Here is a 125,240-nt window from a genome sequence, read left to right as displayed (position 1 = left end):
CAGAGTTTGAGTTTGACATATTTTTAGGTCTCAAAAAGAGGACATCTGGTCACTCTATCTTCATAGACTGGTAAAATGAGTTTTTCGATGTTTCGATCAGCTGTAGTAGCAAGTTCCTAGGTCCACTGCAATGCACATCCAAAAAAAAAAAGAATATGGGGAGTGAAGTTTCATGGAGAGGTGTGTTTGTCCAACTTAAAAGTCCTTTTCAAGAATGGCAGACTCGACCGTTAAAGAAAAGCCTTTATTTAGGGTTTTCCACATCCTTTTTGTTGTTGTTGCAAAATCAAAAGGTTGTGCACACTTTGCATACAGCAGATGAACGTTGCAAAAAACACTGTGAATTGTTAAACAACTGTAAGGTATATACAAATGCCACACTAAAATAGGTTTCATAAATGCATGTAAACATAGTTTATTTTTATTTTTTGTTAAAGCTAAAATTTAAAGTCATTAAAGTTTAAAACCCATCTGTAGAAGACGATTGGAGCACCTCAGTCATCACTGCACCTGACCTTTGACCTATTGGAGAATCAACACTTCAGACACTCCTGGGTCAAACACACTGGCACTGAGTGTGTGCTTGACCCCCGATTATGAGCCTACAATTATATACAAACTTGTCTTCGTTTTACAGCGCTGTTGAAAAAACTCTGTGAATTTAATTCATCTTTCAAACACCCTCCTTTTCATCTTTCCTATACTATTTCTTGGACGGCCTCCCCTCCGTAAAAAAGCAGTTTTCAAAAGGCGTTAGTGATGCTGTCCCGGGAAATGATGGGAAAAGCCTTGCGCTGACAAGGAGCAAACAAACACTAAAGGTTTTTAATTTCAGGCCAAGCCCGCTGTCGACAGCTCGAACAAATGAAAGCAAAGGAAGGAATGAGGATGGGGGGTGGAAGCAGAGTGGAGAAAGACCAACACGACACAGCGCTAATCGAGCCTCTTTCTTTAAAAGAGAAGAAATATCTCTCCCCTTTTGTTGATGCGGAGAGCCCTTTGTAGAGACCTAATCTGATAACAGGGTGTGAGTGTTTTCACAAGTTAACCTCTTCTCTATTTACTGAGACCCAGAGCCGCCAAACAGTGTTTGTGAAACCTGCTCTGCTACACCGAGTCTCACCGAGGGGAGTAGCACTTCCAAACAAGAGTTTTCATCTTGTTCTGATTATTGGCCTACATCTCAAATGGATTTTCAATAGCTTCTCTGGGAAGGAATGCGTTTGGCCGACGAAGTTTATATGTGAGCTGGAATGTCACTGCAATTAACTGATGCTTTCTTCGTGTGTGCCAGTCATTAATGAGTACAATATGGCTAGCTCATTGACATGCAATAAATTCAGCCTCGACTGGATGGCATGTGGATCAGCAGACTTGAACTGCAACACAGACATGCTGTGTGCTCACTAGCCGCCGAAGAAGCCAAGTTTTGCATCTCTGCAGAAGTGAGAAGAGTTCCATACACGTCTACATTTCCAGGCCCCGGCGTCTGACGATACAAAACAGCCAACACATCACGCCCGATGAACTCCTTGTGCATGTTCTGGCAGGCACTGTTGTGCAAACAGCTCCGCTTTTTAGAGCAACTGAGCTGTCGAATATTTATTGTTTGGTTAAGGTTTCAGTGAGAAATTATGACATCAGTCGCAGCAGCGACTCGGCAAGGAGGGGACGAGGGGGAAAGGGTTGTGGGGGGGGGGGATTTCCCATTTTTCCATCAGACCAGCCCTGTCTGAGCCCAAATGTGCAGATCTGTCCAGAAAGACTTCACGGAGGGTTGAAGGATTCATCCCTGGAAAAGCCTTTGATAAAGTCAGGTTTTCATGTACTCTCAACAAAATTGGGGGCTCATTGATTGATTGGATTAAAATCCTGCCAGCCTTTAAAACTGCAAGACAAGATGCCACACTATCTGATTTGGCATTACATTTCAGCAACCTTTCAACAGAATCATAACTATTACTATCCGTACCATGAATCTAAACCTATATGCAAACGATGTCCTCCTGTTTCTAACAAACTGAAGTCACAAATCACACCGAACATATAAAACCCTTTGCTAAATTCTCCAGAATCTGACCATATGAAACCAACACCATGTTAATTTATTAATCTTAACTGCGTACTTGGAGTCTGTGACTGGCTCGCTGGTACTGGTGCACCAAAAAAGCCAAAACTACATACAATAACAGAATAATACAGCAACTCCACGTCCTTCTTCAAGTTTATTCGAATGAAATAATAATAATATTCCAACAAAGCGAAACCTCCCATCACAACATAACATCATAGTTGATATTCAGTGCCCCCATATATCAGTCCAACTGTCCCGAAAAACTGCTGAGAAACACAAAAATAATCCCTCACAGGCTTCATATGTCATGTGCTCGTGGGCCCACCCAGAAGAGTGACTGCAGCCATTTGTATTTTTTTTCATAAGCTATTTTATCATGCGCTCTGTTGTGCTGTAAACACACACGCGTCCTCCCACTCCGACGAACTGGGCTCCAGATGGAAAACCGAGCTCCGTCTTTTCCCCCCCGACGCGAGGATGGCGCATCTCGGCGCTCTTTTCATAACAAAGATTTTCAAATGTTTTCCAGACTGGATGGCAGCAGCCGCTGTGTGGCAACTCCATCAGCGTCTTGGATAATGTCTTGGCACCGTCGACTCAGATTCTGAAACATAAATAAGGCTGCTTCAAGCGCTGGCTGCTTGGCTCCAGTGGGCCTCCTCCCTGGCTGTTTAGCCCCCCCTCCTCCCCTCTTTAAGTGGGGATAAGGGATATTCACATGCTCTTGTTTGCATGTGAAAAAAGGCAGATATTTAAAGTTTTTAGACTGTACAGCTCTTCACGTCTTATAAAATTCCTCTTCAGACTTACAGTGCATCTCCAGGGTGATATATATTTGATTTATGGGGCTATAAACTGAAATCAGAGCAAAGCATTAATGAAAAAGGCTATCTGGTGTGGTTGCGGAGCTTGAAAGAAAAACTTAAAATGGAATGAGTAATGATTTTAAAGAAGCCAAAGGAGGGCAAGAGGTGTAACTTTTGGAAAGATTGAGCATAGGTGGGAAGGGGACAAAGACAGAAAGGAGAAGGAGGAGAGAAGGCCTGCAGAGGCTAACATCTATCCTGGCCTGAATTACTATCATTATTGTAATGACTCTGTAATGTTTTCTTTCCTGGACCAGTAATTGTTACCAAGCCCGCTGTTCAGAAGTGCAGGTGGACAAATTGCCGTCGAGCATTACTTTCCATGATAGCGAGGGGTACATAATCATTTCCACCATCCAGCCTTCAAACAGGACTTTTCCATCTCTCTGTCAAACTGCTTGCATTTGTGGCTAAGTTGCATGTTATACTTTTGTACAAAAAAATTAAATGAGCTTTTGCTACTGGGACGCCTAGATGTGTTATTGTACTGTTATTCAACAGAAACCTGCATGGTGTCTGTGTATAGACCATTATAAGAGAAGATAGTAGGGATTCAGACATTTCCTGCTATTCTGGCACTTTCCCCTTTCTCCAGCTCTGAACATGAGCCAGAGTTGTGTTGTATCTGCATGTATTGACCCTTTTAAACTTCCACGGTCCATATAACCCACATGAACCCCCGCCCACCACCACCTGCGGCAAACTGTCCATGACTCTTAAAACCAGCCAGATGTTGCTTAAAGTCTGGGATTCTTAAGCAGTTCCACGACCAAGATTAATGCAAATTAGTTTGGTGAAGTGGGGGGAATTTTTTTCTTTTTTTTTTTACTATTGTAGAACTTCATGCCTCTACTTAATGTATGTGCAAACGACATCTCATTAAACTAATCTAATTAGTGCAATTTCTCACTTTTGTCCTCAGCATGCCTTTTCTACTTGGTCGACCCTTTCTCTGCAGGAAAAACATGTCTGGGCTTGTTGCTCTCAGCAGTTTTAGTAAATGCTACTGTAACAAATGATGGTGTTTGCCCTTTGTGGAGTGGACCGCTGAACGTCAGTGCAACACAGGGCTTTCAACTCTAAGTTAACGACATGAAGGCCTGAAATTAAATGTTGATGTTTCACATTACTGAAATATTTTAGGCTAAGGTGCTTGAAATTTGCACCACTTTTTGTCTGTTCGGTCAGTTGTCCAAGAAGAATCATTATATACTCGAACCTGAACTAATCTATTTGTATCTATCTAATTAACACCAGACCAAAACCTTAATTGAATATAATTTCATCATATTTGACAAATTTATTTAAGTCTATTTTTAACGCTGCAAACACAAAATTGACAAAAATGTTTTAGAGAATGGTAGCAACCTAGCAAAGTTTTCTACAGGAAGCAAATATAGCTCCCCCTGGTGGCTGGCTGCAGCACGAGTCATAAGCTCCACCTCCTCCATGTTAGTGGATGGGAATCAGGCCAAACTAAAACACTAAAACACATGTCAAATATTTTTTCCTAATGCATTTTGAGGTGTCTGTTTTTGTGTTAAGTTTTGTTTTAGTTAATATAGTTAATTAAACAAAAACGCATGGGATTAGTGTGGACGGGTCACCGATAATGCAGCTCCATGTGGCTCCACTCTCGGAGCCTACTGCACACACTCTGGCTATAAACTCACAAGACAGCGCTGCCCATATCCCCAAGAACTAGCATCAGTTTGGCCAATCTTAGGTAGTAGGATTGCATTGTCCATATTTATATACAGTCTATGGATGGGACTGACATATCAGATAATTGACAAATGAGTTTGTCAAAATGTATTTGAGTTGCAGCTTTAACCAAAACATGCATACAATAAAACACTTTGCTGAAAGTAAACTTTTGCTGATATCCATCTATCAATTGCCAGTAGCCACATAAATGTGTTGTCTAGAAGTTACATATTACTACAGGCACACAATGCAGCCTTGGAACTTCCATGCTGCTTTCCTTTTTCAGATATTAGTGCCACAGAAGCACTTTATCCCCCCTTCTTTTTTTTTACCCACCAGCGACTTTGTTTTCAGTCCCAGATGGTCTTTAAAGTCCTTGCAGGCGAACATACATCAAAAGGCGAATTCCACATCTCTTGAAAGTGTTGTAATTACCAACGTGAATGCAACACATATGTGACGCACACTGCATCAATCATACAGTAACACCTGATTTCAATCACCCCGCCATGGCTGCAGCGATCGTTTTGACGCCCACAGAATAGCTGAATGCCTGAAAGAGGAAAACTGGGATATTAGTTAAAACTGTCATTTTCATTGTTTTCACGAAACGAGAAGCGTTCTCATGTGAGAATATTATTTTAGCTGTCTTCCCCACAGTAAATTTGGGGAAAAAAAGAAAGAAACTTGACATAATAAAAACATGTCAACTTCCCAGTCCACAAATAAAAAAATTACTTTTTTATTTTGATGAGAAAGACGAGATGTTTTAGGGGAGATGTTTTGCATTCTCAGACTCGACCACAAATCCTTTCAGCCACTGATAATCTGTAAACTGCACGGCTTTCGCGCTGCACTTCCCAGAAATTCCCTCATAATGAAGTAGTCCGAGACGGCACCGTGGTTTTCTGCAAGTGATGCTGTGTTGATTTGCGTTATAGTTGTCACAGATTAATTCTATCAGATTCATCAAAGTTTCCAGCTAGAAGTACTTCACATAAGGGTGGTGGCAGTGTAACGAACTGTAAACATGTATTAATACCTTATTGTTAAGCCCCACAACATCACTTAAAACATTAGCATGCAATTTGAGTACTGTTTCTATCCACTTACCAGATGTACTGCCAACATGTACTGTCCTTTTAGCTCTACGTTTGGTCTCCACCAGCTGTGCGGATCGATATTGAAACATCGATACTTCCGATACCTGGTACTAAAACTCTAAAATCAATTCTCAAATCAAAATATCGATACTTTCAATACTTATTGTTATTCGAGGTAATGTGGGAACACAGTGGAAAGTTGTGGCAACACAACAAACTTTGTGAAACACCTCAGGTTAAACCACAACACAGAATACAAGGCATTTATGATGAGTTGGACAGAAGGTGAGAGCGCAACATCAGAAATATGATGCAAGTTTCCATTTTATGGTAGTTCTCAATAAATTATTTTAATGGTCTTATTGTTTTACATATTTAATTTTTTAGTGTTTGAAACAGTTTCACATATTTTGTATGATTGTGTAGTTTTTTCTAGTTAGGGTGTATTTACACAAAGTATCAGTATCGGATCTGTATCATATCGGAGAGGAAATTGGTGGTATCGAACATCAAGGGCAAATATCCGGTTACTTAGCTGTTGTAGCTGTTAGATGCTAGTCGCTAACTGCTCTTAAAGTAGCTTTAATTCTTACTGAAGTCAAATACTCACTCTCTAATGGTCAGTCACTCTACGGATTTTCATCCTTTATAACATTTTAAAGAGCTTTACTTGTATTCGTACAGACTTGACTTGCATTTTTTTTTTTTTTTTTTGCAGGGCATCATTCGCATATGTTATTATTCAGCCGCTGGCTTATTGTCTTTGGCCCTCACCCACCATGGTGTAAGTCGGCGAGCCTCGCCATGCTGCATGGGAGCGACATGTTTCTGGTCAGTGACTCATGCAGCATGTTGAACCATGTGAAACCACAGCTCTGTGCCCTTGTGTTAGCCTGCCAAAAGGCCTATAGTGCTGTCGGAGCGTGCCTCACAAGCCGTTTCCATGCTCTCTCAGCTAGCAAACTTGCAAACAGCTGCGTTTTCCATCAGAAGTGGTTTCTGGAGATGTGTTCGCCCCCGTCCTCCTGATGGGGGGAGAGGGGAGTGACAGGACCGGAGGGATTGGGAGGTGAGGCTGCAGATAAAAGTGAGACGTGCCTCGTACGCAATGGTACAGTCCGTGTGCACATTTATTAACCTCGGCGTATTGAATAATGCAGAATGAGATTTAGTAAAACTTTAGGAAGGTCACGGTGGCCTGTGGGGCAAAGCCAATCAGAGAGTTTTCTTAACTAATGAACTGTGAGATGAGTCACTTAAACTCACATTAAAGGAAGGACTTTTTAGTAAGAAACGCTGTGCCTTGCCCCGAATACAGGTTCGGTCTTGTGTGCAGTTTGTGAACTTAATGCAGGGATTTCAAAAGAAAACAAATCATTCACGAAGCCTGAGCATCAGTCAGGCTTTCCTTCATTACACTGCCACGCCTCCCCCATACTGGGAGGGTATTAACTCTATAACACATGAACAAGGATGCATATGCGGCGTGTACTTTTATAATGACACAATAATTGTCTCTTCCACAGGTTAATTTGCAGGTTAATAAATTTGGATTAAGGCAAGTGTAAAGAGAAGAGGACTGTCATGTGGAACGGGAAGCAGCATCAGAGTGACCTCTAGTGGATCCACGAGCAATTTTAATACGGAGTCGATTCTCTTTTAACGTTCTGTGTTGTTATTCTGTTAAAAATGTGAGGCCATTACAAAACAGATTGAATTTAATCATAACTCAGAACTGAATGGCTCCAACAGAAATGCGCGCGCGTATCCATCATAAATGGCAGTGCGGAGGTTTTAAGAGGCAACCGCATGATTGGATGGTCTCTGGGGGGAATGGAGAAATCAAAAACATTCTCCCTTTTCTCATCAGCTGTGGCAGAGTTGCCCTTGAGCAAGGCACTCAATCAATGATGTATTAAAATGTGTGAGTGTGTGCCGGGCGGGTTAGGGAGGGGTGTTCCCCTCTGCCACCTTGGTAATCAAGCCTTGATTTGGCCCCCGTGGCTCACATTAATGCTCCGAGTGTCAGTGTTTTTAACATTTGAAGGGTGAACACGACAATCTTGGCTAGGTTCTAAAAACAATCCTTAATTGGACAACTTTAAAAAAACAAACTAAAAACAACAGTTTATTGTGTTGCTGACTTTAATATTTTGTCGGAGGCCTGCGCCGGGCTAATTGTTTTACAGTCTGACTGGGCCATCTTTGCATGTCCCTTTGCCTTCATCCCTTCACGTTCCTAGTTATTAACGTCGCCAGAGTTCAACGCCTTACTCTCACTTCAGTGAATCAGATAAGTAAAGTTTACACAGGTCGTGTTCTAAGCGTGTTATCGTTTTGTTTACTCTTTAATTGCCCGCCGGCTGAGGCGCTGGGGAAAGGGCCCGAGCCAGCAGCTGATCAATAGCCGTTGTGAAAAAGCAGGGTGGTGGGCCGATCCTGGCTCATCTGCCGCTGACTAATGAGTGTGATGCGTGGCGGGGATACGGGGTCGGAGAACAACCTCACCCCTCTGGATAACGAACCCCCGTGAGTTAGGGCGTACGTTAACTCAGGGAAATGATAATTAGACAGTTCTGAGTTCAAGAAGTGCTCTCATTTCGACATAAAGTTCTTTTTTGATGATTCGAGGCGACGCCACCAAACTAGTTTGTTGTGTTGTACCAGACACTTTGTCCTGGGAATCAAGTTTGGTTTGACAAAAATCTCCTACCTGAGCAATTAAGTGAGTTCTTGAGAGCCATGTTTCTTTTGACAGTTGTAAAACAAAAAAAATAAAAATCAAATGTTACCAGACATATTCTGTCCAAAGAAGAACAAAGCTGTAATTGTAGCACCCTGGAAGTTTGAAAAACCAAACTCTTGACCTTTCAGATACTGGACAGTAAGTCTTTCTCTAGCCACAGACTAAATCTGCTGTCCCAGTTCCTATCTACTATGTCAAAGGCAGGCGATTGTCAGAAAAAAAAGGACATTAATCCTTTCCTCGCACAGGTCTTCGGTAAAAACACCGTAATCCCTCCAGTTGTGGATGTTCAGGTTCAGCGGCTCGGCGAGCTCAACCACACAACTGTGACAAAGCCTCCAGATTGGAGGACAGTTATCGGGACTTTGCGACGCAAAGAGACGAGAGGTCAGACTAAATTGGCTCACCAGAGAGCGGGGTCCACCCTTCAGGCAATCTCGCGCTCCTCCCTTCAATGAATTGGAAGTCCCACCGGCCGCCCGCTCGGCTCCGAGGAGGCCAGCCGTGTTTCACAAATGGGGCGAAGAGGAGAACGAGGTGATCCTCCGCCGTCCTTGGTGTTTCGCATGACAAAGTATTCAAAGGCAGCAGAGGTTTCGGCCCTAGCTGGCTTCCATCCTCCAGAACTGTTCTTAAGCCTCTTAGATTTCATATAAAGGTGTTTAATTTTGCACAGGAATGGCTTGCATTGATCTTTGAGACTCTTTCATCTGTAATTCTGTTGAATTAACTTCTGTTCTTTAAACTCCCCCCACAGCTTCTTCACAATCAGCATGATGCCCAGGTCATTTTTGTAACAATCGATAAACCATATTTCTACAGTGGGAGAAACATTATGTGCAATGTGAAAAGTGTCACTAGTAGCAAACCCGCAAAAAAATAATCCCCTGACTGTAATTTCCATTTAACTGTTGAAAACCTATTTAGCATCTCTCAGCTCTTTGTTTTGGTGTTATGGCTCAAACATATTGGTTTGGTTTTGACCTCGCCTCTTAAATCTGTACAGTTTCCACAGGTTGCAAGTTTACTTCTAGCTAGCTGCCCACCACCAGAGATAGTTAGCAACTACCCTTGGACAGTAAGCCAAGCACTGAGCAGCTAAGGATGGAGATAATCCTTCATCTGAGTAAAGCTTGGTTTATACAACCGGCCATGGGAGGCTACACCAGTCAAAGTGCTAGCATTTCTGCAGTGTTAGGTAATTACGCCTCGTTTCAATGGTCCAGACCTACGTCATGTGTTATTGCCACAAGATGTCTGGTTTTCTTGCGTCATGTTGTTTCCTTACAGTCTCACTGAAGGACTGTTTACTCAACTACAGAGAGATGCTGTGGATGGGAATTGGTTAAGAACTAAGGTAAAAGGTGAACTAATATTGAACATGCAACGTGCTCAGACAAGTAATACCAAATTCATGCTTATATGTGCTAGCTAACTGTGTTTAAATGTTTAAACATTTTAAACTCACTCACTTCTCACTCCTATCAACATCCACTCATCCAAGGTCAGATAAGTTGTGTGCTTCTCATGAGGGTCAGACATCTCATCTCACAATTGAATCTGTCAATTAGGTATGTTTATGTTTATGGCAGTTGCACGCCCCCCTACTATTGCTCACATTTGAAATAATAATGATTATAAAAAAACAATATTTCAACCTGTGTATTATCTTAATAGCTTAATATTGAATGCAAAATTATAATGATAATGTATATTTATAAGTAGCAGTAGTAGGTAGGGGGTACCTACTTAATCTCTCCATCAGTTGGGAGTCCTTAGCCTCTCCCATGTTTATAGGTATCATTTGCTTTTCCACATCTTGCACTTCACTCCTTTCTATTTTGTTATCTAAGTTTCATACATTTAATTTTTTTGTCAGCCCATTTGTTTGGCTCAATAGTCCCCCTGCTTTATTTCTCCAGTTAGTTGAAATGATCCCGTCGTTTGCAGGTCCGTCCTCACATCCACGACATATTCCCAAGCTTTCAGCTCAGCCTGCAGAGTTTATCAAATTACTTTCCCAGGATACATGACTCACAATACTTGTCAAGGTTAGCAGAGCTGGCTGTTAGGATTTATTAATGAGCCTGTGGCTTTAGGGAGAGTTAATAAAAAGAAAAACAGCCCTGCTCTTACCCTGGGACACTGTCCAGCGGTTGTTATGTTAATCACTCAGGCCTAATTAATACCATGCATATTATTAGTGAAATGAAGATTCAAATGCCAGCATGAGTTAATTACTGCTGTACAAGTCCTGTAGCCCACATTTCTCCTGTGAATGTCAACAGCCTGCCAGCGCTAATTTACCTGAATGCCTCTCATCTGCACCAGGAAATGAGTGAATGGCACAATGTTTTCAGACCGAAAGGAGGGGATGAGGAGAATGTGCACGTATTAAAGAAAACGTGAGACCTTTGTAGTGTCATCTAATGGGATCAATTTATAAAAAAAATGTAAAAATTCTGTTACCTGTTTTAGTTCTTTTGACGCTCGGCTGTCCAGCCAAATATGTGCTCAGCTTTTGCACAGGATGTTTAGCGGTATCAGGATGATCTACAGTGCGCCTATGTGTGTGTTTTAGGGGGATTTCCTGATGTAATCTCCAGTCCTTTCATTCCTAATAAACCTCATCCAGTGTGCCACAAATCCCTCGCCTTGTTGTCGTTATCGAGACGACGTGGGAAAAGGAAAAAGGCACTTAACCAACTTACCACCTCCTTCCTTCTCTATTTGACTTCAGATGAGTGAAAACAGGACGGCCACACATGACAGGACTCGTGATCTCTATCGTAGTATAGGCCATCATCATCTTCATCATAGCAGCTCATATACAGCAGATCCGTCTCATGCATAGCTCCACAGTTTAAAGCTCATCCACCTTTACATACTGAAACCTGTCTGAAGGAGAATGAGGCAAAGTGAGATAGAAAAAGGCACGGTGTCTGCATATCTGTGGTATCAGTCCATGCAGGTAGCTCTGCTTCCAGCTCACTGTGATGAAGGTGAATGAGCGTTGTCTGTGATGCATTCAAAGTCATTCAGCAGCTCTACCGACATCTGAGCAAACGATATCTTCGGTGAAAAGAATTCAAACAGTTCACAGTGATATCTAGACGTTTAGACAAAACACTCAGTTTTGTTATTAGAGTCAACCAATTCACCGTATTTCTATTTAAGTAAATAGGTGGTGTTTAGTTGGTCAAAGAGTTGTATTTAAATTGTATAAAATGTTAGCTACATAAGATGATCTCTGCCAACTTTAAACAGCTCCTTAATTAATCCTCAACTTGCACACATAATTAATTAATTTACATGCCCCCCCCCCCACACAGTCTCAAACGGAGCTTCCCTGCTGGGCAAGTTAATTGTCAGGTTAGACGCTTCGCCTCCAGAGAATTTGTGCTGTGAATCCTAATGATTTCAACGGTTTCTTCCACCTCAATTGTTCCCTGTTAATAACAGCTTAATGAATAACAGGGTTACGGGTAATTTTGAAATAAAAGTACTGCAAGTTATATTTGTTAGTTGTTGAGAATACTCACTGATCACTATGGGATTTAAATAATAGAGTAGAAGAAGAAACGTTGCTGCCTTTAGCATGCAAAGGTGGATGCTATTCGAAGTTTAAGGTAAAATTTTATTGAAAATAAATGTAGAATTGCTGCTACTGCATGTTTACATTTTAATACGTATGATATCTACGTATTTTAATACGCGTGTCGTCTCGATAACGACACCAAGACGAGGGATTAGGAAATTATGTGCTGCTCTCAAACCAACAACCCATTAGCTTTTTGTCTTTGTGTGCATCAAATATTAAATAATAATAATATTAAAAAGTGAGCTTCAGAGATACAAGAAAGTTTATTTAGTTTGGTCCATTGGTCAGAGCAAGGCTGGCTGCTGCCTCCTTTATCCAGGGTTTTTCCTAAACTAAGTCAGCTAGCATTAGCTTTACAATATTATTACTGTATTAGCAAGAAAGTCGCTAACATTAACGAAATATTACTTTCACTGAACTAGTAATAAAAATACTGCCACAGTAATAACACAACTAGTAACTGTACAACTTATATAATAATGCTAACACTGCTTTGTTAATTACTTCTTCTGCTGCCTTTACAAGCCTCAACTTTACTAGCGACTAGCGACCGCATTAGCACTTACCAGCAGCCTGCGCTACATTTTCATGCTAAATTCGATATTTATCTTTTTGTGTGTTCAATGTGCTGTCTGAATTATCCGAAGAAATGGAAAAAAATACGGCAAGTCTGGGAAATTGTCAGTCCGTAAATTGTTTGGGGATATAAGCCATGGTTTCCATGTTTCCTTTGCGCTTTGTAAAGCAAAAAATACAGCATAGCATTCATGACTTTAAAGCACATGAACAAATGTAAGTCAGAATAATGGCTTCCCATTTTGGGAAATGAGACATTTCGAGTAGCATACACAGCCGTGCTACTCAGGCCTTTACCTTGGACAAGCTATCAGTGCTGAGGTGTGATGATGGCAGCTGATAAAACAAGGTTCACTGTGGCCATCTTTAGAAATGCACTCTTGTCCTCAATCAGCTGCATATGATTGTTCTCCTCAGGCTAAAGAACAGGCGACTGGGCTCGATATATTTTTTGTTCAAGCGTTTCCCCTGAGAACCGGAGATGGGACAGAGAAATGGCCATCTTGGCCAAAGGATGCCACGTCGAGCAGCCTTTTCCCCAGGTCTCTCCTCCGCCTCTTTCTTTCACCGGTTTCATTTCAAAGTCGTTCGAGACCTTGACAAGGAAACGTGCATGTCAAACACGTTTTCCCTAAAAGCTCATCACGTGTTTTTATTTATTTATTTTTTCCTGAAAAGGTGTATTGTGCTGAAAGATTCATGCAAACGTGGTGGTCGTTGAACAAGAAACGCCAATCTCAAAGCAGTTTTATAATTCATGGCTAAATAATTCAGCAGTCTCTCATTATCAAGCCCACTCCTGTGAAGAGCAGACACCTCAAAACTTCACAAAGGCAAGTGGGTGTCCTCGCTCCTAGCCGCCTCTCCTGCGCTACAACTAAATCTGACATTATTCTAATTAATGAGATGAGTTCATTACTCCTCTCGGGGTTAATGTGTTGTCCTACAGCAGATTAGTGAGGGGATTTCAGTGTTGCCGGAGCATCCTAATTACATCACAGTGGGTGCTGCCTGCTTAAATAGATGGAATAATGAAAGTCGTCACTCTTCTCAGCAGCAACTTGATTGCCGTGCCCTATTTCTCCTCATAAAAGGCGCTGCATTCACCTGGAACAGGAGTCAATGAAATGAATTCAATTATATGTATCAATAAAACGGTCACAGCAATTTCATTTTGAGATTGGGTTGGAGTTAGAATTAGTGGGGCAAAACTGCCATCTAAAGGACAGAGACGGTACTGCGGTCTCAAATGAGAGTTGGGGAGCACAAATGAGTAAAAGGTAGAAGCTGGCAATTAGTTAAGGACACATACGGGAGTAAAAGTGCTTCCATAATTAAAAAAAAAAATGGAAAATGGAATAATTACAAGTATTTGCCTAAAACACACGAATATTTATTTTATTTGTATATATTTATTTTTTATGTAAAGTAATTTAATTCCCAGTAGTTATTAGCTCTTTCATAGGATGGTCTGTTAAACTGTAAACCACCAGTCAACCACTGGTAGATCTGAGCTGACATTGGACTTCATAATAATAATAAATAATAATAACGGTGAACATGTTTAGTCGATAAGAATAATTATGTGACAAAAACGCTAACTCTTAACCGGGGAATCCATATAAGTTCCTATTTTACATCAGTCTTAGTTTGCTTTGCATCGCCGCATATACAGACACAAGAGTGCAGAACGAGGCATGGATCTGAGATGCTTATTAGTTTAATATTGAACAGTATTAGGAAGCCCCGCTTTCGCAGGGCATCAAAAAATTGAGATAAACTCTTGTTGTTCCTCTCCACGGAAATCTTTAGTAAAAGGCGAAAGATTTATACGATCTGAAGAGAAACAAGAGTGCATACTCTGACAGCGTCCAAGTGACCGACCCCATTCTCGGCCCTAGCGTTCTCGCTTATGGTTTCACGAAAAACAAAAAAACATACTTTTACCAAATTTATGCTCAAGACGTAAATCAACAAAATTACAAAAGTACTACGACATAAAACACTAACGAGCAGTTGAAAGAATAACTTAACAGATTATATTTTAGATTGTCTTACGTTCGCTGTGCATTGTGGGAAAAGGCGGCCGTGACTCCGCCCCATATCATTTTCGTTTTTATATAATGTTTTCTGTGAGAGAATCTCTTTCACCAGAACATTATGTGGTTCTTGGATAAAGAAGCGAAGTGATTTTACCATGTGCTGCAATGATTTTACTGTATGTAAAGTATTAATAGTATTAAAGTCTCATTGACGGCTAAGACAACCCCACGCCACACACACACAAACACACACACACACACACACACACATACACACACATCTACTATGTTACTATCTTTGTGGGGACCTTGTGCTGGTGAGGACAATCCCTAGACCTGTACTTTTCTATTTAAAAAATCCTATAAATGGTAAGGACAAAGGGAATGAGCAATAAAATAAGTGAAATAAGTAGAACGACATTTAAAGTTAGTTTGATCCTTGCCAAGTCTTAACCCTTGTTTAAGAGTGTATCTTTGTGGGGTCCAACAGTTGAAAAAATGGTCACACACAAACTTATAAAGCATTATTCATTTTCTTGTTTAGTTTGTATTTCTTGCCACAAACTGGTATATTTTTTTTACATTCAAAAAAAAAAAAAAAAAAAACCAGACTTTGATTCCATAACCTAATTTGTTCTTCTCCCTTTGTACTTACATGATAATCCTATGCTAAAAGTAGAAGGGAGTTATTAAACTAATATCCTCTGCTTGTGTGTGTCAAATTTCTTTATAGCCTCACAAATCATATTTTTTTGTCTATTAAAAATGTTCAAATTGGAAAGTCATTGTGAAAATAATAATATCCAACTTTGCAGCGCACCTCAGCTCTAACTAACCTTTTAGCATGTTTTAGCTTGTAATTTTGTTTTTTTCAGCCCGCTGCTTGAATGGTTTGATTTACTCTCACTGTTCTGTCATTATGGTATCATTTCTTTTTTCTCCTTTATTGTTAAATAAGGTCTTTACAAGCAATAGACTGGGAAAGGAGAGAGTTAGCGGCTAGCTTGCAGGCAAAATGTAGCCTTTAGCAGCTGTAATCCAACTCAGGAGTTGCTAGAGGCCATAACGAGGTTTAAAGGAGAATGAATATTGGATGGATATTTATTAAATTAACTACAAAGCTGAATTAAGGCTCCAGGTTCAATTGGCTGTTTGGCTAATAAGTGTAACTTTACACATTGTTAAAACACAGTTTCTGACTAAATTTGTCTCCTATTTATACCACGTTATACACTTGAGAAAAAAGAGTAACAAAATAAAATCCACTCTGTGACTGAGGTCACATCTTTTACAACTTCAGCATCTTAGGAAATTGGCAACCTTGTGGAGATTTGTCCTTCTTCAATAAAATTTCATTGCCGTTGTTGTTTAATCAGCGGATTCATGTCATTTGACAGTATTTATATATTTCTATGAGACTACATTGTGGAGGTGGGTTTTTATAGGACTCATGACCTCTGTTATGTCTGCGGTCCACAATCTTGAGTCTTCTCACAAATTCTCAGCCTCGTTTTATGCGTCTAATTGTATCACAAGTATTTGGCAGTCGGCATTTGATATGTGCACAATTCCCCTGACTAATGCTATTGTTTTGCATGATTTCTTTATTTAGACTGCTTTGGGTGTATGACATTGCACAAATCCAAATATTATTTCAGTCTTTAGTCATCTTGTGTTTGCCTCACATTAATCTGCCTTGAAGCGGTTCGTCATTTTTTATCTGTTAAGCTGCTAGAATTAGCCTAATCCCCGCTGCCTGTCCCGTCCCACCCACTCGTCTTGTTCAAAACCGCGCTCATCTCGTGCCGTTGTGAAGTTTTCCAAGTGGAGAACGCCGAGCGTCACTCTTGTGTGACTTTGTGTTTACAACGAGAGGCTGTTGTCTTTGAGATAGGCAGAAGTCGAGGAGGTAAAAGACCATGAAGCGGGGTGGATTATGAGGCTAATTCCCTTATAACTTTTTTCCTTCATTAATCTCTGGCAGGATATGAGAATCTTTAAATGCTAATGTCCCATAAAGATGTCAGCAATGACATTTTACAGTGGCTGCACAGATGTGAAGACAGTTGACTGTGTTGTGGTGGAAGAACTTTTCCTGCTTCACTCGTCTCACTCGTCTCTGTTAGGATTAGACAGAATGTGTTCAAAACAGAGAGACACTTGCTTATCCTTCCTCTGCGAGTCAAAAGTTCAAACGTTCTGGACCAAGGTCAAAAATAACAGGCTTTTCTTGTCCTTTAATATAACTTTGAGAGGCTTGTTGAGACTGGAAACTAAAAAATGAGACACACAGACATGAAGTCAAACTTGTTTTTCTTTTTTCCCTCTCTGAGGAATTAAACTTTAATTCAAATACAATTTCATTCTGTTGCATTTAAGCACAATCAGATTTATTTACAGGAAATTTGTGGAGGTCATGATGGCAACAAGATGGAGAGCATCTGAAAGAAATACAGCACGTCCTCACTTGCCGTTACAGGACTTTCACAGCAAACACTGATGGACAGAAAGGAAGTCTTGTGCTTCCTTAACAGCACCCACTGATTAACCTAAAAACACAAGAAAAACAACTAGTGCCTCATCTAATATTTCACTTCAAGAGCAAAATCAGTCCTTACATTTGCTTTACATATAATTAGTGTCCGAAGAGGTGGAAAATGAAATGTTCTGCAGCTCCCTTCTTTGTCTCCCGATTCAAGGACAAATCATTCTCTGACAATCCATTTTGAATGGACGCGATCACATCAACACAGTCTTCCCGTTCAGGCTGCTACGCTGACCAAGGCCCCTGAGGTCACGCATCTCGCCGGCATCGCCGCCCTCCGGAGCACCCTCGGGAGTTTGACGAAAACGCGCCACTAAAGGTTCGCGTAGTATCGATCTCTGTTCATGTAATCTCTGTAGGCGAACTTGGCGTCCTTCTTGCTGTGCGGGATTCGCCCGAACGGAGCGTGGTCGTTGAAACACGAGTCGAAGACGTCGTCGACAATCTCCTCCGCCTTCGCCCGGCTGATCTTCCTCACGGCCAGGATGGAGCGCAAGGCACGGCCACGAACGCACTCCTGCGCAAGGAGAACAGATGAGTTAAGCTTCAGATCGGAGCCAAAGGCTAAAATAAAAACCCGCACGAGTAACGTTGGCAAATACCTGGTGATGCTGCTTTAGGCCAAAGTTGAATCTGGTTAATTCATTTGTAAAGGTGCAGTCTCCACTGAGGTTAGCTGCCCGGATCTAAAACAGTGACACAGAAAAACTCTGAATAATCAACTCAGCAAGACTTCTAGGTCAGCAGAATAAAGATAGTTCCCTCTGTAAGTTTGGACCAAACATCTAAACAGCTAGAGCAAATCTAATGTGGAGGATTTCCTAATTGAAATAAACCCTCTAAACTATTGTGTTTATGAGAACACGGATCTTCAAGGGAAACTATATTTTTCTTAAGAAGGCCAACAGGTTATCGTGGATTTAAATATTGACTTTGTGAACACGCATAGCAACTGTTTTATCAGGAAGTCAACGACGAACCTATTGTTACTCACCTCAGAACAAGCCAAATGCCTATAGTTGTTGAACCAGTCCACGTTGGCCCGGCAGTGGTCGAAGGCGTGGATGAGCTCATGCGTGACCACTCGGTTCATGTGGGCCTGCTGGTGGATGTTGTTCTGACACAAAACGATCTGGAAACACACGCACACACACCATTGTAACGGCCGGCCGAGTTCCTCACAATCCCCAACAGCCCGCGGTGTCTTTTCGCTGCCGTCTGTCTTACTTGAGAGGAGGCTGAGTCGAAGCCGCCGCTGACCGTCCCGTCACAGTCTTCACAGGAGAAGTGGCGGTCTTTGAACAGCTTGCTGTTTTGGCAGACACATGCATTTAGAACGTCGTTGCATGTACACAGTAGAGTTTAGTTGCAAATCAAGACTGACATTAAGGTTACGCTAAATTCCAAAATGATTTATCAACATTAACCGTTTGTGGGGAAAAGAACCACATATGGACACTTGGGCACATATTTTAAATTGCGTCGCTGTGCCTCTCAGTAAGATTGAGAAGCATGTGCTGTTAGGTCCACCTCTGCATGAACACCTATAAAGGGTTAAAACCATTCAACATGCAAAGGCAGTTGTGACATTTGCATTATTTCTTTGCGTCAGCAAGAATATTGAAAACACAAGATCTGTAGGCAAATGAAACATATGTATGAAAGCCAAATATATTTAAGCTATTGGACTTTTACTTTGAGATGACACATACCATCCTGAATTCTTCATGGCACTGAGGAGGAGCTGCGCATAAGGACCTGAGAGAAACACACACACAGATAAGACAGCTGGAGCTCAGAGCTACAGTCAGCATTCATTATCAAGATCCACTGAAGTCAAACGTACAACGACTATAAAACACTGACCATGCATATGTATTTAAATCTCCAACATATCTGGTAGACATGTCATTTCATAGTAACATATCAACTACTGTCTGCAGGAAATGACATTCCCTTCAACATGCTACATTAGCAGGTCTCCATACTCACTAGTGTCCAATGCTAACTGTAACATGACCTGACACTTGTGGTTGAAAGTGAACAGGCTCTGTGCGATTGCGCTCGGCTTGCTGTCCGTTTTTCTCTTCGGGAATAAGTCGTATCCATACTCCTCCTCTTGTTTACTCTGGTCCATCGTGTAAAATGCTGCTTCACCTGGTTAGCCACAGCTAGCTAGCTAGCAAGAGAGGTCATCGTCACTGGCTTGCATGTCACGTGGTAGCTTTAGGTTAAAGGTAATGAATGTGAATTTTCAGTCGCGGCGTGACGGGTGGTCGCCCATACACAAAAAGCCAAGGAATGTGGTTCACGTTAAAAGGAAATAAAGAAAAATAAAACTTGCGTTTTATTAGAGTTTTCTCCGAGACCATTTGTGCGGTAAAGATCGTCTATTGAGAATTCTCGGGAGAAATCGTTAGCGCGGATGAGAATTTGGGTGCTGTTTGTGAGTGAGCCATCCATTCACTGAAATTTTGTCTGGCAATAATACTTTAGAACCATTCAACCAAATTTTATCTCTACTTTCCGACAACCTTGCGGTGTTTTGTTTATTTTAAGGCATCTGTTTGCCTTTGCAAACTAACACGTGAATTACAAATAAACACAGAGTGAATCGCCTGTCACGGTATAGACAATCTTTGGTTGCATCCTGCGCATGCGATATAGCGCCGCTGTCATGGCTCCGAATACAAACATAAAGCTGTGAATCGAGACCCTTTATTCCCTAGTGTTTAGTCAGACTAACTACGAGTGCATTTTAACTGTCACCCAGGAGAAGCGACAGGTATTCTGTAAGGTTCAAATAACTATAAAGTCCATTGTCTTCTCTTTATTCTCTAAATATGTGACGGCTTTTGCTAGCGAGCTAGCTGCTAGCCGCGAACAGCATGACGGCGTGATTCTCGACTTTTCCCTCTTGGCTCCGACTCTTAAGACAACACATGTTAAGACTTTGCCCACAACAAATGTCTGTGTCACAGGGAGCACCATGTCCGGGGGAAACAAGGCCGTTGAGTTACAGCTTCAGATGCGGCAAAACGCGGAGGATCTCCACGGCTTCATGAGGGAGCTAGAGAGCTGGGAGAAAGACATCAAGAAGAAGGACGAGGAGCTGAGGACAGGGGGAGTCCAGGAGAGTCAGGTTTGGTCCTGCTTTTTAACGCCCAACTCTGTCGTAAGCAGGCACTGTTTTTATTCGGGAAATCATTTCAGCATCTTGCTCTCTGCCGTGTTGTAGAAAAAGCTCCCACCCGTGCGCAACAGGGACTACAAAACCAAGAAGAAGAAGAAGAGGAGGAAGGAGGTCACTAGCAACGGTGACACAAGAACCGAGGAATCCAAGCAGGACTCAAGAATAAAAGCATACGACTATCGATCATGGGACAAGTTTGACGTGGTATCTAATGCATCTATTGCCCCTATTTGAAATCCTTTCAATCAGAACAGTGCATTAATGGCACAAGTCAACTACAACTTTTTGTTTTTCATGGTAGGACAAGGTTCTGGCTGAAATGGATAAGGAGGATTGTCCCGCAGAGTCAAATGAGTCGGACTCGGAGGAGGCTGCGGTCGATCAGGAGAGAGCACTGGCTGAGAAAGAAAAGGTAAACATAAACGAGAGGCGTTGCGGTGAAAACGAAGCACAAGTATCCCTGCTAACGCGGTTTGATTTCCAGGGCAACAAGTTTTTTAAGGATGGGAATTATGATGCTGCCATTGAATGTTACACCAGGGGGATGGGCGCTGACCCTTACAACCCAGTGCTTCCCACAAACAGAGCGACCGCCTTCTTCAGGCTCAAAAAGTGAGTACAGCATGTGGTATTCATCTGTATTGTGGTATGGCAGTATAATATTCTATTCTGTTAATATTGAGGTTAAAGTGGAGGTTTTGTACGTTTTAACCGTGTTGGCAGAAAGCTTTTATTTCCCTGTTGGTGATCAAGGGTTCCTCCTTTGCAGGTACGCAGTGGCAGAGTCCGACTGCAACCTAGCGATCGCTCTCAACACTAAATACTTCAAAGCGTATGCTCGCAGAGGAGCGGCTCGGTTCGCACTGAAGAAACATGAATCTGCCCTAGAAGGTAACACGTGGTTCCAAGGATGAGACAAGTTTTTATACGGACTAGTCGAACAACACTGTAATCTGATGAGATGTGTGTTTATACACCCCAAAACAATGAATGAACAATGAAGTTTCTTTTTCCTCCCTTTGTCACATCTTCTCATGGTTAACCCACATGAGGCAAACGTGTGCAGAAAGAATGGATTTATTCCACCCAGAGAAATGGTCAGAAGTGTTTACATGTGTATTAATATTTTCCTGTTGAGCAGATCATAAAAGATTCAAAGATCACCCCTCTAATCTGAAACTGTCTTATGATCTGGTCAGACTGATCTAATCGAGGCAGTTACGTAAAACATTTTTATTTTCATTGGCCTGTTATTCTGATTATTAGCGGAATTCTTGTGTCCATGGTAACATGACCATTGTCTCCTGATCTGAGTGCACTGAGATGACAAGATGAATCTGCTTCTGAACAGATTATGAGATGGTTCTGAACCTCGACCCTGGGAACTTGGAAGCACAGAATGAGGTGAAGAAAATCAAAGAGGTGAGCGTGCAGTAAAAATGTCTATTTGGCAATCGGCGCTCCGACCTCCTCCTCTCTGACGTCCGTCGAATGTTGCGTCTCTCTCAGGCCCTCGGACTTCAGGCGCCTGCTGTCCCGGGTGAAGCTGTGCAGACGGGGGAGGCTCCTGCAGCCGATCCCAATCAGCAGAGACTGATGGAGGAGCAGCAGAGGAGGCAGGAGGCAGTTGTCCAGAAAGACAGAGTAAGCTTTGCTGACAGCTTTTAGCTTGTGCTATTTTCCGAACCCTAAGATAAACTGTTGGTTGCTGGATGTGATTTCAGGGGAATGCTTACTTCAAAGAGGGAAAGTATGAAGCGGCTGTAGAGTGCTACACAAGAGGAATGGAGGCCGACGGCATGAACGTCCTTCTGCCCGCTAACAGAGCCATGGCCTTCCTCAAGCTGGAGAAGTAATTGAAAAAAAAAAAATCAGTTTATTATAAATTAGTGAAGGTTTTCCATTTTGTTTCTTTATAAGATGTTATTTAATTAATATTGCTGTCAGCACACTCATAGCAGACCTTCTGCTCTAGGTATAAAGAAGCTGAAGAGGACTGCACTAAAGCCATTTCCTTGGATGGTACTTACTCCAAGGCTTTCGCTCGCCGAGGCACAGCTAGAGTGGCCTTAGGGAAACTGGAGGAGGCCAAACAAGGTGCTGCACCACAACTACTAAAACTACATTTTATATCCAAGCAAAACATTTGTTGCAGAATTAGCAGTGTTCTTCTTTTCGTCCGTCTACTGCTGCGTTAATTCCCGTCTTTATTTCTGTTGTGCGTGCCACAGATTTTCAGCAGTTGTTGAAACTGGAACCGGGGAACAAGCAGGCCCTGAATGAACTCCAGAAACTCCAGATTGTACGTTTCAAAGCAAGATTACTGGTGCAAAATAGATGTTTAAGCTTCCACAGGCTCCTCTTTTCGTGATGCAGTTTTTCTCGTGTATTGTTCATGTAGGACACGGCCTCCAGTGGGCTTTTGCAAACAGAGGAGGACTCGCGGAGGAGAACCGTCCAGCCGATAGACAAACCAACGCACCTGCGCTCGACTGTGAGTTACAAATATCTCTTGATGCGACTTTGCTCCAGTGCATGAGTCAGATGTAAGCAAGAAAAAAATAACATTACGAATGCTTCATGTTGAATTTATTGGACAGATTAGTGCAGGGAGACGAGAGGGGAGATGGCACGGGGTGGTCTTAGACAGGTGCAAGGATTGTATCCTTAGCTCATTTAACAGATAAGTTAATATAGACTTAGACAGACTTTGTCACAGTAATGTTGCATATAAAAGTAAGCCCTCTGTACAAAAGTAGTTGGCAAAACGGTGTCCAAGTTGATGTGGTTGTTTGGCCAGTTGCATAGCAACAGCGCCGTGGATCGTGTCCCATGATGTTTCCTTGTCCGCTAAAGGAGGGATGTAAACGCCAACTGAGTGAGTCAACCCATAGAGTCCCGAAGTCGGGCACAGATGTACTGTGGTCGGTATGAACCAGGTCCTCAAAGCACTTCACATCCATTCAGCTGCCAAAGACTTCACATTCCCCATGAATACAGACTGCAGAGCCGACTCTAACCTTCGCCTGGCATCCCCAGCACTTCTTCTGAAGTCTCCCAGGCCACAGTCCCAGGACACGGACAGCGCTAGCAGCTTAATTACTGGAAGATGCCATCAGACACATAGACCGCTCTGTTGAACGCCACAGCCAAACACAAAAAGTCCAGAAAAAAACAAAAGATCCCAGTTTCAGTCTTCATTTAACAAAAAGATAAAAATACAAACAAATAACTTTGTGCTTTAGAGGAGGAAATAATTCACAAATGAATGTACACAGAAAGTCATGAAGGATATTGGGGAATGTGACAATGTTTTGCCTCCATCCTCACATGTTTTAGCAGTCTTTGTCCACCAGGTGGCGAAATAAAGCTTAACGGAGACTGAGCATCTGACTGCTGTTTTCTTCATTTTACCTTCACTGAAAGTCTCAGAACTGGCCATGGGATGTTGTTTATTTTATAAAGCTCAACAGCGCATTCTTTCTCCGTCCTGTTCTCCAGAAACCTCTGAGGAGGATTGACATCGAGGAAGTCAGCGGAAAGGTGACGGTGCCTGAGGAGGAATCTAGTGGGTCCAAGACCCTTGTCCAGGAGGTGGTGAAGAAGGCTGATGACGGATCTTCTCCACTGTCTACATCCCCCAGCGCCAAGATGATCAAAATTGAGGAGATATCAGATGTCCCCTCGCATGCATCTGAACAGTAAGTCCACTTTCTTTTATATTCATTTATGTCCTACTATGTGCTTTTATTGTATATTGTATTTTATATAGCTGCTAGATGTTTTTTTTATTGTTACGCTGCTATAGTTTCTGTTTTTATTGCTCCAGAACAAAAGAGCTTCCAATAAAACTTCTTCTTCTATTTGTTTTTTGTGCGTGTTCTTAACATAATTTCCACTCAGTAAACGGACATGATGTCCTGCTTCTTCTCACCAGAACCCCAGCTAGCAAAGAGGCAAAACAACCAGTTCATCCCCCTGAACCACCAGCCATACCCTCCTCCACAGTGACAGACCTGCCTCCTCCACCCGCCAACAGCTTCCAGCTGGAAGCCGACCTCCGCAAGATCGGGAAAGAGCCCGAAGTCATTTACAGATATCTACGGGTGAGCTTTTCCTGCTCTTTCTTCAGTTCAGAGCCATGAATTTGGATTTTGAAATAGTTGTAAAGAGTGAACAAAGAAATCAGACTTGGTAAAGTAAACGATCATCCTTGTTCTTGTTGACAGCAAATCAAGCCAGAAGAGTATGTTAAGCTTTTCCAGAACTCCCTAGAACCTCACATCCTCAATCAGATCCTGATGACACTGCATGGCTTCTATATCAAGTGAGTTCTTTAAATCCAGCTCGTAGGCAAAGTATCCGCACTCGACCTGCTTTCGTTTATTTCACTCCTCTAATAGAACCAGAACAGACACTATATGTTACTCTCTGCTGGTCAGCAATGGGAGCACATATTGTGACCCAAATATTCCCAGAGTTTGCTTCTGATTGATAAGCTGGTAGCTACATGCTACCAGCAACATCCCACCGATTAAGCACGTTTTGCTAGTAGTGTCTTTTTAAAAGGTTAAATCCAATTTCCACACTCCACTTCTCTGAGTTAAAAGAGCTGTAGTAACCTGTTTCCTGTAACCTGAGTTCTGTGAGTGTGAGTCGGATGCGGTTGAATTGTAGTTGTTTTATGAGTATATCGTGTGTATTAACATTAGCTTTTATGCAGGAATGAAGCCCCGGCCGTCACACTGGAGACCCTCAGCATTCTAGCAAGCGTGCGGCGCTTCAACATGGCCGTTATGTTCATGTCGTCCCTGGAGAAGAAAGGTGGAGTATCCTTGAAGCTCAGCTGCATCATACTTTCGTTTTCTCTTATTTCACACAATCCAGTCTATTTATAGTTTTCATACTTCACTTTTCTTTCCTCCCGCAGTACTTAAAGAGCTGTTTGACTTTCTTCACCAAGCCGACCTGGATGGATCAGCTGTTGCAGCCTTGCAGAAGAAGTACGGCGTCTGACACTTGAATTTAAGGCGTAGGTGCAAACTCAACACACTAGAGATTTCCAATCCAACTATTAGGATATATTCTAATAATCAATAAATATGCATTCATCTCACCTCCTTAGAATTGGACGAATGGACGAACTGTAATATATCAGCATGGTCCAGTTGGGCTTTATTTTGAAGTTGAATAAGTGGTTCCTTAAATCCATTAACAGACAAAAAAAAAAAAAAAAAGACTAGTGGCATACTTAACACACTGAGTTCAAGGTTTTTAAAATGAGACTTTATTTTTTAACCTGACACATATTTTACCGGGCTACTCAGTAAAACAAGAAGGACATTTTCTATGAACGGATTTCCAACTTTCTGCCATCTTAAACTCAATGTAAAAGTATGAATGGGTCTATGCAGTGTTTTCTTCCCGTTCCTAGACCTGCCAAATAAATCCTGCACTGGGCTAAACTGGCGTAGACTGTGCGAGAGACGAATTTGTTCAGTCTTTTTGGTCAACTATAAATAAAGTTGTATTTTGTAATTTGTGTGTGTGACGTCTTTGGAGCCCAGCATACCACCTCTCCAATGTGGAATGAATTTGCACCAGGTAATCAGCAACTGTATTGCAGCTCAGCATTTATTAAGGATAACAGTTGATATTGTTTAGTGAAGACAAATGAGAACAGAAAATTAGATTAGCCGTCTCTTATCCAAACCTTAAGAAGGCACACAATCTATACAGCTCGACCCCATCCCCCCACTTGTCTAATCTTGCTATAGGTTGTTGGAACCTGTCCCAGTGTACGTTGCATTAAAGGCAGGGAAACACCCTGGTCAGGTCTCAAGTCGCCCGCAATCAGAGAACACAATACTTGAACAAATATGTCATTGATGAAGGGATAACCAAAGTATATGTGTGATCTCTGCCGTCTGGAGAGCAGATAAAAACACTGTTTTGCAGTTGGAGCGCAGTTCTTCCAGTGCCTCAACATCCACACCATTGACCTGCAGTGAGAATTAGACTGAAGTTAGCGCGGATATCAGCTAGAAAGTACTCCTATATACAGCCAAACCTCAGACAACAGCCTACCGTAGACACTCAGGGTCTTGCGGACCGTCACTGTCTTCCCGCTGACGCCGTTCTCGGCGTGGCAGCTGATGGACTCACTGGCAACTTGGCGGCTCGCAGTGATGTCAATCGTGGGACTCGTCACGTTCTTCCCATACACGTTCCATGTGATGAAGCAGGGTGGAGTGCACTCAGCCGTGCACTTAAAGGTTGTCGTGACTCCGACTTGAAGGGAGTCTGGCCCTGAAATCACCACGTTCTTTGGTCCGTCTGCAAGAAAGAAGACAAAAAATACAAGAAACTTAAAACCGTAGTAAAAATCTACTCGAACACAAACAGAATAGCTAGTCAGTAACGGCAAAAGGAGTCGATTCCGATTGTTTTCTTACCAGGCACTATGACTGTGGTCTTGGCTGTTTCAGTTTTCTGTGTCGCTGCGCTAAAAGCCTCACAGGTAAGAGTAGCCTTGTACGAAGAGGTTATAGGTGTGAAGAGTATGGAGGTATTTCTGGAGAGGAGAGTGCCGTTGTAGAACCAGGCAATGGAACAGACGGGGAAGCAGCCCGCCAAACACTGCAGCACTGTCATTGATCCAGGCAGAGCGAACGTCACATCTCCCAACGGCCCTTTGTTTGGTTCCACTATTGCCACTTTTTCTGGTCCATCTAGAAAATGTAAGAAAGGTTAATCAATTGAATATTCATCTCTAATTAAGTAAATTACACATTTAATACTTGTAAGAAATTCACTGTTGTTTTTGGGTCTGGGTGCTATTGTGAAAAACAACCCAATTAGTTAAGCTTAGCTTAGCATAAAGACTGAAAGCTCAAGGAAACTGCTTGAATTTACAGAAGGAGAAAAATGCCATGGCGATATTTTGCACTTGCTTAACTAAATTTTTTTTAGCAACACATTCTAATCTGGTTGTGTTTGTTTACTGTAAAAATGTCAATTACGATGTGATTGAAATGTAATTTAAGATGTAGGCAAAGCCTGATAATGTAGCTATTTACATTATTGCCATGTTTGCCACCATGTTGCTAGCCTAGATCAGAATGGATGAACCTAACCAATAGTAGTGTTTCTCAAAATGTGTACTCATTGACTTCAGAAATGTCGCAAGTGCTATTCCAATTCAAAGTACGCATCTGACCAAGTACAGTCCAAAGGCTCAGATCTGTCCATTTTATTAGAGACACATCGAGAGGTTTGTTGACTTGTGTGGATTTGGTACAGCCATCCCAGTGTCCATTTTGCAGGCGTCATCAAGTGTGCTAGTGTTCCAGTTATGGAATTACCCTAATGTGTCTGAACTACCAAGTGTGCAAATCTGAAGTTTGCGTGTTGGCAACTGTAATTTCCAGAATAATTTTTTATGAAAGCATACAATTGGTTGCACTTCCTCTCCTCACCACTAGAGGCCACTTAAACAACTTACAAGTTCTTTATTGTTTTTCACAGCTGCCACGAGAGACGAAGATGTGAAACGCTGTCCTTAGATAATAGATTTAAAATTTGAATCCTTCAAATTCCTTAAGGACAATTATGTGCCAGAGGATCTAGTTAATGCAGTTAATGTCTTTAATATAAGTTATAAGTTAATGTCTATAATAATTTTTGCAGTTTTTCCAAAAAAAAAGTAACTGCTATTCCACGGGCTGACACAGTTTTAGTAAAGGCTGTGGACATGGCATTTGCTGTGTTTCCATTACCTCTGGAAATGCGCAAAACCCAAATATCACAATAAAAAAATGGTAATGGAGACACCTACATTTCGAAAAACCACTGAAATATCGCTAAAACACCATTACGCGCTCATGTGGTTTTTCAGACGTGTCAAAATTTTTTCATTTAATTATGGGATACCGGCATAGAAGTCTACGAAAGTTGCAGCTCATTTTCGCAATTTACTTTTCATTGGAAACGCGTACAAAGTCGAAATTTCAGAATTTAATTAACTTATTTATCGAATAACTGTAATGGGAACGCAGCTAGCAAGACCTAAAACTGTACACAAATTTGCACTTCTTCTTCTTAAGAAATGCCCGGTTGTTCATTGCACATTTTGTAATAGTGCAGTTCTTTAAATGTAAACACTTTCATCATGTTGTTCTTGGCACTAAAACAAAGGGAAACATTTAAAGTTGTTATAACACTTGTTTTGTTACAAATTGGGCTGTGGGCCCCTGAACTAAAATGAGTTTGACACCTCTGCCCTACAGCCTGAATGTAAAGTATTGCCCAGATGTGAACAGCATGTAAATTTACTTGGAAAACGGACCTTGAAATGTTACTTTCACCCTTTTATGCCACGTTGCATTTGCATGTGAGACATACTACATATAAGTAACAGCCACTATAGAGAGGAAAATACTGGATATTAGGCTTGAGATAACCGTATCAGCAACCTGCATATACTCACAGTTTATTTGCAATTGGTAGCCAACAGCCTGGATGGGGGCTACCCCCTCTATCACCACACACTTGTATAAACCAACATCTGTCGGCAGGACATGAGGGAAGTACAACGTAATGTTGTCAGGCGAGAATATCACTGTCTTAGATGCCGTCAGTAGTTGGTTGTTCTTCAGCCACAGAATGGAGGCAGGGTTCTGAGTGCCGACGCACTGGAGAATGAAAGGGTGTCCTTCCACTGGCGGAGTCTGAGAAACCGGCCTGACAGAAATGGGATCTGTGGGGATGGAACGTTCGAAACACCAAACGTGTAAGTTTAAAAAGAAATAGCTTCTCGTATTTGAACCCATTTTCATTCAGAAGTCTTGCTGGAGAAATACGACATACTCACTGATGACAGTTAAGTCCATAATGGCGGTGGATGTAACATGAGATGCTGCGTTAGTGGCTTCACAGATCAGAGGCTCATTTTTTGAGTATTCACGAAAAGTTATCTCCAGCTGATTTTCATATTTTGTACTATTCCCTTCGGTTAAGATTGGTAACTGGATTTGTTGTCCCTTGAAAGTCCTCCCCATGTACTTCCATGTGAAGATGCAGGGCGGTACACACAATGCAGAGCATGTGAATATGTACTTCTGGCCCAATGTCACGGTACTGTCACCAGCAATGCTAACGTCAGATAAACCTGAGGAACAAGGTTGAGAAAATTAGGTTGTGCTCACAGAGTTACACCAGAAAACACTGCATGTATTTATTGTCATCATTAAATCATTAATTAGATTTAAGTTCTCACATAGAAGGAAAAAAATATTTCACATACTTGCCACCCACAGATTGAGAACTGTAGAGATGAAGAGCTGCGAGACGGCGTTTTGAGCCTCGCAGATCAGAGTTTCTGAAACGATGCCGCTGGCGGGTGGAGAGACGGAGATCGTCTTGCCTTGTGCCGTGCTGAAAACCTCCTCTTCTAAGATAACGGTCCACGAGTAGGTGCAAGAGGGGTAGCAGTCAGCAGAGCAGGTGAAGTCGGATGCAGCACCGTAAGTCAGCATGGGCGGGCCGCTGATCTGTATGTTCTCCGGCCCGGCTGCAAATTGTGGAAAAACAACGTGGTTGAGAAGAAGCCCTCCTGAGGAGGTTCAGCTTTCCTCTTTGAGCCGGCCACTCATACCCGCCACTTGCAGCGTCTTTTCCGCGGAGGCCGACCTCCCCGTCGCAGGGTTGACCGCCGTGCAGGTCAGGGTCTGCGTGGGCTCCACGTGCAGAAGCGTCAGGCTCAGCTGCGACCCCTCAGAGGTCACGTTACCCCTGGTCCAGGTGAACCGGCAACTCGGATCGCACTCGGCAAAGCAGTTGAAACCGTACGGGATTCCCACTGTCACCACGCTGACCCCATCTATCACCAATGCGAACGGCCCATCTGTTAGAAGAAGTTAGAGGCCGAGTTACCGGGGACGTATTCCTTGTAAGTGCACTCATACTTGACGAATAAAGCTGATTCTGATTCTGATGTCTTCTAAGAACCATTCATATGTTACCAAACTCTAAACTAAATAACATTTTAAAGTCATAAAAACAAAAAAATATGGGAAGTAGAAGCGTCTTACACGGGGTGTCTGCTCTGATTCCACCCTGCTCAGTTTCACTGGCAGAAAAACCTTAAATATAAGAAAAGAGAATGAATGAAAAACAAGTTACAAATTTTAAATAATGAGCTTTTAAATGATCCAAAACTCCTGACTGCTGCAACCGTTCGATCATAACGTCCCCGTCTCCTCTTACCTGCCAGGCAGATGAGCAGCAGCGGCAGCAGACCGGCTGAGTGATGAACCATGGTGCAGCCCGAGCTAACTTTCCCCTCTCCTGTGACCATCCACGCTCTTATAACGCATGGGGGTAAAAGCCTTGCCCACTCTTATCAATGTCTCGTGCAACTCCCAAACAACAAGTGAGCTAATGTTCCTGTTAAAGGAGTGCAGTGCTCTGGTTATCAGCTGGGTTTATTCTCTGCGCAGGGTGTGCATGCGAGCAGCCGGTGTTTGTTCTCGTCTTCGAGGGTTGCATTTGTTTCTTTTGTGCCAGCAGACTTAACCCAGTTCAGATAATGTTTTCTCACATCGTCCCGCGGTTGCAGATGTAAAGATGTTAAACTCACTTAATCACGGCATCTTGATAAAATAGCAGCTGTGTATAAGATCTGATACGTTTGACTTTTCTTTTTTTGTAGTTCTGTTAATGGCTTTACCTTTATTTATAACTCTACTGTATGTAGTTCACTGAGAGGTGACATTAAACTCAAATAGCAACGGTGAGCTTGGAAACCTTAATTGTTGCAGATGAAGTTCCATTGATGACCACTATCCACTGATGACAGGTCCTACGGTCGACATGAGCATCAGAACTTGACCAAAGAGCATCAGAAAGAGATGGTCTGGTTTGATGACTTTTTTAACAGAATGTGGACACAGAAGTCTGTAATTTACCCGACTAAGAAACGTGTGCAGAATTAAATCTGGACACTATTGGCACCTAAGAGGAAGCTACCAGCTGCCTAAACACTGTTGCAGCCCACACACGCCCGTTCATGGCTGTATTCTCTCGTGGCCTCTTTCAGCAGGAAAACAGTTCTGGAAAAGTTCCCGGCAGTTTAAGGTTTGGCTTGGCCTTGAAATTTCCCACATCTCAACCTGATAAAGCATCTGCTAGATGTGGCTGGAAAACGAGTTCATGCTTGCCCCATGTCACAACTTAGGTAGGTGCATTTGGAGATATTTATTTAAACCGCACATTTAAACCTACAGTGACTTCTTTTTTTGGTTTAGTTTGTCACCTTTTATTATATCCATTCACTCATTAGCATCAATTTGAAGTAGTATTCCTGTTTTTGGTCTCCATTATCTGCTCTGGGGATATGTATAGCTACATACATAGCTGCTAATTTATCTGATGTGTGGGCCAGTCCTGTGGGCTATATGTTGGTTAGTATAACATATAATGATTTTTTTAATAGCATTATAACTGGAAACAACTAGACCTCCCCAGCTGATCCTCAAGATTAGTTTTCAATGGTAAAATAAAGTTAACAGTGCATATTGTAGTATAATTTAATAATCTAAAAAGAAGAAAAATGTTTTTTTAGTGGCTAGTATCAAGTGTGTAGTCTCTGATTACAACTGTTTACACAGACCTATTGCTAACAGTCAGTATCAGAAACAAATCTACATTTAATTAATATTTGTATTATTTTAATTTACAATTACAGTCACTATTAGAACACTTTCTTTAGAGACCTCTTTTGTTATTTTTAAACATTAACATACATATTTCAACTTTTTGTTTTTTCAAGATTCAAATTCAAGATCTTGTATTTTATTCTATTTATTCATTCATTTATTTATTTATTTAATTATTCTTTTCTACCACTGATGACGTGCACTAAATCTTTTGCACAACTGTGCATTGATAGTTGATCTTAAATCTCTGGTGGAATCAGAGGACTGAGATTTATTTATTTTTTTATCAAGACCAGTAGCAGTACAAGCCATTAAGTTTTATTTCTCAGACACTTTTGTTGTTGGATTGATATAAATACTGTCTATGTCCTTGAACTGTCACTACAATTTGCCAATACTGGATTATGAAAATTTTTAAACAGACTTTGAATTAACAATTAAAATTCATAAATATGTGTTTCAGATATGAACCTATTACAGTTTAAACACTTGGTGAGATTTATATGACTGATTATACTTAACAAAAGGCCTTTGGTCTGATTACTGATTCTTTTCTGTGATAAAGGATCAAATATTGCCACACACTTTCTCTGTCTACGTCACACTTTGGTTTGTTTTTTTGGCTTTCAAGTAGGGTACATTTTAGCTGAGCATGTTGTGGGCATGCTAAGCTAAAGCACGGTCAAATCTACTAAGCTAAAATTAACTTTAAAGGCTAGGTCTAGTCTATTAGGCCAAACTCAGTTAATAAAGCTTAGCTAAGAAGTCTGGCCTAGTCTGCCAAACGAAAATAGTTTATGCTGATATTTGCCAGTTCAACATTATGAAAACATGCACCTAAATTAGCTTAGCAGACAAGTAAACAGGTTGATAGAGGTATGTATGCTTAAAAACAGTGGTCTTATCTGTTAAGCTCAGTTAGCTAAATATTATTGAAAGCACATAACTTTTGGACAATTGGCTTAGCTAAACAGTGAGGTCTAGGATAAGTTAGTTTAGCTGCACTATGAAAACATGCAGTTCAATTAGCTTAATAGGCTAGCAGACAGGTGGTTACAGGCTTTGCTAAAATCTGTGGTCTAGTCTGCTATCTAATTTAGCTATTGACAAGACTACACCTCGGAAAACGTCAGCTCAGTTAGCTTAACAGAGCATAAGACAGAAATGGACTGTATGCTTAGCCATAAAGTGTGACCTTGTCTGTTAAACTAAATGCACTTTGTCAGTACAGGATTATAAAAAACATGCAGCATAGTCAGCTGGTGATATAAAGAGTCATCTTGTGTAATTGACCTAAATCAGTGAAAACCCTTGGACCATTTGCTTAGCTAAAAAGCATGGGCTAATTTGCAAAGATAAATTAGCTTAGCTGCTATTTGCCTTAGTAGATTTCTAAGCAGGTGGATAAGATAATCCTTTAATTTATCTGCTAGTTGGGAAATTTGCAGTGTTGAAACTGCATAGTTAAGGTGCTTAGCTAAAAAGTGTGGTCTAGTTCAGGTGTTCCCAAACATTTTGGAGCTGGAGACCCCTTACAAGGCAGAAAACTTTCGAGGACCACCTCATACTCCTTGCACCAATTAAACATATGTTTAGCACCGTTTTTGATTCCAGGTGCCACAGGAATTATCTAAATAGTAACCTTGGGCTTAGCGTCACTCAAAGTGGACGTACTGAAACATTTGTCCACTGTCGCAGGAGTTGTGCGGCAAGTGCCTCATGAGTAAAGCAACAGATACAGGAGAGTGACTCGTAACAGATTTATGTGGTGTCACAATCATATCAGACTTTTTATTGACCGAAAGCTAATGTAGGAGGAAATAGTTGGTTTAATATGTTTGTTTTATTGGCGGGGCGATCCCCACAGGTCATTATGAACTTTTTTAATAATATATTTATTACAAATTATTTTGCGGACCCCCAAGCTATGGCTCGGGGACCCCCAGTTTGAGAACCGTTGGTCTAGTCTGCTACGGAAAACATTTAGCATGGCGTGAGCTGGTAATACAGGGATATAAAGTGATTCTAACCAGTTGAGGAGGGTTGTGTTCACCCTATGCAGGGCGCAGGCAAAGAGTGGCATGGGTCCAGGACGCTGCAACGTACTGTTGAGTTGTCTATATGTGATGGTATTGTCACTGGCATGCAGACAAGATATGGTGAAATCCTTATTATTGTGGTTATGGACATGTTTTCAGTGTTAAATGCATTAAAAGATGTGATGCTGCATCATCACAATTCAGCCTGCAGGTGGAGACAAAGCAAAATAATGACTAAACCAGGCAAACTTGTGTCTTTACATGACAACGGTGTGGTTGTGTAACTCCATATGATTGATATTTGAGTTATTGCACAAGATAAGGTGGGAGTAATTATGGGTTATTATCTTTATTGGATCCTCTAGCAGAGCTCTAACCTTTACCATTATAACTGACAACATCAAGAATGGAAGTCATCATGCTGTCATATAGGCTTTATTTAAATGATATACCATGTACATTTGGTGTCAGAAGAAAAATCAGGTATCAGCGTATTTTATTCCGTGTACACATTTAAACTGTATTAATGTGAATCTTGCAAAAAAATTATTAGGCACCACATACACACATTCCTCACTGCCTACTCTAATATTTTAGCCTCATTCTACTTCACTTAGTGCAAAGTGCAAAGAGGGCCCAGCCCATTGTCAACATGCGAAACAAATGCATAAGAATAATATGTGGCGAGAGTCCGATTGCAGTTATGTGAGTCATGACATAGCCGAGGTTCAGCTACCTTTCTTCATTTGTCCGTTACAAAACCTGAAAGGATCTGACAGACAGAGACGAAAAGAGAAATGTTTCTTGTTCTTTTTTTATGAGAAATCCAAATCTGTTATTTAAGATAAAACAATGATAGCAAATAACAGTGTAATGCTGATTAAATATGAACAAAATAACAGTAAAAATTAAGTAATTTTTTTCCCATGCTGCAAAAAGAGTCTCACCTGTCTATAATGGATCAGAGTGTAAAAGCATTAGAAATGATGAAGGCTAACAGCAGCACAGCTGAAGTTTCTTGAGGACGCGTGGACAGGTTGTAGACTCCTCCTGCACCTGGACAATAAACAACAAGTGTGTAAAATCACATAGGAGAGTAGAATTATAACAATTTCAAACTCTTTTTTACAGGGTATCTACCTTGTAATTGCACCGTTTTTAAGGCTGTTGCTGTCTTCCTTGAAGCAATGTTTTGTGCCTCACACTTGAGGGTGATCGTCTCAAGTGGATGATCCACTGTCAACTCGATTACATTGCCTATCACAGACTGACTGCCCATGGACAACACGTAGCGACAAGAGGGTTGACATTCTGCAATGCACATGTATTTATAGTGTTGTGCAATTTGTACAATGGATGCGCCGGCGATATGAACCTTCGATGGACCAGCTGGAAGAACGACAGAGGATAGATCGTCAAGATCATGTAATGCACTTGCAACGAAACAGCAAATATGACACATTTGTGTTCTGCAGATATTCGTTTGCCACGTAGTTATGCCAACTAATTTTAAATGCTTACAACCTGTAGCCACACTAGGTTTAGTGCTTGATGAGCAACAGCAATTAGTGCTAATTAACATTCAAACCATCAGTACTTGTTTGATTCAGATTAGTTTAGTGCCTCCTTGGTTTAACTTTGTCTTTAGCTAAACTGGTTAACATGTAATCCAATTGGCTCAGTAGTTTTTTTTTTTGCTGGGAGCTAGAGTGGAAGGTTTGAAGTTCAGGCTGGCTAGCTTAGCTTAGCATAAAAATTGAATGGGGGAAACAGCTAGGGCCTACATGGCATTCATCATTTTCTTGTAGGGTATTAAACACAGACAACACACGGTGCCTCCCATAGGATTACCAAGGGGAAATTTTGGACTAGTGATGTGCAGACAGATACTGAAATATCGATACTTGCGATACCAGGCATTATGCTCTAAAATCAGTTCTCAAATCAAAATAATAATGTAATGTAATAATGTAGTAACACAGTGGAAGTAACTCTGTTTGGTTTTTCTGTTGTTGTATTAGCTCAGCTATATAGTAAATGAGGCAAACCTCTGTAGAGTGTTGCTCTCACCTCACTAGCTAATTCTGTGTATGCTTGACTTACTTATTATTGCTACGTTTCTAGTAGTAGAGACAAACAGCCCAGACACAGTATTGGTGGCTTTGCAGGTGACGGCTTTTAACTTGTCCGTCTCCTTGGGACTGATTGACAGAATGTTTCCATGACCGCCAATCCACGGGCCTTGATCGGTCTTCCAGGTGTAGTTGCAAGATGGCCGGCAGTAGGCGTTGCAGGTGTAGGTGTTGCTCGCACTGGGATTCAGCACGTCAGGGCCTGTGATGGTAACGTTGGCAGGTCCGGCTAAGGCCAGAGAGACAAACATGAGTCACATGTAGGAAAAGTTTAAGACAAAAGCTGGAGTACAGAATCCTGAACATGTCGTACCTAACACTTGGATTTTCTTAGTTGCCGTAGAAGTCCGATGGTTGAGCTCATCTCTGACTGTGCACGACACCGTAAGAGCCTCGCTCCATGTGCTGACAGTGAAAAATAGCTCATTGCCATTACCCTGGGCCATTTGCCCATCCATAGACATGGAGTAGGTACATTCAGTGCAGCTTGCGTCACACTCAACGCTGCTGGGCACACCCACAGTCACATAGGCTGGGCCAATAATTGCTACGTGCAATTCTAAAGATTAACAGTCATGATTAGTACAATAATTTAAAGATATTGATAGCACAAGAGCCACATGTAATGTATTTTGATGAGAAAATGACAAAACAACGCAATTTAGGAATTACAGTCTGAACGTTAAATCACATACCGTTATCGCTGGCTAGTTGAGCCTGGTCTACTTCTGAACACAGCCCAGGCTGAAGACCTAACACCACAGGCGGCGAGAGAATTAAGAATACATTATGATACCAAATTTGTCAGCTGACCCATACTAATCCATTAACATGTGCTGTGAAGCCGTTAGCTAATAGGATTGCAGCTTATTGGCATGCTAACAATACACTGATCATCTACGTGGCTTGTTACTGTTTAAATCGTGCTAATTTGACATTATATAGCCTAGAACATAAAGTAACATATAACAACAACAAGTAATGCGCATACAGTTAAGGAAGTAGAAATAAAGTTAACAGCCAGTCCATACGGCATCCCTCACTGTTCCACAGGGCTGTGTTATCGTGACACACATTTGACTCTCCCATTTGTTCTGTTCATCAAAAGAAATACCCCTCGAGTTACCTGCGAGGAACAACAGCAACACAAGCCTGCCGAGAGTCCACTGCCTTCCGTTTCGTTTAGACTCGCTCGAATTATCCATTTTCCCGTGAGAAGCTGAAATGTAGGGCCACTTGGAAATACACAACTGGGACAGCAGTAGGCAGGTAGGTTGATATCGGAAGTCAAACAGCCCTTATCAGGAGGCAGTAAAAAGAAAGCTGCCCTATTACTTACCAATGAAAGCTGCTGTTGTTAGCTGACGGCCAACTGCGACCTGCAGTGGTTGCAAACAAGATTCACTCTGAAATATTGCTTTTATATGCAGCTGAGATTTTCTTCAGCTGCATATAAAAGCTATTGATTTGTAAAATTGTAGAATGTTCACTTGTGAGAGTGGACGTTTGCAGAGCCGGCTTATGATTGTTAGAGATTATTGAGGCTGGTTTGGAGACCTGACAACCATTTGACTGCAACAAAATGTCTCAAATTTTATGTTGGAAAACACATATACTGAACTTTACTGTCTGACCCATTTTAATGTAATCACAGAAAGGGAACTGATTTCTTTTTCTTTTTTTTTTATTTGACTCCATCCACTTCTCCCTTTCCAGGAACCTCACCCACAGTTACGGAAAATGTCCCTTATCAGAGCAAATGATAAAAACGCAAACTGACAAAAGCTCCTTTCAATGGAGTAAGCATTAATTTATTTATGTCATTTCTGAGTAATGGACTAAAACAAGCTGGCGCATGTACAAAAAAAACAAAACAAAACAAAACAATGAAATACAGTGGCACAAATGATATTAATTTGAGGGTGAAACATTACTCCTACACAAACACAAAGAGTCAACAAGAAACTAATATGTCTGGGTGTGAATATGTACAGATCTGTGTGTTTGCTATTAAAGTGACGTCTCTTTCGAGTCCCGTGGCGGCCTGAAGGTCAGTATCTCTGTGAAAGTGTGACCTGTGCGAAAACACAAAAGAGAAGAGGATTATGCGTCAGATGTTCTAAATCAGATCTACAGCCCGAAGCCTCCACGACGGTTTCCGTGGACCCCGTTTAGTCCTTGTGTTTAGTTCCAACCAGACGTTCAGTTTCGAAGACTTGAGATCCAGTCACGTTTCACACCAACGTGATTTGTGATGCAGTAAAATAATGTAGCAGCTGCCGTTTCCAAAGAATCGCTACCGCTCTATCAGGACCGTGGGCAGTTGTTTGTTGTCTGTGTCATGACTGGGTGGAATGATTTACATTTTGGAACAGGCTCTGAAAGTCTTTCTTAGTCACTGAAATGCCACGTGCTAAGTTGCTAATTATTTATTAATGATCACCGCCCTGACGTTAGATATTTTAGAGACCGGCACAAAGCTCGGACTGTGACTCGAACTCGTTTCACTGCTGTGCTGTTTGAACCAGTGGCAGAAAGATCCCATGTACGAAAGGTAAAAGATATTAAATACTTTCATTAATTCTTGTTTAGATTAATTTGCTATGTAGTTAGTAGTTAGTTAACAGTTTACCCAAGTTCAGTCCACATTGTGTGTTCACATTACCAAAGGAATGCGGTCAATTCAATTCAATTTAAAACAAAACAAATGTGGACAAATGTGACCCAGATCATCTCTAAATGTGGTCTGAGCCTGGATTGTAAAATGCGACCTGTCCTGGACGTGTTCATGTCCCCATCTTAAACAGGTCACCTTTGATCCAATTGAATTGCCCGGTACGGTGTCTGAACGGGGCCTTTACAGCAGCGGGTTCCTGTTGCTATACATGTTGTAAGTGACAGCGTCAAGTTGGATCTTCAGTGACCTCCTCTGGCGAACAGTGAGAACTCGTAACGGTCTCTCTCTGGATTTGACTGGCACTTAAATTTTTAAGGTTTCAACCTCCTCAGGTCTGTCGTCATCGAATGGGGACGTTACGTTTTAGGTTTGTGGCTTGTTCTGCTTCATTTAGGCCTATTGTTCCCGTAAGGAGACCTTTTTTGTCTGCCATGTACTGGTAGCGAAGGGTCGTTTATTTATTCTTATAACTTTTCTAGTTTAATATGACATGCAAATTTACCAAATTCACAAGTACTCATTTGAGGACGTTGGGATTTCATCGTTTCCAATTCTGCATTTGCATTAAAATTAACAGTTTTTTACTTTGGTACAGTTAAAGTGACTAAAAATTGTAATATACAGCGAAATAATCCTTGTGTCCACATTTTTTTTCTCAAAAGCTACTTCCAGTTCAAAGATGATGCTTATTTATTATAGTTCTTTGGTTTTACTAATCCCAAATACCTAAAGATCTTAATCTTATCTTAAAGAAATTAAAATGCATTCCAAACAAATGCTTAGGTCTCAGCAGTTATATGGCTGCAGCTGGAAAGACTGCATGAGAGCAGTGGCATTTTAAATTTAAGCTGAAATATGTATTTGTCACATCTGCTGACTCCTTTGACATGTTGAAACTGAACCTCCTCTTAACCTAACATTTTGACTCTTACGTTTCCACTGGTCCAGAGGCAGGTCTGTGTTGTCCATGGTCTGATCGTACGGCAGCGCCTCCGTCTCCTCCTCTGTGTCTCTGTACTCGCTGAAGAAAGGGAGGTCGAGAGCCTCCGAGGCGCTCACCCTCTGCTCGGGGTCCAGGAGCAGCATCTTCTCCAGGACGGACACCGCTGCAGTGCAGAAAGAAAACGCTTAAAGGTGAGGGTTGAGCCGAACCAAAGAGGGGGGACGGACTGGAGAGGGAACGTCTTCACGTACCGTTTGAGCTGGCTTTGGAGAAAATGGAGTGCAAATCTTTCTTTGGCACTTTTGCAAGACTTCGGATGTAGTTTTTGGCCTGATGAGAGAGGGAGTGGATAGAAAGGTGTTAAGCTTTGTAGCATAGGTCATCAACAGAGGGTCTGTGACCCCTAGAGGGTCTGTGGAGGTACTGCAGGGTGGGTCGCAAAATCTGTGGTTGATTAGACATTTTTTTATATATTTTCAAATTTTCCTCTGCAGTTTCCCCCCATAAATTAAAATTTCTTTAAATACACATCAACATATATCCAACATATTTTAGTAAAGGGGTAAATGGAGGCAGAAGATTAGCAGAAGCTAACAGTGCAGCTCCCTTCCATGAGGCCAGATTGGATCGCTTTCCCTTTCTTTTCTTTATATGTCAGTTATACAGCAGTTAGGTAAGTTTATGTTCACAGCAGTTGCCCGGCTACCCAACTATTGAACACGTTTGAAGTAAAAAAAAATAATATTTGAACCTTTGGATAATTTTAATAGCTTAATATTGAATGCAAAATGCTGATAATAATCAACAGCACTAGGCTGAGTTTAATATAATACACATATAGTTGGTAGGGGGTCCTTACTTAATCTCCCCATCAGTTTGGGGGTCCTTGGTCTAAAAAATGACCCCTGCTTTATAGACTAGTATAAGCCTTTTTCCTGGCTAATTTTTTTTGCCTTTTGGTTTGTCTCATGTGAACAACACACATAAACACGCGACGACAGTGTGTCCCCAACTCGGGTGCATGCACTAATGTCCCACTTGCCTTGACTGAAATACGGCCTGACTCTGAATGTTGGAAACCGAATATGATGTTTACATATTTCACGTGAAATTTGGAATATTGTCTGGAATAACAGCGGAATATTTGTGCGCGAGTAGACCCACTGAAGTGCAGACAACAGCGGCTGAGGTCAACTAAATCCGTCATAACGGATTCCAACCCGGGGGAAAGTATAAACAGAAACCATTCCTGCAGCATACTCTGCTTCTCCACTTCTCGCTGCAGTCCAAACTCACCACAGCTGCGGTTCTCTTTGAGGTTGGAGAACAAACTGCAAAACCTTCGACAACTTTCAACCGCGCAAACCGGCCGTAACAGTAATCTTTGGTTATCACTTACATCTTGGCTCTGTAGTTTCACGACAAAGTCTGCAGCTGGGGTTCCAGTAATCTTCATGATCTCTCTCAGCTGGTCCAGGTCTGACAGATGCTACGGTTAAGAATCTCCTCGGATTTTTATCATTCAAATGTGAGCTTCCCACTCAAGTGCAACAGTGGCTGGTAACACCACTGAGCACTGACAGTCAAGGATACGATCGTTCCCTTTGAACAGCGGCTTTCCCAGCAGCATCTCCGCCATGATGCAACCTGCCGACCAGATGTCCACTGCAACACAAAGCAAAACCCCACCTTTCCACGTGACTTCCAGGTGACAGAATCCCGTTCCCTGCCCTCCCCGCGAGGCGCGAGAGTTTTACCGGTTTGCGTGTAGTGCATCCAGTTGAGGATGACCTCGGGGGCTCTGTACCAGCGTGTCACCACGTAGCCGGTCATTTCGGCATCGGCCTGCCTCGCCAGGCCGAAGTCAAGGATCTGAGATCATACAAAATTTCATAAAGACACCAGACGATTCAAATCGAGATAGATTTTTATTTATTTTTTAAAAATAAAGTTGAGTTACCTTCAACTCACAGTCTGGGTTAATGGCTAAATTTCCTGGTTTAAGGTCCTGAGAGAAAACAGAAACATGAGACAAAGGAAATAAATACGTCATAGTGACTGATATTAATTCATGAGTTGTAGTTATAGTTCATTGTCGCTGCAGATATTGAGAGAACTCCGAAGTTCAGGTAGAAGATATAAAGACACTTAAGTAATTCAGGCCAACACACATCTTGTCTTGAACTAAGAAAGACACAAATCCAAAGCAAGTCTCCCTGTGTGGGAATCAATGAATGGGACTCAGAGAGAAAAAGAACAAGCCCCAACCCCCCATCCAAAAGCTCATAGTGTGAGAGGTCAGAGTTCACGCACCCTGTGGATGATCCCCGCAGAGTGGATATACTGCAGACAGAAAGAGACACAAGCAACATCAGCTCCACTTCTCACTTTTTTACTCTCGCAAAATCATCGACTTTGTCTTCCCCTTCACCTTGAGCCCTTTCAGCATCTGATAGACGAGGAACTGGACCCTGTCCTCCGTTAACCGCTCCAGCTTCATCAGCTTGCCGAGGTCCGTGCCCATGAACGGCATCACCAGGTAGCTGCGGGGTGGAGCAAAGGGAGGAGCGGGATCAGAACAAATGAACTCCGCCCAAATCTGGCATTAGCGTTTGTGAAAGACGGGAAACTTACAAGTCACGAAACCGGTCCAGTGAGATTTCGGCAGTGAAAACATCCAACAGTCCAATTACCTGACAGAGACAATCGGGCAAAATAAAAGACAGATTAAAGTCTATCTTGGGTAGTGTTGTCATCACATATTTTCCGCCTCTGTGGAACTGCTTCTGTGCCACGCATTAACTTTATACACCGTGTTTCTCCAACGCCTTTTCTCCAGAGCTTCCTTACATTTTCATGCTTCATGTGTTTGAGGAGTCGCAGCTCTCTGTAGGCCCGTTTGGCAAAGAGTTTGGACTGGAACGGCCTGTGGAGCTTCTTGATGGCCACCTGTGACCCATTCCGGCGATCCCATGCAGAACTGAAAGTGCGCAGAAGTGGAATTTAAACCAAAAAAATGCTTAGTGAAACAGTTTTAGTCATGTAGATGTCTGAAATTAAGTCTGCTGAGTAACGTCTGGAGTCAACCGTGCTTTCATTATTAAATACTCCTATGTCCTTCCTGCCTGACCAGTCACAGTGTCTTCTGTGAAAGAAAGGCACATTTTTGAAGACAAAGTAGAGGTGCACTTCTATTCTACGCACTTAACTTGGGTTCTTTTTGACTTCTAACAATGAGATTGGGGGTGGTTTTCTTTGTTGACCCACATCCAAACAACACAATGCAATGAGGGGCCCTGCAGAGCCAGCTGTGGAGACTGACCACAATATCCCCCACAGCAAGAAGCTGCTGCTTAACACAATAGTATACTTAAGTAAAAAATAAAAGAGACCACCTTCCACTTTAAGAAAAAGTAACACAAGATGACCAATTATAGAGGTCGGCGAGATATTACTGTTCCCTTTTAAATACGGATGTGTTTACCTCTGTTGTAGTGACGGCATTTACTTGACATGAAACAGGTTTCTATGCTTAAAGAGCCCAGAGTTAACGCTCAGTTCCTGAACTCACCACACGGTCCCATAGGCTCCCGTTCCGACCTGTTTCAAGTCTCGGTACCTCTCCGGTACCTCCCACACGGTTCTGTTGACCTCCTGCCGGTAGAATCCCGTCCTGGACCGCACTGCCATGCCCTACCTACCTACCGACGAGACGAGGTTGAGGTCAGGATGTGGGTCCGCTGCGTAATCTCATGTGAAGAAACACGGGGTTGTTGCTTTCGAAGCGCAAGACGCGCCGTCGGCTCCTCAACGCAGATTCCTCCAGATGAGCCAGTCGACCACTGTGCGCCTCGCAGGGTCGCCAGTCACACCCCCAACAAATACATGCACATTGTTAGTCGTTGTTCGTGCATCCCGGTCGCTAAGGGCAGTCTATGGGTGTGTCTACAATGTTGAGGAGAAAAGGAGCCTAAACATCTGTCCACCCTAAGGTTACACTGCTGCTGTGACCCGCTGCGGAAATGTTCGCCACTTTACCTCCGTGATCCTCACAGACGGATGGACATTTAAAGAGCTTTACTCATTGTAAGGTTTTACATGTTTAAACTGGGATAAGAATAACACTAATATGCATAGTATAGTATAGTATAGTATAGTATAGTATAGTATAGTATAGTATAGTGTTAATAGTATAGTAGTAGCCTATATTAGTATTTTATCTTACACTTTAGTAGCCTACTGGTATTTTAGTAGCCTATAGTATAGTATAGTATAGTATAGTATAGTATGGTATATTTATACAGTATAGTATAGTAGCCTATTTTATTACATTGTATCATATACTGTAGTAGTATACAATATAGTATAGTATACTGTAGTATAGTAATCTATATATAGAGAGAGAGATTACTATACTATACTATACTATACTATACTATACTATACTATAGTAATATATGTGTAGATTACTATACTACAGTATTCTATACTGTACTAGTAGCCTGTAGCAAACTATACTATACTATATTTTGCTGTAGGCTACTAGGATAGTATGGTAGTATAGTATAGTACAGTATAGTATAGTATAGTGTAGTATAGTATAGTATAGTATAGTAATATGTGTATAGATTAGTATAGTATAATATAGAGCAAAAGAGCCCATATTATATTATACTATACTATACTATTCTATGCTATACTATGCTAGTAGCCTGTAGTACTGTATAGGCTAATACACATAGTTGTACTATTAGTATAGTATATTTGATATAATAATAAAATGTATCACTTTTTTTTGTTAGAAACGTTTGTGATTATCAGGTTTCCACCACCCATAGATGTTCCATACAAAAACCTGAACTGCCCATCTGTCATTTAGAACTGAAAAAGCCTTTTGCCTGAGCTATGAACATCTTCAACAAAGGTCAAGCGAGTCCAATCGCCTTTATTTTATGATTATTGATTACATTTTATTTTTTTCTCCATGTTAGATGCCTGCCATGACCTGCATAACACCTGACTATGGAGGAAGGAGATGTGATGTATAACCAGTTTTATTCACATTTTGTTCAATATATGCCTAAATGTTCAGCCCAGATGTTGTGGCAACACCAGCAGCCGTTGGAAGGTATTCATTTTGAAACTTTTTTTTTGCATAACATCAGATGCCGATGTTGAGGCCTGGTTCCTTAATGGTGCTGTGGTCAGGGCGCTAAGCAGGCAAAAATAACGCTTCTTTGTACACATTACGTAATATGGAAGATCCATGTAGGCTGTGGCATTAAGTTCCCTCGAATTAGGAATTAAAGGCTCTATCTAGCTAGAGAGATGTGTCTAGTCGATGTAAGACTATGTATGACTATTACTATTACTCATTACACAATATGTGGGGAAAGTAACGCAATGCCAAACAGAAATGAGTGTTTATTTTGTTGAAGCCAAAACTTGCAAGTTACCTGTTGATGAATGAGAAAGTCATCCGAGTCCTTTGAAAACTGAGAACTGACATTCAATTGAGTGATCTGAAACTCATGGCTACATGTAAAACCACATGCCACCATGTGTTTAAAAGTCACTTCTAACTCATAACATACGGTACATACATACATACAGTCTACATATACATTCAGTTTGCTATTCAAATTCACCACGTGTACAACATCCACAGTAGCACATAGCACTTAAACATTCAGAAAGCTTTAACACGCTTTGACTGACACACACCATTTTGATTCATTTGGAAATTCAACATTTTGCATCCAGTGGTAGTGGACAACCTGTAGCAACAACATGGAGCACTCCAGTGTAAACAAAAATCCAGAAACAAAAAGCAAAGACTAAATTTCTTATCTTGTGTTTGGCCAAAGAGATTTCCAGGTGGTATGTTGACATTTTAGTTGCGTTTCTTAGAGGCAGAAATAATCTCATTGGTTGAGTTAAACTTTAGCTAACGGTCAAAGAACCCAGTTTACTCAACTGTGGAGGAGATAAAATTTAAAATACAACTCATTTTTAACTTATCTAGCAGCGTTTTATCTCTCAAAATACTGACTTTACTTCATGTACCTGCAGCATTAGAGTTCAAATTACAAATTCAAACTATGTTAGAATTATAACAGATTTAAACCTAGCTAGAATTTAACCAGGCGAAGCTAAAATCAGAGCTTCATTGCAACATAATAGAGGATGATCCTTGCAATTAGAGGTTCAGTTAAGCCTCAAATTGACCTAGAACGCTTATATCTACTTTATACCTGAAGTAAGTATCCAGCATAACGTATATCCAGATAGCATCGAGGTCAACCCTCTGATATATGAGCATTTAATCACTGAAAAATGTAACTGGTTTCAAAGTGCTTCTTCATCTGTTGTTCCTCTCATATGCAGATTAACAACTTCATACTGTAATTTTTTTCAGCAAATCTGTGCTGTGGTAACCAAGTGTAAACACTTTATCTTTGTGTGGTAGCGTGACGCACATAACTTTACACGCGTTTCGCCCTGTGACATTTTCCCTCACCTTCACTGCTAGCATGTGGTTTAATATAACCAGATTATTTCAGCCTCAGCAAAAAGATTTTGGGAACTAAAACTCCAGTCTGTAGCAACACATCATCTGCGTATATATTAAACTCACATGTCTTATGTAAATGTTAGGGTGTTGCTTGACAGGATCACTCTGTACAATGTGAACTGCAGTCACACTCTAGAGGTAAAGAACACTGCCGGTTTCCTTTGTATCACCCGAGCATTATTGAAGCTTAAAGGAAGCTTAGGTAATATGAAAGATGACTAATGAGCTTGCGACAAACAGCCAAATATGGCTGCCTTACGTGACTCAAGAGCCTGTGGTGTTTGGCCAGTTCTTGCTTGCGCGGAGTGGCAAGAGATTATTATCCAGCATCAGCACACTCCTCCCAGGAACTTTTTCTAATTATTTAAAAAATTCAAATTATTGTAAACAAAAACTGGGGCTGTGAAAGACACCGGAGAAGTATGGAAACTCAACAGAGCAGTGCCAAATCCAGCAGGTGATCAGCTGTTGGCCGTCAGCCGAAACTGTATATGTGAAGCAAGGTCACGCTGTAAACACAGGCCCGCAGCTTTGACTGTATTAATTACCTTGCTAATTAATAGCACAGTTGATGTTTACTATTTCCAACTGTAGAAGAATAGTAGCTTGTGTATTTATTTATTTTTTTTACAGAAATCATAAAGACAGAACAGGTTGATAGTTGCTCATAGTTTCCTGGTGATGCCTCTCCCTTACCCTCCAAACTGGTTTAACGCCAGTGTGACAGACACAATATAATACAGTACCAGTTATATGCTGTAACAATAAAATCATGCACGCAGGCTAAATGCTAAGCAGTTCCGTGAGGTGAAATGGCATAGCTGCAAGCCTTTAAACATGAATATTGACTGTTCGTGGCATTCGTCATGATGAGGGATGGGACAGCGTTCCTGTCGTTGCTTTGGAAATCCTAGTGTGCATTTTTTTTTTCCTCCCTTCGATTCTCTGTCAGTCTGTAAACACAGTTCGGTTGCACAAAGTTGCTCCCTTGTATGAATCCTCACTTCCCCTGCGATCCCTGGCGTTGAACGGTTCCTCATTTTACCCGCGGTGAGAGGAAACATAACAGGAAGCAACTTTCATCACCGGAAAGATCTTTTTTTTTCTTTTCTTTTTTCTATTTAATTCTAAAATCCTCCCTGTATTGTAATGTGTGCATCTGATCCCGTGGAGACCGTTCTGACCTTCTGCTCAAATAAACAGGCAGGTGGTCATACATGATACTTCAGCTGCTTTTCCACAGTCCTTCTCTCATTTACTGAGTACGTGGTTCTTCTGTAGGTAGAGGCTTACTGCTCCACCTGAAGGCTGTCAGTCTTGCCTCCGGACACTTTGAAACTGTTCACCTCTTCGAATACCAACTCTGAAAACACACAGGAAAAATAAGGGTGATGCTAGGAGTGCTGATTAAGATTTGAGACAAGCATAGAAAATATTAAAAGGCAAAAGTGCTTCCCTGACATTTCCTTGTCACGACAAACGACAACATAATACGCTTGGGGTAAGGCTTCTCCCGGCTTAGTGTACTGGTCTATGAAATTAACTCAAAATGAGACAGAAAAAATAAATTAAATATTACGTTGTGGGCGTAATCAGCATTCCTGTAACACCCATGCAAGCTTAAACTCGTCGTGTCATAATCCCCATAGTGACACGCTCTGCAACTTGAAAAATATTGTCTCCTTCGTCTCACTTCTCTTTACACAACAGAAACAATTTCACCGAGAAATTTACATAAGCTGGAGCCACAGATATAAAAGAAATAGCCTGGTTTCTTTGAAGTGGGGTTGTCAGTGTGTTGCCTAAAGTAGATGGTGGTTGGCAGCGGAAAAGATTACCGGCAAAGATTTCACCTGCTTCATATGAGGGTTAGCAGCACAACATATTTTAGCCACGTTTAACAAGAGTGTGTAAACACACTCAAATTGCACGGTAACCCAAACTAACCAATCAAGACGGTGGCAGACCAGCAACTCTGGCTTTCTAGGAGGTAAAACCACCGTTTTAGTGAAAGAAGTCATTTATCTCCTGACTCCATCATTCATGGTTGGCTTCTTCTGTGCGCGTACTCCTGTCTGCGCCTCCATGCTAGTGCTGTGCTAACCACCATCTACTGTAGGTAATACATTGATTATGGATAAGTATACACCAAGAAACCAAATGATCTCTTTGAACAAATGCCTTGCTTATAGTCCAATTACTTCGTCTCTCAACAAGGACGACATAAATTAAGTGTTCTAAGCGACCTTGTTGTGCTATTGTTCATTCGATGTTTTGAATTTTAAGCTTCACCTTTCCATTCTTCTAGAGTTCGGTCTTTGCTCTCCAGCGTTTGGTCATAAGGTGGGGCCTCCGGCTCGTCTTCTGGATCATGGTACTGTGAGAAGTAGGGATGGGACAAGGCCTCGCTGGCCGAGATCCTCCCATCACAGTCCAGAACCAGCATGCGTTTCAGCAGATCGACGGCTAACAGAGAGGCAGGAACAAACAAACCGGCGATAAGGAAGGAGCTAGGAAACGAGTTTTAATCGAAAAGGCAAAACCAGTAACTGCATTTCAAATTTTCATTATTGAGGGAGCCACTTCAATCTTAACAAGGTATCTGGCTTTCAATTGAATTTGAGAAGGTGATAATCCAATCTGTGGCGCATCACCCACCCAGTGGATTTGCTCCTCTGAAGATCTTTTCCAGGTCTTGTTGCGGCATGAAGGGCAGAGATTGGATGTACTTCTGTGCCTGCAAAAATAGAACAGCGCTCAAGTCATTCTCATCTGACAGCGTGGCTCACATAGCATCAAACAGTTAGTGATCAATCACCCCAGAGACTCGCACATATTGACTCTTCATCACCAGCCATGACAATGCAATGACTAATCAATCAGAGCAGGCTGCTTTCGTCAGAGGAAGCAGCTTTTTAGTGTTTGTATAAAGTATTCTTTGTCACATTCCCATTCCCTGTCCCCCCGCCTCACGTGTTCAGAACAGATCTTCTTCAGCAGCTCCGGTGTCGGCGTCCCAACCACCTCCATGATTCTCTTCAACTGGTCAATATCTTGGATCAGGAGGAGTTAAAGGCCGTCAGGATTCATGAAACGTCGGCAGATTGCAAGATTTGACTCATTGTAGTGTCTTGTCGCACACTGAGATGAAGCCTCGTTGAAAGTCAGCTGTTCCTTTCATTGCTTCAGATGTCTCACAACGCAGTAGATCAGTAAATCAAAATCACTTTAGCTCTGCTCCGAGACACTGAATACGAGAACCTAGATAAATCAGCCTTTTGTGACTGCACCTATTCATTCCCCAGCGCTGGGATTGTAATGCAAATCCAAAAGAGATCCGCATCCGCGGGGCACTTTAAAGAGTTGATGGGCGAGAGAGAGAAAAGCTGCAAATTGCGTTGCCATGAAGATAAAGGATACAGTCAGTGCCAGGAAAAAGGACTTTTCCCTTCAGCAGCTCTCCCATAATGCATCCTACTGACCAAATATCAACTGGAACAAAAAAACACCAGAGGTTCAATCATTCCTCAGTCACTTTATTGCTTCCCAAATCAACTGAAAACCGTATTAAATGTCTATAATTTAATGGTATCTCACCATTCTGATTATAGTGCATCCAGTTCAGCATGATCTCTGGCGCCCGGTACCAGCGAGTCGCCACATATCCCGTCATCTCATCATCTGTCTGCCTGGCTAATCCAAAGTCAAGGATCTGCAGGGCATATTTTTTCTTACTAATGGAGTTCTTGAGGAGGCGTGAAGGACTGGTAGATGTAAACTGAAGGCCAGGCTTACCCTTAGCTCACAGTCCTCGTTCACTGCTACATTGCTTGGCTTGAGGTCCTGGGAAGGATAGCAAAACAGACAGAGGAAGAGAGAAACATGATTAACATGTGTCTGCAACCCAAGAGCGCCATTCATTACAATAGCCTTCCTCTGTTTTCTTTTCATAACTTTTCTGCACAATCTATTTTGAGCCTGGCTTTAGTACCCGATTGACTTTTCTATTTATGGCCGAATCCAAACATTACTGGATTTCACCTGAGAAACACTTTTAAACCCAAGCCTGTGGTTTAAAGCAACATTTACATCAGGACTACACGTTCTTCTACCACCTAATTTGCATTTCCATAAATATGTATCAAGTTGCAAACATCTAGCTGTAAAAGTAGAGGGGACTTTCTTGGTACAAGTGCAAAGTTGACAGTCAATATGGCTGAAGAAAAGGCACTCACTCTGTGGATCAGTCCTGCAGAATGGATGTACTGTTCAACAGGAGATGGGGTGGGTCCAGAGGATGGGGGGAGGAGAGAGCAGAGAGACAGAGGTCAACAGTGCAGTTCACCATATTAGCTCCTGCCTAAAGGGAGACTGCTTTTGTCGGTCCCATGGTAACCAGACAGACGGCCGGCCGGCCGGCCTCTGCAGGCTGCTGGGCTGATTCAGTGTTAACTGGCAAACACTAGATGTAACTTGTGCAACATGGATTAGGGTTCCCAAATTCCCTCAGAGAGATTGCTGACATGCTGCATTCACATCAGGCACTGTATACTACGGTGAGTTCAACCACAGGCTCTTTCATTGACTGTACACTACCAGTCAAAAGTTTGGACACAGTGTCCAAAGTGTCCAAACCTTTGACTGGTAGTGTATATAAAGGTGGATGAAAGACTCATGAACCCAAAAGTGTCTTGAAGAGCCTCCTTGGCAGTTCCTGACTCCACCTTAAACTTGGTTTATATTCCTTATATTTATATTCCCGGGAAGAGCCTACACCATCAGGGGCTACTCTGGTGAAAGCATTTATACCTTTGAGCTGGTGCGTCGCTATTGTTCTGTAATACATTTTACAAAGGCGACTGGAGGCCAAGTGACTCATGTTGGAGCTAATGAATGTTTTTTTTGTTTGTTTGTTTTTACTGCAATCTAGAACATAGAGAAGACATCTGAGTATATTATTTGTGGGAGGATGAATGAGCACATCTCTCGGTAATTGTCCAGCGGCTGATACACATGACAGAAATGCATGCAGACGCTGCTATCTTTCCACTGTGATGGTGCATGTTAGGTGACGCCGTAGTTCCTGGAGCTAGGCTGTAGCTACAGCGAAGATGTGGCACGCGACTGTAAATCAAGCTTAACTCCTGGCTAATCCAAAATTTGAGCAAATAGGTGGAGCTGAATTCCAGGCAGCCAGCTAACACCTTGCCATAGCCACCACCCATCACTCATAGCAGCTATGGCCTCCGTTAAGCATAATGTAAAAAAACAAACAATTCAGTGAAGTACCTCCATCCTGAACACTAGTTATGACTAAAGGCAATAGAGACAAAAATGCTTTAGTTTATTTTATTTATTTATTTATTTTCATTTTTTATGAGACTGTTTACTTCTGTTGTACAGCTTTAACAGGGGACCCTCTGGGAATTGGCTTCTGAGACTGCCTCAAGTGGCCATTTGAGGAATTGTAGTTTTTTGCACAACAGTTGTAAAATATGATAAGAACCTTCACATAGTATCAGAACTTTCTGACAAGACTCAGCTGTTAGAGAAAGACACTGCAAACATACAAGTTAGATAAAAAAAAATAATAGTCACAGTACCAAGTTTAAGTAACTAATTACAGTTTGTTTTCTACAGTATGTAAAGTTAAATGGGGGAAAAAGGGTTGAAGTGGTGGAGGCTAAATATACATATCATTAGCCTAACAGCGGAATGGCCTAAGTAATTATCTCCAACAGGAGTGCTCCTCTTAAAAGCAACTTACAGGTTGCATAAAGGAAAATTCTTCAGTTAGCCATCTAACTGAAACTACTAACGGCTAGTTCATTCAAGAATGCTGCGGCGCAGGTCGGACATCAAAGTTTGTTTAACTATGCGCAGGTCCCACACAGTGGGCGTGCGGTCGATAAATCACGACGCAGTAAATTACCTTGAGGCCGCGGAGGAGCTGGTAAATTAGGAACTGCACGTGCTCGTCTGACAACCTCTGAAATTTGACGATGTTATTGAGGTCGGCACCCATCAGGTTAGTCACCAGGTAGCTGCAAAAGAGGAGAGAGTGCGTGTGAGCAAGTGGGAAGCGTCAGAACGTGGTCACGCTGCCATGGCGACCATCAAACATCCCTACAAGCCTATAATCCCCCTCTAGGGTCGCCTTCGTAGCTAAAACCACGCCCTCTAATAACGATTATCAATTTGTGGTGAAAAGTCGACAGCTGTGCAGCTCGTAGCGAACGCCAAGGGAAAAAAGATTTACAGCTCGTTGAAGTCCTCCAATGCTGCCGCAGGTGTGAAGACGTCCAGCAGCCCTATTACCTGCGGAGACGGAGACAAGACACAAGCCGAGCTGATCAATGACAGGGCGGAAACACGCGGAGAGAGCTGCGTCTGTCTGGCTCTGGGTATTTTTATAAGGAGCACTAACGTTCTCGTGTTTCATGTGCTTGAGCAGCCTGAGTTCCCGGTACGAGCGGCGACTGTGGATCAGGGACTGGAAAGGCCTGGACAGCTTCTTCACCGCAACCTTTTGCCTCAAGACCACGTCGTATGCCGAACTGGAGAGGACAGAGAGGAACAAAGCGTTAAAAACGTGTTGAACTGTTGTTTTAACGCACCTGAGCTGTGCCGTTAATGAGTTCATGCTGAGCTTAGCTAAGCTAAGCTAAGCTGACCTTCTTTAAACCTGGTGATGATGATTAATACTTGAGCGAGACAGGCCCACAGAGACTACCACAGAGAGTAGGGGAGGCTGAAAGAGGATGTGGTGGAACAAGAGAAGTGAGGATGTCAGATATCAGTAGTGTAGTGTATTTCGTATGCCTCTTTTGAAACGTAAATGTAATTCCACGCATTGAGCGCCGAGGCCCGCCGCTGCCTTTTCTGGTCCCAGCGTCTCTCTTCAGCCCTGCCAGATTTTCAGCAACTCACAGAGGCAATAATAACGCAGATGCCTCGCTCACAGACGAACAGGAAGGAAACACGGGTGAGAATTGAGAAATGCTCTGCAGAAATAGAGCAAGGAAGCAAGAAGCGAAACAGCGGCTCCAAAAAAAAGTGGACTTTTCGAGTAAACTGGAACAGATTTGTGGCTGCGGCTCGATGTATGTCTCAATATCTGTAGTATTAATTCCTTACTATTTAAGGTCAGATCCCCTCTTGTTTACATCTGAATTTCTCAAGATGTGTTTAAAGGTTTTCCAGTAGTTCACAATGCCTATGTTGTAACCACAAGCTGCCTCGCCTTTTTTACCTACCTGTCATTTTCTTTATTTAACACACTGTCGTCATCTGTTTCGGCAAAATGTGCAGCGCGCTTTCTGAACCCAGATTTAGCTGTCAGTTGTTTCATCTGAGGCTGGATATGCGATAGAAAATGTAAACCGAGATTGCTCACTCAAAATCCAACCTGCTCTTGCTCACGTTCAGTTCAGAGCTGTAGAGCTTTAGAGAAATCAAGGATGCTATGAAATTAAACAAAACCAGTTTACACATTTTACATTTAAGAGAGAAAATCTATTCATCCTAGGGCAAAATTAGACAAAGAAAGCATACCTGGAGTAAGTAGCAAGGATAAGATAAAGGGTTTTCTCTGGGTTAACATGTGCTAAGTAGTGGGCTTTCAATATGTCAGTGGATTTAAATGCACAATCACATTCATCACACAGACATTAGAGTCGTATTAATATCCTCATGTAAGATAGTGTTGAGCTATTTTCAGTGTGCAGCTAGAACGCCCCATGTAGTCGCACAAACACAACCTAGCCATTAAGCTAGATGCTAAAACAAAGTCTAAATGGGTCCTTTTTAAAAGTCTGCTTATATTTTATTCCTAGCGCTACAAACAGCTTAATAAATGTGTTCTAAAAATTTCAGGTCAGGCACAGTGTCACCTTGACACACTTAGAGTGAAAGTGCATCAACTGATGCATGTATCCTGCTTTTTGCCACAATACGAACCCCAACATAAATACTACCGAATCTGTTTCTCTGTGGCCTATAATGCTCACACGCTTGAGTGAACTACCTTCTCGCATGGTCGCGTGCATGCATTTGGCTTTCTGACACCTGCTGCCAGCCCGGATGTCCCCGTCGGGCTTCGGCCAGCACGGCGGTCCGTCTCCTCCATCTGACATGAACCAGGCCTCGCCGCCTGACACATACCTTCCTTCCCTTGCCATCTTCCATACATGGCTCTGACAGCGCTGCTCTCATCAACGCAGAGCCGAGCAAAAGCCATTGATTTCTCCCCTCTCCTTTTGTCTCAGTGTTCCTTTAACACCCCAGCCCTAGATGCACGTCGGGGCTTCACAAAGGCAGGGGTTGGGAGATCAGCTAACATCTGGTGTGTGATAATTCAAGTACAATGTTTATCCGGGCGAGGCAAAATATTTTAACGTTAGGAAAATTTGGTTTTCTGATCTCAAAAGCGAATTTGACTTGGTGAGACAGAATTCAGGGGAAGCCCTACATGATTTGCATATATTTCAAATGGGGGAAGGGTACTGACACTGCGTCAAATTTCATGCGTTTAGAGGAGCGGTTTCTTTGTTTTTTGAGAAGCACATGACAAGATTGGTATGGTGCCTCCGCTACTGACTGCATAAAAAGACTGACAAAGCCTTCATGTCATCCCCCTTGATGCCTGGACAGAGTTGCCGACCTACCTGTGAAGACACCACATTCACTCAAAACATTACCTGTAATTTAAACATGTCCGTTTTATAAAAATTCATTCATGGCACAGAGGAGCCAGCTATAGGGGGCAAAACTGCTTTGGTACTTGGCTGTAAATATGTTTATTTCTGTCTTAAGTTGGGCATTCAAAGAGCAGTATTTGGCACTTCTCTGTTGTCCTCATTTCTCGGCTTTCTGAGGCTTTCTGATGTTGCCACTTTGTCTCTGAATGGAATATTCAACCTTCAATATGTAGCCAGACTTAGCCTAAATTTAAGAAATGCTAGCTCTGTATGAAAGTGACAAAATATACCTAATAGGCTGTTTAGACAATTTGATGCCCTAGCTACAGCGATAGCGCAGACCCTGGCACCGTAGCTGGGATGTAGCTCCCCAGAAATTTCACTACTGCAAAGCAGGCCGCAAGAGCAGTGATTGGTCTGCTGGGCAGCAGTTTGTTTCTGATTTAGTATTTCCGTCTGCTTCTCCATCTCCACGATTTTCAAATCGATTGTTTTAGTTCAATATAGATGCAGCACATTGAGCAAAGATTGTCTTCGTTGGCGACTTGTCAGCGAAAGTTCCAATCGCCATTGTAGAAAGTGAAGCAGGACGTGGAAGCAAAAATTAACCGTCTTAGCGTTCAGTGGTGTTTTTACAGAGCGAGCCAGACTGACGAGTGTACAAGTATAAATGACTCCCAGTGGCATAGGCTACGTGCGTAGGTACAAAATTTGTGCCATAGCCGGTTTTACAAAATATTATGCATTGTCCAGGTAAGTGTCCAGGTGACATCCCTGGATTATGGTTGAGTCAGAGCTGGATTGGTTGTATCTCTCTGTTTACTTTAATTATGCCAAGCTAGACAAACAGCCGCAGTCTGCAGATTTATAATTCATTATAAAGGTACAAAGGCGGTGTTGATTTAAACTCTGGACAAAAAAGGCAATAAGCCTTTTTAAAGTGTAAGCTTCAGGTAACAATCATTAGCTAGTACCAAGTAATCTGCAGAATTATTATGTGACCCATACAATTTAACATTTATAGTCCAAGCTGACATCTTCATACACCTCTTTTTATCTGTCAAGTTGTCCAAATTCAGAGATATTCTGTTTACTGACAGATAATGTGAATAAAAACACAAGATCGAGCAAAATGTTGGAATGAGTACATTGATAGCAATATAATTACTAGCTAATCAAACAGTTTCAACTCAAACAAAATGTTTCTTTAAGCTTTAGACTTCGATTTCCCCAGTAGCTAGCCAACATGCACACAAGTTTTATAAATTATACTGCAATCACATCACAACCACCACCAATCCAAACAATTTCAGCAACAACTCAGATCCATCTGAACACCATTTTCTGCTCAGCTGATCACAATTTCAATCAAAATCCGACTGGCAGACACACTTTTGACAGGAGAAAATGAACTTGTAATGTTTTATTCATACTTATCCAAATGAGGGACTTCGTGCCAAAATTCTGGTTTACTGAACAGATGTCACATATGCTGACATGAGATGAAAGCAGCCTTGATCAGCTTAGTGCATGTTCTCTAGATGTTCCGTCTTGGCTTAACAGTACAATAACCGGCGCAATATTTGTCATGACAAACTGAAGCGGAAATATTCTATGGGATTAGAACCCCCATGGCAGGAAAATGAGAAGACAATGAGCCAGGATTAGGTGCAGAACATGACAGCATTCAGTCCTCCAAACTTTTTGTTTCATGACTTATCAAAATTGGAGAGAGATGGCGCAGGCTAAATTATTAATTGGCCTTTGCATTCGTGATGATACTTGCTCTAGTGTCTGGTCTCTCTTGTGCTTTCCAGCTATAAAATAGCTCCACTACCTATTATACTCCGTTAGTCATAATGTACCTTTCTCCCTCTAAACTTTCCATTCCCTCTCTGCTAACAGTGATAGGGGTGTACGTTCTTCAGCTAGCCATAATGGATTATATGAGCTTGTCAGATCCTTGACCTAAGGCCTGCAGTCTTAAGAGGTTTCCTGTGAGAACAAGTTGCTCATTTGAGATAAATGATGGGAGCTGTTTTACTGTGAATCTCGAGAGGCAGACTTCAAGAGTATCCTACCCCCATTACCCCCATCACCACTCAACGCATACAGATGTCTTACCCTTAACACCCATCCCCCCGCTGTTTGCTAATCAAGTCTTGGCATGAGAAAGTCAGTGACAATGGCTGGAGATCAACATTAACAATGCAGTGAAGTGCGCAGTTTTGTGTGGAGGAATGTCTTTTGTGTAGTTGTATAATTTAGTAAAGTCTAGGCGTTTCACAAGCGCTAGCATTGACACTTGGTCTGTCTATTGATACTGAAAAAAAACACTAGCTTGAAGGTGTTTTTGTTGAACTAATTTTCAATAACTGAGAATTAGTTCAACAAAAACACCTTCAAGCTAGTGTTTTTTTTTTCATTTTTAAATAATTTGTTCATAAAAATTATATCCACAGAGAAGTAACACATGAAAACTGTTATGCAATTAAGCTGAAACCGTTAGCAAAAAGTAAATGACAAATGGCTAATATGTTTAGCCAACAGTAGTCAACATGGCTGAAATAGTTATGGCCATGACTAACCAAGAGAAACATACAAATGGTTGAAGTGGTTTGCTCAATGTCATGGCTAATGGCTAATGTAGCTAGCTAATGGCAATGAAGAAAGTGCTCAAACAGTTAGCTCAAAGTCACAGCTAAGGGGCTAATAGAGCTAGCAGACAGTAATGCACAAATAGCTGAAACATTTAGCTGAAAGTCAGAAATAAATGGCTAAAGCATTGAAATAGTCAGCTAAAACTAATGGATAATCAACTGAATTAAGGACAAATGGCTGCAGTAGTTTACTGAAAGCGCCGCATAGCTATGTGGCTGAAAATTATTGAAAAATGTCTTCAATAGCCTAAACATACTGATAAATGGATACAACACCAAATCAATGAATATGTGCCAGAAAAAGAGAGCCAATGAAACTGCTCGGTAAAGTCCTAGATAAACAAAACAAGTTGTGGGGTAACTGGTAGCAGGTGGCTAATGCTAGTTGGATAAAAAGCAAAATAGCTAAAAAATAATGGATACATGATTTTGGCTACTCCAAGAATTGAAACTAACATTTCCTTCATGTGAAAAGTACACATGGACATGGACAGTAGTTTAATAGTTAGATGGCCATGTTTTGAATATGGGCGATGGTCATATGAGTTCATATAACTCACTAATCACTGGTATATCAAAATCATTTTACTGTGTACTTCACGCTCTAGCTTTGGCGTTTGGGATTTCCATGTTTACCCAATCTGAGTGCTCCTTCATGAGAACATCACATATTGCTTTAGGGAACATTTTTCTGTCAACAAAGGCAATATTCATTTTGAATGGATGCTTTGATAATATGATCTTTGTGGTGTGGGTATTTAAAACGGAAATTAAACATTAAATCTAGCAAATTTGAGCTTGAAATATGCCCACATAGACTTAATCAGGTGGCTCTCTATGATTTTTTTTATATCTAGAGCTGCACTGAGCAGGACTTAGGCAAGATAGTATAAAATATTCCTGTGAAAGCCTGAATCAGAAAGTGGAGCTGGAGCAGCACATCCCATCGTGATTCAGACAGTGTCTTAATTAACATCTGACATGACAGGAAGTCAGCTGTAGAGATAAAAACTCCCTTCTGAGGATGGCAGCTCGGGGTGTGGCTAAACAGGCCAACATATGAGAGCGCTGTATCATTTTCTTGCTAGAATGCTGGAGTGTAATCCAACACAAGCCGAGAGTCATCGTATCCACAACATAATCTACAATTCAGTGACTAAAATAACTTATAAAGTGAAGCTAAGATCCAAATTAAAAATGGAAGTTATGGACACTTTTTTTTTTGTCTATGCAGAGAAAGTCCAAACACAAATCACAATTTAACAGCCAGTTTCAAGCTGTCCCCTTAACAGCACAGGATGGCTGAGAAATCATGGATTCTCTGCAGTTTTAATGTCGCTCTCACAGTGTGTTCCTTCCAATATATAAATAATATTGGCGCAGAAAGATTCTTCTCCCACTATACATCCACACGGTTTGGGTTTTTCTGTGCACGTTTGGCCCTGCCGCCAGTGTTAGCTTTTAGCACTGTTTCTGCTTTAATGGTTACTTCTCGCTGCTACAGTGGAGCTGTCGACTTCCAAATCATCTTGAGCATCTCGTTCGTGTCCTGCCCTGTTCCTCTGGGACCTATAACACGAAACCTACAAGCAGCATTCTCTTACGTAGCCACCAGCCTGCTGCTAATAGCTTAATTAATATTGACTGTCAGTGGAGGTTATCACTGACACGTCGCCATGGCAACGGCATCCCACCCGCTGATTCAGGCTTAACCAGATTTAAGAGAAAACTGCATGCTGCAAGGCTGGCTGTATCTGCATCCACGTTAGCAGAGGAGAGCGTGCGCAGGTGCGTTCAGTGAATATGGAAAAGGATGATGATGATGCATACGGCTTGATTTCTTGCACTGTGTAAATCCACTGAAAGCATTCGGGTCCCCCCCTTTCCTCCATCCTTCTGGACGTGAGCGTTGCAGAGTTGTTACTGAAAATTTAAGCGTGCACGCGTGGGTGTGTGTCTGCTTGTGTTTGGGTTGGAGGGTGGGGGGCACTGTTTGGGAAATTCCTGTACTGACGCTGTCTCTTTTACACACACACACACACACACGCACACACACGCACACACACACACACACACACATATATATAGGATCAGCAGACAGTGCGATAAAAACAAGCCCTGCAGACCCGCCGTGTCTCTCCATGTCAGTGACAACATTTATTGTGAAATCGGATGCATCAGCACAGTTGAGACATAAAGTAGGAGTAGAAATATCAGGCTATTACGCAACGGGATAAAATAAAAAATATGAAGAAGAACAGTGATCATAATGAAACCAAAAACTATCAGTTATTAGCGCAAGCAGCTCCTTCCTGACAAAGCTGGCATGCAGACATCGCTGTACTGATGCATTATGACTAATAAACGGTAAGTGTTGTGGCTGTGCAGCCTCGCCCCTCCACACAGACACACACACACACACACGCACAAACACTCACCACACCGAGCCATAGGCTCCGGAGCCCACCGGCGTCAGGTTCTGGTACCGCTCCGGAACCTCCCACACAGTCTTGTTCAGCTCCTGCCGGTAAAATCCCGGTCTGGCGGACATGTCTTCGAGACGGTTTAAAAAAAAAAAAAAAAAAAAGGAACCAGTGTGTAAAAAAATATATATGAAACAAATTTTTTAAAAAAATCAAAGGGTAGGGGGAATGGAAATGAAAAGAGGAAAGCGGTAGCTGGGCCGCCGTCTGCTGCCTGAGACGAGCTGCTGCTGCTGCTGCTGCTGAACACACACACACACATACACACACACACAACACCGACCAGTGACAGCCAGGCTCCCTCTCTCTCCCTCTCACTCTGTTTCTCTCTCTCTCTCTCGCTCGCTCACACACAGACAGGCACACACCCCTTGCTTCTTTTTAAAAGTTGCTATGATGCAATTTATATTATGATTATATCAATGAAAATAAATGTTTATATTATATTATATTATATTATATTATATTATATTATATTATATTATATTATATTATATTATATTATATTATATTAATGTTCAGTTTCCGTTGCTATATGTACTGGCCTTGGACGGATTGGCCGGCGAACCATTAACGCACAGTATTTGAATTACCATAACTCACAATGGTTCGCGCTATTGACAATATTCAAAATGTGGGAAGTTGTGGTTTTGTCTGAAAGACCTTCGTGTCATATCAAGGGTACAACTAACTTGTTTTATACCAACAGATTCCTCTAAAAAAATCTCTTTCTGGGGCTCCCCGGTCTTGCGTCGCTCCCCAACCTGCAGCCGACAGCAGCAGAGCGTCGTCATTACGGTAATGGCAGCTTTTCTCAAAAAAAGCGCAACTTCTCAGTGTCCAGGCACGCGCTGACTTTAAAAAAATTGTCCATCGGTGAGTGTTTTTTTATGCGCAGGCGGATGTTCAGGTCTCAAGAGGTCAAAGCAAAATAAGTAATTTCTGGTGAACTCCACTGAAGGACTGAAATGACTGAGTGAGTGATTCATCTGTGCCAGTCTGACGTCAAGCCCACCAGTAGCCTCTTTGCCAGGGAGAGCTAGCAAACTCCTGCTCAACAATACTGACAACAGTAAAACTTGGGGCTGTTACTAGTGACTGTAATGTGTTGATGCTGAGTGATAAAGTAAATACCGCAGATCTTTGTTTGGTAACTTGCAGGAGATGGTGAGCCGAACCTCACATGTGTGCGTACTTTGTGGGGGAGGGAGGGGTAGACGCGAGAGGCGGATCATACCACTGCAATGTAAGGGGGGCCCCCTGGAGGGTTTTGTCGTCAGGATGGCCGAGCGGTCTAAGGCGCTGCGTTCAGGTCGCAGTCTCCCCTGGAGGCGTGGGTTCGAATCCCACTTCTGACATTCATCTTTGTTCAGCTGCAGTGTCTTCACGTGCAACATAACATTGGAAAACACAGAATAGCTTATGATTGACTCAGGAAACGTGTTCAGAATTTCACCATACAATGTGGTGTATCACATTTGGTCTGTGGTTGCCACTGCCGTGTCAGCGACCGTTACCAAGTCTATTATTAGTGTGCGTCATGATATTAGCACTCTGCAGTGTGTGCGCTAAAATCGCACATAGAAACAAAAGAAAGTATTCAGTTTATACATTGTTTGAATTCTTGTTGTCACCGATCTAATCCAGCAAACACTAGTATGATAAACCTTGATTTGTGACTAAGTGTAGCAGCTGCACTTGTTGTTTTGTGTACACTCTAAATTTAAGCAGCAGTCATAGCAGCATGGGTGTACTATTGCAGTGTATGTGGTATTCCTTTATTTGACCAATCCAGTCATTGACCCAATAGTGTTCACTTGGAGTAGTGGGCCATTACTCCACAGCTAACCCTTTGTTGTGGACAAATAAATAGGTTTATTTTCATTCGTACTTCCATTCTGTATGTATTGACACCATTTAGTTTGTAATATATAGTGTCCGCTTCTATACACAAACTATGAAGAAATCAAGTGAGATGGAAGGGACTATGTGAACACAGGTAGTCGCTTAGAACTGAAGAAGCTGCTCAGATGAGGGGTGAAATGACTTCTCAAAATTCTACAGGTCATTTCGCCTTTTGTATTACAGCTAGTATGAAAATCAGGTCCCACCGAGATTTGAACTCGGATCGCTGGATTCAGAGTCCAGGGTGCTAACCATTACACCATGGAACCCCTATACACTGAACCTATACCCTCTGAATTGGGAAACATGATTATAGTATGGCTATGTGATGACTATGTATATCTTTATCATCATCAATAAATATTTACAGAAAAGCTTGTTCTAGTTTATTGTATTCACCTGTACACACAACAAAAGGGAAGATCTAGTGGTGGCGGCAGCCCATTTGCCTCCTGACCCACTCCAACCAGATACTTCTTAACATCCCTGGAAGAAATGCATCTATAACTTTGACAAAGACCAAAGCATCAATAACATGCATGTTGGGACACTAAACCATGCCATAGCATTAATGTTATTCACACAAAAATAACTTTGGGGACCCGCAGCTAAAGTTGCTGTCAAAGACAAAATTTCGTAACAGAAGGTGGCGGTAATGCACCGAAGCGACGTCGTTACACAAGAAGAAGAAGAAGAAGACCACATCACGCGCACTTTGATTGTAAGAGTCAAAAATGGAGGAGAAATTCCGCTACAAAAACCCAAGAAAAGATTTACCTTTGCTACAACTGGTTAAGTTGCTGCGGTGTCAGTTATTTTTTTATTTTTATTTTTCCAAATTTCAAACAATTGTTTTGTTTCGTTCCTCATTGTTAATTAGTTCACCTGGGTATCGACCAACCTAATTAGCTAATTGGCTAACGGCAGCTAGCTGACGGTGACATTGAGCTACCACACCTGACAAGGACACTTACAAATAACTTAATCAAACACTGTGGCTACAACGTGTAGACTAATCAAAATCTCCGAAAAAGAAAAACGTGAAAAGAAAAATATTTTTGTCTGCTGTGTATAAATCTGCCTTAATCACCCAGTGAAATAAAATGACTCGGCAGCCATGATGCATATTTGTGATAGTGCGTGTGACAGGCAGCGTTGGGCATGTTACTTTTAAAAAGTACTTTGTTATATTTACTAGCTAGTTACCCTAAGAAAATAAAACTGCGTTAATACCGGAATTATTGTGTGTTAAAACAAATGAACAAAAAAGAACTTTGCAGCTGTTGTGAGCCAAGTTGAATGAGCTTCAATGAGTTGCTTCACTTCAGGCCTCATGACGCGCCTGCTTGTATTCCCCTCGCTGGCTCACCTGTCTAATATAAGTGCAGATTAATAAAATTCTGTTCTCCTTTCATTTGTTTCATTGTTTTCATCAAAAGTTATTTTTAAAGGTATTTTCATTTGTATGGACATTGACTGACTGTGATGGAAACACACTCACTTCAATTATAAGTCCATCTAATAATATAACAATATTATGTATTTCAGTAATGAATGAAGAATTATTTGTTACCCTTGAGTATACTTCCACTAATGTTTGTTGCATATATATACTTATGTGATCCCGTAATGCTATTGTAGGGGGAAAATACTTCCTCCAAACGAGAGAAGGAATACGTTATTCCACACGGGTCCTATCCTGCTGGCTAATAGTAGCTTCAGATTTCCTCTTTTGAATGGCTGCCACCTGCCGGTATGGAGAGTTATCTCGTCTCACACAGGCTCAGAACGTATTGTAAGTGCTGCCTGGCATATATGTAAAAAAAATAAATGAAAGGTTTAAGATTTTTATTTATTTTTTTGTCTCCTCTGTGACATTTTTGTCTTTTTCTTTTTTCCCCCCCAGTCTTTGCAGTCCAACATGCCGGCACAGCGGTCAGACAGCGACGCTCTGTGGCAGGTCAGTGAAACTGCAGTTGTTTTTTTATTTTAAAAAAGCAGCTTCCTCCTCATTTCACCAGTTTGAAATACAGAATAAAGACACTTAATGCAGACTTACTGCCTGGTAATTGTTAATTGTTGTAGTAATAAGCGGACACTAAACACCTTTACAACACAAGTCCACTTTTTCTGACAAATTCTTAGGTATTTGAGATCTGATTGTAAGAAATGGTACAAAGTAGTTTTAGGGTCTGCCGTCTAGCGCTCCAGCGCATCAGTCAAACTACGTTACCATGCCTTACTCCAAACATTCATATAAACACATGTTTCAAAATTAAGTCCAGATCAGGCGCTGATTCAGTGGATTTTCCAGGTGAACAAAAAGCACAATGAGCAGGTTTTTATCCGCACATTCAGTCGTAGAGTGTGTTCAAGTCCTGTCTGGCTTCTTATGGTTTTCTTGAAGCTACAGGATCCACATGCGACGCAGATGTCCCTGCAGCGAGTCCCCTCCTACGTCTCTTCCGGCTTGAAGGCAGCTGAATGGAGTCCGTCATACAGGAACGGACTGGTTTTATCTATTGACTCACACTGCTCTCTCTACAGACACACTCTAGCCCTGGAGGGCTAATGGGGGGTTGGTCAGGGGTCACAGGTCGCTCCAGCAGGGCTTTTGGAGGCGTGTCGTTGACTCAGCCTTTTGTTCTGGCGCCTTCTGTCATCCAATCATTATCGCCTGACGTAAGCCTGTCTGCCTGAATCTCCCATCATGCCTCTCTCACTCTCTCAGGCTCTAACTGAACCTAAACTTGCAGAAACGGACCTAAACAATGTCACACTCACCAATACGAATTATAACCTGATTTGTTACATGTTCATAACGGTCCTGGCAGCCCTTGTTTTCAGTCCAGTTAAACATAGATTTACCCGCAAGTTCCCCCGTGAACATTCAAACCCTCCCTTTGTGGCTTTTAAGGACAGACCTGTATAAATAGAGTTCAGTCTCATGGAGCTGTTGTGTTACTTCGGTAGCACATATACTAAAATTGGAACGATACAGAGAAGATTAGCATGGCCCCTGCGCAAGGATGACACGCAAATTCGTGAAGCGTTCCTCATTTTGATTTTTTTTTTTAACATGTTCCATTCAAAAATAATCTCCCGGACATGTACAATAGCTGGTAGAAGGTTTATCCAGTGAAACAGCGCCCCTGCTGACCGGTTACTGCCACTGCAAAACCACATCATGCTATTTTACTGCTATTTTCACAAAGTGCAGATTCAGAACATTTTATTTGTCTCCAGGAGTCAATTTAAGGCTACTTAAAATGAGCAGCGTGACATACAAGTAGAAGACACAAAACAAGAAATAGAACAATACAAAGTGTGTACAGAAAAGAAAAAAAAACCCGCTGACCATCAGGACACTTTTGTCCTGAAAACAAACACATTAATGTAAGAAAGAGGAAAAAAATCCAGACCAGTAACAAATTAGTGAATTATAGTTTTTTTTTTTTGTTTTTTTTTTTAAAAAAGGAATAAAAATAAAAGCACTGTAATTGCTCTACCCGTAGATTACTGTTGACTCTTGATGCTTTGCACTTGCTGTTTGGGGCCTCAGGAGAAGCATCTCGATCAGGGGCGGCTGGAACCACTCAGACCTGAGTGCGTCAGCTGGATCACCTGACCGAGCTGCTGCCTTCGATCCAGTGGAGAGCTGATCTGGCCTGTAGATGGTGGGGTCCTCCACTTCGTCCTCGATACCCTCGTCCACCTCCTCGAGCTCCTCACTCGTCCAGAGTGTCAGGGTCCAAGCTGGCATCCTCAAGTGCTCTCCCAGTCTGCTGGTACAGGTACTCCACCCTCATGAGCTGCCCTGTGGCATGGCAGAAAGAAAGCTCAGGGTTTATTTATTTAAAGCACTGTAACAAGTCATGACATAGTGTGAGTGTTTTCACATTACTAACCTGTGTACGCAGCAGGCTGAGTGAAGTCCTTAACCATTTGAAGGCCGAGCACTCGTTGGCTATTCTGGTTAAGGACGTGCTTGAGGTGGACACAGTAATAACATAGTAATATATTAAATAATAACAATTTCACACCTTTTTGGTTGAACCCCTCTTTAGGATGGACCCGAGGGTGGACGTTATCCTGGCTTTGAGCTCCTCCAGTCGCGACAGCACGTCAAAGCTATACACAGTCAGCAGCCAGAGCGGCTGTGGTACAGGGGGCATCGGGGGTGGTGGTGCAAACTGCCCCTTCACAGAGCACAAAGCCAGGAACTCTCGCCCACGCCGAGGTACTGGATCGCTCTCCGCATCCAGGCCTCAGAATGCTGCTCCCGCAGGGTGTTGTTCAGTCGGTTGGCACTATTGCCAAGAATGAGGGGCCTCAGCAGTACAACCACCCTCTGTTCACAGGACAGCCTTCAACAACAAAACACAACCTGATCAGCACGGAAACACATCAAAGGTTAAGTTGCATCGTGTTTGTAATTCTTGTCTCTTACTTGTACGTGAGTACAGCTGGGAACTATCAGCTGTACGTCGGTGGCAGCTGCCTTATGATGCCCTGTGACCACCCTCCGACCTTCTTCTTACACCGACGCCACTCCAGGTACTCAGTGGCCATGAGGTACCAGCTGTCGGCCCTCCTGAATCTGGGACGTTCCATCTAAAACAGAGGTCAGGGAATATGATCAATGCGGAAATATGATGCACTTTGGCTGGTTAGCACAACACAATGACGTGATACATATGCGTGGATTTTTATCATTTAAAATGCGAAATTGACATTTCAAAGACTAACACTACAACGTTAGCTTAGCATCGTCAAATAAACATTTCGGGGAGTGGAGTAAAAAAAAAACATAAGTGTTTATGTAGGAAACCTAGTGTCAACCAGAAATACGGGGTTTAAACTGTTTTGCACGTTTTTTTTCATTGGATAACAACGTATACAGTACTCACCAAATAAACTGCTCTGCAAGGTCACCGCAACTGACAGCAGAGGGTGTTGGAGAAATTTTGGAACAAATCTGGCTCTCGGATTGGACAAAAGAAGTACGCAAGGATGACGCGCAAATTTGTGAAGAGTTGCTCATTTTGTTTCGTTTTTTAAACATATTCTATTCAGAAATAATCTCCCAGACATGCACAGTAGCTGGCATGAAGGTTTATCCAGTGAAACAGCGCCCCCTGCTGTCCGATTACTGCCACTGGAAAACCACATCATGCTACTACACTGCTATTTTCACAAAGTGCAGATTTGGAACATTTTATTTGTCTCCAGGAGTCAATTTAAGGCTACTTAAAATGAGCAGCGTGACATACAAGTAGAAGACACAAAACAAAAAATAGAACAATAAATTGGTTAATACTAAATGTATTAACCAAACTGTCGATGGAGGAAGTAAACATGATTCTTGCATTTGCATTTGTTGATGACTCATAAGTACCAATGCTGTTTGTTTTCTTACACAAGCTCTTATCTGTTGTTTAAAAACTCAATTAAACTGCTGCTGTTTACACCAAACCACGAAAAACTACTTTTTCTAGACCAAAAATTCACAGGAGAAATTGATGAGGGAATCGATAAAGAATTGGATGGATAAGCAGAATTGATAGTTGCTTTGGTATCTATACCGCGGTGGTATTGATGGGGTTTGTTGCTGTCTTTTGATGTAAGGCCCATAACGCAGATAGCATGGCTGACTATGACTGTGATGGGAAACTGAGGAGGAGGATTGTCAACTATTGTTGGCTTATTTGAATACCATGATGGCTCCTTGAAACACTGTAATTGCCATGTAATTTGTATTTCACATAGGACAATAGTACAGGTCAGTAATGTTCATGCGCAGCACTTGCAGATATTGGATATGTCAGGCTGGGCTCAAAGCAGGACTCAGGTGAAGATGGGTGGCAGTTAAGGTGACTTTATTTCACAGAATCAACAGGGGTGAGGATACTCGAACAGAGTGTAAAATAAAAGTGCTATGAAACAAGCTCCTGACGTGGCTATGAAATCTTATCAAAGTAAAATCACTCCAGAGGAGGAAAACAAAGCTATGGCTATGAAAGTTAACAAACAAAAGGCGCCCCAAAAGGGAGGAAGCAAAACCTGGTAAGGAAAACCAGGAAAACAAGGAATAACTCCAAAAAAAACAGGAGGAAAAGCAAAGAAGGACTAAACAAAAAATCAATCCAGAAGGAGGAAACAAATTCAGCAAAATCGAAACAGAAACCCTAATCACTAGAACTAAGCTAGGAAGTTACAAAGAAAAATCACTCTTTCGAAGAAACTCAAGGCAGCAAGGTATCGCAGGCACGGGTAGAAATGATAAAAATGACGAACACACTGGCACAAGACAAGGGCGACACAGACTACTTAAACACATGGAGGGAAGGGAGCACCAGGTGGACACAATCAGGGAAGACAATCAGACCGGTGACACATGAGGAAGGGCAAGTGACCTGAAACGAGAGGAGAGTTACTTTCCAAAATAAGGCAGGAAACGACGAGACAAACACAACAAAATAAGACATGACCACACCGCGGTGTGACAGGATATATCAGAGTTTATCAGAATGTATAACAAAAAGAAAGTATGAAACATAAGTATAATCTTCTTTTGGAAACTGCCAGAACGACATGTTGTATTTTTCTGTACCCCATAAAGAAGCTATCAACAGGCCTACTCCTCGTGCCAGTGATGCTCAGCCCACAGTAAAAAAGTTTGATGTTTGCTGAAAGCTTGACTCTGGTAAACTGTCAGCTTGATGTGCCACTGCCTGTTGTGGGCTGCTGTGTGTCTCCATTCTGGTGAAACGATGGTGAGTGAAGCGTCTGAGCGTAGTTTAGCTTCTCACTGGTCTCCCTGGTTAGTTAGGGAGTGAGCCAGCTGGACTGAGTATCTCATCCTTCCATCGGCTCACTCATTTGTTATTTTGCCTTTTTTGTTTTTGGAGTAATCCTGGGTGGAGACTTGTTTCTCTGGTGGGGGTAAGCATGTCAGGGCCTCAGCCACGTAGTTGAGATTTACTGACGTTCAGCTTTTAAAGTCGCCCCGAGCCCGGCACGCTCCAGAAGATATTTAGGTTTTAGTGAATGTTAGGTAGGTACCAGGGAGATGGCTCTTTGTCATGGGGTAGGCACTCAGAGGCTGATACAATGTGATAGTTTATTGTGAGTCAACTAACCACTGTGATGTAGTATGAGATTGGCGCTTTTGAAGACCATGTGACACAAAGAGTCTTTGGCATTCAAACTTCTTTTGATACCTTGTCCAATTGTAAACCATTCTAGATAGGACACTTCATCAATATGTCTGCAGCATACACTTAAACACTTAGCCTGTTTAAGGTTGTGCATCACCTGCACTGGTCTAAAGTAAAACTAACCAAATGTAATCCTAGGAAACTGTTCTTAATTTCTTGCCTGGGTTAAAAAAATAAAGTTTAAATAAAATAATTAAAAACAAAAACGTGGACCCTTTGTGTAATCGATATGGGCAAGCACCAGTCACACATTCACACATGGTCTGATTTTGCTCAAAGCTAGATCCCTTTCTTGCAGTCTATATTTAAAACTTTATCAGGTGTCTTGAAAGTAGCCATGCAGCCCTCAGCTTTAACAATAATATTTAGAGTAGCCCCACGAGATACATGCTTGAGCCATCAGGCAAAAAAAAAAATAGGATAGACTTGGCATCTCTTCAAGCAAGACCACTTCTATCGTCTAACTGTAAAGAAAAAAACATCTCCAAACTTAAAGCTGTGGATTAAGGACCTTACACATCATTTGACACTGGAAAAATTATGTTTGGCCACCATTTTTAAACTTCATAGATAATATGAAAACAAGTGAAAATATGGCTTTTGTTTCCTTCAGCCTAGTAAGGCAGCCTACTAGATTTTTTTTCTACTGTGATTTTTGTTGAAACGTGCTCGAAATGTTCAAAAAGTACTTATACACACACTGAAATCATTTAACCAAATTTTATTTTGAAAAAACAAATAAAAAAAACAAGTACAATATCAAATATACAAATTTGCATTTAAAAGCAACACTACTCTTAAACAATATAAAACTTTAATATAATACTGGAAGTAAATAAAAAAATAAATGTACATTAAAGATGGCCCCTTATGGCCACAAGAGGTAACTGCACTTTGTGCAAATTGTAGATCTAAAGGACACTTTGACTGTTGGGTGTACTCAACTATGCACACACTACCATATTAAACAGCACTCACTGTATAGTTGTGGGTGGTGTTCAAAGAGATGGCTCGTCGAATTAGATGTGCTAAACCACAATTGCAGTGACTTTTTTACTGCATTTTCTGCAGACAGGTTTACCATCTACAATTAGTTTCCCCTCAGCATTTTTAAAATGTCCAACATATGTAAAAACATCTGACATTGTCCTCTTAGTGGGGGAAATATCTCGGAACCCCTGTCCGTGCACATGTCTTTTGCTGTGTTTTCAAACTTTTAAACTGCAAATGCACCTCGCCTCCACTAGGTGAGGCTGACTCCTGACTCATGCCTCTACAAGTTATGTTCCACGTGCCACTCGTTGAAGCAGTCTCTTGTAGGCTGGAAGCAAAATGCCATCTCACATGCGGAGCATTTCACAGGTGTTTTGGTGCCGCATTTTTTGCAGCGCTGTCTGCCAGCTGTGGAGCTGGCCCTGATGAAAACAAGTCTGTGATGCTTTCTGTCAGGTGGTTCTGCCACTGCACTAGGGGATCCCAACTCCACCAGCTCCAGAGTAAGGGTCTCCCTGAAAGCCTTTTGGTTCAGAGGAACCTCTCCTTTGGTCTTGCAGTGCTCTTTATGTAGGATAAAGGCATTCACGATTGAAATGTCCAAGAAATGATAAAAGAACGTCTTGTACCACTTCCAGGTTTTTTGCAGAACTTTGTAGTATCCAATGAGGGCATCAGAAAGGTCCACTCCTCCCATGCAGCTGGGTGAACAGAATGACACAACATTGAGAAACACGCCAAATCAACATAACTAAGGACAATTCACAGTATGTTGGGTAAAATATAATACGCACCAGTTGTAGTCCTTGACAGCAGGTGGAATTGGAATATCTTTCTTCTCCCATTGCCCATCTGCACCCTTGACTCTGCGCTGGACTGTGTCTGTGCCGTGGGCAGTGTGGAAAGACGAACACATCCACACGTCCCTCGTGTCTTTCCACTGGACAAATAAAAGGGAGTCCTTCCTGATCCATCTTATGCTCCCGCGTGGTGCTCGAGAGGGCAGGGAGTTTTCCTGAGTCTGCGGACAGCCGATCCTGGCTCTGCACGGATTCGACATGGTTCCACACGCCCAGATTTCTTTTTGCAGGAGGTCTCTGAAAAGGGTGGGGCTGGTATAAAAGTTGTCCACAAACAATTTATAACCAGTGCCCAACAGCCGAGTGTCCACGAGCTCCATGACGGCCTCGTAGCTCAGCCCCTTTCCCGTCGTTTTATGGAGCTTGCCTTCATAAACAAGAAAGTTCCACGTGTAGCCACTTTCAGAGTCGGCCAACACGAAAAGCTTGTAGCCCCAGCGGACCGGCTTTCTCTTCACGTACTGCTTCAGACCCGTCCTTGCTTTGGAGGCCACCATCCTCTCATCCACAGAAATGTTTTGCTTGGGGTGATAGTTTTGCCTACAAACCTGTCTCATGTGGTCATACAACGGTTTGATTTTACCCAAGCGGTCGTAGGTAGCAGTTCCTTTCTTCTCATTATTGGCAGCATCGTCCACTGAGTTGCTGAGGTGCAGCGAGCGGCAGATCCTGAGGAACTTCTTGCCGGGCATCACTTTTTTGGGGAAAGATAAACTGTACAATTTTCCCCCTCTCCAGTAATCTGTCTGCTTGTTACATTTTACCAAGCCCATGTAGATGATTATCGCAATGAAGCAATACAGGTCTTGGACATTTAGGTCGGTCCACGGGGTGCTGGGTGATGAAAGGCATTTCGAGCCATACTCATTGGTGTTTCGCACGATTGTCTGTAAAACTGAATTTGTCATGAACAGTTGGAAAAGATGCAGGGCCGTGTAGGAGCCGGTCGAGATGAGCTTGGTTCCAGGCGGGTGGACGGGTCTGAATGTCGGCTGTGGAGGTGTGATGTCGGGCGTCGTCACGTCGTTCCACCTCTCCTCTGTGTTGGCCGACGTCCCGGCCGGACTGCTGGTCCTCCCCCGTCCTCTGTCTCGCCATCTTGATGTCACCCGTCGTATTCTTTTCGTTCTCGTTGGTGTTTTTTTCACGGGCGGGGGTTCGTCTTCAGACAAGCTACTTGAACCTGAAAGCGGCGCCCAACAGTCAGAAGGTTGCCTATAAATGTGAAAACAAAGTCATTTAGAGGCAAATACGAACGTAATGCTCATTATCACACACAGACCTAAAATCATTGGCTTGTTTGCTTTACTCTTTCGAAGTATATTGCATAAAAATATGATTTAGTGATTTATTTCGAACATGCAAATGATATGTATATTTGAGCAAATAAACAGACAATATAATAATAAAACAACAACCAAAAAAAACAGTTGATACAATAAAAAATGTAAGACTAAAAAAGCACTTTTTAATGTATTGTAATTTCACTTACAAGTCCGAAAAGCGGTGGGAAGAAGTACAACTTATTTACTCCCGCCCCTTCTCCAGAAATTATTAATATATTAGTATAATATCTCCCTCTTCCTTTCATATTACTTCTTACCATTTTTTATATCTATATATATATACACATATACCTAAATACATACATATACTTTTTATATATAAATATGTACATAGCTAATAATTTACTAAAAGAAATATACACATACAAACACACACATGTAACAATAATGAATACATTATATATATATATATTTACACTGTCAATAAATAGATTCAATAATACTTGCAAATAAATGTACATTTGATTGTCATAAATAATACTAATGTTTTAACAGTTCAGTAAATACAGTGTAACAACAATAATGAAGAATAATGCAAACAACGCTTACATTTCAACTGCGGAGTCCTCCTGTAGAAACGTGTCCTCGGACATGGACTCTGTCTCGGACAAACCGCTGCTTTCCTCGTCTGGCTGCAGCTCATCGAAGGACGCGTCGCTGTCGCGGTTCCTGGTGCTTTCCGCAACTGCCTCTTTCGAAGTCATTGTCTTTTCTTACGTTTCTTCCATGTTTCTTGCTTGAAAGTTTAATCCCGATCAGAGTCCAGTGTTTTTCGGCAGGATGCGTAAATCATGCACGGAGGTCCGCGTCTACCTCCAGTGCAGTCGCAGGTATCCAAAGTCTTCCGAGCAAGACGCTGCAGATCGTTCTTTCGACCAGCTCATTGGCTGCACGAAACGTCAATCAGCCACTGAGTTGGCTGTGATTGGCTCAATCTGGGAACGAAAGAAGGAGGGCTTCTTTCCAACGCTGACTCTCATTGGCTTTTGAACGCTGTTTATAAATAATGAGGCTTTTAAATCAAACTGTTAGAGTTAAGTGTATTTTGGGAGGGGGGCATGTTTATTTCCTTGCTGTTTTCCCCCTTTTTCCTCTCGTGAGGACCAGGTTGCTGACCTCACACCCCCCTCCTTTAACGCCCCCCTGCTGATGTCTGTTCTGTTTTCCTTCACGCATTGTTTTGCTGATTGTGTTTTTTCTCTGCAGGTACCTTACTGGGCGGGTGTCACCTATTGATTCCTGCTCTGTTGGCTTCAGCCTAGTTACCTTATTTTCACACCTTGCAACAATACAGGCGCTATCATGCACCCATCAACAGACACTGATGCTCCCACTCAAGGGTTTAGTTACTGATGTTATTTAAATAAACTACTTAACCTTTACATTTAACTTGTATCTTTGTATTTTTTCGTCAGGTCATGACACTGCCAATGATCTTATGCTGCCCGAGTATAGCTTTGCATTATTAGTAGTAATTTATTTATTTATTATGTATTTTAATTTTTGTTTGTGTTCCTTATTTACAGATCCATTATCTCTACTTTTAGTTTGTCACTTATACACCATTGTCAGGCCGGGACTCGAAGCAGAACTCAGGACTCAGTATGCAGAGATGACAAAGGGGCTTTAATTGGAATGTTCAGAGATCCCTCACAGAGGGGCAAACAAATGGCCACAAAAATTCCTGGACGTAAATCAAATCAGTGAAAACAAAAACTCTCCAAAAGGAGGAAATACAACTCGAAGAAACAAATCACTAAATAAACACAAAACACTCCGAATGGAGGGAAACCTCAGAACTGAGGAAATAACTAGGAAAAGACTAACAAACAAAAACTATCTCTCCGAGAGGATTCACAAGCTTACTTGGAAAAACTTTGGTTGAAAACATGAAGCAAGGCACGAGAACAGGTTGACGACGACAACACTCTGGCACAAGACAAGGGGAACACAGACTACTTAAACACATGGAGGGAAATAGGGGACAGGTGGACACAATCAGGAATCAGGGAAGACAATCAGACTTGTGACACATGAGGAAGGGCAAGTGACCTGAAACGAGAGGAGCGTTACTTTTCAAAATAAAACAGGAAATGACAGGACAAAACAACCCCAAGACAAGACGCCCTCACCACGGTGTGACAACCATTTTGGAAGTGTAATGTTGATTATACTAATTATCAGTGTCTGCAGTGTGTTTCTGTTTGCTAATGGTACAGTTGTGTTGTGGCACATAGTGAGAGCAGCTCCCTTCCCTCCAGGACCTCTACAGTCCCCGTCTCACCCACGAAGCATTAGAGGTGATGCCTTAGTCTGCTGCCGTCAGCGTATGGACTGCAGCGTATGCGGTCAGGACCAGCAGACTCAAGGACAGTTTTAACCACCAGGCTGTCAGGAAACTCAGCTCTACCTGATCTGCCCCCTGTTCCCGTGCTGCTGCCTAATGTCTAATTGAGACTACACAATTTTAGAGAATTTTCTGGAGAAGAAATCACCTTCATCTGATGACTTTCTCTGCTGATGTATGTCAGTGCTATAATTGCAAGTAGATAACACAGCTTTGTTATTTAAATTTCAGTGAAAGTTCATCAACACACAAGTTTAAATAAGCTAATTCTCAGAAAGGATTCTGTGGTATCAAGAACAGTCCATCAGACCCAACACAAAAATGGCAACATATAAATATTTGATAAAACCTGGCTTTTATTACATCTGCTCTGTCAGTCCAGGACGCCTTGAATTTGGGTAAGAATCAGAATTACTTTACTGATCCCAGGGGGAAATTACTTTTCGTTACAGCAGCTCCTACTCAAAGTGCAGCAGTGTTAAGTGTAAGAGGGCTGAAGCTGCTTGTCCAAAACACTGGATGACCCCTTTGCAGGGCTTTGAGTGGCACGCGTGTCTTGCTTATGTCTCCTAGGTTTGGAAAATAGTTGTCTGGAGGATGTTTGAAGCTTTGAATTAATGAATTAATGTTTCACGTTACTAATGTGCTGCTAAAATTGTCTCAAAATGAACTGAGAATACTATGTGTTGTGTTGTTATTAATTATTAAAAGACTGTGTTGAAATAAATGGATCAAAGGAGGGAAAGTAAATAATGTACAGTGTTATCTGTCACATACAGATGAGGAGTTAAACCGGTGTATGGATTGAGGCCGGAAAGATTTCCTATAGCGTTCTTTGAGACAATGGAGTTGTCTGAGTTTCTTGGAGAAGGAGCTCCATTGTCTGTCTATCATTGGTGGAGAGGGTGGTCGGGGTTATCCATTGATCGTTCTCACCTGCACCATCTTAGGTGGGCCAGCACCTAGAGGTAGAGGAGACGGGGGTCCAAGAACTAAACCTGTTGAACGTGTTAAGCTCGTTCACATGCTCCAGATTTCTGTCAGACAGCCTGTCCCTCCCCCCGGAGCCACTTATGTCCTACATTCCTGACCACACCTCCCTCATGTTCTTCTGCTAGGCTTTGGCCTCCATGACATCAGCAGCCACTTCAGCCGAGATGTAGATGGTGATCACAATGGCAGACGTGAACTCCCTAGGCAAATAATAAGGACACAACCCTATAGCCAGTAGTTCCACGTTTGGAGTATCAGTCAGGTCCTAAAAAACATGGAGCAAAATATATGTATATACCAAAACTAAATAACAAAATAAGAAAATAAATTTAAATAAAATGGATCAAATACACAAAAAATGCTGCCCATAGAGCTAACAAAACCATTGACATTATGTTATGTGTATGTGTATATATATATATATATATATATATATACTGTATATATATATATATATATATATAGGCAACATATAACCCAATACTGATTAAGATCCATGTCACTGTGATAAACCAATATCAGGTCAATGATACGGATGTGACATCATGTGAAGTCCATAAGTGACAGTTGAACATGGAGATTAGCAGCATTAGTTTGAATCAGGGCTTCAATAGTGTCTAAAGTGTGAAATTATTTATTTTTTAAAAAAAGGCAAAGAGCTGTAGTGTGACTGTCTACACCAACAGATATGGAAAGTAGTCGGAGATATATTTTTACAGATAAACCTGTGTTGTGATTCACGTTTAGTGTCAGGTAATATTAATTCAGGCTGTATTTTTTGACGAAGTCATACTGCAAGTTACTTAAATTTGTCGATGTTCTCGACATCCTTTTACCGTATAGTCTGCCGCTACAGTATTGTGCTGCTAACGTTACTAATCAGTAAAGCCCCGCTAGCATTAGCAGCTTTTATTTAGTTAATGCAGAAATTTCGTGGATAGAAAATGACTCCAAAGGCACCGGCTACTTTTAAGGTGTTGTTGTCGAATGTGCCCTTTACACTGACGTCATTGTCTTGCTAGGCTACATGGGTGCAGCAGCTAATCAATACATTGTTATGGCTTGCTCACATCACAATGTCACATCGCTGTCATAATCAGTTCCCAGTGATGTCATAGCGAAGCCATGATGACATCATCAGGAACAAAAACAAATGAGCTTGGTTGTTGTTTCTGGTGATGTCATCATAACATCACTGTGACATTATGACATCACTGATAATGTTATCATGACATCATCACATTACTAGCAGGAGTATTTATATAGGACCTGTTTCTCATAGTCACCAACAGTTTAGAGGTTGGGCTGGAAGGTCCAACCTCCTCTGCTGACTCTGGTCTGTTCAAGCCAACAGCCAGATGATCAGCTCACTGTGGCTGCAGGTGGAGGTCTCAGCCTCCTGAAGACACTAAGCTCATGCTTACTGTGTGGCACCCAGCCAATCCAGTGGAAGGGCATTAGTGGCCCGTTTAGTATTTTCTCCTCCTTGAACTGTCACCTTATCGTGGTGGAGGAGTTTGAGTGCCCTAATGATCCTAGGGGCTATGCTGTCTCCAAAGGCAGGTTGGTCCTAGGTGAAGGCGCAGACTAAGAACGGTTCATCAAGAACAAGAGCAAAGCTTCAGAAGACCTTGAATGAAGAGAAAAAAACAGGAGACAGTGTACACGGCTCGGCAAGCTACCAGGGCCCCCACCCTGGAGCCAGGCATGGGGCTGGGACTCATGGGCGATCCGGGCCCAGCCCAAACTGGATACAACCATATGCTTTGGAGCTGTGATGACACGGTGGGGGTGGACCTGGCTCGGCGGACTCCTCCGTCAGTCTGGGCCGGGGTGGTCCCTGCCGCCTTGTCCCTTCGGACCGTCCTCTGCGATGGCGTTTCCTCACGCTCTATGTGTGAAGCACTTTGGGTTGCAATTCATTTGTACGAAAGCTGCTATATAAATAAAGTTGATTTGATTATTTATTTGGATGAGTGAACAGTTTTCTTGTTTTTAATCCAGATGTCTAACCTTGTCGTTAGCCTGTGAGCTTCACGCTGCACTGCGCCATCGGCCTGTTGTACAGAGACCCTGGTGTAAGTTTGGTCTCTCAGGCGGATGGGCGCGTCACACTGCTGCAAACAACCAAGATACAATTAGGTTCTAAATGTTGAGTAAAATAATCTAATCACAGGGAATAATGAAGAATTAATTTCACCATTTAGTGGAAAAAAGATACTGGATACTCAACATGAAGTTCCCTGAAGGTTTATATTGAAATCAAACTTTATTTGTCTTTGTTATTTTATTACATTTCTCCATACACATGTACATGTACATCACTTTAAGGCCTTCGGAGTCAGGAAATGAAGATGGGCCCACTCAAAGGCCCTTATTTGGTCAGTTAGTACTGTTTACAGCATCCCCAAACAGTGTGATTACTCAAAATCTGAATGTGAAAATGTGACATCACATATCTACTGAAATTGGTAATGTCTTAGCTTTTCTCAATACATAAATTGAGATTAAATGTGTTAACTCTTCCTCGGTTTGTTTTACACATTTTATCTATCAGCTACTCTAAATACAAGTGGGTAGATCAGTTTGGTGCGCTGAGAGGCGTGGAGTGCTTTCCTGGGTGTTATGTAAACCTGTGTTGATGTAAAGAAGTAAGGACTATAGTCCCCCAGGTGTGACTTCTTATTGATAGCAGAGTCTCAGATACAATACTGACTGTAACGCGATGTTGCATAAGATTTATTGCAATTAATAAGTCTGAAAGAATCCACTTTGTCAGGAATTTCTTTTATGTGTTTCGATTTCATTGTGTTTAAGTACAAAATTTCTTTTCAGAATAGGTTACCTACCTGCAGAAAATACCAGAAACTATAGACTGGCAGACAACAAGTCCAGAGGTCCTTGCAGAAAAATTCATTTAACGTGTAGGGGTTTTCATTGACATTTGTCGAGCCCTTGAGAGAGCACACTACTCATCCTATTCAACTCTAAACTTCAACTTTTCTTTGAAATTTTCTCAGCCCACAAAGGAATATTCAATTGGTTACATTGTGTGTTCTTGCACTTTCAAGCTTTGCACTCTAGATGGGACTGGAGTTATTGAAAACCTAGTAGGAGTCACCATGGTGTCATCTCCACTGGACGAGCCTTGCTCCAGAGGACCCCAACAAATATAAACGGAGGAGCATTTTTAGATTCAAAGTACGTCCCATTCAGTGAATCTTTCAAAATGCGCCTGTGAGAAATAGAGTTAGAGATGATACAGATGAGTCTGCTTCTAAATGCCTAATCATTCAAGCAGAATGTGCAGATTCTGGATTGAGGACGGATGATTTAAAGGAGGAGCGAAAGAGTGGCACATGACCACTCTCATGCAAAATGATATTAGAAATGTAATCTCTGCTTTTATAAGGGCAGTTTAGCGCATCATTCGTGATCACCAGGACTTTACCAGTGTGGCTTCAAACAAAATAAATAAACCTTTCACTTGACTTACTTTATTTACATTAAATGTCTCCTCAAAGCTCATTTACTCATTAAATACCAGACATAACTGGTTCTGAGAGTGATTTTACCTCTTATATGGTTTCTTATTTTGTTAGTAAGTCCATCTTTATTGTCCCAAGGAAAGGGCAACTGGTAGGTGTGGGTAGGAGTTTTTAAAATCACCGTGAGTAGTATAGACACTTTTTTTTTTGCAATTACATTACCAAGTATTATTTATTTACAGCAGCATGTAGCTTATTATTTATTCGTATTGTGTTTTTGTAATGCATGCAATTTCATTAGGTATTCATGCCTTAATCTATTTATTTATCGATTCTATGTCATGCTTAAATTTATTCAAGGCATGGAAATTAAATGTTTTGAATAAACTCGAACTTCTCCAGTGTTGTCATAAAACTCATGTCATAAAAGTGTGGTTTGAAGTGGTGATATCTACCGCAGGGTCCGAGTCCTCTGATTGGTCAGCGTCCTCCGGTGTAGGGGCCGCGTGGCGACTTAAGCTAGAGGCGGTGCTTAGCAACAGCCACATTAGTGTCGTTAATGTTTGAGCACGTGAAGCAGAGAGCAGTCACCTCGCTCATCATCATCTTCTTCTTCTTCTCGGTTTTATCTGGAGTTGACAGCGGGCTGACGCCGAAGGCTATTTTTTATTTTTTACTTTTTATCTATTTTAACAATGTTTGACCTGAAGAAGAGGAACAGTTTGACCCTGTCAAGCAGCCGTGAGACGGAGGAGTTCAGACGAGCGGCGGTCCGGCGGAAAGTCAAAGGTACTGACTGCTACACTGCAGGTGAGGTAGTCACCTGTCACTTAGGGAAAGGTTTTGCTCCGAAGCTTTAGTCGCCATTTTGTTTAATATGTATTATCTCACATTATCTAACTTATGCAATTCGTGCTACGGCTGTATAACTATTCAGGGCAAGGTATATATATTTTGCAATTAACATACTGAAGACTAGGCTACTTTAACTTTGTGTACCTCTTGAAATAAGAACCAATAAGATTTAGTAGGGCTATATTGGTTGGTTCCTAATTTTATTTATTTATTTATTCATGTTTAGCGTTGTGGATTAACTTACCAGTTGGTGGAGCTGTAATGTATATGGGTTTCTAACATTTTTCTTCCCTATGGAAATTTCTTTTTATGTGTTCTGTAAGAAGGTGTCCAGGGCAGCGTTCAAGACATTACCACTCTTTTTTTTGTTTGTTTCCTTGCGGTGTTCCTTACAATTAGTTTGTGCTTGGTGCCTCAACTTGGATTACTGCAGTGTAATCTCTTTCCCCTGATTCAGCCTGGACTTTGCCTGTGTGTGTGTGTGTTTGTGTGTTTTAGGATGAGTTTGTCAGTGCGTCTCTCTCTTTAACTCCCTCTCACGCACACACACAAAGTGTCACTGTTCTCCCGCTGAAGCAGAGCTATCTGTTTAGATTAGCGAAGTATGTCTGCTCCGATGGTACTGTCGGACGCAGGATTCAACAGTACAGTCCTTTCTGTTTAATGCAAGTTATTCTTTTCCTCACTGCGAGGTCGTTTAAGATGGGACAATCCTTTAGTTTATCCCGCAGGAAAAAGAAGAAAGCAAAATGAACGCTTGCAAAATGGATGTTAAAACTTGACCCTATATGGTTCCTTATATGTCAACAAGGATTAGAAATGGTGATAAGAGCTTGCCTTTCTCTAGTAAAATTACCAAACTCACTAATTGACAAATATTACAGGTCATTTTTTAATTTAAATGTAAATTTCAAGTCCCGAGTTCCTTTGTTACTGTTGCAACTGTTTCAAATGTGTGTCTTATTTTAAGTTTTTAATATTTCTGCATGGCTGTTTGTTTGACATGGCAACAGTAACACAGGAAGTCACGAGTAGACAAAGGGCAGGAGCCCACTGGTTTTTGTGGGAGGACCAGTCAGAAGGTCAACAAAGGGTCAGTTTTTTGGCGCGGCTTTTACAACATCTCCTTTTTATAAAGTATAAACTTTTTAAACTCTGCATGCTTGTTAAAATATAAAAATATTTGGTTATGGGCATAGACCTTGTAAACATCCCAAATAAGTCCACACATTTTTTTGAAGGTGAATAGTTAAAAAAAAAAACAAAACAAAACAGCACATCTCTATTTTTTTCAGTCTCTTTCAAGGTTGAGATGTGTAGAAGTTGTTTCCTTGTGATGATGGCCCTCATCACTTTAGACTTTAGACAAGCGTTGAATGTTGCCTTGCAGACGCTGACATGACTTGTGAGTCAGGAAAAGGTTGGACTCTGTGGAGGAAAAAAAAAACGGAAGCGAGAAAGCAGAAGTATTCCGCTCAGGAAATAGGCTTTAGCTTTCTCCACATGACAAACAAATCTGTCACACTTCAGCAAAGCCCGGAGTGAACTGGAAAGCTTCACTCTCTCTCGTTCACGTAACGGATAATCTCGCTTAAGTTTGGGTGTAAACTGCAGGTAAGAGCAGAGCTGGTTACGTAATTTGAAAGCCGTTTGAAAGTTGCTGTTGTGTGCAGATTTGTAACCGCCGTCCACATTTGAGTATTGTCTTGCGATGATCGTCGTTAAACGCTAAACTGTTGGGAAACATTTGTTGTCGTGGCTGATTCCAGTGATTCATTTTATCAGTCAAACGGGAAATTGATTGAGCTTTGACATGAGTAATGTAGCACCAGTGACCACGTACATGATATCGCATCTCATCTCATCTTCCGTACCGCTTAATCCTGCACTAGGGTCGCCGGGGTTGCTGGAGCCTGTCCCAGCTGGCATAGGGCGGGAGGTGGAGTACATTCTGGACGAGTCGCCCGCCTATCGCAGGGCTGATATCATGTCATGCAACCAAAAAAAACAAACTGCTGAATGTCACAAGACAATACTATGATGTTGAGTGGAGAAGAAACAAAGTTCAACCAAGAGATTACTGACACCGCATTAGTCACAAGATGCGTTGTTTACAGTTCAAAGCAGAAGCATGGTCAATATGTGGTTTGCCTTGACTCAAGAAAATAGGTTCTCCATGTGTCTGTGAGATGATTCCATCAAAAGCACGGTGTGTGCCAGGAGAAATCAGCTGGAAAATACATTTTTAAACAAAATAAAAGACAATTTGTGTGTAGATCAGATCAGCAGTGCCTCAGCGTGTAACTGTGTGTTTCTTTTTTTAGATGGGAGCAGTGAAGTGCGCGGCTCGTACAGCTGTAGCCGCGCTTGTGACAGAGTCTGTGGATCGGAACCAAACTCTGACACTGCGACAGAGGAGGCGGATAAAAATAGACCAGCAAAGAGATCCCCTCTCAAACCGAAAGGTAGGCTAAGAGCCACCCATACACAAGAAAAATAAACGCTGTGAAGTGCAAGTAATCACTTCACAGCTTGTTTTTGGACAGTTGTGTTAATTGTGTTTTATGCTGTAATGATATATTGAACCTCGCTGTTTATTTCCTTGTAGTTCCTCCCAAACCAGCTCACCTGCAGAGCCCTTTGAGAGCAGAACAAGATCAATCCAGCTGTCAGACTTCAGGAAAAGTTCTATGTCAGCACACAGATCCAGGTCCGAGTCCTAACAGAGGTAATGGAGTTTCTATTTCCTGTGTCAGCCCAGCACAGGATTGTCGAGGCTCCCCAAGTCCAATCAGAGGTGGAGGAAGCCATTTTTTGAACGTATCTGGAGCACACATCAGCCCTGCCAGGCATGTTCTAGGGATTCCAAGCATTACAAGCAGCCCGGTTTTAGGATCTCCAAGTCCAGGCAAAAGAGGCACTCAGAACTATAGCCCATTGAGGGAAGGAGGCTACAGCCCTGCTAAGCTGTCCCCAAGAAACCACAGCCCTCTCATGGGAAGACTGCGGACTCCGAGTCCTGTTCAGGGGAGGATGGGCAGCTACAGCCCTGCCAAGTACTCAAAGTCCTGGCTGGGACTGCACAAAATCTCAAGCGACAAGACGGAAAGACTGGAGAAAAGAGGGAAATCTTTGAGTGTGCCTGACCTCGTCGTTTACTCGGATGAGAGCAGGTACGGTTTTGTAAGCTGGAGTTTGTCAATTCTGTACCTGGACTTCATTGTTGTTGCATAATTGATTGTGTAAAATGGTGCGTATTCTGTCATTTCTGATTTTTCTGGAATTTTCAGTGACATACTTTCAGTGACTTTGTTTCTCCAGGATTCCTACTGAGATAGTTGAGCGCTCTCCTCTGAAACCGGTGCGATCCCCTTATTGTAATGGGCCGGCCATCACCATCAAAGCACCAGCCAACCATAGACTCTGTCACACCTCAAGTGAAAGCCATTTATCAAGCATCGGTAAAGAGCTTTCAGCAGGACAAATGAATGGTAGCGTGCAGGCGGAAGAATGTAAGCCTGTAGTTAATGGGAACGCAGGAAATGACAACATGGAAGAAGACAAGACTCCCACAGAGTCTGGCTCCAAGTTTTCATGCGAGTGGACTAAGGCGGCTTCAGGAAATGGGAGCGTTCACGAAGAGTCTAGAGGCGAACCCAGTGAAGAAGAGAAGTGGAAGGAGGGGAGAGGAGGAGAGGCTAAAGATGAGGAGAACGCGGAGCAGAAATTGTATAAGATAGCCAATGAACTCCTGCAGACAGAGAGGGCGTATGTGGCTCGGCTCCACCTGCTAGACCAGGTGAGTGTGGTTATCCCTCATGGCTCTTTTCTCAAAAACCCAGTATATGATGCTGAAGAAGACAAAAATACAACCTAACTACTACTACTATTGGAAAATAGTTTTTCTTTATGCAAGTGAATTTCTTCCTCATGTGACAGTGATGGAAGATTAATGGCTTCTGTGCTTCTCCGATTTCCCGCCTTAGGTGTTTTGTTCCCGTCTAACAGAAGAGGCAGGTTCAGGCTCATTTCCTCCTGATGTGATAAAAAATATCTTCTCCAACATTTCTTCCATCTACTCCTTCCACAGCCAGTTTGTTCTGCCTGACCTGGAAAACTGCATTTGCCACTGGTAGGTACTTCACAAAGGCACACGGTCCTCAACATGAAAGCCTTGTTAGAATTGGTAACTTGGGGCATTGTTTTACTGTCCGACAAGTCAGAATTAATCTTCAAGATGTACCATATAGGACCGAGAGCCCAGGTCTGGGTAAAGTTCTTGTGCAACACGCACCCTTCCTGAGGATGTATGCTGACTACATCAGGAACTTTGACCAGGCCATGGAGCTGGTGAGAACCTGGACCGAACGCTCTTCTGCTTTCAGAAACATCATCCAGGACATACAGGTAATTATTACTCCCAACACATGCCGTTATATATTTCTATCCAGCTACAGGGTCTGATCATGACATTCTGTACACGTTGTCCTGGTTTAGAGTCAGGAGGTGTGTGGCAACCTCACTCTGCAGCATCACATGCTGGAACCGGTCCAGAGGGTTCCACGTTATGAGATGCTGCTGAAGGATTACCTGAACAAGCTGCCTCAGGAAAACCCAGACTATGAGCCTGCTCAGAGTGAGTTCACCGCTTTTATGCCACCTGTTGATCTCTGATCACTGATCTCTGATCAGTCCACCAGTACCCGTGGCTCAAAAGTGTTTCTTTCAAAAGTGCCCATGTGTCTCAGAGCTCGTTCTTCCTGTAATGAATAGTATAAAATGTTTCCTCCCACAGAATCCTTGCAGGCTATTTCCATGGCAGCCACACACTCGAACAGCGCCATCCACCAAGCAGTACGTTAGCGTGACACAGCATTTATCTACACATTTACTGTCATTTTATCGAGGCGTATTCCCTGAATTCCCAGTTGTGGAAAGAAAAATTATGGTTACAACTGCATCCCTCATAGGAGAACCTCAAACGACTGCTGGAGATCCATCAGATGGTCGGAGACGAAGAAGTCGTCAACCCAACTAATGAGTTTCTGAGGGAAGGCCGTCTGCTCAAGCTCGCTGCCAGGAACACATCAGCCATGGAGAGACACCTGTTCCTGGTTAGAGATTTTTATATAGAGACACCGACGCAGACTGAATCTGTGCAGTAATTTCCTTTCTTTTTCAATGGAATTTAAATGTCATGGATGCCAGTTGATCGGATTCACTTTTCTTCACAGTTCAACAACTTTTTGCTGTGCTGCTCTCCGAAGTTCAGCCTAGCTGGGCAGCGTTTCACTGTGCGTTGCAGGATCGGAGTGTGCGGCATGCAGGTGCAGCAGACCACCAATGAAGACCACCCCTACACCTTCCAGGTCTCCGGGAAGGAGAAGACCCTCGAGCTGCAGGCCAGGTACAAATGGGTTTCTGGGGTTTTCTGTTAACGCACAACATATTTAGAGAACATAAACTTACAGAGGTTTACTTGGTAGCTTTGATAGATTGTTTTACTTTACTTTAGTACATTTACAGCAGGCAATTATATTTTTAAATGCAAACTGTTCTTATGCTTTTTTTCCCCCAAGCTCTGAACAAGATCGAGACGAGTGGATTAAGGTATTGAGTTATTTTTGATTTAGTAGCAGCACATTAAATGTTACGTAGGTTATGGAGAGATTCAACTGTGTCAACCTCTAAAATGATCATATCTCCAGGTGATTCAGGAGGCTATTGATATGTTTCAAATGAAAAACGAAACCTTCAAATTGGCTTTTAAGGATCTGAATGTGGAAGAGCCAGTAAGTTGGATCATATTTTATTTTTTATTTTTGAAAACAATATAAAGCATCTTGTAAAATGCACGTTTTTGTGTGTGTGTGTCTTTTAAACAGACGGAGGAACTGGGCCGACGGGCACCTCGTTGGATCAGGGACAATGAGGTGACCACTTGCATGACGTGCCAGGAGCCTTTTAACGCACTCACCAGAAGGAGACATCACTGCAGAGCCTGCGGTTCAGTGAGTCGACACGATCAACTTTACCTTTGTACCGCACAAACCAAATCTTTAACTGAGGACAGTCTCGAGGTAATGTTCTCTCTTTTCCCTCAGGTGGTGTGTTGGAAGTGTTCGGAATATAAAGTGGCTTTAGAGTATGATGGTAACAAGCTGAACAAAGTGTGTAAAGCCTGTTACTCCATCCTGACCGGCCGGGGAGGTGAGAGGATGGACAGAAAGAAGCGGAGATTATTAGAGGTGAATTGTCTTATGCTAATAATGGAAATTATTGGTAGAATCCACCTTCGGAAGAGCTGATTTGAAAAGTTAAACTGAAATGTGATGCTGATCATCGCCTCGTGTTGTGTGTTGTTCCAGTCTGAGGCATCTCCCGGGTCCTGTGACGGTGTAATGAGCGGTTTCCTGCATTACGGTGACGACCCCATGATATGGCAACGAGTCTGGTCCGTTATCGCCAGGACTGGACCTCCAACCCTTCACCTGTACGCTGCTCCACAGGTAAGGATCCCTGCGAATGGAAATGATTAATCGTTGATAGGTTTTCCTAACCAGACTATTATTATTTGCCTGAAACTGTGGCTCTAAAGGCTGCTGCTGTTTTTCGATCGTCACCCCCCACATGCAACAGGGCAGTCAAGATCTGTGCTCACACATGAAAAACGGAAACGCTGCTGAAACTGTCATGAGGTGTTGTGCAATCACAACTCAACAGTTTTAAGTTGTTGCTATAGACAAAAGGCAAATGTAGAGTCTATACACAGACAACTAGATGAGGTGACTGAATAATCACAGGCCAGTATAACGTGTGCTGTGATGTGGGACCATAGAAGCCTCGTGAAATGCTTTTTTCCTGTCTTGTATCTTTTAAAACAAGTGGTGTTTGTGCTGATGCTCTCCTAAAGGTGATAGAAGGTGTTTTATGCAAAGGCAGAAAACCGCAGTTTGTTTCTGTTGTGTTCAAAAACTGTGTGAAATAAGTGGATGTAGTTTCAACTTGACGCTTCTAAACACAAAAAGTTGCCAGCGGCTCACACCATGGTTGCTACATCCGCTTCTTGCTGCCCTGCTTATTCCCCTTTTTAATTAATTTATTCTACGTTTCCAGGACGCGAAGCCCCTGTTCACTATACCTCTGCTCGGCTGCACCGCGGAATCTTCCCCGCAGCAGCTCCAGGGCCTGACCTGTTTCTGCCTGAACCAGTCCAGAACCAGCCACATTTTCTTCTGTGACGGTCTGGACCTCAGGCAGAGCTGGTTGAACGTTCTCAAAGTTGCTGCGACGGGCCAGTTGCCGGCGGGCTCATCTGAGAGCAACAACACTGGATCCAGATCTAGTGTGAATATCGATGATGAGACTGTCAGTATAGGTGAGACGCTTGTTATCAACGGTAACAAAGAATATTATTGCTAAATGTTTGGCGTACTGCAGAAAGTACTCGAATACAAATGAGACAAATCCATGTGTTTTAAATGAATTAAATCTAGAGGGGAAACTCTGGGATATAAAGGTTAATAATAGACAAATATTCAGACTGTGTTTTCCTTACAAGTGGCTGTGCACTTTATTTCTGAAATGGTTTACAGTAAAATAAATAAAGTGAAGGTGTTTTATCATGAGTAAAGACTATCTCTTCAACTACAAAGATGTTTGCTTCAGCTCTGTACAGCTCGTCTAAGGTGCCGTGTGGTGCGGTGCGGTGTGAAAATGTCATCAAGGTTATCTTCTTACAGCTCATGGGTTCAATGAAACAGAGGCTCCGCGGGATCGTAATCGTCTTAGAAAACACATTCACCTGATCCCGTCTTCACATACAGTAATACAGCAAATGAATATTCACACAAAACTGTTCACATCTAAACGAGATAAACACTACAAAAAACGAAACGAACTAAAAAAAATGGAAAAAGAATAACCACTGTAAAAAGACTGAATAATCAACTTTAGTTTACATCGTGTGATGTATGCAGCACATAGAGTGACCAAAGCACCAGGTTAGCAGTCTATATTACATGTTTCTATCATGATCGAGTGACATGTTTAATAATTATATAAAATAAAAAGCTTATCTTGAAGGAAATTCACCGAACAAACTGTCCTTATTATTTCAGGGCAATTGCACAGATGTATAGTGGCACGGAAGTCAAACTGAAACCGTCTCTTAAAGCTGCAGTGGCACGTACCCTGCATGGTTTTAATCTCACTTCTCTCATCAACCGTTTATACAGAATCGAGTAGTTTTAACAGAAAGGTGCCGATGGACCACCTGTGACCTAGAAACTGAGCACAGAACGGCAGAGCTATGGAGTTGGAAGCTGTTTGCCGGTGAAGTAAGTCAAACAGCTAACAACGCGCGACTGAGATATTTGGCTCAGAAATGGGTGACGACCAAAGCGGAGCTAAAAGAAAAGACACAGAAGTTGTTCTCTGATGCATTATGGGGGCTTTGAATGGAAACTGAATGTTAAAAAGGTTTTTTGTCAACTATAGGTGCGACGCCGACAAAGGAAAAAGTACTTTTGTTGGTATTCTCAACGGTATTCGTGTGTCCTCCCCTCCCATCTCTGGTTCACCAGTAGCGCTGTCAACTTTGGCTCAAACGCGTACGGGCACTTCCTCCTCAGGCTAGAAGCTGACCAATCAGAGATGGACCTTCCTGTCTTTTCGCTATCACAGGGACTTTAATAAGACACTGATGTACTAGCTGCAGTGAATGTGTCATTCTTACATAATGCTCTACAAAGCTTAAGGTATATATCGTGTCTAAACCTGATCGAAGAGTTTCTTTCATAGCTGTTAAAAAAAAAAAATCAGTGTACAAATGTATGGACACCAAAAAAAAAAGACAGACTAAACAGTGCTTGGGTGCAAATAAGCCAAACCACCAGGCCTCTTTCAGCAGGATATAAATATTATCGGACAACATCCATCATTTGTTGCATTAAATGTCGCCTGAACTGTGACGTGGCTCTCGGAGGCGAAGGCAGTTTGACCCGTTAGTAAGGATACGAGAAAGGTGGCCCTGATCTTCACATTGAGGCTTAAATATCGGACGTTGACATCCAGCACTTGATACGACGACGGCGGCGGCAGACATTCAGACCACGTACCACACATAAGCCGACACACGGGGACGTAAAGGAAAAGTCTGGGAGTATTTACAGGGACGCTGCCTCGCTTTCACTTCCATACATACGTTTTTTTTCAGTGTATTTAATTCATTGGTATCGTCTTTCGATTTGGTCTCCTTTCAATCGTCTGAAACACTGCGGCTGAATCCAGACCAGAGAAGCACCGCCGACGGCCGAGTTCGAGGAGACCATCGCGAGCGTGAGTTTATCTTCTTTCCGGCTGAACCGACCGCATTGTTCTCGTTGGGAAACGCGAGGCTCGTCGCTGCTCTCGCCGTCGGGGCCGTGAAGAAGCGGGACCGCGGTGGACAAAAGAAGCACGTGGAGGATATACAACATGATGACCCTAGAGGCGGAGGTTCAAACAGTCCCGAAGACTCCGGGAAGCCAAAAGTGCAGCGCTCAGAGTTGGTTCAAGGCAAATCGTCATTTCAAAACCGGCGGTGAGGACGGGCAGGAGGGCCGGCCCACGGCGACCCGCCGTCGCCTCAGCTGCAGCAAAGCTGCTCCGACACCAGGAGGGTGTCGTAGCCGTAGATCTCCAGCAGGTGGAGGAGGAAGAGCCGGTCTCCGTGCGGATCCAGACCCATGGCCCTCACGCTCTCCTGGGTTATGGTGGGGTCGGGGCTCCCCGCCACCTCGCTCAGGGTCTGGAAGATCCTGTTGTTCTGCTCCAGGAAAAACCTTGGGAAGGCAGGCAAGCGCATTTTGTTATCGTTACTGTGCTGATGAGCAGCTGTGACGTCACAGGTGCAATTCAGAGAAGTCACACAAATCTACTCTTTGTGACATGACTCCCATGAGAGGAGGAGGAGGAAGGTCAGGGGGTTTTAATCATTAACTTTGGGAATTAGATTCCAGGCTGTCGCTGTGCAGACCGGTCCTTCCTCATCCTCATCAGATCACGTAGCTGTGCCATTTCTGGGTACACTGGTTAATAAGTAAAGGCCGATTAAATGAATGTACTTACAGAATAAAGAGATCCTCTTCACTGGATACACAGTCTCCATTCTCCTCCTGGGAGTACAGCAACATCTGCCTACACACACACGTAGACACACATAATTTCTAGTTGTTACATACGAACGTTTTCGTTAGGAAACAATAAAGTTTAAACCTACCTGCTTGTAGCCACAGTGATGCTTTGAGGTAAATGCTAATGCGATGCCTAACACCTGCCTATGTTGGCAGCAGTTACCATGGTAACCCCTTTATATTTTCTCTGTCAGGTGGACAGACGGAACAAGCTGACCACCGTCCTCAGCGTGACACTGTCATTGTACCCGGTATGACTTTAACAGGACCGATGATCTACTGACAACGTACTGAATCATTTTTAGTTGCATATCGTTTGCGCTTCCTGTCTCGACTTTTTATCGAAGGGTGGGGAGACAGTAAACGTCTCATTGATTTTGCAGTTTGGTTTTTAATTTCACGTAGCGGATGCTAAATCAAAGGATTGTAACGAGAGTTTTAGTCCTTTTTCTTTTCTTTAAGAAAATATAAAAATATAACTCCCGTCCCGTAGATTATTGTGAAGTGGAAGCAGTATCGTACCTTTGTTCGGTGAGCTTGCGATACTTCTCCCTGTCAGCGGTGCTGAGGCGAAGCAGAGGTTTCAGGCCCTCTCTGTAGGTCTTTACATTCTGATTATCTACATACACATCGTACAGGTCCTTCTTCTCCTCGAAGATCTTCTCAGTGGTACCTAAACAAATACAAACACACAGGACGGAGGAGACGCTGACACACGCACACCACACACACCTGCAAAATGTGCACGTCGCACCGACTGGCCGGGGGGCCCTGTTCGGAAACTTGCAGAAACGAGCACACCCGCTTACACGCTACGTAGGAGAGCTCATTCTCCAGGGCGCTGATGTCGGCGACGTTGACGTAGAAGAAGGGCCGGAACTCGGGCACGGCCAGGCCGACCCCGGGGATGGAGATGTTGGCCAGGCAGCAGCAGCAGTACACTGAAAGTGAACGGGGAGAATAATCAGAAAAGTGATGCGCAAGCGTGGGAGACGAAGGGAGGGACACAGCGGGTGATGAGTGGGCCGACACAGCTGGAAGAAGATGAAGTAAAAACATGATAATTAATAAAGCGGCAGGCACAAATCTGAAGTCACTATTGATTGAGAATGGGCTGATGTTTATTATGAAGTATGAATAGGTGATGTAGTGTTTTGTTCTGGTGATTTTTGAAGCAGTGGAGTTTACTTTTATTTCCAGATGCTTCTCACCTCTGTAGCAGACCACGCCCACAGGCGGAGGAGAGAAGATGAGGATACGTCTGCGGAGGAGAGCGAGCTTCCACAGCACCATGATCTGTTCTCCAAAGAAGCGGATGAACTGGGACATGCAGCCTGCCGGGTGGGTGATCTGGATCCAAGCACAGAGGTGTGTAACATTATTAAAGGCAACACAAAGGCACATGCACCCGAAACACGACAAATGACACATCGCCACAACGAAACACGAGCCTCCGGGAGTGTCTCTAACCTTCATCTCAGGGTGCATGCTGTGGTTGATCGCAGCTCCCCATGTGTTGGACGGTAACGCAGTGACAACACCGTCTCCACTAGGGGGCAGAAGTGCTCTCTTGTCCTCGTAAAAGGCCTCCAGGGGAGAGTAGTGGCCTGGGGACTGAAGCTGGAGCCTGGACACGAGACACGTTGACATCCAAAGACGGCAAAAGAGACAATAAACTCTTATTATATTATAGACCGTGAAATAAGAATAAGAGCAGTAAAAGACGAATCCTGTCAAAGATCTGCCAGAATCCCTCCAGCCAAATCACCACCAAAATAGCTGTTAGCGCTCTAAAAATCGCATTTAACACATGTAAATAAGACCAGCCTGCAAATGAATAATCTGATCATTGTCTGGACAGATGGCGCTCAGTGCAGTGGCATTTTGACGCACCGTTCGACACACTCGCTCCTCGATTTCTCCCCCAAAAATAAGCGACGAGAATACAGACTGCAGCTCCACGACAGAGAGCCACGGGGTCAACGGGCACTAATGGGTGAAGATACAGTGTCGGCAGCACTTTGCTTAACAAATGAACCGGTCCGTGGCCTGGAAGCCGACATCTGGCAACAACAGACGGGGCCAAACTTCCACCAGCGTGCAGGAACTTGGACTTTAATCACTCGCAATGGAAATCGGTTGGTCACGGTGGCTCAGTGGCACATAAAAAACACTCCTGAGAACCACAAGTACAAAGAAACAACTTAGGAAACACAGTATACCGTGGGTACGGACTCAGGGACTCGAGGGAGTGTGGGCGAACCCCATATGCCACAACATTATGACCACTGTCAAGTAAAGTGATTATCACGGTTCAACGTGTTTTCATTGCAACTGTATGTATATATGTATACATTAGGCAGCAAGAAAGCAGAAATAGTTCAGGATTGGTTTGAGGGACACAATAACAAGCTCAAGGTGTTGACTTGGCCTCCAAATCTCCCAGATCTCAGTCAATCAAGCATCTAATGGGATGTTAACGACTTGGTGCAAGTCCACGTCTCGATGGGTTGGGGCCGGGGACTGGTTAACATATTTAGGCTGCCAAGACACATTTCTATTTATCTTATTATAATTAGAACGTCCCTGCAAAAAATGGTGAGTTCTGCCAGGGCCAGGAGAAAACGAATGATACACAAAGTCAGAAAAGACAGACGGAGAGAAACATGTAGACAGCATCCACGAAATCCTAAGTATCTTAATCACCTTGTGACCAACAGCGAGCCCTTTATGCAGGAAACAGACGGCCGCCATGGCAGCCGGCAGATGGGGAATCTGGAGCGAGCTACGTGGGGAATGATGAGTAAGGAGCGTGACCGGTGCGTGACTGGAGGCCTGGGAGAGGACAGGAGTGTGGGAAGTGTGGGAGTGGGGGGCAGGCGGGGGGAAAGAGGGGCTGAACGTACAGAGAGCTGCTGATGGGGAGGTGTGACACGAAGGGGCGTGACGCGACTCGGGACGGAAATTAGTAACGGCGACTTAAGAAGATGGAAGCGCGGTGGGGAGCTTGAGAAATACAGCGGTCAGAGAAAATAAGGGATTGATCTAGTTCTTTGCTCGGGGGACTTCTCAGCAGCTCCTCCATATAATCCCATGATACACCTCGCTAGGGATGAACTTAAGTGATTTTAATGATCTGCTCACAGATTTGTGTTGGCGCCTAAATGTAGGCGGGAAACGTCAAATGGCAGCGGTTTATTACCGCCACGAGAGACCGTTCAGTCTCTTTGAAGAGCACCACGTTTTAGTCCCCTAAAACTACATCAATACCAGCTTAAGTGGACACTATCTTAAGAATATTATCACAGTCTTTACTGCCATCCGACAACCTCTTCTAACGTGGGAGCTATATGGCCATCGATCCACGCTCTCAAAGCCGCCAGACTCCATTTACCAAAAAAACAACAACAAAAAAACGGTAATTTTACCTTGCAGAACACGGGAGTCGTCAAAGTCACGGCGGCAGACCAGTCACTTCTGTGTTCTGGCAGGTAAAATTACACTTTCTGAATAGAGCCGACATTGTGGAGGGCGGAATGAAAGCTTCGGTTCACCATCTAGCAACGTCTGTCTGACAGAAAAAAAGGCTCACCGCAACACCACTCAGGCGTAACATTATGACCACCTTCCTTCCTAATATTGCGTAGGCACAAAAACAGTTGGAGGCACAACTGAGAGCGGACATGGACTTCGTGAAGGTGTCCTGTGGTGTGTCCACATGTCCTCAGCCCCAACCCACCGGTGAACAACACCTAGAGATAGCTAAACCTGGTGATACAAACTGATATTTTTAGGCGCTGGTCTACTTTTACGCCGTGCAACAAGCCCTTCGAGTGACATTGTTCATTTCGGCGTTCGAGCCGACGGCGATGGCGGGGAACCCAGAGGAAGATTGCGCGCATACGTTGCGTGCCAGGCACGTGTGCGGGCGGCTCTGTTGTGCGGTCTCCTCACCTGACCTGATGTTCCAGGAAGCTCATGTAGCGGTAGAGCAGGGTGTAGGAGGGAGACAGGATCCCCACCGACTTCATCCTCGCCCCCCTCTCCACCGCGCTCTCAACTGCCATGTTGGCAAAGCAGGCGAGGCCAAAGAATGAGCCCTTACGGAAGTATCTGTGGAAGGAAGGAGGGGTAGGGGGAAAGGGAGACAGATGAGGGCATGAGTCATGAAAAGCAAAGCCAGTGCCAGATGGCTGTGCTTTTTTTTCTTCTTCTTCTTCTTCTTCACCAGGCAACACTTTCCTTCACTGCTGTGTCCTGCCAAGCAAGGGGAGATGGGGGCGCATCCTAATACTTCACGTTGCCTTTCTCTCGCTCTTGCGCGAGATTCTGATGAACTTCCCCACGTGTGCGAACGCTTCCGCTCATCCCGAAAAACGCGCACTTACATGAAGTCTGTGGTGACGCGGTGGGAGCCGCTGGCGATGGCCTTGAACTCCACTCCCTCCAGGTCCATGTCTTTGGGCAGACACCACTCCAGCATGTTTCCTGTCACGCCCCAACCACAAAGAGACAACGGCGTAAAACACACAGGCAAACACTGACCCGGGGACACACACTACACACGTAACTAAAAAAAAAAAAATGATACGGTGATATCAACAGTGACACAGCCCAAATGGATTTCTTGGAATTCATCGCGTCGGCCGACGCGCCGGAGTGGCAGCTGAGCAAATACGGTGGGATGGGAGCAGGACAACAGAGGGTGAGAGGGGAGGGGAGGGGGGAGGGGGTGTATCAGTCAGCGGAGTTTTTCTGCAGAAATGTGAGCCGATCTGACCACGGTGAGGCAACAGGTCTGCGATATCCACCGAGGTTGTGAGACACCTGCAGCGGAACTTCAAAGATGCTCTGACAGCTGTTACCGACTCTAAGTATTTCAACTCGGCACCAAGTGGCCATGAGAGGGGTTTCTGTACAGACGGAGCGTTAATAAAGAGTCACTGTAAAAAAAAAAAAGGGTAAAAAAAACAACTGATATTATTATTATTATTTATTAAATCAAGATGCTTTGATTTGCGATGTAGTATGTAGTTACTGACGCTTCACTTTTATAGGTAGAATAGAAACATTTAGCTTGGTAAAACACCAAATTGTTCAATTATGATGAAATGTTTATACTTTGGAAAACTGTCCAGTGTCTCTACTTCTCATTTAGCTACAGCTCTTTGTTGGATTCTTTTTCTTTCTGGCCATACTTCCTACGTAAAAATATATGTCACCTTTTAAAACGATGGAACGAAAACGTTTTACAGGATAATGAGGGGATCGCAAAATACATCAGAAACACGGCCGGTTATTTCCTTTAAATGAGGGTTCACAGGGTTTACTGTGAATAATACGTGCATCTGCACCACAGCGGAGCCAAAAGAGAGAGGATGCTGAACTTACACTCATCCCAAGAATGCCTCGAAATGAGTGATGATGTTAAAAATCAGCCGGATGTGCAAAAAAAAAACTATTGTTTGCCGACTAGTCTGACATATTAACTCGATTAAGGAGACGATATGTATGTCAGTGTTGTGTTTCATTGAGCATCCATGGCAACTGTGCAGATCAGACATTGATCCAGCTGAACAACCTGGGGGTTTTATTCGTTGCCTCCGGATCAAGGCCTCTGTTACACAGCGGCAGCAAGTGATGCTGAAGAAAAACATCCAGTATATAAATACATACTGTTCACCAGCCTGTTCTCCTGGTTTCGAGCCAGTCTGACATGCTGCAAAATCACAAAGTGACGGGCTCCACCCTGTAGAGAATCTCCCGTGCTGCATCCAACGCATCGTCCTCCAACCTTTAAATGAAACGCTTCTTAACTTGATTAGACCTCTAGGAAGGTAACCCGATGGTCACTATCTGACAGGGCTCACCCCGTCTCATTAAAAATGCATGTGCCAGCTTGCAGAAACCAGCAGCCGACCGATTGCCACCAGATAAATCATCCTGACATTTAGTCGTGTTACAAGATCACAAGAACACGTCGAGGCTGCAGGTGAAGTGGTGAATCTTAAGTTATGGTGGGGTCAGTCAAAGCCACACCTGTGGGAGAAGGGTCTGCAGGGTTTCATTCTGGGCGTCACACACATCAATGGACTGAATCAGGCGACAGGCTGAAATTATTTGCTGTCTATCTATAAACATCATATAATCCCCCTTTTTCTAAAAAATGTTCTGCATTCTGTTTAATATGGCAGTGTTGCATATTTTATGTCCCACCTGATCTGGTGTTGAATGTAACCACAAAGACCGACACAATCTGATCCTTTTCCTCCCATTTCACCATCCTGTCCTCCAGCGACACATCCCTCGGTCCCGAGCCCGGGGGATGCTCCTCGGTGTCCGGGGGCAGCGCCTCGTCCGCGCCCGCCGGAGTGCTGGAGGTCGCGGGTGGGGCGCTGCAGCCGTCTGCGTTGGAGACGGACCTACTGGGAGCGGGACCCCCCGGTCCGCTGCTCCACCCAAACCCCGGCGCGGAGCATCCTGGTAAGGCACGGCCGTTGGAGGGGCTCGACAGTCTTTCCTTGGCGTGAGCTGCCGTCGCCGCCGGTGCAACGTCGCCGGGCTTCTCCGCGGACGGAACCTCCTCCCAGTCCAGCAGAGGAGCTCGGTCCGACCGCTCCACCATCCTGTCGGCGGTCCCGCCTCGTCAGTCTCACCGCGGATCGTAAATGATGTCTCAGCCGAGGGGCACCAGGTCCATCCGTAGATAATTACAACTCAGGGCAATCCCCGCATGTTAAAGTTATTCTGAACTAATCAGAACGGAAGCATTTTGCTCGTAGTTAATTTTGCGTGCAGTGCGTTTCACGTTAAGCTTTAAAATATTTCTAGTGTCTGGTGGAGATCATAAATTTGATGCTGTTGAAAGAGGGCAACTCCTTCGTCTAGTGCGAGTTGCATTCAAGACTGTTCAACGTTTGCTGTAGCGGTACCCTTACCCAGTACAGCTATTGAACACTCATGAACGCGAGTCGGTTTTGGCTTCTTGAATGTACCCTGCCACACAGCACCGGAATGCTTCTATTTAGGAGCCGCACTTTCGCTCAAATGATTTACGTTTTTATAAAGTAGCGCACCCACAAGTTATATGTGAAGAATCGAAAAATATATTAATGCGTAACACCTGTTGCTTAAATTGTTTTAAGTCGTCGTGTCAATTGATATGTATTTATTTTGCAGTCACCGATGTCATTCGTGTGCGACGAATGTTGCGGAGCATAATCCAAGCGGCAGTATTTGACGTCGTCCAGAGACACGTCAGCCAGACGGAAGTGCAACCAGGCTGCAGCTGTATCAGTAAAATTGGGACCTGAGTCGTATCGAAATGGGTACGTATTTATTCTTTAGTTATATATAACCTCGTTGTGTACGAATCATTATATAGTGATATATACCCGTTTTCGTTTCTGCCTGCTTCGTTTAACGCGCAGTGCGACTGTAGCGAGCTAGTTCGCTAGCTGACGTTGGCTGTTTGCATTGCATACCGTGTGCTTTTCACCCACGCTGTTTTTTTTTCTTCCAGCCTCTTCACTTTAACCGTTATTGTACAAACATATTGGCATCGAGTACACGAGTAATACAATACCCCGGCATTATGTCTTCAGTTCATATTATCATGTACAAACAACAGTTATTGCGGCTAAGCTAACTTCAGCTAGCTGGCGCATTGATAGTGACAGTGAATTAGGTCAGTGTTGTGCAAAGCAGGAAGAGTGGTAGACTTAAAGACATTATTAAATAGCTTTAGTAGTTAACAAACATTCTTTATGGTCTATATCTCTATATGTACATCCACGACTAAGTCATTTATTCGGGTTTCTCGTCAACGCTGCAATTATCTGAATTACATGTCCCAATGAATTACAGGACCCAAGTCATGACCCAAACAAAGCCAGTCGTTTTTCGTGTTTTTCCCATATCCATAGCAATCAAATGCAACTTTCTCCTGACATTAATTCGTTCCCTGTGTGTCTGTCCTTCAGGTGGTTTCTTCTCTAGTCTCTTCTCTGGCCTGTTTGGCACCAGGGAGATGAGGATTTTGATCCTGGGTTTGGACGGTGCAGGAAAAACCACCATTCTGTACAGGCTCCAAGTGGGAGAGGTGGTCACCACAATCCCCAGTATGTACCCGTTTCTTCTCGACTTCACGGTTGTGTGGTGGACTTTATCCCTCCGCCTATGCCATCTTCAGATCCATATCAGCTAAACTCTGTCAGTCAGATGTGTTGTTTTTTAACTGAGTGACATGAGACCAATTTAGAAACGGACGAACCCAGTAAACCCGTCGACAAATACCGTCATAGTCTTGACATGGACTGCGGTCGACACTCCTCTTTCACACACACAGAAGCAAAGCTGGTGGGACAGAAACAAGTTCCTCCAGCTCTAATAGAGCAGGTTTATTTCAGCTACAGTGGTGTGAAAAGGTGTTGGCCCCCTTCCCATTTTTCTTGCCTGGTTGTCACACTTAAAATAGCATTTCAGTGTCTAAATGAAGGTTTTTATTATTAAGAGAGAACAAAACACAGGTTATTGCAAATGCTTGGCTGCAGCTGTTGCTGCTAAGTGTGGCCCAACCAGTCATTAGGTTTAGGGGTTAATCATTTTTTCCACACGGGGCCGTGTAAATTTGGATTTGTTTTCCTTCAGGGAGGGTGCAAACAGTTTTCCCCCACTGTAATTGAGTGTGTGCTGATGTCACTTAGCACGTGAGCAGCATCCTCTTCACCACCGGCTCCTTAACAAACCACCCACTGACTGATGTCAGCAAACGCAGCTGTGGAAAATTAACAGTTTGAATTATGTTGGCACGGAAAATGAGGATTAGAGTCGACAAATGTTTTGAAACAGGCCTGATCAAAACCTTTTCTATCAAATTGTGTTCACCCATGCACAGGCGATAAGATGATTTACTCATTAACGTGTGAGTTGTTGTGTTATTGGTTACAACTAAAGCCGTAAAACTCCTCCTAAGGCCTGATAAGATTCAAATTGACCCAGCAACACAAGGAGCCAACACACTACGCATCAAGACAGATGTTTTCATTAAGCTCTGCACAAAATGAGAAACAGAATTTAAAATTTTGTTCTAATTTTGTACCTTTAAACTTTATCGGTATGCAGTCTACTGTTGTCAATACTTATCTATTTTATTTAAAAAAAAAATAAAAATTTTAGCAGCGACAGTACAAGTTTCCAACGCATTCATGCTGTGTCACTCCTGACTTATGCAGCGTGTTCCCTGGCACGCATTCAACGTTTACTCTCGACGAATCATGTGTGAAATAAATCGATCTTGTTCTCCGCGCTCATTTGTTTTTTTTTTTTTTTTTCCTCTCCGCAGCCATCGGCTTCAACGTGGAGACAGTCACGTACAAGAACCTGAAGTTCCAGGTGTGGGATCTGGGAGGACAGACGAGCATCAGGTTGGTGGTTCTGTGCTGCTCCCAGGTGTGAATAGGTGCTAATGGATGTGTGTGGAAGAAGAGACGGGAACCCAGGCAGATTTTAGATTTATATGTTTTTACTTTACGTATAAATGATTAGTTCATCTCTGATTTAAATTACAGAGTTAACCCCTGTAAGTCTTCTCTTCTATGTTCATCTTTGTCACGTCACATCATCCTAGTCTCACCTCTATTTGAACTTTTTACTCATCTGTACTCTTGTGTCTTCTCCTAGTTTAACCCAGTCTCTCTCTCTCTGATATCCTTTAACCTTTCTATTTGTCTTTCTGCTCTGCAGGCCCTACTGGCGGTGTTACTACTCAAACACAGATGCAGTCATCTACGTCGTCGACAGCAGTGACCGTGACAGGATGGGCATCTCAAAGTCTGAGCTGGTGGCCATGTTGGAGGTAGGCGTGCCCATTCTCAGCTAAACTTGACTTTTCATAATCACGCTGAACTGTCACGTCAGCAGTTTAGCAACTGGGGTCGCCACTGTCTGTATATGCACACCATAGTTCAATTAAAAAAAAACGGTTATTCATGTTTTTTATTGCACACATTCAAACCAAAGCAATGAGTTCAAAGTAAAATATTTCAAAGATGTATCTTCTATGGCTTTAAAAGTTGTCATGGCTATTATTAGCTTCCCTGACATTTAAACGTGGCACTGCTCAGCTTTACTGATTGGTTGTTTGGAAAGTAGTTGTTGAATGTTCACGATGTGGTTCTGTGACGCCGCGTGGTTCAGGAAGAAGAGCTGAAGAAGGCGATCCTCGTGGTGTTTGCGAACAAACAGGACATGGACCAGGCAATGACGCCAACCGAGGTGGCCAACGCTCTGGGCCTTCCTGCCCTCAAAGACAGAAAGTGGCAGATCTTCAAGACCTCAGCCACCAAAGGCACAGGCCTGGACGAGGCTATGGAGTGGTAGGTTATACTAAATACTTACCATAGATGGAAATAATAGGATGGAAAAGGACAAAGTGAAGGCCTCACATCGAAGCCCTGGGAGTACCGGCTCCAGTATTAGCTCAGTTATTGCGCAACATGTCATGTGTTCTTTGTGTTGACTGACCTGTATTTACTCTGCACTCATAGGTTGGTGGATTCCCTGAAGAGTCGGCAGTAAAGGACGCCGCCTGCTCTGTATATACCCCCTCCAACGTTTCACCCTCCTGTATGAAGGCTCGTGACTGACCCCTCCCTCTTTTTTTTTCTTTGGACCAGTGATTGCACTCCTACCCTCCTCTGTCCTCTCCCCCCCAACATCACCTCCAACTGAAGCCTTGGCTATGTCCTCCCCCAATGCCTTTTTTTTTAAGCCTGGGACTGAGAAGCAAAGGCTGCAGTAACATCTGGACTGGACACAAACACATGAATTTTTTGTGAGACTGCGGCGAAGGACGAGCAACAGTTTGAGTGAGGTACAGTTTGTTAGGTCGTGGAAAAGCACCCAAGCGTCAGCTGACACCACCCGTGAACATAAATGCTGCTTACCAACAGTTAATATCGTAGATTAAGAAGGATCATTAAGGTTTGGTAGCATTTATGCAACCAGATTCTTTGTTAGCTTCAGCTCATTATTCTCCCAGACTGAACGCCAGACGATGACGAGCATTTGAAGGGCACTAATGTCTGAAAAAAAAAAAAGTGCCATGAAGATCCACCAGGAGGCAGCGTTTCTCTATAAAAGACACTGAAATTTGTCAGCATGAATCTCAGTCCTGTGTGCCTCCTGATCAACAGACAACGCTACAGTGGTTGCTACTGTACACTACTGAACTGTCCGAAAACATGGAATCTCTGTGCAGCGCTGCAAATATCTCGACTTGTACGACATGTTCTAATAACATGGCTTTAAACTGAATCTATTTGCCCCTTAGCCAAATGTTACTGCAGCCTGGGCTCTTTTTTGTATTATATAGTCTGGCAGATGCAATGTCATGGATTTCTATTTTTCTCCTTCCTGGTGATTTATGTTGTGTTTAATAATTTAGTGGTTAAAGCTTTTTTTTCCATTGAAATCCTCTGAGCTTTGGCATATCGGTCATTTAGTTACTGAACACTAACTGTGTGCTCAAAGTTTTCTGGTTGCATATTTATATCTGATATCTGCTTGTACAGTGAAGCTGGTTCTCAGTAAAGATCAGTGATTGTACCAGTGTTTTTTATTTTTTTTTATTTTCATATCTCTGGTAATGACTGGGCTCCGGTAATGATGGAGAGTCAGTACACGCGTTTTAATTACAAAAAACCTGTACATTTAACTGCACACGATAGAAATCTGACAGCGGGAAAATAAAAAATACACTTCAGGTTCCATCTGAAATTCATCACGGCTCGAGACGACTTCTAAACACACAAGGATGCTGGATCTGTGGGAAGTAATTAACATTTTGTGTGGACTCTTCACACATCATACTGGTGTATTACTCAGAATGTTAAAAGTGATGATGTAACATCAGCGGGGTGGGCCTCATGAAATCTCCCATTTCATTCCCACCTAGTGTCCTCGACAAAGAGACGCAGCGTCCGCCGCTGCTCACTGCACCATGGCCAGGTCTTTGAGCGCGTGGCTGCGGTGCTTCTTGGCTTTATACCCGGGCCGCAGGAACTCGATCTTCCTCTTTTTGGCTTCAATTTTGTTCTTGTGCTTCTTGAGCTTCTTCTTGGCGGCGATATCTGGGTTAGCCACCGCCTGGAAGGACAGAGGACAAAGGTAAACGGCACTGACGGGAAGCCGACGCTGCGTGACGCCGCCGTAAGGGGGCTTTTGTTGCGAGCTCATACCTGCATGGCTCGGTGCTGCTTGCGCGCCGCCCGCCTCTTCGAAAACTCCCTCTGGACGGCGGAGAAGGCCAGGGAGAACTTCTCCAGCCCCACTTGTCTCTTCAGCAGCTCGATCAGCTCCTGCGCCAGGTTCTTCAGCGTGGGGTCTGTAGAAAGACAGAAACACATCAAGAGTTGTTTTTTTTTTTTTCCAAACTTTTTAAGACGCGTTTAAAGGGGCCTACCTTGATCTGCGTATGTGCTGTCCAGCTCTCTGTACAGAGGAGTGATGATGGTGCTCAGATACGGGCTGAGCCGTTCCTTCCCCAGGTCCATGGCGATCGCGCCCAAGAACTTAAACACACACGTTCTCTGGAAGCAACGTTTAATTACAAATTTATAACAAACTGGACACTGGAAAGACATCAGCAGGTTTAAAAAAAGAAGAAAAAGTGGCACCTTGAGGGGAACTTTAGGAGTGTACGCTGCCTCTCTCTTAGCCATCAGAGAAAGTTTCTTCATCAGCCACAGAAGCGACGGAGGCCGGTCGTCCTTGTCGCCCTCGTTCTCTTCTTCCTCCTCCTCCTCCTCCTCTTCCTTTACTTGCTCCCCTTCTCCATCTCCATTCTCCCTCTGCTCCTCCTCATCCTTCTCTTCTTCCTGAGGGGGAGCGACGTCAGACTCGGGGGAAATGAGGTAGATCACCTTGCCAACGAACAGCAGGTTCTTGATCACCTGTTGGAGGAGTAGAAGATACGTCAGCTCGAAGCACCTTTCTCTACGTGTGGATGCGTTTCGGTGATTTTTCCTGCTCTGACCTGCTCTCCTGACGCCGTGTCGAGGAACTTGGACTGCAGCTGATGGCAGAACGACAACGCCAACTCTCTTATCTAGAATTTCGAAAAAAAAAAAAAAACAGGAAGTGAGATATAGCCTCAGGTTATCTGGCACCGGTTCAACCAGGTAAAGCCTTCAGGCCACCCGCACGGCTTTACCTTCTTGTCCAGGTTGTTGCTGATGAATTCGGTGGCCGCTGACTGAGACGGAGCCCCTCCCTCTCCTCTCCAGATGGCGACCAGCTGCTCCGCCTGATGAGCCGCGAACAGCTGACCGAAGAGCTGCGAGGCGGTCAGCCACACCCAGCAGTGAGGGTACCGCAGGTGCGCTTCAATATGACCTGAATGTGTGGAAGAGGGAAAAAAAAATAAAAAATATTTGTGTAAGTGGAATGCGGGTGTGCATGGAAGTAAAAGGAAGAAGGAACGTGTGTTGGCTCGTTACCCCATATGCGACTGAGCGTGTCGTGAGGCTGGCTGAGCTCCAGGAGGCCGCAGTGTTTGCTCAGTTTGGTGATGAGAGTCAGATGGCTGAAGAGCAGCCTGTCAGCTCCTCTCTCGTCCTGCTCCTCCTCAATCTGACAGACAAAGGACAATTTAATAATGGAAAAAAGCTTCTTTTTTTTCAATTGAAGCAGACTCCGAGCTCGACTCACATCTTCATAGTTGTCGGGGTTGATCTCTTTCTCCAGCAGAGGCAGCAGGTTGTCCATTCGACGGGCAAACGCCTCCTCCTCCACCTCCACGTACAGGCCACAGATCTGAGAGCCGAGACGCCGCAGGCTAGCCTGGGAAAGAGACGAACGTCAGCATTTAAACGCGCAAAGTTACCAAAATAAGCAAACAAGTCGCTGTGATGGGAAGTGATCAAAAATACACTTGCAGTTACCACGTACTGCCAGAGGTGTCGCCAAAGAGGACAAAACGTCAATCTCCCAGTTTACCTTTTCTGAATTGAGCCAGGTGTTGACGAGGGAGAACAGTGTGTTCTGGTGGTCCAAGTCCAGCTGGGCAAGCAGGGCCTTGATCGCCATGGCAGCCATTTTTTTACAGCGCGCAGAGTCATCGTTGACCACCACGAGGGCCAGCGGGGCGAAGAAAAGGCCGTTGTACTGCCGCAACAGTTTCTGAATGACAGAAAAACAAACGGTTAATAATCAGCAGCGGTTACGTGCGTCACTTTTAATGTGAAGTCTAGTTGGTGAGGGGGAAATGAACTGACCTGAGGGAAGGTCTGGAAGATGTACGCCAGCATCTCCAGCACAGACTCCCTACCCGTGTCGTGATCATATTGCAGCTGAGCCACCACAAAGTCCAGGTGGTCTTTTAGCTTCCTCCCCAGCGGGTAGTCCAGCAGGTATTTCAGATAGATCTGCACCACACAAAGCGACGTCCTTCAATCTTTTACCAGTCGACATTCGCATATGAGTGCGAATAAGGAGCAAATAAGAGAAACGTGCCGGTACCTGTCGACAGTGTATTCTGATCATAGCGTTGCTGCCCGTAACGGACAACTTGGCCACTTTCTTCATCACCTCCTCCATCTCTGGAACAACGAGCTTCCTGGACAGAATGGCCTGGAGCACAGGTACATGTTTGTTAAACACAGCTCAGCAGGTGGAAGGACACGTCCTCACATTTTATCTCCACCGGTTACCTTGAGCAAACCGAAGGCGGTGGCCTGGCGTGACTGGTCATAGATGTCCTCCTCAGCGTATCCCAGCAGCACTTGCAGCTGCGCCTCGGATATCTTGTTGCTTTTGACGTTCTTCACCAGGATAGTGATGGCCTTTAGCCGACGGAAAGAAAGACGAGTCAGTGGAGTTTATTTAGGGAGGTGTAACTTTTTCAGAAAATTTATCTAAAGCCAACTTTTTCTGTTACTACATAAACCTTTTTTCTTTTAAAAAAAACAATCGATTATTTATGTTAATTAAAATAATAATTTGAAGTATTTGCAATTTTTGTTTACTTTTCTGCATAAAAATTACTCAAAACATGAGTGGTTTTTCACACAAGTCCTGAAAGTGGACAAAGAGAATCCAATCAAACGAATGAAAATCAAATATTATTCTTTCTGTATTTCATTTTTGCAGGAAAATGAGCCAATATTACATATCTGTGAGGTGCAGGAGGTTAACCTCAAGATCAAATTAGACACTATTAGAGTTTTCAGTTTAAAGTGTTTATAATAAATCAAATATCTGGTCTTTACAACACACATGTGAGGAAATGTATGATGGAATGAAAGAAGGAGCTTTCTGCAGACCTTAGAGAAAGAGTTGTTGTTGCTTCTCAGATTGTTTTTCCCCATACCTTAAAGCAGTTTTGGACCAGTTGGTAGTTCTCCCCACGTGCAGCTCCAGCCTTGGAGTAATCCTTGAGCAGGACGAAGAGCTGCTTGGTCAGCTGGCTGGCGTTCTGCTCCACTGCTGGCAGAGGGGCCTTCAGCAGCAGGGTGAAGGCCACCAGAGCCTCCGTGATCACCTGAGAGGGAGGAGGCAGACACAAGGAGAAAATGATGGAGAAGGAGAATTTGACAACGTTAAGATGAGAATGGATCGGACCAACGAGGCAGACGTGTAAACTCTCAGTGCCGCTACCTTGACGTGCATGGAGTCGATGCAGTCGAGCAGCAGCAGTATGAAAGGATCCAGCATCTGCAGGTCTGACGCCTCAGACATCGACACTTTAGACCTCTTCAGACTCAGGTGGAGCAACTGCAGGTTAACAGGCACACACATTAACCTCTCGGGTTTGGGTTCTCCTCAAGGTGCAAAACGACAAACCAAAGCAGGTATATGAATGTGTTCGAGAGCGTTCACCTTGAGCCCGGCGTCCACCAGGATGTGCATGTTGGTTCGGCTGCTGACGGGAGCTCTCTGACCTCCTCTCTTCGGAGTCGGAGGCAGGAGGAGGCAGCTCGGAGGGGGCAGCCTCGGATCTGGAGGAGGCTTCGCCGATTTTTTCTCTCTGCGAACGCACGCAAGTCGTGAGAAGAAAAAAAAAAAAAAAAAACAGAAAAAAAAGTATTTATTTTATTTTGATGTCCGTTTGAGTTTCGTACCGATCCCTCTTGGTGAGCAGCGGCAGGCTCTGGCTGACCAGGCCGTGGCTCAGCAACAGGACGTCTTGAGAGGTCATGCCAGTGTTGACGAGAAGACCCAGGACCAGTCGCCGCAGTACTGCAGTCACCCGGTTACACTGCTTCAAACTGCAGGAGGTCTCCAGGATCTGGAAAGACACGTTTGGTTGGAAGTTAAAACACTGCATATTGCTAAAAAAAGAATTTTGAGACCTTAAGGTCCTTCATGTTGTAATATTCCACAACTAGATGGGTTTGAGTTGCTCTTAGCAAGACTCAAAGTATCTTACTCCTTTCAAAAACAACAGGAATTCCTACAACTCTTGTTGAGCCACTATTATCCTCAAACTCTGACTCCACATGGATTCTTCTCACTCGCCTCCTTCAGTGGCAGTATGAGCTTGGTGATGCTCTCCTTGCTGCAAAACTGTGCCAGCAGCTCGTAGGAGTCCATGCTCTTGCTGTGTCGCGCCTCCATCAGCTTGGAAACGATGCCCTTCACTTCCTTCTCCTCAGCCACTGCCCCGAACAGCTCGTTGTTGAAGATCTGGAGTAAAGCGTGAATAAAAAGAAGTAGAAGTATGTAAGAAAAAGAAATAAAATAAAAGTTAAACTGCACTGAAAAGTTAAACTGAGTTCTCACGTCGATGAGCATGTTCATGCAGGGGTCCAAGTCACCGCTCTTCAGGGTTGGTTTGAGGACCGACAACAGCTGGTACACTGTAAAGGTCAGCACGTGGACCTGCAGAAATGGAGATGAAGCTGATCAGAGACGACGAAGACCTTCTGTTAACTGACTCTGATTCTGTTTGCATGTTAGTGTGGGCTCCTACCTGGTAGCCTTTGACCAGAACCCCCTGCATCTCCTTGAGCAGGTACTGCAGATACCTGCAGCCTAAAGTCTCGATGATCTTCACCAGAGTGCCCCTCGCCACATCGCGGATCTCCTGGAAGCGGTTCCTCAGTAAAACGCAAACCTTGATGAGGATCCTGGATGATACAAAGGAACGGATGTCATGTTCTTACTCTTTTTCACTAGATACGTTTAAATACATTGACGCCACGTGCACACACAGTCATTTACCCCGGCAGGTTGACCTCCATGATGTGTGGAGGCAGGGTCTGCATCAGCTTGACCATAGCGAAAGCCAACGGTATCCGCACCACCTCCTCTTCCTTCACTTCCTTTGACTTCACAGCCTTGTGCTCCTCGTCACGCTTCACCTAAAAGAAACACATACACATATACTTACACTGCTACGCCACGGTTTGAAGTTTTCAAACAGATCGTCGTGCGTCGTACCTTTGCGGTGAGACACTTGTGCAGGCGGGGCAGCACGCTGTCATTAACCGTCTGGTGGATGGCTCTGATCAGAGTCTCCAGCCCCTCACTGCTCTGTGGAAGTCCGCTGGCCACGGCGGCCTGCGCTTTGGCTTTAGCGGCGGCCGCTTCCTCTGGTATGCCAGCCTTTTCTCTATCAGCATCCTCCGTTTCCATGGGGACGTCAGAGGGAGCAACTTTGCCGTCGATCTCCATTCCTTCCTCATCATCGCTCACGTCCAATTCCAAACGTTCAGCTTCAGTTTCATCTTCCTCCTCGATCGTGACACCTCCAGCTGGACGAGGATGTGTTTTTATTCATCTCTATTGGTCAATAAATGCATTTTTTTTTACTCTCTTTCCAACAAAAAATGTCCCTTACCTTCTCTGGCTTTGGCAGCTTCCATTTCTCTGCTGAGGGTCTGGTGGTCAAAATGGAAAGCTTCCAAAGCTGTGACTAGCAAACTGGAATAAAGGAAGCAAAGAAACCACAGAACATAATAAATTTAAGGAAAAGAACTCAACACATTAACAAATGAAGAAAAGACAATCAAAGGTAGAAGCAGCAACAAGTAAGCATTCTGTAAAAGCACACAAACATGACAAACACCCAACCTGACAGCCAGTTTCTGCTCAGCCTGTCCCGTCTGCAGGATGTGAATGAAGTGTTTCAGGTGGTAGAGGTACTTGGACCAGGTCAGCTTGCGACACACTGCGCCCACCACCTCCACCGAGGCCGACGTCATGTTCTCGTGCTGCGGCGCGGGAGGAGGGGAAGGGGTTAGACAAAATAAACAACGAAACGAAACGCGTCGCGCACTTCAGTCTTCAAAGCACCTTGAGCATCGTTTCGTCCAGCAGGGCGGTCATGGCGTACGGCATGATGTAGTTCTGGAGGGAACGCGGCGTCAGCACCACCGTGCCCTCCGTCAGCTGTTTGGCCAACTTCCTCAGAGCACGACCCCGTCGGTGGATCTAAACAAACACAGAAAGCACGCGCGTCAGGTAAAGAAGCAGGAGGAGGAATTCAGTTGTGTCGCTTTTGCGCTCTTTTACCTGGATGTGCTTCATGTGCTCAAAGAAGTCAGACTCAGGGTCGTTGTAGTTGGTGAGCTGCACCAGGTCTCTGAACTCTTTCTTGGAGGGAAAGGTCTTCACCAGGCAGGCCAGTATGGTGGTGTATTCATGCTGCACGCTCTGGGGAGTGGTTGGGGCAAGTTTAGTGGCTTCATGATAAACAGGATCAGGAGACTAGAGTTTTAATAAAGTGCGTATTTGTACATCAGTCTTGCTGCGGAGCCCTTTGAGTACAGCGTCCAGGATGGTGTGTTGCACTACGTCCCTGTAGATCTGCTCTCCGGGCCCCACGACTGCCAGCTGGGTGATGACTGCAGAGAGGCACAAGGTGGCGTTGTCTGCCAGCGACATGTCTCCAATCTGTGTGAGGTAGGGAGGAAGAAAACAGGCAATAAATCTTTTTAGGCTGCAGCTTTGTGCAGCTAGTTTGGACTAGAGAACTAGTGGAGATCGATTGTACGAGATATCGAGCCGATATTTGCATTTTTTTTTATTATTATTGCTATCGGCATTGGCTGATACATGAGTGCCTTCACTAAGCACATATATACATTTTTATCTCCGGCAAGATTTACAGACTGACATCTACAGGCAGCCCTGTGCTGCTGGAGACACTGTGGACCCGTGCAGCCCATACATTGCCCCTACCCCACTAACACAGTGTGTGCAGCTGGAAACTGGAATATATATAATAATATCTAATATAAATATTCTTTGAGTTCAGTAATGTTTTTGGTTTAGACTTGTAACATGTGTTATCATTGAGTCATTGTTATCATGTAAATGGAGGGAGAAAAAGCAGTATTGGCGCCAAATATCAGCTCAGAAAAATCGGCCACATGCATCGGCCATCGGCCAAGGCTGATGTAAAATAATCGGTATCGGCCCTAAAAAATCCATATCGGTCAATCTCTAGTTTAGACAGCATGCAACTGTATATCTACTCACCTCATATGTGTGGAAACAGTTGTGCATGATGGTGCTGATGTAGTCCAAGTCCAGAGTCTGCATGTCTCTGACTCGCCTTGCAGCGTCTTGGAAAGCCGTCAGCCGCACGTCGAAGTAGACCTCATCCAAGTGTCGGCTGTCGAATGCGTTGAGCTGGAAAGATTGAGAAGAGAACAGCACGTTTGGTGGAGCAGTTTGTAATACTGGGGTCAGGGATGAACTACTTACTGTTGAGACCTCTGTGAGAGTTTCATAATAACAATCTTGATGTGGATGAGTGATCAACACTTTTTATTCAATTTCCAGTCAGACTAAATCCTCATCATAACATTTAGAACTAATCAGAGCCATTTGGTCTAAATCAATTGTCCAGGCAGATTTTTCCTGGAGTACAATCAGTTCCCAATGGAGAAACTCCATTATGCAATTTTTTGTTCCAAGAAAACTAGTCTGGTATAAAGATACTTGCAACTTTTTTGTCATTGTTGGGCCAGATACTTGTATATAAGTGTGACAGAGGAAGACATATGTAATAAAACATGGAATGTGATTTCATGGAAACTGTAATCTCTCTTGAATGTAATAATTTATATGAATGGACTAAATGAGCTCTTACCTTTGCTGCTAAATCAGTGATATATGTGAGCGAAGGATCCAGATCTGACAGAGTCTGAAAACAGAGTAGCACAGACAGAAATAAATACATTTAAAAAAACAAAAAGCCTGCATGAAATAACGGACTCTTACATTCTGCAGCTGGATAGATAAAGGTCTTTATTTCTGGAAATATATCAACGTTTAACTGTACCTGGAAGACGTTGGTGAGAGCCTGCCTCGGCAGCTTGTTGTGAATGACGGAGAAGAGTTTGGTGAGCGGTCGCAGGAAGTCCGATGGCTGCATGCACTGCCGCAGCAGGTTCTGGATGGTGGCCAGGATGTCGATTTCCGTCTCCTGAAACAAACACAGTTTTCATTGAGCTGAGCCTCCCGGTCAAATGATCTCGATGCCACAGAAATAAAGGTCCAAACTCCCAGGCCATGACCATGACCTTCAAGAATACAATTTCTAGAGAAAGTCACATACATCCTTACATCCTTAAAAGCCAAATACCCCTTGAATTTTGCAAAAAGCATCTGAATTTAAATTCTGAATTTGAATCAAGATAGTTTTATAAATCTTACTTGAGGGTTGTGACCTTTCTGGAGATATGGAAGCAGCAGGCTGATGAGCACCGAGCTTTGCTCCTTGTCAGTCACAAATCGACTGACCCTGACAGAGAGGGACAGAAACACGTGGACACATTAGTTTGATGAAATTGTACACAACAACAATCTTGGGAAAACAAAAAAAAAATCTAAATGAATGACAGTAAACCCACTTGGAGAGGATGTTGAGCTCTCTGGCCACCTGTGCCCTGAACTTCTTCTTCTTCAGTCTCTCTGTGTTGCGAACAACTCCGCTCAGGTAGTGCAGCAGGGTGGAGATGTGAGGCAGGAGCAGTCTGGAGCCTTGACTTAATGAGTCTGGAGAAAATACGACGAAGAGCATGTTTCATTTTGACGGTAAGCCGTTAGAGTTGGAGGATGAAATAAAGCAAACAAAGATCAGATATGACTCTGTTCGTTAAATGTACAATCTGCCGACCTGCAGTCACGACAGAGGCCTCCTCAGGCTGCGGGAAAACACTGCCGTTCACGCTGATCTCGGACTCAGCCTCCGAGGCAACAAAGTCTTGGGCTGTTGCTAGAAACTCGGCAATGCCCATCACCATGGCGATGGTAGCTGGGGACGCGTTCTTGGCTGAGAGGAGGGCGAAGACGTTCAGGAGGATGCCGCAGTCCGGGCGGCCTGGCCTCTGCTTGGCTAGCAGGGGGAAGAACCTGAGACAGACGGGGAGGAACTCTCATATCTGCAGCTGATGGAAAGACACCAAAGTAAAACGGATGGAGATGTGACTGGTACTGACCTGGCGTCTTTGCACCACACCTGGATGAGCTTCAGGAGAGGGGTGGGGGAGTAGGTGCTCTCCGTGGGGAGACGACACACCTGCACGTGAGAGAAAACAAACTTTTAGATCAACCGCAACTGTGTGGACAAAGGAAACAAACAGAAGTTACAACACGTACCTGAGGCCAGACCACACCATGGAACACAGCATCAATCTCATCTGGGGTGAAGTTGTACGAGTCAAAGCCATCAAAAAAGTCCTGGATCCTCAAGATGCCGAGTCGCCTCAGGTTCTTCAGAGGACTAATGCAACCTGGTTTAAGCTGTACAGAGAGGAAGGATGACTCAGACCTTGAAAAGAAACAATGCGAGTTAAATCAATCATTTTCAATCCTGATTACCTGGTCCCTGCTGTCCAAGATGGTGGACACCGAGGACGTGACACACAGCAGGATCTGCAGCACTTTGGGCAGGTACATGTGGATGAGGTGGCCCAGCTTATGGATCACCACGTTGATGATGTTCAGAAGGCTGTGCTGGCGGCCCAGCGGCAGGACGGCGCCCAAGTCCGTCTCTGCAACCGCCTTCTCCACTGCAGCCAGACAGGAGCCTATGGACATGTACAGAGGACCAGATGAAATAGGGATCTTTATATTTCTCAGGGGAACACGCGCTCAAGACACATTCAGTACATTTACATGCACAGCTTAACTGAGTTGTGCTCAAATTTGACTTTCTGAATGCGGTTTTGTCCCAGTTTACATGCAACGGAGAAAATCAAATAACTGATGGGAACATGTCCTCCTCTTCCACACTAGGTGGCGATATGTGTCTTTTCAGCACGGTAATACAGTCCCCCTTCCAGTTACATCATATAATAAACAGCTGGAGTCGTTCATGTGGCAGACCGGTATTTCAAACAAAAACAAGATGGATAATGGTACAGCTTTGTAATCTCGTATGTGATGTTCGCGATCTTTATGGTACAGATAATATGTACGCTATCCCTCAGATGGTTCTACTACCAAATCTGCTTGGGCTACCAGATCGGCTCTGGGAGTATCCGGCACTTCCAGATGACATCACGTAGTAATTAGGGATAGTGACATCATTTTTTATACTTAGTTGAGTGAGGTTAGTAGTTTCAGTGTTTAGCAGTTGTTATTGAAGCAGAAACTGATAAAAGTTGTATTATTATTTAAACTTTTTAAGGACAAAACTTCTTAAAATCTTTTTGCGCCTATTATACGAATGAACTCAAATCTCTACTCAAATTATTTCATAATTTTCAAAATTCCATTTTTTTTGGGAATAATGTGCTGTCATCGTATTTTTTGTCTTACCTTACCAAAACATACTGTGAAAAATAAATGATAAATGAAAACTGTGTTGTCTAGTCCATTTAAAGTCGGATTAAGGCAATAATTAGTTTTTTTTTTTTTCACACTGCTGTATCGTGTAAACGGTCCATAACTGCTGTACAAAAACCATTTAGGGGTTTCATTTGTTCAGAATGAAAGAGATAAAAATATACAATGAAGAGCTTTACTTTTTAAAGTATGCGTGTGTCTGACCTTGGCTGTGATGGGACACAGGCTCCAGAAGCAGGTCGATGAACATTCCCAGCTCCTCAGCCTGGCAACCGGCCAGGAAGCGCAGGATGATGGAGGACCGGGAGGAGGCGGTCGCCTTCCCCTGAAACCTGCTGCCGGCTTTAGTGCGCAGGCGGCCAAACAGGATCCTGCATCACACATGGCAAACAAAAGGGACCGGTGACTCAGAAAATAAAACCTTGGGTACAACTTAATATTAATATTAATATTATTATCTAAATAAATAATATATATATAAAAATCAGGAACATTCTGTAAATCTTCTCCTTTATTTTTCTTCTTTAAACCATTGATAACCACAGTCAATTTTAAGGGTTTTAAATTAGATTACAGTGTTGATATGAGGCAGCCAGCAGCAGAGGTCAAGACTAGATAAATTAAATGAAAGTGTGTAGTCTGATTTGCTGTGGACATAGAGTGTACAGAAAGACAGTCCTCCTTTGTTAACCACTCTGCTGCTGCTCCTTTCAAGAAAATGAAAAGAACTGGTGATTGTATTATCCAATAAAAATACAAAGGGATAACATGCTCTTTCACTTTCCGGCCACTCAAGACGTCTGTAGGCCACATGAATCTGAAACAATATGGCCTGAGACACAAAAATGTCTTAGAGATACTGGTAGAGTACAGTCAGTCTAGCCGTTTAGCCATATAGTGGTGACATATTAGAGTGGAACTCTAAGTTAAGTAAGCATATTTTGTTTTTAACTGAAAAAGAAGAAAACGTCCAGAGACGTGTACGGTACCTCATGAGCAGCGGGATGAGTCTGTCTCTGTGGGAAGCGTCAACCACTCCTGTCTCCTCGGAAATGTTGAAGTGGACAATCTCATCTTTGAAGTGTTTGTCATCCAGAAGCCTCTCGAGATTCTCCCTGAACACACGCACGAGTCAGATAACGGCAGCGACTCCATCTTGCATTGATAGTCTTCAGTGGGACACATGCTTAAACTTAGGTGACTTAGGCTTTCTCACGATGTAGCTTTAAAAATGTGAACGAAAAGGCCAAGTTATAGCACATAGGTGGCAGAAAAAAATGTGTGTTAGGATAAGTGTATAGGTTCAAACCTATCCCACCAAACTAGTCCCTGGGTGCCTTGTATGGCTTCCCTTTTCCTCCCTTTGTATGTGTACATACTGAACATACAGTACACAGGCAGTAAAGGCGCTTTACATTTTACATCCTGAACAAAGCCCCACACATACATCCGACTGTAATGCCAAACATCCTCCGAGCAGCTCATCTGTCTGCATTTTGGCTCAATGTGTAGCCAACCGACACTTGATAACGTCGGACGCCCTAATGTCAGACACTGTCCTCACTGAGGTGGAAGTTAGCATTCCTCCATGTGTAACCGTAGAGGGCTGATGACGAGAGTCGCCACTTCATCAAAGAAGCTCACAATGAGCCCACTGAAGAAGAGGAGAGCTGCAGACTGCTGCTGCCAAAGTAGCATTACTGTATATCTGATTTCTCCATCTCTTACTTGTACGGCACTATGTTTGGGTCTTTGTATGTGAGGACACACTCCAGCGCCACTTTCTGAATCTGTTGGTCCTGGTGGCACAGCAGCTGAAAGCAGAGAGGAAGAGAAATATATCACGCTCGTTTGATAAATTAGAAAATACCCAACAATACAATCTCCGTTTTTATTAGATAGTTATGTCGCAGTATCTAGCAACTCGGAGTGCGTGTGTTTAGTCTGAGTACCTGGTTATAGAGCTCACGGAGGCTGCTCTCCAAATACAGAGAGCGAGGGTTGGTGAATTTGGCGAACACCTTCAGATGGGCGATAAGATGTCTGTGGAAAAAAAAAAATATCAATGAAAGACATACTATTTGCAAACAAGAGATTCTTCCATTTACTGCATAATGAAGTAGAGCCATAGACCGTGCAATATTCTTTTCATTTATTTGCCTGTTAAAATTTTAAGACACCCTTAGGCTCAACAAGGTGGGGAGGTGTATTAAGCCTTAACTGTATGATGCATATTTGTTAAAGTGAGTCAGTTTCAACCTTGCGAGGTTTTCATCAGGGGTGAAACTGTAAAACAGTTTATACTAAAGGGTCAAGAGGAAATGGACACAAAATATCTCAATACTTTAATGGAAAAAGTGTATCAACACCACAAATACTGATGTTTTATTATATATATATAAACTACAAATCTCAATTGGAATATTGTAAAATTTAAAAAAAAAGATTCCCCTTTTCGTCCACTAGGTTGTGCTATTTCTTAGTTTGCAGTCAATTAAATCAGGTTACAGTAAACTGCAATACAGTGATACAGAATAGATTGTCACCATGAGCCTCATTTAAGAGAGAGAACACACTGAGACAACAGAACAGGTTTTTAATTTGACAACCTGATGGTAAATGGGCTTTCAGGGGTATGTATCTTCTGTATGAGGGAATAAATCAGGTTATTATGAGTGTTTTATGAGTAGGCCTGCTTCAATCTCATTTTGCCGCAATGAGAAATTATGTAAGGAAGAATAATCTACGAGGTTATCAACTAACTTATTATAAGTGTTCCTTTTGGGGCCATAATTAGCAGTAGAAAAAAGGTAATACTGCAAAATTCATATGTACAAGTTGGGGTTCTGGGCCATAGCAGTGGTGTAAAAATATTGTATTATGACACAGATAAATACAAAAAGTACAACATTAAATCATATGACTGAAACATGGTAGTGTCTGAAACAAAAAGCCAGGAATCTTTTTTAACTTGTACATTACGATTAGGTCTTACTTGGCAGCGACTCTCCTCGGCAGTGCCTTCCTCTGTTGTTTGTTTCCCTCCTCTGGCTCCTGCTCCTCTTCCTCCTCTTCTTCTTCCACCTCTACAGTCATCCCCATCTCCTCGAGAGCGGCTTCGCTTCTCTTCCTCAGGTCCTGAGTCGGCGCCACCAGCAGGTCGGTGGGATAAAACTCATTCCTGCCAACAAGACAAGATCAGATACTTGCACATCTAAGCGTGAGAAACATTTGTTGAAACAATCTGTCAGGTTGACTTCCTTTTAAATACCTACCTAATAAACCTGAGCAGCAGGGGGCTCAGCTCCCGGCTGCGTGGCTCCACCCTTTCCGGGAACTGGGCCATGGCGCGCCACAGCAGGCTGCGGAAGTTGGGGAAATCCGTCCTGTCATTAGGGTCAGAGGTCGACTTTAGCTGGTCCAGGAACAGCACCCCGACGTCCCCACTTTCGATGACATCACAGCCTGGTTCACCGTGCAGATCAGATCCCTCTTCATCGCTTTCATCATCTTCTTCAAGTTCCTTTTCTATAACACAGAGAGAAAGGAAAATTAATTCAATGCCAAGTAACGTATCAACAAAATGTGTCGATGTTCTGACAACAAACCAGTGGGGACACTGTACAAATAAATAACTAGATACATATACACCCACGCTAGCAGGCTTACCGGCTATCCCTGCTACTATCTCCAGCTGTTCATGGTACACCCTCCAGAACTCCTTGTTGTCCATTCCTTTGGCGTGGCTCCTGTTAAAAAGAAAGACATTTAAGTTAAATTTAAACAACAACAATATTCAAGGAAGACAAATGGCTGTAGTATGCTAATAAGTTAGTATTGTTAGCTAATGTGTTTAAAATGTGTTCAAGGATTCAGTAAAATACTACATGACATGAAAAGCGGATGAATTACAGAAAACAAATGATACAATACATCAAAACATCATGAACATGCACAATTTCTTTACACTTACACAAGAAGTTCAATGACTGGATCCCACAGAGGCCTGAAGTTGACGAACAGCATTGCTATGAGATATCGCAGAGGAACCTGAGGTAGAACAGGGACGATGGTGATGATGTGTTGACATACAACAATTCACTACTACATTAAACATTAAAAGCATCACAATTAATTCATACATATCTCTGTTGGATCAATTTGGAGCTGGTGTCCAATTGTGTTTCAACAGCTCAGGGCCAGGAAATCTGGTTCTAACTAATTTTATTATGTTTTATTTTATGTTTTATCGTAGTTGGTCTGACGTAGGCAGGTCTGATCTGATTTGACACTGGCACGTATTTAATGGAAGTGAAATCACTGTGACAAACTATAACTTTGTGACTGCTGTTTTTCTTCTTCTTTTTCTTTCGGTATAGCATCGAGTGGATAGGTTTTCAACAGCGGATCCGCTGTTGAAAAAAGGGGGTCTACAAGGTTGGTTGATTAAACATTTTTATTATATTTTTTTTAACTTTTCCCCACAAATTTAAATTTCTTTATATACACATTAACTTGAATCCAACATATTTTAATAAAGGGATAAATGGAGGCAGAAGACGTTATCTTTCAGTCACCACTTCGCTCATTCAGCGATACAGGAGCTGTTTCACACAGTGCCACGCTAGACCTGTCAATCTAAGCCTACTGTATACAGTAGGACCCGCCGCCTCACTGCCGAGCCAATCACAAGGCAGCACATTATACACTGACTATCAGGTTGCGAGAGCCTATTCAAAATATTCTGAATTAAGCATAACTTTAGGTAAAAGGTATTGTTAAATGGTCTGCACTTAAATAAAATGTATACGCTAGTGGCTTATTTACTCAGTTACCCATCATTACCGAGCTAAGCTCTAGAGCAAAGGTCTTCAACAGAGAGATTATTTGAACAGCTTAATATTGAATGCAAAATGATAATAATAATTATGTATATTTATAAATAGCACTAGGCCTAGTTTAATACAGAACACATATAGTAGCCCTGTGTTGGTGAGGTAACAGACCCTAATAAAACCACCAGAGCTCCTCTGGGTACCTGCTGGAAGGTTCCTGGTGGCCCCTGAGGCAGACTGCGCGGCACCAGGTCGTGTCTCAGCTTCCGGAGGTGAAGCAGCTTCTCTCTGTAGTCCTGCACTGAAGCCGGCACCAGCTCTGCCTGCAGGCAAACAGCAAACACCGGCTGCACCTCCACATTGTCCTCACCCTGGACAAAGCAGCAGACAGAAAATAAGCACACAAGCCTATTGTTACTAATGATCATCTCATTAAGAGGGTCATGAGAACCTGTGGGTGGACTACCTCGGCCTGATGAGGGAGCTGAGCCTCAAACTGAGAGAAGATCCTCAGAGTCAGCAGGCGGATCTGAGCGGGGGAATAATTAACGATATTAGAGTCGCATCATCCTTCATCAAGAAAAGTTCCTATGAGTGGAGACGAACCTTAGAAATGTTAGAGGAGAGGTTGGTGTGCAGCATCTGGTAGAGCTCCAGCAGTGCATTGTGGGACAGGTGCTCTGAAACGCCATTGAGCGACAGGCGGGTGTAGTACAAGTCAGCTAGCAGCAGAGCCGACGGGTCTGTGGGAAACTTCCTGTAGCGACAAAGGCAAAGACGAAACCTCTAGAGGGAGCGTAAAGGAAGGGACGGGTGTAAAGATGAGAACACACACGGCTCTTACCGCAGGATGGAGCTGACTTTGTCTACAGTCACCAGAGAGAGGAGCTGGGCAGAGCTGTCCAGAGACAGTAGGCAGCTCAGAGCCTGTCTGGCTACGAACAGAGCAGCTGGAGGGTTGAGAGAGGAGAGATTTAAGAGGAGTTCCTCTGTTTATCTCAACAAACACACAGGTAGTAAAAACAATTAAGTTTGATAAGATTTCTCTTTGAGTTACGGAATAGGCTCCTTCATTTTTAGGTGATAAATGAATCACTAATAATAATAATAATCTTATTAGGGGTGGAGAAAGCATATTCTATCAATACACAGAAGAACTAAGCCAAGAATTTATCAATTTTTTTAAAAACACATGCAAATAATCAGCAATCAAATCACTGAAAACCAGACTGAGAGCTTTATCTTAATATCCATACCATAATAAAAGCCCTGCTTGCATTAGACGGTACTTTTAATAACTGAACTGTAGAGGTAATGTCACATCCTAATCCTGTGCAAATCAGCTGTGTCCTTAATTTGTAAAGTAAAAACAACACTTCAAACGACTACAAATTTCCAGTGAAGATCAATGTGGACATACAAGCAAAATACAAAGAAATGACAAACCTTTCCCTAGTTTCTCTGTCTCAATCTCACACAGGAGGTGGATCAATAAAGACGTCACAGCAGGAACAACATCAGCTGGAGCCAGAGGTCTGAGGGAGAAAAAAATTTACATAGATCAAAACCAGAGTTTAGCTCCATACTTAGAAAATGAATAGGGAGTGAGTGGATACATTCATTAGTTTACTGTGATATGGGCAGTCCCTATTAATCAACTGCCAGTAAATTGAGCAGTTTTAGCTCATTATGCTAATGAAGTGTTTTTATGTGTGTGCTTTAACCTGAGGTGTGGCAGCAGCATCAGAGCAGCCCAAGGCTGCGACAGGTCAGACATGGACCGGTTCTCCTCCTCAGGTAATCTGATCAGCGACAGCACCTGCTCCGGTACTGGAGGCTGCTCACTGCTGGCCTGACCCGCCTCTTTACTGCTGAACACTCTGCTCGGGGAGGAGAGGAAAGGGAAAACACTTTCAAATATTTCATTTCATTTAAACACTGCGACCGTAAACGCATCCTGCAGTCCCTCACCCCGTGGTCTGCCCGGTGAAGAGCAGCGGGTAGGTCTCAAAGGCCATGGAGCCATCGGTAGGGGGCGGGGCTTTGGCGAGGATCAGGCTGACCAGCGCGTCCAGGCCGCGGTGGCGAGACAGGGCGTCGCCGCAGCCGAACAGCCCGGCGGTGAAGCGCAGCAGGCTGGGGAGGAAGAGCTGCAGGGGAGGGGAGGAGCGGAGGTGAGACCGGGGAACGCATCAAAACTCCCAAACTGCACCAACGTGAACTCACCTGCTCAAACTGTTTCATAGTGAACATCTCCTTGGTGAACTCCAGTATCAGATCGTGCTCTGTTGTGCTGCCGAACACCTGATAAAGAACAGAGTCAGGCTACTTCATCTTCCTTTAAACACGTTAATAAATAGAGAGCTTGTATTTTCTTCATCTAGACACCTTTTGCACGGTCTCCTGGACGAGGCCTTTGGGCAGGCTGATGTTCTCCCCGAGGAGCAGAGAGGAGAGGATCTGGAGGAGGAGACGGGAGCAGGGAGCTGACAGGGACGAGCTCTTAATCAGCCGCAACACCGTCTGCAGGAAGGAGAACAGGCCCTGTGACACCAGCAACAAGCTCCCCCAGCGGAATAAAATGGCATTCAGGCGAGACATGACAGGTGAACAGGGTAGAAATGTTAATTGATAGATGTCACCATGAAACTTTTCCAGTTGATACTTCCAATATTTTTTTTGTATTACAAGTTTTCTGTGAATTAATATTTAATTATGCAAATGGAAACCAACATGTACCAAACCAACTCTACTCAAATCCTTGAAAACATATCATATAATCATATTACCTTATATAATATCAAAATATCACATTAAATTTTCATTCAAGTGTGAAACGTGCATGATGATCCACTGCATCGTTTCCACCTTCGTCTCCTTTTACCAAAGACAATTTTACGGCCGGATGAACTCAGATGGGTCTGACTTCTCTCCTCTCCTTCATGTTTCTTTTCTTTGACTTTTTTCTTGCTAATTTGAGCTCTAATTTTCTTCGTAGAGAAGACTTCGCAACATTTTGAAATGTCCCTCGCAGACAAACACAGACTGACAGAACATCCAGTCACGTGACGCTTTTGAACGAATCACGTTGTCAGACATTGTCACTAGTCTATGATCAATTAGATCTGCCTTTCTTCTTTCACGACTGGTTGCCAACTCAAAGGATATGACCATATTTGGACCCGGCAGACTAATGCAGGAGAAACAGAGCTTTAAAACTGTACCTCATGTGCCGGGGTAGAGATGAGGCTCGCAGCGCTACGCTAACTTTTAGCGAATTTAGGAGCAAACTAGAGGCGCATCACAGACAAAGTGTAGGAAAAGTTTATGAAATAAACTCCTTGGTAGAAGACACGTTAATGAAGCGAAATGAAGCCATGTCTCGCCTTAAATCAATGTTCTCCTACCTGGCAAACGGCTTCTGGTTTGGTAACCTTGGCTCCATCCTTGTAGGACGTCAAAGTGTGGATAATAAACAGCAGCCTCTCCAGCTGCTCTGTCGCCAAGGCCGCGTTTTCTCCCTTCGCCTCCATGACCGCCAAGACCTCCTCCACACTGACCTGTACACGGCATCATCAGACAGGAGGGGTCAAAATCAAACTCTGGATGCAGGGACACTGAGGAGAAAGAGGGTCAGATCTTTCCGTGTGCCGCCGGCCTCACCTGCAGAGACTCCCACAAAACCAGGAAGTGCTCTCTGTCAACGTGGTCGGCTGCAGCCTGGGCCATGTGATCCAGGGCGTCCCTGACGGAGTTCCACGGCAGAGAGGTGCCGGGGTTGGTCGTGGGGCCGAGCTTACGCAAAGCCACAGGGAAAGCCTGGGAGGATGCAGAGCAGAGGGACATTTAGATCAGTCAGAAATGTACGCGTGAATGAACTCTTCTGTTCAACGCTCCACAGTGATGTAATCCTCGTATCGTCTTCCTGTTTTGTTTGTTTGGCTATTTATTTGTGTGATATTGTAACATTCAAGAGGGGTCACATTTGACCTGGAAGACAATACGAGGGTTGGAAACTGAGTGATATTTCTGCACATAGACTCACTGTTCCAGCACAGGAATGGAACATGTGCCTGACTCCCTTGCACATCTCAAACAGCAGCTGACCGGTTCCCTCCACTTTGTCGGGGTGCTGCTCCAGGTCTGAGAACACGTGGGTCAGCAGCGCGTCGAGATCTGGGACCTGCGTCAGAGAGCGCGACGGCAGCTTGTCAGAGAAAGTGGAACACGGTGCAACTGCAAGAAAACACGAAGATGACAAACGCACGCGACTTCGTATCCGAGCTCAGTCACTCACCTTTCTCATCAGAAAAGAGAAGCTCTCTGCTGCAAACTTGCGGATGTGCTCTTTCTTGTGCTCCAACAGTGTGCTGTACAGACTGTGGGGTGGAGAGACATTTTACTATACTTTGATCACCTTTGATCATCTCCAGCAGATATTATTTAACATTTACTGAACAGTTAGTGAGCCTTTACCTTTATTAAGCCACCTTTCTAACTGAACGTTACACCTCACCTGTAGATGTTGGCCATGTCCTTCACCATGAGTCTCCACAGGTACTTGTAGAGGTAGGAGAGGCAGGTGAACACCCACTCCAGGACCTCCGTGTCCTTGGTGTCCAGCAGTGAGCTGATCAGGACGAAGAAGTCGGGGAAGTGCGGATAGAAGTCGGTCTGCAGGTCTCTGGCCAGCTGCACCACCAGGCTGGCGAGAAGAACGACACAAGTGACTGAGCAGAGAATACCACGCAGGGTTACAAGAAACAGAGAAGCAGCAAACTGATCTTGGCAAACCGCACAGCGGCCGATTCTCCCGACAAAGCCATGCACAACACTTACTCCAGCAGGGGTTGGTAGGCCAGGCTGTTCTTGACAGCCAGGTGCTTTTTCAGGGTTTCCACTATGGACTTCTGATGGAACACCAGCATGTTGAACGACTGGCTCTTGTTGGACACTTCTTTCAAAAATGTAGCTGCGAGGGAAGACACAATCAAACCGATCGTGAGCACAAACCTCTCCTCAGGTTCTACCTAAGTAGTGACAACAACACGGCAAATACTGATACATACTGAAATGTTCTGTCAAGTTGAGGTCTCTCCATTTTGTCAGTCCTTCGGAGAAGTATGTTTCTACTTCCTGCAAACACAGAGGAACTCGCCAATCAGAGGCAATATTTACAGTAAAAACTCTAGAAATTGTTATAGTTATATAGTTACAGACCTCAGCATAAGATCCAGTCCTGTCAATGCGATGGATGACATCGATGTTGACGTTGGCAAGTCTCTCAGCAAATGTGAGAAACTGGAAAATAAAAACAGAAAACTTTACAAAGTGCTACAGGTGCTGTACACACGGTTATACATGTTTCAGAGCTTAAATGTTGCACGCGAGCTACGTGTTAACAGATTTAAAGCTGGAAAATGCCACAAAATGGTTTAAATGGTTTGTATTTCCACTGTATCACTGCTCCTCGGTTAGCATCATGCTGCATTTGTTTCTGGACTCTCACCCTGTAGGTGTTCTCAGACTTGTGATACGAAGACTTGGATTTGATCTTCATCTTGGCCTCGTTGTTCGATACGAGAAGAATAATATTCCGAAGACCGACGTGCGACTTAAATGGTTCATGAAAAGTTTCTTCCCTCAGCTAATGTTACAACTGTTTACACACACGCCGACAGCAGGGAGCAGCCATGTTTGAACAGAGCATCATGGGAAGTTTTTTTTTTCGCCTCTCCGCGTGGTGGACGAAGAGAAGCAAAGAGGGGAAAAGGCGAGAGAGAAACCTCTTTTCACTTCCGGCTTTGTTTGAGGCTTCCCGCCACTTCCCTTCCTGTATCGTTTAAATCGTTTATAAAAATAATAAATTATTATTATTATTATTATTATTATTATTATTATTATTGTTATTATTATTATTATTATTGTTGTTGTTGTTGTTGTTGTTGTTTTTCTTTTATTAGAATAATTATTTTAAAGGGGTATACAGTTTTTCTTTCCATTGCACTAGCAGACAAGGATCTCCATATGTGACGTGTATAACAGATATAGATTCAGGTTATTTTTTATTCACTTGGCACCATATGTCAATGGAAACAATAAAATACTGTTTCTCCCACTGTTTCTCCCACTGTGCTACAAAACAGTTTAAAATGTATGTTTGTTTCTTGCAGGTTCAAGAGCGCTCGGATCCATCCATGCATTTTAAATCTGGGGCATCTCATCAAGCAGAAGCTTGGGAAAAGAGTGGATCGACCCACGATCACAACATCAGCAAATGAGGACGGACTTGTGAACATTGAAGTGTCATACGTATACGTACGTCACATTTGGAGAGTCTCCTCCCACGTATGAAGCTGGAACCTCAGAGGAACCAAAGTCTGTTCATCCACTGAAGAAAAGACCAAGAAAGTGAACAGAGCAGCACCTGTTCCAACCTCCACCCAAAGCTGCTCCATCTCTCTGTCTGGAACCTCAGCCTGAGCCAACAAGCTACAAATCTACAACCTTAAACTTGTAGACCTGTAAGGGTTGACTCCATCTGATTTTGTTAGTGTTGATTAAAATCCTTTTAGATCCAGTTAAGTTCAAGTAGGTGATGAATACCACACAGGTGCTGAAACACCACAGAGCTTCAGAAAATTGTTCAACAGAAATTTTAGAACATTTAGCACAAAATGGACTCTAAATCCAGAAAAATCCAGTCTCCACTTACAAAACATTCATAGAATCAACAATAATATCACAGTTTACACAAATGCTCCATTCATTTCATTATCTTTTTTTTTTTTTTGGACCTACTGTGGTTTAACTTCTCACGTGTGCTTCTTATCAGTAGCTGCTACACGCGCATAATTTGTAAAAATTTCCCGAACAAATTCCACATCTTAGCTTATGCAAGGAGGTTTACTGGAAGACAGGGGTCGAAGGGAGGGCGTGTAATGTGTGGACGGATGCTGGGAGAGTAACCAAGGTGAGATCAGGAATACTGGTTTCCGTAATGAAAGGCGGAAGAGGAAGTAAAGAAAAGAGTGAGATAGCTC

General features: G+C 43.1%; 11 protein-coding genes, 1 long non-coding RNA gene and 4 other non-coding genes across 19 annotated transcripts; 6 read left to right on the top strand and 10 right to left on the bottom strand.

Annotated features, from left to right (window-relative positions):
* Positions 1-14,415: 14,415 nt before the first annotated feature.
* LOC125000464 lies at positions 14,416-14,529 on the bottom strand. Its single transcript, XR_007111329.1, has one exon. It is a non-coding gene; the product is annotated as a U5 spliceosomal RNA (small nuclear RNA).
* A 2,487-nt stretch (positions 14,530-17,016) lies between these two features.
* Positions 17,017-19,554, bottom strand: atp23 (ATP23 metallopeptidase and ATP synthase assembly factor homolog). Its single transcript, XM_047575506.1, has 6 exons — positions 19,253-19,554; positions 18,973-19,018; positions 18,488-18,569; positions 18,255-18,392; positions 17,863-17,946; positions 17,017-17,777 (listed from the first exon to the last, which is right to left on the bottom strand). The coding sequence occupies exons 1-6, from the start codon at positions 19,395-19,397 to the stop codon at positions 17,574-17,576; spliced, it is 699 nt and encodes a 232-aa protein (XP_047431462.1). The 5' UTR covers positions 19,398-19,554; the 3' UTR covers positions 17,017-17,573.
* A 320-nt stretch (positions 19,555-19,874) lies between these two features.
* On the top strand, positions 19,875-25,991 carry rpap3 (RNA polymerase II associated protein 3). Of its 2 annotated transcripts, none has more exons than XM_047575503.1 (17): positions 19,875-20,045; positions 20,242-20,402; positions 20,499-20,657; positions 20,755-20,865; positions 20,938-21,065; positions 21,223-21,344; positions 21,805-21,875; positions 21,963-22,097; positions 22,178-22,305; positions 22,429-22,550; positions 22,685-22,755; positions 22,855-22,947; positions 23,955-24,154; positions 24,391-24,559; positions 24,683-24,780; positions 25,177-25,277; positions 25,384-25,991. In XM_047575503.1, exons 2-17 carry the CDS (start codon positions 20,250-20,252, stop codon positions 25,467-25,469), a joined length of 1,947 nt encoding a protein of 648 aa, XP_047431459.1. In that variant the 5' UTR covers positions 19,875-20,045; positions 20,242-20,249; the 3' UTR covers positions 25,470-25,991. The 2 variants fall into 2 exon arrangements, with proteins under 2 accessions (XP_047431459.1, XP_047431460.1); XM_047575504.1 differs by having other exon boundaries at positions 19,875-20,052.
* Positions 25,992-26,069: 78 nt separating this feature from the next.
* LOC125000126 (carcinoembryonic antigen-related cell adhesion molecule 5-like) lies at positions 26,070-30,833 on the bottom strand. The gene is made up of 9 exons (XM_047575505.1): positions 30,720-30,833; positions 30,545-30,595; positions 30,109-30,357; positions 29,758-30,024; positions 29,326-29,622; positions 28,942-29,211; positions 26,909-27,184; positions 26,541-26,789; positions 26,070-26,455 (listed from the first exon to the last, which is right to left on the bottom strand). Exons 1-9 carry the CDS (start codon positions 30,808-30,810, stop codon positions 26,436-26,438), a joined length of 1,770 nt encoding a protein of 589 aa, XP_047431461.1. The 5' UTR covers positions 30,811-30,833; the 3' UTR covers positions 26,070-26,435.
* A 3,795-nt stretch (positions 30,834-34,628) lies between these two features.
* On the bottom strand, positions 34,629-37,963 carry LOC124999918. The gene is made up of 7 exons (XM_047575157.1): positions 37,468-37,963; positions 37,037-37,093; positions 36,655-36,900; positions 36,313-36,570; positions 35,350-35,598; positions 35,157-35,265; positions 34,629-34,981 (listed from the first exon to the last, which is right to left on the bottom strand). The coding sequence occupies exons 1-6, from the start codon at positions 37,544-37,546 to the stop codon at positions 35,171-35,173; spliced, it is 984 nt and encodes a 327-aa protein (XP_047431113.1). The 5' UTR covers positions 37,547-37,963; the 3' UTR covers positions 34,629-34,981; positions 35,157-35,170.
* A 164-nt stretch (positions 37,964-38,127) lies between these two features.
* LOC124999917 (mitogen-activated protein kinase 12-like) lies at positions 38,128-43,901 on the bottom strand. The gene is made up of 12 exons (XM_047575156.1): positions 43,533-43,901; positions 42,812-42,941; positions 42,596-42,654; positions 42,393-42,504; positions 42,275-42,304; positions 41,922-41,969; positions 41,719-41,833; positions 41,555-41,626; positions 41,361-41,440; positions 40,213-40,291; positions 39,951-40,124; positions 38,128-38,416 (listed from the first exon to the last, which is right to left on the bottom strand). The coding sequence occupies exons 1-12, from the start codon at positions 43,649-43,651 to the stop codon at positions 38,352-38,354; spliced, it is 1,083 nt and encodes a 360-aa protein (XP_047431112.1). The 5' UTR covers positions 43,652-43,901; the 3' UTR covers positions 38,128-38,351.
* A 1,471-nt stretch (positions 43,902-45,372) lies between these two features.
* Positions 45,373-60,646, bottom strand: mapk11 (mitogen-activated protein kinase 11). The gene is made up of 12 exons (XM_047575155.1): positions 60,333-60,646; positions 52,963-53,092; positions 52,795-52,853; positions 52,468-52,579; positions 50,771-50,800; positions 50,331-50,378; positions 50,133-50,247; positions 49,956-50,027; positions 49,509-49,588; positions 49,194-49,272; positions 48,828-49,001; positions 45,373-47,898 (listed from the first exon to the last, which is right to left on the bottom strand). Exons 1-12 carry the CDS (start codon positions 60,443-60,445, stop codon positions 47,825-47,827), a joined length of 1,086 nt encoding a protein of 361 aa, XP_047431111.1. The 5' UTR covers positions 60,446-60,646; the 3' UTR covers positions 45,373-47,824.
* A 1,006-nt stretch (positions 60,647-61,652) lies between these two features.
* trnal-cag lies at positions 61,653-61,735 on the top strand. Its single transcript has one exon. It is a non-coding gene; the product is annotated as a tRNA-Leu (tRNA).
* Positions 61,736-62,479: 744 nt separating this feature from the next.
* trnaq-cug lies at positions 62,480-62,551 on the bottom strand. The gene has a single exon. It is a non-coding gene; the product is annotated as a tRNA-Gln (tRNA).
* Positions 62,552-63,845: 1,294 nt separating this feature from the next.
* LOC125000177 lies at positions 63,846-69,871 on the top strand. Its single transcript, XR_007111284.1, has 4 exons — positions 63,846-64,077; positions 64,189-64,242; positions 65,845-66,076; positions 66,350-69,871. It is a non-coding gene; the product is annotated as an uncharacterized LOC125000177 (long non-coding RNA).
* Positions 65,241-65,346, top strand: LOC125000465. Its single transcript, XR_007111330.1, has one exon. It is a non-coding gene; the product is annotated as a U6 spliceosomal RNA (small nuclear RNA).
* Positions 69,872-70,207: 336 nt separating the features above from the next.
* On the bottom strand, positions 70,208-73,654 carry LOC125000139 (piggyBac transposable element-derived protein 4). Its single transcript, XM_047575529.1, has 3 exons — positions 73,251-73,654; positions 71,290-72,570; positions 70,208-71,196 (listed from the first exon to the last, which is right to left on the bottom strand). The coding sequence occupies exons 1-3, from the start codon at positions 73,403-73,405 to the stop codon at positions 70,776-70,778; spliced, it is 1,857 nt and encodes a 618-aa protein (XP_047431485.1). The 5' UTR covers positions 73,406-73,654; the 3' UTR covers positions 70,208-70,775.
* A 6,435-nt stretch (positions 73,655-80,089) lies between these two features.
* On the top strand, positions 80,090-88,012 carry LOC125000368 (FYVE, RhoGEF and PH domain-containing protein 4-like). Of its 2 annotated transcripts, none has more exons than XM_047575894.1 (16): positions 80,090-80,318; positions 82,709-82,849; positions 82,993-83,557; positions 83,706-84,183; positions 84,371-84,516; positions 84,635-84,791; positions 84,882-85,020; positions 85,180-85,238; positions 85,355-85,498; positions 85,619-85,791; positions 85,964-85,994; positions 86,093-86,176; positions 86,270-86,395; positions 86,489-86,632; positions 86,753-86,893; positions 87,501-88,012. In XM_047575894.1, the coding sequence occupies exons 1-16, from the start codon at positions 80,225-80,227 to the stop codon at positions 87,804-87,806; spliced, it is 2,928 nt and encodes a 975-aa protein (XP_047431850.1). In that variant the 5' UTR covers positions 80,090-80,224; the 3' UTR covers positions 87,807-88,012. The 2 variants fall into 2 exon arrangements, with proteins under 2 accessions (XP_047431850.1, XP_047431849.1); XM_047575893.1 differs by having other exon boundaries at positions 80,090-80,339.
* Positions 87,933-97,752, bottom strand: LOC125000369 (DENN domain-containing protein 11-like). Its single transcript, XM_047575895.1, has 9 exons — positions 96,776-97,752; positions 94,948-95,047; positions 94,514-94,672; positions 92,030-92,186; positions 91,771-91,909; positions 91,369-91,500; positions 91,082-91,232; positions 90,495-90,563; positions 87,933-90,208 (listed from the first exon to the last, which is right to left on the bottom strand). Exons 1-9 carry the CDS (start codon positions 97,182-97,184, stop codon positions 90,013-90,015), a joined length of 1,512 nt encoding a protein of 503 aa, XP_047431851.1. The 5' UTR covers positions 97,185-97,752; the 3' UTR covers positions 87,933-90,012.
* arl1 (ADP-ribosylation factor-like 1) lies at positions 97,743-102,166 on the top strand. Its single transcript, XM_047575896.1, has 6 exons — positions 97,743-97,887; positions 98,542-98,679; positions 99,903-99,984; positions 100,304-100,415; positions 100,757-100,935; positions 101,107-102,166. The coding sequence occupies exons 1-6, from the start codon at positions 97,884-97,886 to the stop codon at positions 101,135-101,137; spliced, it is 546 nt and encodes a 181-aa protein (XP_047431852.1). The 5' UTR covers positions 97,743-97,883; the 3' UTR covers positions 101,138-102,166.
* On the bottom strand, positions 101,647-123,896 carry utp20 (UTP20 small subunit processome component). 2 transcript variants are annotated; one of them, XM_047575891.1, is made up of 61 exons: positions 123,707-123,896; positions 123,418-123,498; positions 123,267-123,333; positions 123,037-123,169; positions 122,714-122,902; positions 122,495-122,576; positions 122,243-122,380; positions 121,861-122,016; positions 121,605-121,757; positions 120,586-120,720; positions 120,424-120,501; positions 120,169-120,347; positions 119,922-120,077; positions 119,644-119,732; positions 119,042-119,147; positions 118,804-118,954; positions 118,649-118,726; positions 118,401-118,568; positions 117,336-117,412; positions 117,032-117,111; positions 116,638-116,890; positions 116,358-116,543; positions 115,315-115,405; positions 115,091-115,176; positions 114,352-114,477; positions 113,567-113,733; positions 112,394-112,602; positions 112,172-112,315; positions 112,012-112,091; positions 111,690-111,925; positions 111,424-111,568; positions 111,227-111,314; positions 110,853-110,996; positions 110,661-110,714; positions 110,045-110,197; positions 109,301-109,456; positions 109,076-109,216; positions 108,857-108,994; positions 108,635-108,774; positions 108,402-108,484; positions 108,002-108,315; positions 107,783-107,922; positions 107,532-107,688; positions 107,342-107,440; positions 107,078-107,245; positions 106,681-106,847; positions 106,439-106,586; positions 106,217-106,333; positions 105,930-106,100; positions 105,271-105,402; positions 105,080-105,190; positions 104,836-104,985; positions 104,558-104,740; positions 104,270-104,401; positions 104,059-104,191; positions 103,773-103,954; positions 103,596-103,667; positions 103,237-103,512; positions 103,023-103,149; positions 102,799-102,944; positions 101,647-102,706 (listed from the first exon to the last, which is right to left on the bottom strand). In XM_047575891.1, exons 1-61 carry the CDS (start codon positions 123,755-123,757, stop codon positions 102,551-102,553), a joined length of 8,448 nt encoding a protein of 2,815 aa, XP_047431847.1. In that variant the 5' UTR covers positions 123,758-123,896; the 3' UTR covers positions 101,647-102,550. The 2 variants fall into 2 exon arrangements, with proteins under 2 accessions (XP_047431847.1, XP_047431848.1); XM_047575892.1 differs by having other exon boundaries at positions 118,664-118,726.
* Between the last annotated feature and the right edge of the window lie 1,344 nt (positions 123,897-125,240).

The sequence above is a fragment of the Mugil cephalus genome, chromosome 22 (assembly GCF_022458985.1).
Source record: "Mugil cephalus isolate CIBA_MC_2020 chromosome 22, CIBA_Mcephalus_1.1, whole genome shotgun sequence".
NCBI lineage: Eukaryota > Metazoa > Chordata > Actinopteri > Mugiliformes > Mugilidae > Mugil > Mugil cephalus.
This window is presented reverse-complemented; position numbering and strand designations above follow the sequence as displayed.

What these genes read in the sequence shown, in the direction of transcription:
- atp23 (XM_047575506.1), bottom strand. Translation starts at nt 19,397, where the DNA reads ATGGACCAGAGTAAACAAGAGGAGGAGTATGGATACGACTTATTCCCG. An exon ending in GCCATGAAGAATTCAGGATG is followed by an intron (nt 18,570 to 18,972) that starts GTATGTGTCATC and finishes CTGCCAAAACAG; the next exon opens with CAAGCTGTTCAAAGACCGCC. An exon ending in GCCTAAAGCAGCATCACCAG is followed by an intron (nt 17,778 to 17,862) that starts GTATTTGCCAAC and finishes CTCCTTGCGCAG; the next exon opens with GAGTGCGTTCGTGGCCGTGC.
- rpap3 (XM_047575503.1), top strand. Translation starts at nt 20,250, where the DNA reads ATGTCCGGGGGAAACAAGGCCGTTGAGTTACAGCTTCAGATGCGGCAA. An exon ending in ACTGGAGGAGGCCAAACAAG is followed by an intron (nt 22,551 to 22,684) that starts GTGCTGCACCAC and finishes TGCGTGCCACAG; the next exon opens with ATTTTCAGCAGTTGTTGAAA. An exon ending in CAACGCACCTGCGCTCGACT is followed by an intron (nt 22,948 to 23,954) that starts GTGAGTTACAAA and finishes CCTGTTCTCCAG; the next exon opens with AAACCTCTGAGGAGGATTGA.
- LOC125000126 (XM_047575505.1), bottom strand. Translation starts at nt 30,810, where the DNA reads ATGGTCACAGGAGAGGGGAAAGTTAGCTCGGGCTGCACCATGGTTCAT. An exon ending in AATCAGAGCAGACACCCCGT is followed by an intron (nt 30,358 to 30,544) that starts GTAAGACGCTTC and finishes TTCTTCTAACAG; the next exon opens with ATGGGCCGTTCGCATTGGTG. An exon ending in TATGGACTTAACTGTCATCA is followed by an intron (nt 29,212 to 29,325) that starts GTGAGTATGTCG and finishes CCATCCCCACAG; the next exon opens with ATCCCATTTCTGTCAGGCCG.
- LOC124999918 (XM_047575157.1), bottom strand. Translation starts at nt 37,546, where the DNA reads ATGGATAATTCGAGCGAGTCTAAACGAAACGGAAGGCAGTGGACTCTC. An exon ending in TAGAAACGTAGCAATAATAA is followed by an intron (nt 35,599 to 36,312) that starts GTAAGTCAAGCA and finishes TCGTTCTTCCAG; the next exon opens with CTGGTCCATCGAAGGTTCAT. An exon ending in AAAAACGGTGCAATTACAAG is followed by an intron (nt 35,266 to 35,349) that starts GTAGATACCCTG and finishes TTTATTGTCCAG; the next exon opens with GTGCAGGAGGAGTCTACAAC.
- LOC124999917 (XM_047575156.1), bottom strand. Translation starts at nt 43,651, where the DNA reads ATGGCAGTGCGGTCCAGGACGGGATTCTACCGGCAGGAGGTCAACAGA. An exon ending in AACACATGAAGCATGAAAAT is followed by an intron (nt 42,655 to 42,811) that starts GTAAGGAAGCTC and finishes TGTCTCTGTCAG; the next exon opens with GTAATTGGACTGTTGGATGT. An exon ending in TGAAACTACAGAGCCAAGAT is followed by an intron (nt 40,292 to 41,360) that starts GTAAGTGATAAC and finishes CTCTCTCATCAG; the next exon opens with GCCAAAAACTACATCCGAAG.
- mapk11 (XM_047575155.1), bottom strand. Translation starts at nt 60,445, where the DNA reads ATGTCCGCCAGACCGGGATTTTACCGGCAGGAGCTGAACAAGACTGTG. An exon ending in ACGAGGACTGTGAGCTAAGG is followed by an intron (nt 50,248 to 50,330) that starts GTAAGCCTGGCC and finishes TATGCCCTGCAG; the next exon opens with ATCCTTGACTTTGGATTAGC. An exon ending in AACTCTAGAAGAATGGAAAG is followed by an intron (nt 47,899 to 48,827) that starts GTGAAGCTTAAA and finishes GTGTGTTTTCAG; the next exon opens with AGTTGGTATTCGAAGAGGTG.
- LOC125000139 (XM_047575529.1), bottom strand. Translation starts at nt 73,405, where the DNA reads ATGACTTCGAAAGAGGCAGTTGCGGAAAGCACCAGGAACCGCGACAGC. An exon ending in GAGGACTCCGCAGTTGAAAT is followed by an intron (nt 72,571 to 73,250) that starts GTAAGCGTTGTT and finishes TCACATTTATAG; the next exon opens with GCAACCTTCTGACTGTTGGG. An exon ending in GCTGTCAAGGACTACAACTG is followed by an intron (nt 71,197 to 71,289) that starts GTGCGTATTATA and finishes CTGTTCACCCAG; the next exon opens with CTGCATGGGAGGAGTGGACC.
- LOC125000368 (XM_047575893.1), top strand. Translation starts at nt 80,225, where the DNA reads ATGTTTGACCTGAAGAAGAGGAACAGTTTGACCCTGTCAAGCAGCCGT. An exon ending in ATCCCCTCTCAAACCGAAAG is followed by an intron (nt 82,850 to 82,992) that starts GTAGGCTAAGAG and finishes ATTTCCTTGTAG; the next exon opens with TTCCTCCCAAACCAGCTCAC. An exon ending in ACCCTCGAGCTGCAGGCCAG is followed by an intron (nt 85,792 to 85,963) that starts GTACAAATGGGT and finishes TTTTCCCCCAAG; the next exon opens with CTCTGAACAAGATCGAGACG.
- LOC125000369 (XM_047575895.1), bottom strand. Translation starts at nt 97,184, where the DNA reads ATGGTGGAGCGGTCGGACCGAGCTCCTCTGCTGGACTGGGAGGAGGTT. An exon ending in GCATGCACCCTGAGATGAAG is followed by an intron (nt 91,910 to 92,029) that starts GTTAGAGACACT and finishes GCTTGGATCCAG; the next exon opens with ATCACCCACCCGGCAGGCTG. An exon ending in GGGCGTGGTCTGCTACAGAG is followed by an intron (nt 91,501 to 91,770) that starts GTGAGAAGCATC and finishes GTTCACTTTCAG; the next exon opens with TGTACTGCTGCTGCTGCCTG.
- arl1 (XM_047575896.1), top strand. An exon ending in GGTGGTCACCACAATCCCCA is followed by an intron (nt 98,680 to 99,902) that starts GTATGTACCCGT and finishes TCCTCTCCGCAG; the next exon opens with CCATCGGCTTCAACGTGGAG. An exon ending in CTGGACGAGGCTATGGAGTG is followed by an intron (nt 100,936 to 101,106) that starts GTAGGTTATACT and finishes CTGCACTCATAG; the next exon opens with GTTGGTGGATTCCCTGAAGA.
- utp20 (XM_047575891.1), bottom strand. Translation starts at nt 123,757, where the DNA reads ATGAAGATCAAATCCAAGTCTTCGTATCACAAGTCTGAGAACACCTAC. An exon ending in TGGTCCAAAACTGCTTTAAG is followed by an intron (nt 105,403 to 105,929) that starts GTATGGGGAAAA and finishes CGTCGGCTAAAG; the next exon opens with GCCATCACTATCCTGGTGAA. An exon ending in ACACGGCGTCAGGAGAGCAG is followed by an intron (nt 103,513 to 103,595) that starts GTCAGAGCAGGA and finishes CTCCTCCAACAG; the next exon opens with GTGATCAAGAACCTGCTGTT.